This window comes from Balaenoptera physalus (assembly GCF_965194825.1).
Source record: "Balaenoptera physalus genome assembly, chromosome: X".
Taxonomy (NCBI): Eukaryota; Metazoa; Chordata; class Mammalia; order Artiodactyla; family Balaenopteridae; genus Balaenoptera; species Balaenoptera physalus.
The window spans coordinates 109,563,069-109,707,247 of NC_138903.1; the positions used below are offsets into that span (position 1 = coordinate 109,563,069).

The window sequence follows — 144,179 nt, forward strand, 5'->3', positions numbered from 1 at the left end:
CAGTTGGGTGGGAAATCTTTAAAATTCTAGACAACTTCGAGAAGACATGTGGAGACTTCTCCCCCAGAGACCTCACTGAACTTGTTGGAAAGCCATAATGTTGACGGGGCTGCTTACGTAATTAACTCATAAGACTGGAAGGTAGCGTAGTCAGCGCTTCTTACCTGATTCCAGAGCAGCCAGAGAAAAGATAGCCAGCTGGATCACAACTTTTTTTTACCTACATGTCTCCACAACTCTATCTTTACCTTACCTGCTCCCAAGCTAGTCACTCTGGGCCTGACTCCTCAGGCTGGCCCTTCTAGCATACTTGCTCAGACATAAAACGGATCTTACTATGTAAGTTACTGCTTAGACACCTGTCACACCACATCACACCCCACCAGTATCACATCCTATCACCTAAGCTCTTCCGAACGAAATCGGCCTCTAAATGGTTTGGATCAGCACCAGCCAGCTGACAAACTGTCACTATCACCTGGGTCCTCTGTCACTCAGACCTCTTCATTTCTACCTACTCATCACTGGTATGCGTCAGCTGTGCACTACCAGTCTTCAGTCTGATTGCAGCAGTTCCTTATCTACCAATAGCCCCTAGTAGACTCCATACTCCAGTTAGCTCTAAAGTAACACTCATTACATTAGGCCTATTTCTCACTCCAGGCCACTACTCACACTATTTCCTTATCCTTCCTTCTTTCCTTCCCCATTATCTAGCCAAAACCTACCCACCACCCATCATCAAAGGTCCTTTTCTTCAGAAGGCCTTCCCTGATTGCTTCAACAAAGATAAAAGCAATTATATTATAATATATTAAGCATATATTACTTGACACTTTGAATCCATTACAGTTTTATTGAGGTATAATTTACATACCATAAAATGCACCTATTTAGAATGTACGATTCAATGGTTTTTAGTTAACTTACTGAGCTGTGCAACCATCACCACAAACCAATTTTACAATACTTATATTACCCCCCAAATATCCTTTGTGCCCATTAGCAGTCACTCCCTGTTCCCACCCCCAGCCCCTGGCAACGACTAATCTATTATTTGTCTCTACAGATTTGCCTTTGCAGGACATTACCTATGAATGGAATCATACGATATGTGGTCTTTTGCATCTGGCTTCTTTCACTTACCATGACACTTTTGAGATTTATCCATCAGAACTTCATTCCTTTTTATGGCTGAATAATATTCCATTGTATGGATATTTTACATTTTACTAATCAATTCACCAGTTGATAGACATTTGGGTTGTGCCTGCTTTGGGGCTATTAGTAATGACACTGTTACAAACATTCAAATATGTTTTTATTATTCTTGTCTCTATACCTAGGAGTAGAATTATTGGATCATATGGTAAATTTTTTCAATTTGGTAAATTTATGTTTAACTTTTTTGGAGATATATATATATATATCACCTTATAATTCACCCATTTAAAGTATACAATTCAATGGATTTTAATATATTAACAGAGTTGTGCAACCATCACCACAATCAACTTCTGGACATTTTCACTACCCCAAAATGAAGTCCCAAACCAATGCATCCATTATTGACAATCTTCACAGGATCCCCTACAAGTTAGGTATTACACCCCTAGTTTTACAGATAAAGAAACAGAGGATCAGCAAAGTCACACACCCGCTAAGCATCAGAGCCTGCATTTGAACACAATCTGTATGACTCCATAGCTCACAATATTTCCACATCACCATGTAGTCACTAGTCCTCTTCTTTGAGATCACTCTAGGATATTCACTTGATTTCCTGTTTACATCTTTCCTTTAGTATTTAATCATCAACTTCCTTATCTATGTCTTACACTTCAAAACAAATGCCTTGTATCTACGACCAAACTGTAAGTTTATGAAGAGCAAGAAGTATGTACAGTAGCCCTCCCCCACTTATCCTTGGGGGGGTGATGGGGGGGATATGTTCCAAAAGCCCAAGTGGATGCCTGAAATCTCAAATAGTACCAAACCCTATATATACCTTTTCTCCTATACATACATACCTACGATAAAGTTTAATCTATAAATTAGGCACAGTGAGAGATTAACAACAACTAATAATAAATAGAACAATTATAACAATATACTGTAATAAAAGTTATGTGAATGAGATCTCTCTCTCAAAATATCTTCTTGTACAGATTTAATGTCTTTTCCATCTTAACTAACCGCTTATCATGCACTGTGGCCGTAACTTTAGCAGTTTGAGGTGCAACAGCAAAACTAGCACGAATTTCTTTTTCTTTCTTCACAGTTTTGTGGAGAGGTTTGTTCTTACCATAGAGCTTAGCAACCTCAGCACGCAATTTTTTTTCTTCCCTTATGAAGTCAAGAACTTTCACCTTTTCACTTAAAGGAAGCACTCTACAGATTCTCTTTAGCACATCAGAATTGCCAGCATCACTCCACTCGCACTTTGAGGCCATTATTAAGTAAAATAAGGGTTACCTGTTGATCTGACACCCGAGGTGGCTACTGAAAGGCAGACGGCGGGTTACGTCGGACAAAGGCCAAAGGCAGCGCAAGGTTTCGTCACGCTACTCAAAATGGCACGTAATTTAAAACATGAATTGTTTATTTCTGGAATTTTCCATTTAATATTTTCAGACCGCAGTTGACTGCAGGTAACTGAAACCATGAAAAGCGAAACCGTGGGTAAGGCAGAACCACTTACTATATTTCCTTTGACTTCTCCTCAGTCCCAGAAAGTAGTATAAACAGAGCTCAGTATTTTTTTTTAATTAATGAAAGTTATTCCTTAATATTAACCTAAATCTTACTCGTATTAAGGTCAATATTCAGTCTTTTGCTTTAATGTCAGTATGGCACCAGCAGCTGAAGCACCATCATATTTTAGTCACCTCACCCCTTAACAATCTACCTTTACTCGGAACTGCTCCAACAACGTGTATTTAGTCTGCTCCAGGTAGTCTTTTAGAGCCTTATGTTTTACCTGAACTTGGACTTGTCCTCTAGGTGTTGCTGTAAATATGTTAGACTCTTGTATTCCCTAATTGATAAAAAGCTTCTCATGGGCAAATACCATGTCTTTTTGTTTTGGATCCCCTGTGTTAACCAGCATAGTGATGAATAAACAGCATGTTTCTAATAAATGCTTCTTCCAGTGTTTGCATACTACCATCATCTCTCATGAGGATGTGTTATTTTTCTCTAGAAGAGTGGAGCTTGGCATTCTTCTACATGCTGAGGCTGCTACTATTTCGCTGTGTGCCTTTGGAAAAATTGCTGCCCAGCCCTGGGCCCCTGTTTTGCCATCTGTAGCATGGGCATCGTTTGAATGAGAAAAATCTCAGCAGTGCTTCCCACTCCTGAATCATCTGTTCAATATGCTTACTAGAAGTCCTCAGTTATACATTCAATAGTTTCAATATTCAATCATTTTTGCCTTATATTAATGATGTGGTAACTAAAAACTCTTACCGCCTTCCTAAATTCATTTTTATTAACCTGGGCCAGTTTTCACTTCTTGTGGCAAATAAGTATGTAATATCTTTCACTCAACTTGAGATACTTTTGTATCCTTATCATACTTCCAAATTGCAAAAATATTTTCTCATGTCTAAAATTCTTTCCTTCAAAGGACAATCTGCTCTCCTGGATTCCCTTCTTAGACACATCCTATAGCAACTTTCCCACGTCATTATGTTTGTGTTTGCATTTTTCTTTTCTGCTAGTTTTTTTCTTTAGAAAAAACTGAGACAGAAATAAGACTTGGACATTAAATGCTGTCGTATTTCAAAAGAAATGGAGCCTTTTCTCATTAACTGATAGAAAAATGAGCATAAAATTTGATAAGGAATAAAATAATTGAGAGAAACTGGAAGTTTTCCAAAATTTTCATCCAGAGAAACCATTTAAACAGAGTATTTTATTTTTATTTTTTTATTTTTTTAACAGCACCTTACCTTTATATATAGTCTTGAAAGTACCTAAACTAGCATGTTAATTTCAAAATGTTATTAGATAACATTCATACAGTTAATAATAGATCTTGTTGCCATGGAACCTTAACTGAATTTTCTAGCTCTGAGAGTTGATTTTTCAGCAATTAAGCCCTTAGCGCTAATGTTTCATTAACAGATTTTTTTATATGAATGTAATTATTTGGATGAGGATACTGAAAACATTTCCTAGTTTGCAAATGATACTCAAATTGGAAGAAAAGCAAATGATGAAGGAACTGTAATCAAAACCTTAAAGACACATATTATTCAGGTGACTGAATCAATATAAGGCAAAGTATATTCTCATATTAAGGATACTTGGGCATAAAAAAGTACATTCGGGATCTTCCTACTCTCTGATCTATCACCATCTCTATACCTACCCTTGACCAACTCCCCCACTCAACACACACTCCATAAGAATAGTAAGAAATAGAAGTGATCAGGAGAGAAAGGAAAAACTCTTGAAATTATTGGCCCCAGGCAAAGTAGAACTAGGAGATTATTAGTGGTTTAATAATGTGCCAATGCCAAGACTATAAGTCAACTGAAGTAATCCTATTTATAGCCAAGATACTCATTATAGTACAACTGCACTTGAACCAGCAGCATTGATCATTCTCTTTCTGTTCCAGACCACTGCTTCAGAGTAGTACTTACTAATTAAAATGTGGTCGCTAGCCCAAGTATTGAAATAGATGGAGAAATACAATGTTTTCACATTTGGATTATTCTCACTGAATGGAAAATCAGAAATACATTATCATAACTTATACCTACCTACGAAGAAAAAGAAGACAAATCCTGGGGCATAATAACAGAGGATGCGCCGTCTTGGGTTGGCAGTAACTAGGGAATTTGGAGGAAACGGTCAACTCATGTGGTTCTGGAGGCAAGAGCAGCAGCCTAGCAGGGAAATGGCAAAGGATGAAGTCTTTTACAAAGAAGCCTCAGATTTAGATTTAGAGAGTCTTTCTGTACAAACATGGGTTCTGAATTCCAAGTTGTCACGTGGTTAGTGAGAAGCAGAACTGTTATGTGAACTCAATTCAGCTGTTTTAACCAAGAATCATATCTCACATTTTTTTTAAAGGGATAAGGCAAAGAAGTATTTGCAATTAGTAAGTAATCAGTTTGAATCCTATCTGAGTGGCCTGAAACTTGCTACTAAATTTCTGTGAGTTTCAGTTTTCTAATTCATATAATTAATGTGAAGAATAAAGGATATGACATAGTGTCTAACACAGTAAAGCAGGTACTTGATAAATAGGATTATTATAATTAGTATTAATTATTAGTGAGAAAGTGTTTTCCATTTACCCCACCTCATTACTTGCTTATTGATGGCAGCATTTCCTAATTGCAGTTTCTAATTTTTTATGTATAATTTACTTCATGGTAGTTGCATCTGCAAACCAAATCTAAAGTGATGATGGCAAACGTACAGAAATAATAATGCATTGAAGGAAATAAACAGAAAATAAAAGATATTGCTCCCATAATTAAAATGTATTTGTAGTCTGGCTGGGGAGGTAAAACATGAGCACTGATATGAAATGGTTTACCATTTAACATCATTAATCAGATTATCCAAAATATTTTGAATGCTTAGTAAGTGTTCACAAGCACAGTGGTCATAGTTTAGGCTGGTTTAAAGTATTAACTCATTTATTACTTACAACAACTCTATAAATTAAGGACTATTATTATACCTATGACTATTATTATTCATCATTTCACAGATGAAGAAACTGACATCAGGACCTTAAGTTAGTTCTCCAAAGTCACACAGGTAGTAAGTGGCAATGGCAGGATTCAAATCAGTCTCTAAAGGCTATGCTCTTAAACACTTCACTATACTGCCTCTCGTATCAAACAATCAAGTACAGAAAAAATTCCTAAAGGGCTGTGGATTGAAAACTAAACAATTTTAGACAACAAAGAAAGACTGAACAATATACAAAGATAATAAATGCCTCTAAAGTAATGGGATAAAACTCAATGTTTTATTCATTAAAAGGGTGGATCATGTTGAAAAGGCCAAGATATCTGAGGATATTCAGCAGTATCTGAATATACTGTCTATTTCAATCTCCATTTATCAGAGGCCTTTCTTGAGGAAGGACTATTTTTGCAAGAAAATATGCTGGTCATATTGGAACAATATATTTGAAAGCCACATTTTTTATCTCAATAATCATAATGAAAGTCTTTCTGTATGTTACAAATATTTCTGATAAACAATATGCAATTTATATTGAATGATTTTTCAACTTGCCCAAATTTCATTTTTAATGGTTGCTTATGTTCTGCCACAAACACTTCTCAGATAAACTTCTTTTAGTGTGGGAACACTTTCTTGGCTACATTATTTCTCCATTGTCCTATCCATTCAAACAGGTTACAATAAAATCCCATTATGTGATTTTTCATGGAATTGAGAAAACATCATAAGGAGGAAAATGATAAAAGCAAGATATATTGCTCCATGGAGACTTTCCTCAGAAGCTCTCTTTGTAGTAGACAGCCGTGCACTCACGTCTGTTTCAGGACAACATGGAGGCAGTAAGGGATCACATGCAGCGTTCTTGTTTTTGTTACCGGGGTTCACCACCCCGAAATGCTCTCCTTACATGGGGTGTAATGTGAGAGAACCACTTGAGGCTGAGATGAGAAGCAGAAGTAATCATGGCAAGTGTGCCTCACTTATTTGAGACTCACATCACTGATTGTCCTATTTTCTAGTGTTCTCCAGATAGGTTTCCTAGCTCAATGCTACTCAAAGTTTGGTTCATGGAAAGCAGAACCAGCATCAGCAACTCCTGGAAACTTGTTAGAAATGCAGAATCTCAAGCACCACCCTAGACCTACTGAATTGAGATCGGCATTGTAACAAGATCCCATGGTGATTCCTGAGCACATTTAAGAAGCACTGCTCTAGAGATGGTAAGACGCCCAGTTGAAGAAAATATTTTCTTTCTCTCTGAGATAGCTGAGAGGGGACATATGAAAAGATTTTGACCTACAAACAATGAAAAATGAAAGGATGAAATTAAGAAAAAAATTTAAAAGTACAAAAGCAGACATATTTACCAAGCATTGACATCGATTACCTATGAGCCTCAATTAACCCAGTTTCTTCCCTCAGTTTGTTGGGAGGAAATATCAGACTGATGGAAAGCAATACTAGCCCAGCTGTAGAAGATTCTCAAACTTTATTATCATCAGAAGCAGTATTATTATAAGATAACATTTATTCACTGTGTACTATATAGCAGGCAACTTCTTAGATACTTTCCATACTTCTCCATACTTTTCACTTTAATCCACACATGACTTTGGAACCTGAGCTCATAACCAGTTACTGCCTTTTTGATCTTTTCTCTACTTGTGACTCTAGGATGTCTTTTCTGGCACAATGTGAATGTACTTCTATTCCATATCTACCCTGAGTAAGAAAGATATTTTCCCATAGACTCAAAAATTTCCATCCAAGGCTTCCTCTGTCTGTATGTTCTCCAGAGATACCTAACCTCACTTCTGGGGGGGGTCCCTGACTCATCCTCTTCTGCTTCCCTACACATATCCTGAATACTCATTTTCTCTGCCTTCTGGTTTAACTGGAGCATATTAACTTAGCAATTGTTATGTTTATTTTATTCTTTGTAAAGCTCAACGTTTTAATCTGTCTTTCTGGGTGACACTTCTCTCCTGATCCTTTTATCAGCCATGCAGCTTTTCATTCTAAGCTCTGTAAGGACAGAAGCTCTGTTTGGTTCTCCACTATATTCCCAGAGTTTAGAACAGTGCCTAACCTATAATAAGCGCTCAGAAACATTTGCTGACTGAACAAATAAATCTCAGTGAGAGCAATTTCTATGGAATGCACATCTGTTGGAGCTCTTCTCTATCTACACCCATTCCCTAGATTATTACATCCAGTCCCACAGTTTAAATACTATGTATCCACTCCTCAAACTGTAACTTCAATCCTGACCATACCCTGAACTCATGTACCCAACTACTTACTCCTAATGGCCACTTGGTAACAGTACAGACATCTCAAATTTAACATGTTCAAAATCTGTCCCTTGATTTGCGTCCCAAACCGGAACCACCTTTATAACCCCACCTCTATAAATGGCATCACTACTTACCCAGTTACTCAGACCAAAAACCTTGGTGCCCTCCCTGGTTCCTCTCTCCCTTCTATCCAATCCATCAGCAAATTGTATCAAGTTTACCTTCAAAACATCTGAATCTAGCCAGTCCTCACCACACCCACTCTCATCCACACCACCATTAGCCTGCACCTAGACTATGGCAATAACCTCTTAACTGGCCTCACTGTTTCAATTCTTGCCTCCCTAAAGTCTCTTCCTACCCAGCAACCAGGGTAATTTTTTTAAAACATAAATCAGATCACCTAACTCCTCTGCTCAAAGGCCTCCAATGGCTTTCCATCAAACTTGAAGTGAATTCCCCACCATAGCCTACAGGGTCCCACACAAACTGCCCCTGCCTCCTTCAAAATCACTCAGCTCCAACCTCACCGGCTTGCTTTCTGTTCTTCTAACACTCAAAGCTTAACACCACCCCAGGGCATATTCATTTACTGATCAATCTGTTTGCAATGCCGGTCCCTTCCCTGCTAGGCTTTGTATGGCTGCCTCCTGCACCTCATTCATGTCTCTGTTCAAGTGTCACCTCCTCAGGAAGAAGGCCCCTGATGACCATCATAGCCAAATTAACACTCCAACTGCACTATACCATTCTTTATCCCCTTGTCTTGGTTTATTTTCTTTATAACATTTATCCCTAGCTAACACATTATACATGTATTAGTTTATTCATTTATTGTTTGTCTTCCCATTAGAACGCAAGTTCCATGAAGGCAGGAACTTGGTAGATCTTGCTTACTGTTGTATCCCTGGTGCCTAGAACACTATCTGGCACATGGAAGGCACGCCAAAAATATTTGGTAACTGAACGAATACTGACGGACACCACCTTTGTCTTTGAAACCTTCCTCATTCTACTATTCTCTTTTCAAGCCAACTAAGTATGTGCCCTTTTCCTCTTTCATAAAGCCTGACATCTCTTGTGGTCTTTCCACAAAGATTCACTTTCTCTTTGAACAAGTGTATGTACTTTTTGGTTTATTTACAAAGCATACATAATTATCATACTCCAATCCCAATAAATGCTTAATCCTCCCTTCGAGTCCCATTTTTATTCCTGAATTCCTGAGGTCTAGATTCTACTATGCTACCCTTATCAGTCAAGTCCGCTTAACATCACATCTATTGGCCCCCACTCCTCCACCACTTCTGAAGCTGAACGTGTCCTACCTGGGCTTTTGTACCCTGGTCTTGACTATGGAAAAATCTACCAGTCTGAAATCCTCATAGGACTTCCTACAATAAAGAAATGTGTGTGTGTGTGTGTGTGTGTGTAATCTGGGAGATTACTGAATTTTTTGAAAGCCCCTCAGAATCCTTCTATTTTAAAAGATTCCAAAAACCATGGCAACCATGTGCTTCCAACTTTTTAGGACAGCCTTAATTTCAGAGAATTTTATTATTTCCAATAATGGTAATTTATTAAAGGATATATGACATATATATCTTTTGAAATTGTCACCATGAATGCATTCACATATTAAAAAAAAATCTTTGGCCAGACCATGTGTCCCAGTTTAAGGCTCAGAAAATAGGTCACTCTGGCCATGGTCCTTTTGCTCTGTTAGCCTAGATTCTGGATCCCCACAGACTTCAGAAATAGCTCCCTGGAGTAGTCTCTGCCTTGTCATCTTGTCACTAATTTTCACTAGGAGGGTGGAAGTTCTCAAGTCCATCAGTAAGGCCATAAGAGTTTGCCTTTCTTACAGTATGTTCCCTGCTATTTTAGTTGGGTGTGAAAACAACATAAAGGACATGAGGATCGTAATTCAAAAAGTTGAAGATGTCTTTTCACACCCTTGCATCTCCCTTTGTCTTACCTTTCCCGTCTCTTCCCAGTTATGTGTGTCCTCTCTTCTCCAGGCACACATGCACTATATTCCTTCACACTACTCCCTGGCTACCAGGGGCTTTGATTTGTCACACCTCAGCCAGCCAGCCAGCCAGTCAGCCATCCATCCATCCATCTATTCAACAAATCTTTGTGTACTACTACCTGCTGGGAACTGAGCTAGGTGCTGGGGATAGAGAAATGGAAGAAATGAATGAAAGTCTCTAAGAGCTACTTGCTTAGAACATTTCCTGAGAGCTACTTCTTTCTTTTATAACTTAAGTACTTAGACTGGCAGCTCAGCTGATATTCTGTCCTTCTGGTAGCATTAGCTGTTAATGATAACAATAAAGTACCTTTTCCTAAAAACCTCAGTATTTTCTTTAGAAATTCATTGGTCTCCTGCAGTCCCTGATACACAATAGTAGTAACAATAGCTACCATTTTCATCGCCTACTATATCTCAGGCAATGAACTAAGTGTTTTATATATATTTTATCTTTTAATCCATAACAAACTAAGGCTCAGAGAGGTTAAGCCATTTGCCTAAAGTCACTACCTAGCTGGTAGCAAAGCTAGGTATATCTGACCCCAAATTCTATGCTCATCATTCTGTTTCATGATAGATTAAGTGTCTTAACCCAAAGCACAGTCATTTGCAATGGCAGAGGGTTGTTTGGGAGACCTACATGGCATCTCCCCCTTCATACTAGGGAGACAGTAGAGGACAAATTTGAAATATGGGTGAACAACCAGAAAGAGTAGCGACCCAGCAGTAAGGAAAAGAGAGTGTCAGGAAAGTGAATGATCAGCCTTTTGATGTACCTACTTGGGAGCGAAACTGAGTTCTTTACTGGGACATAGTTTCTGAGATCTTTTCAGAGTTAGGTGATCTAAGCAGGTCGCAAGTGCAAGTGTAATTTGATACCTACAAAACAGCAAAAGAGCACGGTCCTGACCCAGGCCAAAAAATCCAACTGGAAACAGTGAACAGCACCTGTGTATAGTTTTGGAAATGCTATAAAGTTTCCTTGATTCAAATATGAATCTTTTAATTTGATAAGGCTCAGGGATGAAAAGTGCAGGAGGAGAAAAAGTTACCTACTCAAATGACAACTCAAATCATGTAAGCCACATGGTTGTAAATGCCTGCACATTATTCTAATGGGTGTACTATAATTTTCTTTTAATATTTCCATCTTGGGCTTCCCTGGTGGCACAGTGGTTGAGAATCTGCCTGCCAATGCAGGGGACACGGGTTCGAGCCCTGGTCTGGGAAGATCCCACATGCCACGGAGCAGCTAAGCCCGTGAGCCACAATTACTGAGCTTGCGCGTCTGGAGCCTGTGCTCCACAACAAGAGAGGCCGCGATAGTGAGAGGCCCGCGCACCGTGATGAAGAGTGGCCCCCGCTTGCCACAACTAGAGAAAGCCCTAGCACAGAAACGAAGACCCATAAATAAAAAAAAGAAAGAAAAAAGGAAAGCTAAGCATTTAAAAAAAAAAAAATTTCCATCTTGTATGCATTTAGATTTTCCCCAGTCTTTCACCACTGGTAATAATAATAAAATGACTGACCTTGCAAATATCTGTCCACATCCTGATCATTTTCTCTTGATTGTTTTCTAGGTACAAGATTCCTGGATTAAAGCTTAATAGCTTTGTAAAGCTCTTTGTACATATTACCATTTGCTTTCCAGAAAAAATATATTAATTTACACTCTTCTAGAAGTACAGGAGATTGCCTGTCTCACAGTACCTTCACAAGAACTTCACAAGAACTAATCTCTGTGAATATCATTGGCAAAAAAAAAAAAAAAAAAATCTGCTTTTCCAAATGTTTATTGTCCATGTGCATTTCTTTGCATTTCCTACTCAGATCTTTGCCTTTTTCCTACAGGGGTGTTCACCTTTTTCTTAATGATTTATAAGAGATATTTATATATTATTAGGCCTTTGGTATATACATTGCATATATTTTGCATGTTTATGATCTGCCTTTTCATTTTGTTAATTATGTTTTTTAAGAAAAAATATTGGTTGTTATAGATTTAAACCCATCAACCTTTTCTTCTGGGATTTCTTCTCATCATAAAATTAGTTAATAGCCAACTCTATTTGTTTTTATTTTTAAACTTTTAAAACATTTAACTCAAATGTTTCAAAAATTTATTTAGGCATATAGTGTAAAGTGAGGCTCTAACCTGAGATTCTACAGTAAATTCCCTCACCTCTCAAACAGCCAGTTTTCAAAGAACTATCTATTGAATTATTCTTTCCCCCATTTTTCATGTCTGTTATCATAAAAATAATACTTTTTCAAGGCTATCTGGTTCATTTTATTCACCTTTCCATTCTTACAACCTTACCACGCTAATAATTATAACTCTGTGATACATTTTAATATCTTTTATTGATGTCTTTAAAACACATTTTAACTATTAAAATCTGCTTATTTTTCCAAAATGTACTTTAGAAACACTGTCCAAAAAGTAAACACATTTTTGTTGAATTTATATGAAACTTACAAATTAATTTTTAATTTCCTATACTTGTAAACCTATAAATTAATTAAATTGGAAAAACTTACATATTTTAGATATTCAGATATCCTAGCCAAGAACATGATGCATCTTTCCATTTAATCAAATTTTACTTTATGTTTCTCCAGAAATTTCGGTAATTTTGAAGAAAATATAGGCCTTATATTTTTCTTGTTAAAACTGTCCTTAGAATTTGAAGATATTTATTTTTAAGTATTGCCAATAAACTCTTTTTTCCTATTTATAATTTCTAACTGGTTACTGTGGGTACATCAACAGAGAAGTATAGCACAGCCCATAGGGACTACATTAATAGGCCATTAAAAAAAAAAAGGAAGACAAAACACTGTCATTTCAGAAACATATTCTCTGCTGGAAGTTGCCTTCTGTAGAATCAAAGAGTTATGATATTACACATCACCCATCAAACTCAGAGAATTTAAGGCCATGTTCTCATTCCACAGTCATCATTCTCAGATGAGAGAGAAACCATTTATCAAGACACAGGAAGAAAGTAGCTATCCACAAGTCAAAGCACTGGGACAAAAACAATGATTCTGATTAAATTTTCAAAGGAAATTTTCACAGTTTGCAATTGTGTTTGGCAAGTTTAAATCCCAAATGAAATTTTAGAGATGTTATATGCCCTTGAAAAGCAAGTTTACAATGAAAATGCTGACAGACCTTATGAGAGAAGACTGTAGTATCGTGAGCACCTCTAATGTCACTTATGTGTAAGTGACAATTTCTGTATACATAGGCAGTATATGTAAACTGATAAGGTTTTTTTTTTTTTCTGAAAACCATTTTCTTATTTATCATATTCAGTGTCCATTGTCTCCCTTAAAGTTACTATTAGGACATAATCAATCTACATAGCCTTTCAATTATTTAGATAATACATCATATTTTCAATATTTTATACTGAAAAATGTCTTCTTCTAACTCATTAATTATAACTAATGCCTATGATGTCTGGGCACAAGCATATCAACTACTTTTTTCTAAAGACTAAGGTTGATTCAGTGAATCTAAAATCCACAGAAGGCTTTGTAAATTTATGAAAGTCATCACCCACAAATTCCAGTTTAGTAGTATAGAAAACAATTTAATTTTGGGGGAAATCAATATAAAGCACGAGAAGAATTCTTATTAACTGCAATCTGAAGTCATATATGAGAGACTAGCAAAGGCTTAAGTCATCCCACTTTTCTAAACTATTAATCAGCTTGTTCTGGTCATCTGTGATCTTCTAACAGCTTCACAAAAATCACTAAGATTAAAAGCAAAGAGCTGAATGTACAAAATGAAATGGAAATGAAAAACAGGAGCATCCCATTGTTCCAAAAAATAAGTAAATGCTTAAAAAAAAAATAACCGACATTGATGGGAGTATGTCAGAGGGTCGCAGGAACCAAGTGAAAGATCTCCTAAGCTGGAACAATTTGAGCAACAAAAAAAATAGTATTGGACTATAATCCAAAGTATAAAATAAATACCCATGAGTCCCTACTGATATAAATGAATGATTGAATAAATAAATGAATGGGGGAGAAGAGACAAATATCCTGTGCAGTATTGCAAATAACTTGTATAGATATTCTACCTTCAAGGAGGTAGACTCTAACTCTACTCATTAAGTGTGGGCTGCACATAATGATTTCTTTCCAGAGAGTATACTATAGAAAGGAGGAAAAAGAGTAAGTTTACAGTGGAGAACCCTAACAAACACTATCCCAGTAAGGTGATGCAAGGCCAATATCAACAATAAGTCTTGTCGATAATATGTACCTGTGATGATTTGTGAAGAAGATTTTATTTGCCTCTGTGGTCTTCCTCCCAAACACCCATGGCCCCAGTCTAATCATGAGGAAAACATAATACACATTCCAATAGAAGACCATTCTACAAAATGCCTGAACTATATTCCTCAAAACTGTCCAAATCATCAAAAAACAAAAAATCTGAGAAACTGTCACAGCTAAGAGGAATATAGGGAGACATGACAAGTAACTCTAATGTGGTAACCTGGATGGGATCCTGGAACAGAAAAAAGACATCAGGTAATAACTAAGGAAATCTGAATAAACTATGGACTTTAGTTAATGAATCAATGTAAATTTCACTAATTGTTACAAATGTACCATAATAATGCAAGACGTTAATAAGAGGGGAAATTCTGTGGAGGGGGGGCATAATGGCAAATCTCTGTACTATCTGCTTAATTTTTCTGTAAACCTAAAACTATTCTAAACATAGCCTATTAATTTTTTTACTTCCTTTTGTAAAACAGCAGAGGTCAGAAAAATTAGGAGATTATAGTGAAGAAAGAGGAAAAAATTGACCTCCTGGACCTCTTGGAGGAAAATGGGTATAAAGACAACACCAGACAAGCTTTTCCTAACATCAAATCCACTTCATCTAAATGTCAATGTCATAACATAGCTCATTACAGTAGGATAAATTACAATATGAATACATTCATATATCATGAGTCAAATCATAGCTTCAAAAATCCCTATACACAGTAAAATTTTGATATAAAACAGTTCTCCCCCATCACCAGTGATGTAAAGAGGGCTCACTGTATTCCAAATTAGCCCAAAGACTGTTCACTTTCCTAAATGGGATGCCAAAAAAGGGATAAGAGAACTGAATAGAGGTTTGTCCTAGAATGTATGATATCAAGCATGCATTCTAACCATAGGATCTTAGACCTCAAAGGATCTCAAAAAGATCATCTGGTCCAAGTTTATTATTGTCTGTAACATTTTACTGGGGTGTTGATCTTTTATAAAGATCTCCAGAGAAGGTTCATAAATTATCAGGGTCATCCTCACAGTTAAAGTTCCCTCTGTTATGGTTTTAGCAATTACTTTGTAAGACCCTATTTTGTCAAACTTTTCTTGGAGTTACCTGCACTAAGATACTTTTAAGACTGTTGGCTCTAAGATTATTGATTAGTACCACCTAACTTTAATCACCCCTATAAATGACTGGTAACTAAATTCCAAAAAACTACTTAAAAATTAAAAAGCAAGAGGAATGCATCATTTCAAACTAGTATATAAGAATATGACATCCACATAGGTCATGATGAACATTTTTCTGAGTACTCTGTGGTTTGGCACACAGTAGGTACTCTTAATCTGACTGTTGAATTAATGAATAAATGGGGCAGTCACTCAGCACATTTGGTTTAGAAGCTCATAATTTAAACTTATGTTATGCCTCTCAGTGGGCGGTTAGATCTATTTAGAGTCTTTTGAGACAGAAGTCAATAAAAATATTAGGCATGCTGTATGGGATAAAGCCAAATGGGAGGAGTCAGATGATGGTAGCAGGTGAGGAAGGGAGTAAGTTGAACCATCCTCCTTTTGGTGTTTCTACCATGGAGAAGCACAAGGAAAGACATTCAGGAACACCACAGTCAAGCGGTAAACATGACCCTTTGGGAAAGTATTTCTGGAGAGAAATGAAAGATACGGACTTCCTATATCCATCTAAGAGGTTTACAGGAAGTGCCAGATAGAAAATCTAGAAGTGTGTGTGGAAGTCATGGGATGGAGAGGGGACCCATCATTGTCGGCCATTCTGGCTCCCTGTTTCTCTTTCTATCCCTGCACCCCTACTCCCCCACTACCAACACAAAAGCCTCAGCTTGTGTACGGCTTTAGCAATCCCATAACTATCTCTGCCACTATCCATGTCATCTCTAACTTTGACTTTGCCAGTTTTGTTGTAATGCTATTTATCTTTTCAAGTGTCTGGAGTTTGAGGCTTCAAGTTATGCTTGACTATCCAAAATGAAACCTGTTCTGCTCACTTGTAGTTCTTCTACTTGCTCATTCAATAATATGGAGTATCCAATGCATGTCAGGCACTCTGCTAGAAAATTGAGAAACAAACATGATTAGGACACGATGCTCACCAGGCTAGTAAGGATAGAAAGGCATGTAAACACATAATCGAAGGCAGTGTGGAGACCCTGTAGAGAAATATGCAAACGGAGCCATGGAAATGTATAGAAATTGAATGCTGCCTAGAGGTGGTCTTGAAAAGGCTTCACATGGAGGCAATATTTCAACAAGGTCTTGTAGGATGAGTAGGAACTTACTATGACCAGAAGATGGGTAAGACATTGCAGGAAAAGGGAATAGAGATAGCTTCATGAGCAAAGTACAGAGATATAAAATTGCCACTTGAGTGGCAAATCGCTCTGGCTACACTGCAGAGAATGGATTGGTGGGCTGGGGGACAAGAATGGAGACAATGGTAGGTATAAGATGACAGATGATGATAGTCTGAATTATGGGATTGTAGCAAGAAAGTAGAAAGCAAAAGGACAAATGAGCAAATACTGGCAAAACAGGTTTGTTACTCAAAAACAGGGAAAGAGGAAAAATGCTTTGAGCATATTTTTAAGCCTATTTTGAAGCATATTTTGAAGATAGAGGTGAGGAAAGTTGAGGGTGTTCATGCTTGACAACCTCCATTTTCTTGGTGAAATTAGAAGGCCTAATCATCTACTGTGAGGCAGACATGGCTGGAGACAGCTATTGAAAGGAATGGAAAAAGAAGCTTACTGTGGAGGGATAGAAAGATTGTCTTATAAAAGAAATGCAGAGAGCTCAGCTAAGTTGGGAAGTGTTAAATGGTAGTATAGTCAACTCACAGGAGACCAGGTAGGTTAAGTGTGTTAAGTAAATGACACAGGGTGTCAGGAGAATTGATCCATGGGGGAGCATAAAGACAGGTGGCCAGAAACCTGCCCCCAAGTAGACAGAATACCAAGAAGGCCATCTAGGGGTCAGGAGGGCTAGCCCAATGTTCATTCACAATAAAGGTTCATAAGATCCAAATCTATCAGCTAGGGAACATAGGATAGAAGAGAAAGTGTTTCCCTTGCATCTAATGTGGACCTATAATTCAAACCATGAGTAGTATTTCTAAGGGGAGAAATGGATGATTTTGTGGTAACTAGGACAAAGGATTGTTAAGCTTTTTTTTTTTTTTTTGGCTTGGGATATTTACACCATTATCTGCCAAAGTGATGTTTTGAAAAAAAGATATCCACATGAAAGTAGAAAAAGAAAATGTCCAAATAATCCCTACCAACTGCAGAAATCTTGTCCCACCCTTGTATATAAATTCTTTCAATCAAAGCACACATCAAATGAAACTCTCTAGAATGTGACAACTCAAACAGTCTACCAAACAAACACATGCCTTGCTTAACTAGCTTATCAATCTAAGGATCCCAACAGAAGGAAGCTATTCAATCAAGAAAACGAAGTGTAGGGCAGAGTCAAGATGGCAGACTAGGAGGACGTGGAATTCGCATCTCTGCACAACTAGGGCACCTATCAGGCACCAGTGGGGAACCACGGAAACCTAAAGGGATGGGAGGAACCCCCAGTGACCGGGTAGGACGTGGGGCATGAGGGGAGTGAAGGGGGAGGAGAAGTGGAGGTGGGATGGGACTGGCGCCCCTGAGGGGCGGCTGGGGGAGGGGATGGGATCCCACGCCGGAAGGGGGAAATTGGGGGACCATTGGGAGGGCAGAAGATCAAAAGGGAGCGTGGCCAGGTTTCCCCTGCCCACTTGGACCCCCAGGAACCTGCTGAGATCCGGGGCCTGATCCTCTGCCCACCGAGGCCCCCTCCAACAGAGCGGGTCCTGAGGGAGTGAGAGGAACGGAAGGGGGAGCAAAAGTAAAGGCCGGACCTACAGGACCGGCACCCCTGAGGGGTGGCTGGGGGTGGGGAGGAGTTCATACACCCAGCGGCACCCCCCCATGGTTAGGGGTCCAGCAGGGAAGGGGGACACCCTGGGGGAGATGATGGGGGGGGCACGGAGGAACAGAAGGGAACGCGGCCAGCGCTTTCCCTGTCCACTTAGGCACTGAGAAGCCTGTTGAGCTCCCAGGCCTAGTCCTCTGGCCTTGGAGCCTCCCTCCTGCTTCACAGAGCCAAAGCCCCACCCCTAGGCCCCCACCCAGGGCCCCACCTCTACACTCAGAGACTCCCTCCAACGGGCCGGGCCTAAACCCCACCCACACACCCTCACTCAGGGCCCTACCTCCAAACTCTGGAACCCCACACTCCAGAGGCCCTCCTTTCCACGTGCTGCCTCTCCCCCTCCACTCAGGTCCTAAGCAGAGGCCCTGCCCCATGCTTGAACTTGAACATTGCCCTGCCTAAGCCCCGCCCCAAAGGCCTTTTCCGGCTGCATGGGTACTGAGCCTAGGTCCCGCCCCACCCTAAACCCCACCCCTGCCTAAACGTCACCCCAATAGACAAGGCTTTGTTTTTTTCCTCTTTTGCACTGGGGTTCTGTTTTACCTCGTTGATTCATTGTTCTTGATTCATTTATATTTTTATTTCTCCTAAAAAATCTTTTATTATTCTAATTTTATTTTATTCTTTATAATTTCTTATTGTTCTTTCCTCTTGGCTTGTTCCCCCCACACTCCTTTTTTTTTTTTTTTCTTTTTTCTGTTGTGGTTTTATTTTAACTTGTTGCAGTTGTTTTAATTATCATTTTATTTTTTCCTAATATATTTTTATCTTTCTAATTTTATTTATTTTTTTTATTCTTTGATATTGTACTGCTCCTTTTTTTTCTTTTTTTCTTTTTTTTCCATGCTACGCAGCTGGCAGGATCTTGGTTCCCAGGCCGGAGGTTGACCCGAGCTCCTGTGGTGGGAGCTCCGAGTCCAAACCACTGACCTAACAGAGAACCTCAGACCCCAGGGACTAATTGGAGTGAGGCCTCCTGGAGGTCCTAAACTCAGCACGAAGACCCAGCTCTATCCAACTGCCTGCAAACTCCACTGCTGGACGCCTCAGGCAAACAACCAGTAAGAAAGGAATACAGCCCCACCCATCAAAAAAAAAAAAAATGAAACAACAAAAAAATACGTTACAGACGAAGGAGCAAGGTAAAAACCTACAAGACCAAATAAATGAAGACGAAATAGGCAACCTACCTAAAAAAGAATTCAGAGTAATGATAGTAAAGATGATCCAAAATCTCGGAAACAGAATGGAGAAAATACAAGAAACATTTAACAAGGACCTAGAAGAACTAAAGAGCAATCAAACAGAGAAGAACAACACAATAACTGAAATTAAAAATACTCTAGAAGGAATCAATAGCAGAATAACTGAGGCAGAAGAATGGATAAGTGAGCTGGAAGAGAAAATGGTGGAAATAACTGCCAGGGAGCAGAATACAGAAAAAAGAATGAAAAGAATTGAGGACATTCTCAGAGACCTCTGGGACAACATTACACGCACCAACATTCGAATTATAGGGGTCCCAGAAGAAGAAGAAGAAAAAAGAAAGGGTCTGAGAAAATATTTGGAAAGATTATAGTCAAAAACTTCCCTAACGTGGGAAAGGAAATAGTCAATCAACTCCAGGAAGCACAGAGAGTCCCACACAGGATAAATCCAAAGAGAAACAAGCCGAGACACATATTAATCAAACTATCAAAAGTTAAATACAAAGACAAAATATAAAAAGCAGCAAGGGAAAAGCAACAAATAACATACAAGGGAATCCCCCATAAGGTTAACACCTGAACTCTCAGCAGAAACTCTGCAAGCCAGAAAGAAGTGGCAGGACATATTTAAAGTGATGAAAGGGAAAAACCTACAACCAAGATTACCCCACCCAGCAAGGATCTCATTCAGATTCCACAGAGAAATTAAAACCTTTACATACAAGCATAAGTTAAGAGAATTCAGCACCACCAAACCAGCTTTACAACAAATGCTACAGGAACTTCTCTAGGCAGGAAGCACAAGACAAGGAAAAGACCTACAAAAACAAACCCAAAACAATTAAGAAAATGGTAATAGGAACATACATATTGATAATTACCTTAAATGAAAATGGATTAAATGCTCCCACCAAAAGACACAGACTGGCTGAATGGATACAAAAACAAGACCCATATATATGCTGTCTACAAGAGACCCACTTCAGACCTAGGGACACATATAGACTGAAAGTGAGGGGATGGAAAAAGATATTCCATGCAAATGGAAATCAAAAGAAAGCTGGAGTAGCAATTCTCAAATCAGACAAAATGGACTTTAAAATAAAGACTATTACAAGAGACAAAGAAGGACACTACATAATGATCAAGGGATCAATCCAAGAAGAAGATATAAGAATTGTAAAGATATACACACCCAACATAGGAGCACATCTATACATAAGGCAAATCCTAACAGCCATAAAAGGGGAAATCAACAGTAACACAATCAGCGTAGGGGACTTTAACACCCCACTTTGACCAATGGACAGATCATCCAAAATGAAAATAAATAAGGAAACACAAGCTTTAAAAGGCACATTAAACCAGATGGAATTAATTGATATTTATAGGACATTTCATCCACAAACAACAGAATACACTTTCTTCTCAAGTGCTCATGAACATTCTCCAGGATAGACCATATCTTGGGTCACAAATTAAGCCTTGGTAAATTTAAGAAAATTGAAATCGTATCAAGTATCTTTTCTGACCACCATGCTATGAGACTAGATATCATTAACAGGAAAAAAACTGTAAAAAATACAAACACATGGAGGCTAAACAATACATTACTAAATAACCAAGAGATCACTGAAGAAATCAAAAAGGAAATCAAAAAAGAGCTAGAAACAAATGACAATGAAAACACGACATCCCAAAACCTCTGGGATGCAGCAAAAGCAGTTCTAAGAGGTAAGTTTATACCAATACAATCCTACCTCAAGAAACAAGAAACACCTCAAATAAACAACCTAACCTTACACCTAAAGTAACTAGAGAAAGAAGAACAAAAACCCCGCAAAGTTAGCAGAAGGAAAGAAATCATAAAGATCAGATCAGAAATAAATGAAAAAGAAATGAAGGAAACAATAGCAAAGATCTGTAAAACTAAAAGCTGGTCTTTTGAGAAGATAAGCAAAATTGATAAACCATTAGCCAGACTCATCAAGAAAGAAAGGGAGAAGACTCAGTAGAATTAGAAATGAAAAAGGAGAAGTAACAACTGACACTGCAGAAATACAAAGGATCATGAGAGATTACTACAAGCAACTCTATGCCAATAAAATGAACAACCTGGAAGAAATGGACAAATTCTTAGAAATGCACAACTTTCCAAGACTGAACCAGGAAGAAATAGAAAATATAAACAGACCAATCACAAGCACTGAAATTGAAACTGTGATTAAAAATCTTCCAACAAACAAAAGTCCAGGACCAGATGGCTTCACAGGCGAATTCTATCAAACATTTAGAGAAGAGCTAACTTGTATCCTTCTCAAACTCTTCCAAAATATAGCAGAGGGAGGGACACTCCCAAACTCATTCTACGAGGCCACCATCACCCTGATACCAAAACCACACAAAGATACTACAGAAAAAGAAAATTATAGACCAATATCACTGATGAATATAGATGCAAAAATCCTCAACAAAATACTAGCAAACAGAATCCAACAACAGCTTAAAAGGATCATACACCATGATCAAGTTGGGTTTATCCCAGGAATGCAAGGATTCTTCAATATACGCAAATCAATCAATGTGATACACCATATTAACAAACTGAAGGAGAAAAACCATATGATCATCTCAATAGATGCAGAAAAAGCTTTTGACAAAATTCAACACCCATTTACGATAAAAACGCTCCAGAAAGTAGGCATGGAGGGAACCTACCTCAAAATAATAAAGGCCATATATGACAAACCCACAGCCAATGTCATTCTCAATGGTGAAAAACTGAAACCATTTCCTCTAAGATCAGGAATAAGACAAGGTTGCCCACTCTCACCACTATTATTCAACATAGTTTTGGAAGTTTTAGCCACAGCAATCAGAGAAGAAAAAGAAATCCAAATTGGAAAAGAAGAAGTAAAACTGTCACTGTTTGCAGGTGACATGATACTATACATAGAGAATCCTAAAGATGCTACCAGAAAACTACTAGAGCTAATCAGTGAATTTGGTCAAGTAGCAGGATACAAAATTAATGCACAGAAATCTCTTGCCTTCCTATACACTAAAGATGAAAAATCTGAAAGAGAAATTAAGGAAACACTCCCATTTACCATTGCAACAAAAAGAATAAAATATCTAGGAATAAACCTACCTAAGGAGACAAAAAACCAGTATGCAGAAAACTATAAGACACTGATGAAAGAAATTAAAGATGATACAGACAGATGGAGAGATATACCATGCTCTTGGACTGGAAGAATCAACATTGTGAAAATGACTATACTACCCAAAGCAATCTACAGATTCAGTGCAATCGCTATCAAACTACCAATGGCACTTTTCACAGAATTAGAACAAAAAATTTCACAATTTGTATTGAAGCACAAAAGACCCCGAATAGCCAAAGCAATCTTGAGAAAGCAAAATGGAGCTGGAGGAATCAGGCTCCCAGATTCAGACTCTACTAAAAAGCTACAGTACTCAAGACTGTATGCTACTGGTACAAAAAAAGAAATATAGATCAATGGAACAGGATAGAAAGCCCAGAGATAAACCCATGCACATATGGTCACCTTATCTTTGATAAAGAAAGCAAGAGTATACAGTGGAGAAAAGACAGCCTCTTCAATAAGTGGTGCTGGGAAAAACTGGACAGCTACATGTAAAAGAATGAAATTAAAACACTTCCTAACACCATACACAAAATAAACTCAAAATGGATTAAAGACCTAAATGTAAGGCCAGACACTATCAAACTCTTAGAGGAAAACATAGGCAGAACCCTCTATGACATAAATCACAGCAAGATCCTTTTTGACCCAGCTCCTAGAGAAATGGAAATAAAAACAAAAATAAACAGTTGGGACCTAATGAAACTTAAAAGCCTTTGCACAGCAAAGGAAACCATAAACAAGATGAAAAGACAACCCTCAGAATGGGAGAAAATATTTGCAAATGAAGCAACTGACAAAGGATTAATTTCCAAAATATACAAGCAGCTCATGCAGCTCATATCCAAAAAACAAACAACCCAATCCAAAAATGGGCAGAAGACTTAAATAGACATTTCTCCCAAGAAGATATACAGATTGCCAACAAACACATGAAAAGATGCTCAACATCACTAATCATTAAAGAAATGCAAATCCACACTACAATGAGGTATCACCTCACACCGGTCAGAATGGCCATCATCAAAAAATCTACAAACAATAAATGCTGGAGAGGGTGTGGAGAAAAGGGAACCATCTCGCACTGTTGGTGGGAATGTAAATTGATACAGCCACTATGGAGAACAGTATGGAGGTTCCTGAAAAAACTGAAAATAGAACTACCATATGATCCAGCAATCTCACTACTCGGCATATACCCTGAGAAAACCATAATTCAAAAAGAGTCATGTACCATGATGTTCATTGCAGCTCTATTTACAATAGCCAGGATATAGAAGCAACCTCAGTGTCCATCAACAGATGAATGGATAAAGAAGAGGTGGCACATATATACAGTGGAGTATTACTCAGCCATAAAAAGAAATGAAATTGAGTTATTTGTAGTGAGGTGGATGGACCTAGAGTCTGTCATACAGAGTGAAGTAAGTTAGATAGAGAAAAACAAGTACCGTATGCTGACACATATATATGGAATCTAAAAAAAAAATGGTTCTGAAGAACCTAGGGGCAGGACAGGAATAAAGATGCAGACGTAGAGAATGGACTTGAGGACATGTGGAAGGGGAAGGGGAAGGGGAACCTGGGACGAAGTGAGAGAGTAGCATTGACATATACACACTACGAAATGTAAAATAGATAGCTAATGGGAAGCAGCCGCATGGCACAGGGAGATCAGCTCGGTGCTCTGTGACCACCTAGAGGAGTGGGATGGGGGGGGAGGGAGACGCAAGAGGGAGGGGATATGGGGATATATGTATGCATATAGCTGATTCACTTTGTTATACAGCAGAAACTAACACAGCATTGTAAAGCAGTTATGCTCCAATGAAGATGTTAAAAAAAATTGAAAAAAAACACTCAAAAAAAAAGAAAATGAAAGGGAAAGTTCAAATTAAAGTGTTTTATGCATTATAAAATTACTATTTTTGGCAATATTACTTTGCAGTTAAAGGTTTGTAGACTTTATTGCAGCCAAAAAAACTGCAGAACTGATTTAACGTTTCTCCCAAAAATGTTGTCAATAAAGGCAACAATAAAAAACCAAAGACACATTAAAAGTAGTCATATGAAAGACAATATTCTTCAGGAACATAAAACCCAACTGCAGATGTGATTTCAAGGAATGTAGATGCTACGAAAACCAATTTTTGGATGAAGCTTAATTCTATGGTCTAATATGGGAGTAAGGTGCTCCAGAAAAGTAGAAATTTGTGAACCAGGGAAACTACAAGTTAATATGGGTTCTGACCCAAGTACCACCAGAAAATAACAAGGATCATATATGGAACAGAACTAAATATATGAATCACAGATCAAATTATAAAAACAACTAGCAAACAACATGCAGAACATTCCCTATGATTCAATGTTGTTTATTAAAAGTATTTACATGAAAGGCAATCATTTTTTGTAAGGCTTCTTCCCATATTCCTAGAGCTAGTAAGAATTATAGGGATATTATTGGAGCTTGATAGTTTTAGTTATGTATTTCTTAGGTTACACCTCAGGATTCCTGCAGAACATCTTGTGCCTGACTAACAACTGCAGAATCTATATACGCTGCATATTCAAATGATGAAAACTACCTCGAACCTTCAGTTGGTTTTTCCCATTCCTGTGTAAATAAGAACCTTGGAATATTGTTGCTGATAAGTGTATTCTATATGCAATGGGTCTTCCCCCAGAGAACTATCTCTACTTGGAAAATTAAAGGAAAACACAAAAAACTTTGTTAACAGAATAGGATTTTTGTAGGTCACCTATCCATTTCTGAAATATACTTGTAAGGCTGGCACAGTGGACGTTGCAATGTGACCTGGTTTGCTGCTTTTGAATCTCAAGCTATTCAAAATGTAGTAGTGTAGGGCTTCACCCCTCTGCAGCTCAGACCCCAGTGGGCCAGATAACAGCATGGGGAGTCACTCCCTCTAAATCCTAGAGGCAGTCATTATATAAGAGATGGTTCTCTGAATTCCAGAATTCACACAGTTGTAAGAATCATACATATATTCTATCAGTCAACGTGAACCAGAGGTGATTTTTACCTATAGCAAATATTGTAGGCAGGATGACTAGTTCGCTTTAAAATAGCAATCTAGTCATTTCTTTGTCTCAAAAATCATTTCTTTCTACTTATGTACCAAATTTCACCAAAATTTAGTAAAATTCACAGCATATGTGATCATTTAAAATGTTATAGAGATGATGTACATCCCAAATTTTTCATTAACTTGACCAAGGTCACAAAGCAGTAACTGTTGAAATTAGGATTCAAATCCTGGGCTTTCTGACTACAAAGTCTCAGTTTTTTCTATTATAACACTAACGTGATCCTTGTATGATTTCTAGAAATATTATGGAACTCTTTTGGTATTCTGAGACGCAGTTTCCAATGGGCGGGGGTGGGTGAGTGGGGGAACACCAGCTGGGTGTCCTACAATTTAACTCAATTCTGACACTATCCACCTGGAGACATAATTGAGACAGGAGCTAGATGGGCCCCAGGCTGAGCAGCTGGAGTTCATCCCCTGTGGACAGACTCCAAGACATGGACAGACTCCAAGACGAAGACAGTAACGGGAGGGAGGAGAAGCTAAGCCCTGACCAGATAAGAGATAAATGACCACTTATTCCTCATTCCTGAAGTCAAGGAGACCTTCCTGACTACACACGCGCAGAAAGCCTCCCTGAACGTCAAAAAGGGAGGGGACGCCACCCAAAGTAGGTGATGTCAACCTACCCATAGGCCTCTTCACTAGACTCCCTCTTGGCTAAATGATGCACACGCACACACATGGGAGGACTCTGAGATAAACCAAATACGGACTCAGAACCAGGCAAAGCAAGATGACTGACCAAAGGAAACCTGAGAGAAATGCCCCATAAAAGTGATTCAAACTACCACAAGGGCTTGACTCTGAGTCCACCCGAGTGTCTATCAACACGCACCCTTTTTCCTCCTAATAAACACTTTACTTGTTTCACTACTTTCCATCTGTATGTGGAAATTCATTTCTACACAGCTGATGGGCCAGGGACTGTCACTGCCACTGGTCCCTGGTGGTCTGGTGGCCAGGATTCAGCGCTCTCACTGCCACGGCCTGACTCAATCTCTGGCTGAGAGCCAAAATCCTGCTTCAAGCTGCTGCAGGCCGAGACCACCCGAGATCAGAATCAGATTCCCCACAGGTAAAAGGCTCAGTCCCACAAGACTGTCCCCCTGCCGCCCCCTCCCCCAACTTCAGAGGGAAGTTGCAAGTTCAGGTTATTACCTGTACTTCTGACCAACTGGTTATAAATCAGAGGTTCCCATGACCACCTCCTCAGGTTTGATTAATTTGCTAGAGCGGCTCACAGAACTCAGAGAAACATTTTACTTACTATGTTACCGGTTCATTATGAAAGGATATAACTCAGGAACAGCCAGATGCAAGAGATGCATAGGGCAAAGTATGTGGAAAACGGCGAGGAAGCCTGCGTTCCCTCTCGGAGTTCGCCATTCTCCCCAAATCTCCACGTGTTCACCAAACCAGAAGATTGCCTGTTGGGGTTTTATGGAGGCTTCGTAACGTAGTAATGTTTAGTTAGATCATTGGCTATTGTCCATTAATTCAACCTCAAGCTCCTCTCCCCTCTCCGGAAGTTGGAGGGTGGGGTGGAAATAAAAGTTCCAACCCTCAATCACAAGGTTGGCTCTACCAGCAACCAGCCCCCACCCTTAGGCTCTTTCCAAAAGCAATCATTAACATAACAAAAACACCTTAATCTCTCTCAACACTTGAAATTCCAAGGGTTTGGGGAGCTGAGATCCAGACATCATGGATAATGGCCAAATATATATGAGAAATATATTTTGGTCATCTAAATGACCAAATATATATTTTTCTTATAAATCACAATATCATAGAAACCAAGAGGGACCAGGTTATGCCTTTTCAGCCCTTACCATAGCACAAGTTCTCCATGAAAGGGTTCTGTATCTTCAAGGTACAGTCAGAGGCACATGGGAGTAGAAATATCTTTGTGCAAAATAGAACAAGACACTCCCTCGAGTTGGAGGAATTACCACAGGGTACCATCTCCAGGCAGAACAACTACAAAGGGCCCACAGTGAGTGGAGCGCAGACTAAATTTCAACCCAAATTCATGTCCCCTCAGTAGGGCATCCTTGTACAAAAACAAATCGCACAAGCATCTGTGAGGCCCTGCTGACTGCCTAAAATCATCTATTGGATTTGTTCTCTGGAGCTATCACTCCAGAGGACTTGGGCTGTTGGCTGGTATTTTCACCTTAGGTCCTCACAGGATTGGTGATCAATAAACCTGTATATCGCCAGCCACTTCAGTAAACAAAGGATGTGGCCATAAAGCCACCTGCCCCCGGTGCACCCTGAAGGGAATTCAAGATGGAAAAAGACAGGATACTGGCGCTAGATAGTTAAGGTTTATATCAAAGGAATAATTTCAATTAGCCCAGACTCTTGCCTCTTCCCATCCGCAGAAAAGCACTAAAATTATTAACTTGAGATGTCTGTTTTTTGTGATTAGCAGTCATCTTTTGACGTCCGACTACGTGGTTTTGTTTTTTTTTTTTCCAGCAAAAACTCCTACAAATTCTGGCTCCTCCCTCACCTCTTTGAACAGTTTCTCAGAGCTCTCTACATGGCTGTATCCCAGGCTTACAGTCCTCAGTAATGCCCCGAATAAAACATCATTCTCAACTTTTAGGTTGTGCATTTTTTTTTCAATTGACAAACCTAATTGTCCTTTTAATATTAAATAGGGGTCTACTCTACCCAAAGACATTTTACTCTGAGCCATGATGCACCCTGCTGGATTTTTGTAACTTAGGCTGTTCCTAAGAAATGAAAAATACCCAGAAAAAATTTTAATCAAACTAGCTGGCTTTGATAGGGAAACAAATATATCCAGAACCATGTCCTAAACTTAAATTAACTTAAAAAAGCCCATTTGCACTTTGACAAATTCAGACTAGTCAGATGCCCCATGGAAAGGGCCTGTCGTTTTGTTTTTTGTTTTTTCCTACAGACTGAATAGTGCACTGTGGTAAGTACTGTGATTGAGACATGTTTTGGATATTATTGGATGGTGGCTATGTGAAATAGACTGTCTAGAACAGTCTGAATTCCAACTATGCTGCCATGTTGTATGACTGTGAGTCAGACAATATAAATCCACAGTCGTCATGAAAATTGAAGACTTTTGAGAAATATAACCATTTTGATTGCCAGAGCGCTGTGGAAATAAAACTTTGACATAATATGCCAAATTTTTCTGGACATTTTAAGAGTTTTGCTTATAGATGAAACTTAACAGATTGATTATCACTCATCCAATTCTCAATGTGTGTAAAGCAATGTGGTAAGTGCTTTCTATAAATACTCCTCATGTAATCTTTAAAGCAATCCTATGAGGTAAGTATCCATCATCATCCTCATCTCATAAATGAAGAACTGAGGTTCAGACACATTAAATAACTTATTCCAGGTACCCCAGCTAGAAAATTGCATGGTGTCAATTATGAACTCACGTGTTTTCAGTCTCAGAACTTGAGGTTTCTACTGCTTCTAACACACTCCTTTCTAAGTCAACCTTAACAATGAAAATATAAAGATGCTCTGATATTGAAAAGTAGATTCAAAATCTCAATAATACTACCCTAGTGATTTGCACACAATGCAAAAATTCTTCTCCAGGATTCGATTTGGTGGAAATAAACAGATGGGGCTAAACTTTTGCAAATATACTTGCACAAATATAAATAAACTATATTAAAAATAGGATATTTGGGGCAAGTTTGGGAAATCATTGGATTTTTTTTTTTTTGCTTTTTGCTTTGTGCGGAGATTAATTAAAGTAGACCCCCCCAGGGACTCCCCTGGTGGTGCAGTGGTTAAGAATACACCTTCCAACGCAGGAGACGTGGGTTCGATCCCTGGCGGGGGAACCAAGATCCCACATGCTGCAGGGCAACTAAGCCCACATGCCGCAATGAAAGATCCCACGTGCCGCAACTAAGACCCGACGCAGCCAAAAATAAACGAATAAATAAATATAACAATAGACCACCCCAAACCTGCAGCTATAAGAAAAATTAATTAATACATGTCTTTTAAGTGAAATGATATTTAAAGAGCAATTATTTTTAAATGCTGCATTTGAAAGCCTTACCTCCCACACATTCAAAAATATCCATTATTTTACAAACTACACTAATTAGTGTATACAATTTCAAAAGACTATTCCTCCAGATAGAAAATTACAATACAAGTATACTGAAACCACACCAACTAAATTATCTAGGCACAGAAAGACACCCCAGTGTTTATAGGACATCCCAAAAATATTTTCTGCAAAAATAAAGCAGGATTTTGACCAACATTATTTCCTGAAAAGAGGTGGCATTGGCTTTATGAAGAGTTGATGAGCCACTATATTTAGAAACAAAATTATTACCAGTTTTGCTCTGGAAAAAATTGGGAGAGCTAATAATAGGAAAAGATGATCTGCCTCTTGAAAAAAAAAAAAGGTTTGCAAACCACAAAGACCAGAGGCCTGGGCAACTGGAAATTCTCTTCTCAAGGATTTGTTACTGATTAGGGAAATTAGCAATCAGAACCAAAGGGTGATGGTTTATGGAATGACACCAACCTTGCCCAGTCCTGTTCATCATTTCTAATCAACAATTTGAATAAAGATGTAGATGGCATGCTCATGACATCAGTGAATAGCACAGATCTCAGACTGCTGATGAACGTACAGGGTGACACAGTCAGGATCCAAAAAGGCAAGCTGGAGAGGTGAGCTGGATCCAATAAGATGAAATGTAAAAAAGAAGACCAATACTTGAATCCAAAAAGCCAAGTGCAGCAAAACAGGAAGAAGATGTGACTGAACGTCAAGTTGTAGTAGAGAATAAGACTCAAGGAGTCTAAGGTCAGCTTGATATGAGTCCAAAAAGTCAATGCAATTTTAAGTTGCTTTAATAAATATGTATTATCTGGAAAGACATATATTGAAGCATTTTCTGTAGAATGGATATTAAAATATGTTATATGGGAGAAAGAGGTTTCATGACCAAATCAGTTGAGGGAAGCTCTAGGTTAATTTAAACAAGTCTATTTTCTATAGGAATACTCAGAGCCTAAATGGTGACCATTACTTCTCAAACTTATTTGACCATGGAACACTTCTTTTTGTAAAGTACCTCGTGGGACTGCCACTAAAGAGGATACCCCTGAGGAAACACTGAATAAGGGCTGTCTCAGGAGGCAATGAGTTCCCTGTGAGATTCTTTTTAAAAACAGAAGACATCCAAACATCAGATGAATGTTGGCCTAAAGACCAGAAGGTTTCCTCCTACCGTGGAAGTCTGTGATACCTGATTAACTAAACCTAATACATAGTACTAATTCCCTATGACACCTGGAGCAGAGCATCTAGTGAAGAAAATTTCTCTGGAGGACTACCACAGTAGCAGAGTGATGGGAAAAACAGTTTCTCCAACAAGCACATGCTTCAGAAAGGCTATCTTGGGACTTCCCTGGCCGTCCAGTGGTTAAGACTTCACCTTCCAGTGCAGGGGGTGCGGGTTCGATCCCTGGTCGGGGAGCTAAGATCCCACATGCCTCGTGGCCAAAAAACCAAAACATAAAAAACAGAAGCAATATTGTAACAAATTCACTAAAGACTTTAAAAATGGTCTACATCAAAAAAAAAAATCTTTAAAAATAAATACATTTAAGATGCAATCACTCAGGCTGTACGATAAACATACATGTGCACAAATACACACTGACATTTAGAAAAAAAAAAAAAAAGAAAGGCTATCTTTTCAACTATCTTAGTGGTAAAATATTAGGAGAAGGATTATTAAGATTGGTGAAAAGAGACAGCAGTGTGAAAACAAGAGCCCGGTAAGTCACAGAAAAGCTGGTCAAAGAGTGGCACCGTGTTTCGTGTGCTCAGCCACCGTAGAGGAGTGCGGCCCTGCGCTCCAGGGCTGTCCGGTCTCCACATTCACCAACCACCACTGCCCGACCCTCCTGCTAGAAAGCTGGCCCTTCATCTGGGCCTACCTACTGAAGACCGGGTTTCTGGTACTGAGTGGTAGTTGTGACCTGATGCCTGAGAACAAGTTGACGTGAGAGGGTATTTTCTGTTCCTTCTTTACCCCTTTCAGGATAATGTAAACTAGCTCAAACTCCAGAATATTTTGCTGGCCTACATCATAACCAATCAGGAAGGTATACATTGAATTAGACAAGTGGATTCATTAACTATGTTGTGTCTACCAGTTTTGACTGAATCCAACCTTCTTTTCTCAACTGGGGTCTCAACTGGTGTGTGTGTGTGTGTGTGTAGAAACAATCACAAAGCCCCATTTCTACAAATTCAAACAATGTTGTAAAGCAACGTTTAGCATTTTTTAAAATCTCACCTAAGGTGCAGACCTGTTGTCAAAAATTCCAAATAACCTTCTCACAACCCAAAAGCCTCATTGATTTTTAATTTGTTCAATTTTATTTACTAAATGTATTAAAATTGAGGTCTGTGACACAAACATAGTACAGTATTTCTTATTTTGATCCTGAGGTAATGTGCCTTCCCAGGAAAAAAGCTTAGCGATGTAAATCACATGATTATACAGACCATTACAGAAAAGTCTGTCAGTGTTTTCTTAAAAGGCTACCAGTCAAGCAATTTAAATTTCCAAAAAAGTCACTAATTCAGCAAATATGTCGCTCTTTACACAGTTACTAAGTATTAAAGTTTTGAAAATATACCATGCTTAGTGATAAATATTGCCACCAATTTGGCCTCATTCTGCTAAAAATCTGATATTTAAAATGTTTAATTTTATTAACTTCAAATTTTAAACTTAAGAAATTGTCCTGCTACGTTCACAAAAAGCATCATAAGGTATATTTAGCACAATGCCTTGAACAATGTAGTCAGACATAAATATTTGTTGAGTGACAGAATAAATGAGTGAATGGATAAGTTTCAGTGTTGAAATTTACTTCTAAATTGCACTGGTAGACAAACTGATGGATTGATTGTACTTGACACTTATGTAGGAAGAACAAAATAAGTGAATATTGGCTTAAATTGCGGCCAAAAATAGCCTTATTTCTTTTCAAGTTCATAAGTAGGGATTATCAAGCCTAAAGAAAGCATCAAGGAAATGAAAAACATATTATCAAAGCAAAAAGGAGCATCTTCATCTCTATATCTTTACAGGGCATGGAAAACTTTTGCTTAGCAAGCTGAAGCCAAGGTTTTGTTCTGCAGCTCTGTGGATCAGAGACTGTGATTAGACACTATCTTTTGCCCAGGAAAACAAGCTAATGAAATTTACCATCCAATTCATGTAAAGAGTAACAGCAACTGCTGATTAGGGACTAAAAACTAGTTGCAACAACATTTTAATTACATTTCAATGCAGGACTATAAATTAATTTATCCAGATGAAATACTGTACTATATTGGTTTACAAAATGGCTAATTAGCCCATCCAGAACTCGAAGGAGACCAAAGGACTTTCTATTTAATATATAAAGAAAATAATGAATAAACAACCACCAGCAAATTACTTCAAGGACATAAACATTTATTTCAGGCCAGAATCAATATTAGCATAGATCTTACTTCAACCTCAGTCCTTCCTAAGTCACTGCTTAGCAGCAGAAGGCTCAGTATTTAATGAGTGTTAAGAAGTACTTCTGATACTTGCTTCATCTTTTGAGCTGCATAAAGACCAAAGGGTTTAGAAAAGAGCGAAAGAGGTTTTTGTTTTTATGTCTGTCTGTTTGTTTTTTATTGTCCATCCCATTCAGTCCCATAAGCTCTACTGAGCAGAACGCAGACGGTAGCATTAATCTACCCTACCCATGCGGTTGCCTTTAGAGAAATGCTTTTATCGGAGTATAAGCTCGTTTAGGCTATGTACAGATTCCATGGCAATTACCCTTTTTTATATATTGAAACCATTCTATAAACAGTGGCATTATTTCTCTTCTATTATTTACAGTAAAGATACGGATGCACACCTTTCAAGAAATCACAGTTATCAGAGAATGAAGCTTGTAATTTGAGGCTCTAACAAAGGACCTGGAATGTCATCACATCAAAGGCAGTTCTGCCCTCTCCAGTACATCTGGCACTGCACCTCAGAGACCAAGTGGCCAAAGAAAGCAGCTTTCGGTGAATCTGAATGCTATCAGTTCCATCTCCTCTTTTTAGGATGCATTCTGTGTGTCTAGAAACCAGAGGTGACAATAGTGCCTAATCATATCAGAAACTTTTTAAAGGTTAATGAATTCTGGCATAAAGTAATGTCAGAGCCATAAACAACTCATAAATACAAAATCTAGGAAAACCACGGAAACACCACACTTTTGAGAATGGTAGAACCCCGGATGATAAAACCACCATGGACTTTTAAATTATTCTTTTAATAAACTTGGTGAAGTATTATACTATATATCAATATTTATGATACCACCTAATGATAGTTTAGGGATACAGAATGCAAAATTCAGTCTGCCTCAGTTCAGTTGTGCACTGCCTTGGTAATTACTTCTAGATTGGAAACGGGATTCAGTTCAACTTAGGTAACAAGGAAATCAGTTTCCAATTTGGCAAGGTAGACATCTAATTAGCAGTCTTCTTCCTCTTTGTCATAAACCCATCACCACATTCAGGTCAGTATGTGGAGTAAGTTTGGAGAGAACTGGAATTATGTGTTATATTATACATTGTGTTATTTATTTATCTGTAGAATTTACAGGTAGAACACATTTTTAAAGGCTCTCGAAATTTAGGGGGAAAATGTATCTACTTCCAAATCACTCAAAATTAAGCTTGCAAGGGGCTGAGCAGAAATGAGTTTACCTCATATGGTGAACTTGACAAATTAAGAGAGACAATAGAGTCCTAAGAATCAGGTACCATACGGTAGAATTGGTAGAGTGAGGCTTAAAGTCATAGAAGCAAAGAAAGTTGCAGTTAAGGATCAAAGTTCCAATATCTAGTCATAATGTATTTCTAGCCTTAACATTTCAAAACAGAACCACTGGGTGCTTTAATGCTGCACTACCCGATTTGATCAATCCGCGAATCTGAGAATCTATACCAAAAATTTACAGCATTTACAAAATGAAAATATATGTGCTCTGGTAAACATTCAGGGCAGCTGCAACTATTTGTGTGTGTGTGTGTGTGTGTGTGTTCTTAAAAGTCTAGCACTTAGCATTGTATGTTATGAGTGAACATGTTTCCTAGGACTAGTTGTTGCCCTCTTCTTCCTCCTCCTCCTCCTATTTTTGTAAAGTACAAATGCTACTTGTGTGGCACTTTTTTGTCAAAATATGGTAATATAAATTCAATTCCTTTCATCTTTAAACCAACATTATTATTTTGATGTGACTCATACATAAGGAAATTAAGGCAAGATTGACTGATCTGTCCAAAACGGTCGTACATAGCTAATTGGTGGCAGAGTCAAACATGAGAACCCACTACACAAGACTCTGTCCCTGTTTGATCTGGAACAAATCATTTAATACAGCGGAACCTCAGTTCCCTATCTTTAAATATAGATAGTAATACCTAATTTAGAGTCTTATTGTGAAAATTCGATAAGCTAATATATACCTGACACAGAATACTCACTAAATGTTATTTCTCTTCCTAAGATCAAATATGTTTGCTAAATGCCAAGTTAAACAAATTAAACAGATCTTTTTGCTGCAAGACTCTTTGGAGCCTTTAATATGCTATGTGATGCTCCAAGAGGCAGAGTATGTCACATTTCTCCTAGCAACCAAGCAAGCAGTTATTCTTTCAGGAAGCATCTATTCATATCTCATGAAATACTAATATTCCATAGGACACACTTTGAGAACTCTGCTGCAGACCATAAAATATTTTGGGAAATATGTGAAATAAGTTATTTAGGCATATAATTAATAAATTACTGGTTTAAATAGTCTGATCTGAATTCCTAAGCACCTTTTTGAGGTCACCCAAAACATCTAATACATAGGAAGTAACAAAGACTTGGAAATGGAGCCCCAAGCTCAGGAAAACACTTGAGTGGGTCAATTTTATTGCAGGTCTCTGTGAATGTTGGACACATTGTATGGTTATTTGTGCTTCCAAAGTAAAAATACAGGCAGCTTTCAAAAGAAGAAAGGTTCTTAGTGATTTTGCCTATTTCCCCCAGTGTGCTACATCACCTTTTCTGTGGTTTGTTACTATATGGGCCAGATCTTCAGGACAGTAAAGTAAAAGGGGAAAAGTAGGGGAGGTTTTTCATTTTTTCTCTATCACTCTTAATTAACTAGAATCCTTTGTGTCACAATGGATGAACTCTGCTCATTGAGTGGGGTACTGACCATTAAAACTGTGCTCCAGTGCGTGGGAGCTGTGACCCACATATGTGTCATCAATTCAACAACAGTTATTAAATGCCCAATTCTGTGCTACGTAGCTCAGGTTGTAAGAAAATAGATTTGAGCAACTTAGAATCCTGCAGGTGAGATAAGACATATCCAAAGGGAGAGGTGCGGGGAAAGTATACCAAAGAGTACCTAATGAAGAGCTAGATCTTGAGGAACAAACTGTAACTGTCATATGAACCCAGAGAAAGAGGAAAGATCACTGAGCATCATGGGCTGGAGTTGGCACTTGAGCTGGACCTTGAAAGCCTGTAAGGGGGTTGCCACGGGGCTTCTGTAAGCAAAGCCAGTTCACCCCCTAATGTGCACCAACTGTCAAGGGAGTATTGGGGCCACTCTTCCTTTTCAGGAACAATAGAGGAAATGCAGAGATTTTTGCTTCTTTGCCTCTCCTCCTCTCTGCAACGGATGGATGTATCAGCTAAAGAGCCTCAAATCAGTAGCCCTTCCCTCTGGGTCACAGTGAGGATTTGGCTGCTTGCTTGCCCAATAAAGAAATAGGAAAAAAAAAAAAACCATCAACCATAACAACAACTTGAGGGTTAGAGCTGCATAAGAACAATTCTGCAATAAGAGAATCTACACGGGCTTGTGTGGAAAGACAAGTGCTATTTTCTGCTTGAGTCTGTGACTGGTAGAGAATCACTCAACCCTATGATTGTATTATTTATACAGAACTCACGAGGGCACCATCTGGTGCTAAGCTAACCGCAAAAACAGGAAAATCAAACCCAAAGCCAACTGTCTTCATTGGAGTTTTTGCTAATGACCTGTTCCTCGCCAATATTCCAACTGATCACATTCTAGTTTGAAACAGGAAAAGACATTTAATGCTTTAAAGAGAAGCCTTAAAGGGAATTTAGTTAGACATACCCTTGAAAAGATTCTGTACCTATCTAGATCTTCTCAGTTGAGAGGGCACTGCCCCTATTTCAGGTCTTATTACATCTTATTAAGTTGTCAGATCAAGTTCATAATGTCCCATTTCAGTACCCAGTCACCAAGAGATAAGGGTGACAGCTGATCTTGCAAGATTATGTCCTGGAGATGGAAACTTAAGCCAAAACAGTGAGGAAATTTCTGCTGAAGTATAAGAAACAAACTAACAAATGTCATGATGAAAATAATTCTAATCTGAAATGATTTTTAAATCCCACATTTTGACTCTCAATAAATTATTCTCGTTGAGGTAGCAGACTTGACATTGCACATATATTTTCCTTTGTAATCAAAAATTTTTTAAACTATAATGCAAAAGGTAAGTGTGTGTGTGTTGAATTTATATACTCTTAATTTTTAAAAATCCAAATATAAAGATTTTCCATTTTAGTTTTTTTTAATTTATTTATTTTCTTTATTTTTTGGCTGCATTGGGTCTTGTGTGTGTGTGCGTGTGTGTGTCATATTTTATTTTAATTTTTTATTTTTTTTTTAATGTTTATTTATTTATTTATTTTCTTATTAGTCATCCATTTTATACACATCAGTGTATACATGTCAATCCCAATCTCCCAATTCATCACACCACATGCATTGGGTCTTTGTTGCTGCATGCGGGCTTTCTCCAGTTGTGGCTAGCGGGGGCTACTCTTCATTGCGATGCGTGGGCTTCTCATTGCCGTGGTTTCTCTTGTTGCAGAGCACGGGCTCTAGGCGTGCGGGTAGTTGTGTCTACCCACAACTTCAGTAGTTGTGGCTCGCGGGTTCTAGAGCGCAGGCTTAGTAGTTGTGGCGCAAGGGCTTATTTGCTCCGCGGCATGTGGGATCTTCCCAGACCAGGGCTCGAACCCGTGTCCCCTGCATTGGCAGGCGGATTCTTAACCACTGCACCACCAGGGAAGCCCTCCATTTTAGTTCTTATTGGTTTTTCTTAGATTCTCCCAGCTCTAGTAATTTTCTTTTTGACATAGGTATTGTAAAATGGTACCCCAAGTTAATTTGGTTTCAATATTATAAATTCATCATGAAAGCTGTGAACATTTCTAGTCCCATTTTGTTCTCATTTGGAGCTAACACTTCAGGTCTTAATGATACCTCAGTACATAATCAGGTGCCTTGGTTCCCATGCTGGCTAGTGTTTGGAGTTCTCTTTGGCCCATGGTGTAATTGTTCACATTTTTAGGGCTCTATTTTCATTACAACCCTTTAGATATTTTTGACAATCCCAAGAAAAAGCTAATCACATAGCCCAAAACTGTGATATTAAGAGGGATTGCTCTCCTAAACTTGACAGCAAAATGAAGTATCATATAGAGTGGTTCCATAAAGTATCTTTCCATAATTCAACCATCTAATTTCCAGAGTTAGGGAGGTCAATCTTGCTTGCTTAATGTAAAATTAAGACTTACTTACAGTCAGAAGCTTAGTTATGATGCACATTTAAAAATACAAATAGGGGTTTCCCTGGTGGCGCAGTGGTTGAGAATCTGCCTGCCAATGCAGGGGACGCGGGTTCGAGCCCTGGTCTGGGAAGATCCCACATGCCGTGGAGCAACTAGGCCCGTGAACCACAATTACTGAGCCTGCGCGTCTGGAGCCTGTGCTCTGCAATAAGAGAGGCCGCGATAGTGAGAGGCCCGCGCACCGCGATGAAGAGTGGCCCCCGCTTGCCGCAACTAGAGAGAGCCCTCGCACAGAAACGAAGACCCAACACAGCCAAAAATAAATAAATAAATAAATATTTTTTAAAAAATACAAATAAACCAGCAATTTTAAATAAGGCAGTTCATTCATGTCATCACAAGGGCTGTAGTGTAAAGAGAAGGTAGGCTGTGGTTTGAATCAGGAATCTGACACTTACCAGCTTTGTCCCTTGAGCAAGTTACTTAAACTCTTTAAGGGTGAGTGGCAACCTTTCATCTGTTAAGAGGGCTTTATATTTCCTCCCAGTGTTTTTGTGGAAAGTGGATGGGATAATATTTAGAAAAATCTTGCAACAGTTCCTGGCACATTGTAGGAGGTCTGTAAATCTGAGTTCAATTGCTCTTTCCCAGTTACTTCCAAAGCTTTTCCGTAAGACCAACAACTCCGAAAGGGAAGTGATTTACATGTAGCACATCACTGATTACAAAAGCCTAGGAAAACTAAGATCTATCTCTAACTCCATCCTTCATTTAAGATATTGTCAAATGTCCTTCACAAAATTCCGAACCTCCTTGGATCCAATTTGTCACTGAAGAGCTGAAGTCTGCTCTTCATTAGTAAGAGCTTCTTCAAAGATCCAACTCCCTCCATCCTCAACCATATCAACCCACTAAGGGAAACAACCAATTTCCTCACATTAAAAAAGAAAGTTTTACATTAGTAAACAGAGTACTTATAAGCAAACAGAATACTTACAATTGGATGACTTAATCTAGAGCTACCCCAAGGATGAAATAACTAGAAAGGAAAAAAAAAGAGAAAAGCCTTCCTAAAAGTTTTTATTTTAGTTGTCGGAAACCTAAACACAACAATGTGTTGGACGAATTAATAGCTGCTTTCTAGTAAGAACTATAGACTAACCCTAACTAATTCAATTTCTCTGTCTGTAACAATGACAAAACAGCTATATTATTCATCTTCCACATCTAATCCATAAAAAAAAATCCTCTTGGCTCTATTTCCAAGATATTCACCACATTTTTTGTTCATTTCCCTACATTTTATGTAAAGATTGATATTTTCTTGGGGGCACTTTCTATGAGCTTTAATTTCATAATCTTTGACATATAATAAACCCTACCTTATAGGATTGGTTTGATGACTAAACTAGATTGCATATATGGCAATATTTGTGAGCATAGTACAAATAGAAAAGTTACTTTTAACAATAAGAAGGCAGTTTGGTGGGCATAGAATCTGAGAAAGGGGCTTGGAGAATTCAGTAGGCAATATTATCCCCACTCTGGTGGAACCAAAAAAAAAAATCCTTACTGCACTATAGAGACAGCTTTTCTAAGGACTCAAAGCCACCACATGTAGTCTCTGTGCCTTGGACATGTAGAGAAATCTCAGTCTCTAACACCTTTTTCAAAATTCCTTATTAGACACCCAAAGCTTCCATCCTCCTGCTGTCTCCTCACAAAGCACATGCTGAAATGACTGATCCTGGCTGCAGGGTCTCTGCCATGAGCTCCCTCTGAGATGGACACCCTTCTGGAGACACTGCCCTGTCTGGTGTCAGACACTCCCCCCCACCCGCAGCTGCACCTTCACTCCTCTGTCTTGAGGTTCGGCTGCAAGAAGTGGCACTGACCTACTCCAGGAAGATTCATGTTACCTTCCATCTCGGAGGTGGGGGAGTTCTTTTTCTGACCTGGTCCCCCAGTTCCGGCTGTGCCCCTCTGTTGAGAACAATGAGGGGTTCCCACTCTGAGCCGGGGCAGGAGGAGGTGAAATTGGGGAGGGGCAGTGACAGCATAGAATGGATGGTTCTAGAATACCGGAGATCCGAGCATTCCTCTGGGACACTGAAAAACAGGTATCATTCACTATAGAAAGAAGCAGGATGAGGGGACACAAGGCGGCCCAAGAGCAAATCTCAGAAGCCGGACTGGTAAACCCAGTGTGGACTCCCCGCTGTCCTTGGAATCAAACCCAAGCTGCATAGCCCTTGAGGCCCCAAGTGACCCAGACTCCACCTGCTTCTCCAACGTCACCTCATATACTCACCGCCCCCCCACCCCATCACTAGCTCTGTCCACACTGACCTTCTCTAGGTTATTTAGACCTGCCAACTCATTCCCAGCCTGGAGTCTGTGCACCTGCTCTTCCTCCCGTCTGGGACCCTCTTCTCCTCTATCTTCTATATCTTTGCCTGGCCGAGTCCTTCCCCCTACTCAGGTTTCAGCCCAAATGTCACCTCCTGGCGGGGGGGGGGGGGGGGGGGGCCTTCTCTGACAACAATCTTAGTTGATGTTTCCCAGCTCTGCAATACCACCACTACCAAATCATTCTATCCCGTTATCTTGTTCTATTGTCTACATGACACTAATCTGAAATTACCTCATTTACTTATGCATTTGTTTGTCTATTACCTTTCTGTCTCATTACACAATGTACAGTCAGGTTCCTTGTCAGTTTTGCTCACCACGACAGCTCCAATGCCTAGTGTACTACTATAGTACCTGACACATAGCAGGTACTCAATACACAATTGTTAAAGTTTGAATGATTTAATGAATATTTTAGGACATGAGAAATGGCAATTTGTAAAACTATCTGGGATATTAAGAAAGGAAACAACCTTTACTATGATGCAAAATACCACTGGGGGTAGGAAGATCTCATTTACGAGCTGTGTTATAAAATGGGTAGTAGGGGGGACTACCCTGGCGGTCCAGTAGTTAAGACTTCACCTTCCAACGCACGGGGTGCGGGTTCCATCCCTGGTGGGGGAGCTAAGATCCCACATGCCTCGCGGCCAAAAAACCAAAACATAAAACAGAAGCAGTATTGTAACAAACTCAATAAAGACTTTAAAATTGGTCCACACCAAAAAATATCTTAAAAAAATAAAATGGGTAGTAGGGATAGGGAGAAGGGGAAGGAGCACGGAAATGCCAATTAGTTAACGTTCTGCTTGCCATAATTCTGCCACTACTTCAGACAGAATGATAGAAAACTATTAATAGCTTCGGCATCAGTGCAACTGCACGCTTTACAAATGGGCTCTGCATCAGTTAATTCTCTATTTCTAAATGTTACTGTTGTAGGTTGGGTCATGGTCCTACATTTAGTTAATCTGAGGTTAAAGATTTGCATGGCTGCATGTACTAATTCAGAGTAATCAAGTATTGATTTTGTCTTTTAGCAACAATGAAATAACAATAGTCGGCTTTTATTTGGTGCCCTGAGTCTTCTCAAATCCCAGAATAACCAGTGAATAGTTCATTTAAACAGCTGCATTGTGAGGCATAGTTGAAATATTATTCCTAAATTTTAAAACAAATAAAAACTCAGTTTGTTCAATATCTTGTAATAACCTATAATGGAAAAGAATCAAGAAAAAGAATATATATATATATATATATATATATATATATATATATATCCGAATTACTTTGCTGTACACCTGAAACTAACACAATATTGTAAGTCAACTATACTTCAATTAAAAAAAAAAACTCAGTTTGTCATTTATTCAGTTTGTCAAAACTTTACGGAAGTTTTCTTCACAATGTGAAAGCTCAAAATGAAGACTTCTCTCTGCCTCCATTAAATTCTATCAAACATCAAGTCTGAGAATATTTACTTAACAAAACACAAAATTAATACTTTGGGAAATGACTATATTTCCACCTTTAAATGAGGGAAGTAGCCCAATCCTTGGTAAGACTGGGGCAGTAGACACTTTCTCCTCGATTCCATTGCTCCCGATGCACAGCTCTCACCCAAAGCCCCTCATTTATGGTTTCTCAGAGTCCTATCTCTAACCATCCCATGCTCCAAGGCAATCCAATATAATGAATTCACACTATGCACAAGGCTCTCTGCTAAATGCGTGCAGAAATTAATCAGAACAGTCTCGGTCCTCAAGTAGCTGATAATCCACAGACATCAGACAGATTTAAAACAAAACGAAACAAAACTCTATATAACACTAGGAGGCTTATACTATTTAGCAAGGAAAATGTAAACAATTTTCAAAGGAAGGAGCATTCTATCCTTGGTGCTCCGCTCTTTTACTTTTACACTAAACTCCTATTATTGCCAATATACTGATGGTTCCAGATCTGTATATCCAGTCCAGATCTCTCCATGTGTACATAAATCTCTAGTGACCAGCTTCAATCCCCTGGAAGATCCTGAAGTTTATGAAACATCCAAATGCAAATTCATGAATGCTTCCCACCACTCCTCTCCCTCCTAATGCAAATGGGCTTACCATGTCCCCAAAACTACATCTCCCCAGGTGGAAACCTTAGAATCCTCTATGCCTCACTCTACTTTATCCCTCTACATCAAGCCAATTACCAAGCCACATCAACACTATCTTTCTACCTCATAGGATGCCTCAAAGGATGCAACTCCCCCTGCTCTATATCCATGTTGCTAACGTCACTGCCTCATTCATTCATGTTCATGGACTCTGTGGTCATTCAGACCTAGGTTTGAGTCTTAGCTCTGCCCTTTCCAGTTGGTGATCTTGGGCAACTACTTATTTTCTGCCTCAGTTTCCTCAACTATAAAATGGGGATAATAATATTCCTTATATCTCATATGGTTGATAGAAATCTTTGGAAAAGGCAATGTATATACAGCATTTAACACACAGCAGGTGTTCAATAAATTATAATTGCAATTATTACTATAATATAATCCATAAACTGGCTCTAATATACCTTCAGAGCCTCATTTCTCATTATTTTCCATTCCCTCCTCACCCCAATTCTATACTGAAACCTCATTAGACTCTGTGATTCCCTGGACACACGGAACCCTTTCACATCCTCTATCCTTCTGCATCTTCTGTTACCTCTGTCTCAAATGTCCTCCCTGTCTTACCATTACTCAGTGCTCTTATTCACCTTGAAATTTTACATAACTCAAGTTCACACTCAAATGTTACCTTCTTAGTGAATGATTACCTACATCCATTTGCCACATCTCCCTCTGTGTTTCCATAGAAGACACACAAAAGGGTACACACACACACACACACACGCACACACAGAAGGGGAGTACCACATCATATTACAATTTGTAAAAATTGTTTTCATGTGTGTCTCCTGTTTGTGACGAACTCTCAGGTCACTTTGGTCCTCATTTCTATGGTAATATCTTACACACAGAGTTGGTGCTCAGTACCTGGTCTTTTAAAGTAACACTCCCTAGCTGAGATAACCTGGACGTACTTCATAAAAGGATATTTTACTGGGAGAGCGGAGCAGAGAGAAAAAGAGGACATTTTTTCTCAATCCTGCCCTCCCCTCTCTGAAATGCTATCAGCACTTCCATCAGCACACCACCATCCACCCCTGCAATACCAAACCTCCCTATCCTTAAACAACAAGCCCCTGGGGTCTACTAATTGAGCTCGAGTGAAATGTTCACGTAGAGTGGTAGGGAGGAAACAGCTGGGGTCAGATTGTGGAGGACCTTGAATTTTGAGCTAAGAAGTTTGAACTTTACCCAGTAGATAATAGAACACCATTGGACACTGTGTGGCAGGGCACAGCAGGATCCAAAAGCTATTTTTAGGAGATTGCTATGGTTGTAGTATACAGGATAGTTTGGACTGGGGAAGGATGGGATGTATAGAAGTTTATTAAAGAATAAAGTCAATTCTTAGGGGGACAGAAGAGAAGGACTAACATTTGTGGGAAACATCTATATGGCAGTCATTATTGTAAAAGCACTTTATATACATTAACTCATTCAATCCTAGCAATAATAATATATCCATAAAGTACTATCATTAATTCTGAGTTAAGAAAGCAATGCTTTAGAATGGTTAAATAACTTGCAAAAGTAAAAAGGTAGTAAATGGAAGAGCTGGGACTCAAATGCTAGTCTACTTGATGTCAAAGTCTAGACTGGATATTCTTGATTTACTTATGTACCCTGGAGGCATTTGAGGACAGAAACTCAACAAAATGAAAAGGCAACCTACGGAATGGGAGAAGGTATTTGCAAACCATCTATCTGATAAGAGGTTAGTATCCAAAATATATACAAAAACTCAGACAGCTCAATAGCAAAAAAAAAAAACCTGACTGAAAAATGGGAAAAGGATCTGAGTATAGACACTTCTCCAGAGAAGATATAGAAATGGCCAACAGTTACATGAAAAAGTGCTCAACGTCACTAATCATCAGGGAAATCCAAATCTAAATCACAATAAGATATCACCTCACACCTCTTAGGATGGCTATTATCAAAAAAAGCAAGGAATAAGTACTGGCAAGGATGTGGAGAAAATGGAACAGAACCCTTGTACCCTACTGGTAGGAATGTAAATTGGTACGACCATTTTTGAAGATAGTGTGAAGGTTCCTCAAAATATTAAAAATAGAACTACTCTGTGATCCAGCAATCCCACTTCTGGGTATAAATCCAAAGAAAAGAAATCAGGATCTCAAAGAGATACCTGCACTCCTATGTTCTTTGCAGCATTGTTCATGCTATTCAAAAATATGGAAACAACGTAAGTGTTGATGGATGAATGGATAAAGAAAATGTGGTATATAAAACATATATATACAGTGGAATATTATTCTGCTTTTAAAAAGAAGAAAATTCTGCCATTTGCAACAACACGGATGAACCTGGAGGACTTTTGCCTAAGTGAAACAAGCCAGACACAGAAAGACAAATACTGCATAATCACACTTATGTGGAATCTGAATAGTTGAGCTCACAGAAGCAAAGAGTAGAATGGTGGCTGTCAGGGGCTGGGGGAGGAGGAAATGGGTGATGTTGGTCAAAAGGTACAAAGTTTCAGTTATGGAAAATGAATAAGGTCTCGAGATCTAACATGCAGCAAGGTGAATATAGTTAACAATACTGTAATGAATACTTGAAATTTGCCTAGAGGGAAGATCTTAAGTATTCTCACAGAAAGGAAGGAAGGAAGGGAAGGGGGGAGGGAGAAAAGAAGGAGGGGAGGGAAAACGGCAACTTTGTGAGGTGATAGGTATGTTAAATAGCTTGACTGTGCTGACTATTTCACAATGTAGACATGTATCAAAACATCAAGGTGTACACCTTAAACATACGCAGTTTTTTATTTGTCAATTATACCTCAGTAAACATGGAAAAACAAACCCAAAAAACCGCTCATTCTAAGTGAAAGAAGTCATATACAGAAGAGTAAACACTATACGATTACACTAATATGAAATTCTAGAAAAGGCAAATTTAATCTATGGTGACAGAAAGCAGATCAGTGATTCTCTGAGACTGGGGATAGCACAGAATTGACCAGGAAGGGGCAAAAAAAAAAAAAAAAAAAATCTATCTTAAGGGATGAGGGAAACATCCTAAGTCTTGAGCAGTGGTGGTGATTTTATGGGTATATATATTTATCAAAACTCATTAATGTATGTACTTAAGATGAGTGCATTTTATTGTACGGTAATTATACCTAAATAAAGTTGATTTAAAAAGGAACAAAATATGTTCTCTAATTCCCTCAAAATTTTTTGCACAAATTTTCCAATTTAAATTTAGTAGTTAATTAGAAGGAACACCAGGAGAGTTACTTTTAAGTGAAAAAGGATTATATGAAAATATCATAATACTTATTTAGAAATATTGGGGTTTTCTAAATGCACACTTCTCTGGGATCTCAGAATCAACAATTTTTGTCATTTAGTGCCTTTTCTATTCACGGTAATGGATCTAACACCTTCTATTCACATTTTCTTCTGCACTACCCAAAGCAGAACATAAAGAGCATCTGACCCAAGACAGATTTTCTCATCTAAGTGTCCAATGTACTTGTTTGTTAGGGGTGCTTTGACTTTAAGGTAAGAAATGCAGAATGCTTTCCAAGTTTGTTAATTAATAGCATCCCTAGACAAATACCTTCTTACTGCTGTGCCTGATTACTAAATCTCTCTGCTTCAAGGCAACAGATGGCTTAAGTTCTCCCAGAATTAAAAAGGAAATAATCTAGAATTCCTTGTGATTCAAGGGACTAAATTTAATCAGGTTATCCTATTTTACAAGCTATAAATATCCTAGAAAAAATGAAGATGATCAAAATGGAAATGAATGGTTGCTGTCTTCTAATTGTGTGAGTAGTGAGTAATAATCTTTATAGCACCAGTTGATGACATACTGTTACCATAAAATCAGCATGTACTAAACCCAACCAAAGCCTCCAACAGTCTTTCTTCATGAACTTTTTCTTATGATAGCACTCTTCCACTCTGGACTTAGAAGATAATATAGATTGCAGGGTTCCTTGAGCAGTCTTTAATATCTCTGATTCAAAAGTACGAGCAACAAAACCCTTTCCTAGAAATTTCCTCTTAAGGTTCACTTGGTTCAGAGACCTTTTCTGGATTAATCTGGATTATAACAATTCTATGCACTAACAATATTTAAATATCTGTCTGAGCAACATTTAAAAAATTGTTCTTCTTTACAGTGTCATATGGTCCCCTCTAGACTGAAAGTCGTCTAAAGGCAAGAATCAAAATGCCTGCATCCATTATATTATAAAAACACACTGCTCATAGATCCTCAACAAATGCATAATTATTGACACTATTTTAACATCTGCCTGTTGTATGGGATATGCCATGGCCAACGTGGCCTTATAAAGTATATCACCAGCTTGTTCCATATTGGTATTTTCTTTTCTTTCTTTTTATTGGAGTGTAGTTGATTTACAATGTTGTGTTAATTTCAGGTGCACATCAAAGCGATTCAGTTATACATATACATGTATTGGTATTTTCTATTATCATTCTACTCACTCAAATCTTTGTCTGTTACTATATAACTATAGTCAGGCAGGTTGCTTGCAAAAATAGGGCCTGTTTTTTAACACAAATATCTCTCCAAATCTCTCTCATCTGTATCTCTTGCAGATGTTCTGGCCTTTCCACTGCATTTTCCAAGACATTCTCTTTGAATAGAGATTAATTTTTACTTTGAAAGCACATTTTAATATTCTTTATTATTTAGCAATATCTTACAGTTCTTTAGTTATACAATTTTATAATTTTTACTTGTTTTATGACACAGAAGCAGGGAATCAAAATTTTAAAAAAATCAAGGAAAATGATGCCCAGCCTCTTATACCAACTGCATACATCATTCTCCACTCCATCCCCACCTCCCAACCCCGACCTGTAGCACAACTATCAACCACTTGCTACTTTGGTAGAGAGAGGAGACAAGAATATTGAAAAGGAAGGAAGTGGGTACCTTATATTTTAATAATGTGACAAGGTTTAACCAACAAAATTATTAAATATTCAGGTTATTTTAAAGCAAGCAATATGTGAAGCAGTCATCCTCAGCCTGTCTTTGAGCCTCACCCCATCCCTGATCTACATGCCGGACGAGTATGAGATGACAAGAAGCTCAGAAATAGAGTAAAAGATGAGGTTGGCCTTCGGCACCATCTGGCATCCACATGACATAAAACTAGGAGCCACGTGCTTATCACACACGCTCTTCTCACAACGGAGTATCAGTCATAATTCATTTTGTTTGCTGAATGGTCACCATTTCAAATTGGATGATCTCTTAAAGTTACAATGGTCATACTTAATCTCTAGTGATATACAGATTTAGCCTTGTAATCATGGAATTTGTCCTGTTTTCCAGTAGAAAATGTTTTTTAAATGGCTATTTGTTTTTTGGTAGGTTTCTTGATTTTGCTAACCCCATAAGACACTGGGGATGATGGATGAGAATAATTCTTCTAACAATTTCCACAGTGGTATACATACATTATATGGTAGCACTCTTATAATCATGGTTTTGGAAGACAAAACCACCCCTCTCCCTTGGAGGTTAACTCAATTGTATGCATTTTTAAAATAGTTCTCTTTTTTATGACTATAAAAGCAATATATTTTAATGAAAGAAAAATCAAACAATTTAAATACGAGTAAAGCAGGAAGAGAAAGAGCCATGCAGTCTGAGTGGTAGAGATAGAACTAGGTTCAGCAATGTTTGATATGATATACAATCCTTGGAAGGAAAAAAAACAGTGATTTTATATTTGAAAGTATTATTTAGATGTGGTTATGTCAATATGCCTCCATCAAAATAGTCATGTCAAAGAGCCATATCAAAACGCTCTTTGTGAGGGAAACTAGTGAAACACAAGAGGGAAAGTATAGGGTAAGATGTGGTAAAGGAGGCATGCTCTTGAGAGGTCTATGTCATTTTGATCAATGTTGGGGAAGCTATCAAAGGGATCTGATAAGCAGCTGCAGTGTAACTGAGGGTTCATTCATTTTAAAAATCAATTACTGCATCAGATTTTAAGACATTCCTAAATTATATTTCAAAAATGCTAAATTATATGCACAAACATTAATTGATTCCATAATAATTTGATAGCTACTCATTGCTAGGCACTGTTCATTACCCTCTTGTACACTATATCATGTAATTATCATAGCAGCCCAGAGTCGTAGTTATTACCTCATTTCATAGATAAGAAAGGAAAGCTATGGCCTCAGAGAGGTTACAGAACTACAAGGTCATATGGACTTCAAGGGTTATCATAGGTACTTAGCACTGATTCATCTGGTAAAGAAATAGGAACTTATTTTGCTGCACTTTCTGGCATAGTTACTATTTCTAATAAGTACATTTCTAAGTTTAGGCTATTCTTTCTATAAGTCTGCAAAAAAAGTGTCATTTAAATTGAAAGTGAAAAAAATAAAAACATTCATAAATGATTAGTAGCAAAATAACAGAAATGCAATTATACTGTAAGATTTCTACACATGTAGAATGATACAATTGCTTTCCATAGTAATTGGCCTCTTTCTCCAGCAGAAATATGTCAATATTAAATTGCAGTGAAATAATTGTATTACACCCTAAAGCCAAAAGTATATTATACAATTAAACATATTTAATTTAAGTCCTCTTTTTAAAGGGTAATTTGCATCAGAATATCTTTAACAATCCTCACACCTAGCAACAGATAGTTCAAATCTGAAGCAATATCATTTTTCAGTTTTGGTAGTTGGCTTATTTTATATATGAGGTTGTAGAAGATAGAAATTCCAGCTTTAAAACCCATAATTTTATCAATGTGTGGGTGCAAATAACTTTATTTTTTCCATTAAGTAGTTGTGTAGACTGTTCCTATATGAAAATCATTACTATAATTTATAAAATAGCATGAATATAATAAACTCGATTCTGTACATTCTGATATCATTCATGCATTTAATTTATTCCAGCAGCTTAAATAAAGCAATTTAACAAACTAAACACATACTTTACCTTGATGAATGGTATTATACAGATTTACTCCAATGTATTACAATATAACCACTATTATCAAACATATTCTCCACGTTTATTTAAAAGCTATGTAATGTGCTAGTTAGAACCAGGCAGATGTACATTTGAATATTGGCTCTGCCACTGAGTAGCTGGTGTGTCACTGGAGAAGCTCCTTAACGTCTCTGAGGTTGGGTTTCTTCCTCTATAAAAAGAGCGATAAAAATAACTACCGCACAATGTTGTTGTGAAGTTGCTGTTAAATAAGTTTACATACATGACAGTGTTTGGCCCAGAGCAGGCACTCAGTGCACGTAAGTATATTTCCTTTCTCAAAATATTACATGACTAATTTGGAATGGGGTGCTTCCAAGTATTCAGTTAAAAAGGCTTATCTCTGTGTTTTAATTTAACTACCCTATATAAGCAACCAATTCTCAACATTGTTTAAAATCAGTTAGTATAAAAAATACACTCTGGCTATTCTTTGTCAATTGTCACAAGATATGAGAACTTAGTGACATGCGTTTTGGATTGGACTAAAAAACCCAGGGTTTTCTTCAAAATGACTCTGAGTATGCATTCAGGTAACAATAAAAATGAATGCTGGGTCATTAGGTTCATCTTCTGGCTTTTCCATTGTTTAAAAAGATAGATTAAATAATTATTACACAAATCACTTGGGTGCTGTGATGAGAGAATGAGATTAGGAAGGAGCTTTATTACCAGCCTATAAATATGTCATAAAAGTACAAAGTCATTTTATTGCCTTTTCTATTTCAAGCAGCTGTCATTTTAGTCATATGTGTTTTCTGCCATCCATGATACATAAGTATGTATTTTCAATATTTCTGACCAGTTAACAAGACAGGTAAGTAAAAGGCAGAATTTCCTAAGTCCAAACTCGAAGTTTTTAAGAGGCGAATGCAATTTTTTAAAGCTAAAGCAATTTTTTAAAGCAATTTAAGGAAAAAAACAAGTCACTTGCTTCATGTTTATGTATCTTTGTCTAACCTAGTGAATTGTAGACATCTTAGAGTGGAAATAACCTCTAAGCCTCTTTTGACAGTTGGTGAATATTTCTGTCTGTGGTCTACATATTAACCAGTGTCCTGGCATAAAAGTGTTACTTATTTTAAAGAACTAGGTCAAAATAGTCCTTAATTTTTATTTCAAAAGGACACTTCAACCCCCCACCGAGAGTAAATAACAGTGTTAATGATGGCCTGTACAATCAGAAAAACATTTCTGAATCCTTTGATCATTTCACTGAAAAGGATGGTCAAGATATCATTAAAAAAAATAAATGTGAAACTGATTATTTAAAGTGCAATGAATGGCTGTTGACTTGCATTGACTCATATCTAGATAATTCTGAGTGAGAGCGACACATAATCTACCTTAAATAAATGTGTTCCTTTGATCCTGCCAAGAAATCAACAAATGACCTCATCGGGCTTGGCTAATAATAGACTAGTGAAGAAATAACTTTAAACAAGTATCCAATGCAACCCCAGATAATTTTACACCAAACTCAAACAACATGATTTTTAAAAATTACTATTTAGAAGTTATTCTTAAAAGTCTCTTTGGAAGTCCAGTCCTATGATTAACTAACCTTTTAGTGGAGAATTCCTATAAAAATAACCTCTCTCTTGCTACATCTGAGCCAGTGCTCACCTATTTGTCCTATGTTCAAATTTCAAGAAAACAAGGGCACTTACAGAGCCAAAATGGCAGTTTGAGGTTTACCTTTTCCAAGGCTTTAGATGCCAGAGTGCTTTAACATTGCCCAGCTGTTCCAGTTACTTCCACATGTCTTAAATTTCCCCTTCACGGCGACCTTAATGTGCCTGTCTAATGTACAGCTGCACTCTCTTGAGTAGGCAGGTTCCTCCCACAGCACAGTTAGTAACTTAGTGGTATAGAATCAATACATCATAAGAATCGTTTGACTCACTTTGGAGGAAGGCAGGTAAACTTGACATCTGTAGTCACGATTCTTTGCTTTCCAACCAACAGGAAACTTTAAAGCCTATCAAAAGATGTCATTCAAATACTATGGCTACAAATAAATAAATCCCATCACGAGCCTATGAGCCTATATGCCAGTCCGAAAGCATTGCTTTTTTTCCCCATCTTAAACTCAAAAATATATTTTTAAAATAGTTCAAACTGGCTGTTTCTAAACTTTTACTTTAATGCACACTAAGCCTTCAGAAATAATTATTCATAGCAAGCCAATTTATGTGTAATGTGAGTCTAGGAGATTATCACACTTATCTTACCATTTATTTGAAAATACTTTTTTCCAGGAAGACTCCTTCTGTGTCACATTTAATTGCCTTTGAAGCTCCTGCCATTTGAATCTGTCTTCTGGAACATGCATTTCATCATTATTTTTTAGCCTTGTTACATCAATCACCACAACTGCTATAGAAGATTTCTGGGCTGTGAAGTGATAATTTGTTCCAGTGGTATTAATGAGGCAAGCAGTGGTCTTGAGGGAGGTGACAGCCCATTGCTTTACAGACAGCACCAGATTAAGGTGCTGGACAATATACGAGGCTTTCAACATACACTCTAGAGCCTTTGGAGCATTTTATAACTTTCCTTATCAAACTTAACATAGAAGAGGTACCTCCGACACCTTATCTACAATGAGCTAGGCATATCTAATCACCAAGGGGGGAGCGTTAATAGTGTTGCGCAACTTACCTTGAGATACAGACACATAAGAGAAACTTTGTACTGCTCCCAACTTGAAGGCTCCCTAATGCCTTATAGGCTCTGAATTGGTCTATTTCCATTACCATGGTTGTAATGGCATGTCCCTAGCTACAGAGGAGTCTAATTCCCTGAAGTGCAGCCCATGAAAACTTGTATTTCTGGGAATTAAGTCCCAGAACTAGGAATGCCGATTTGTTGTTGTTATAATACCATGCCCATGAATACTGCCTCTAGGAAGCAGTACATCTGGAAACAACAGATGGTACATGTGGAAATGGGTTGGATGGAGTATTTTAATATCCACACATCTCTAATTCAGTTCTACAAGTCTGGTTTCAATGTTTTCTCAGATTATAAAGTGTTTCAGAATTGGTAAGACAGGCCTGATCCATATTATTGCTACTATCAAAAGCACCAGATGAAAGCCTAATGTTGTAATGTCATTGTCTATGAACTCTCATTTGACCACATATATATGCACAGGCAACAATCTGGACTTAGCTTTTAATAATGGAACAGGTCAGTCCAGTGCACTTCCCTATCTCTTTACCAACAACCACAGAACACAAATTTATTTTAAGATGAAATTATCCCAGTGTGCTACTCTCCTTAATATAGGAAGGAAACATTTAAGCTCTTTCACACTCTGTCTAAACACTTTATCTCCCTCCACCTTCAAAAGCTACCAGAACTATTATAGTACTGGAGAGATTTCACTTAATATGGTAGGAGAACAGCTTTACTAGAGCAATACTTCCTTCTTGTGCTTCAAGAAGGCTGAATTAAATTGTCTTTGAGATATGTTGGCATTTTTAAGAAACATACCATCTGAATGGTAGAAAAATAACTTTTCGGAGCTTAGAATTTCATATTCTGTAGTTTGTTAGTGCAACTTAGCTAGAATTAGGATAGTATTGTACTATCTATCAAAAGAAAATGAACTCTCTTCATAGACTGGAAGAATTAATATTGTTAAAATGATCATACTACCCAAGGCAATCTACAGGTTCAATGCAATCCCTATCAAAATACCAATGGCATTTTTTCACAGAAATAGAACTAATGATTCTAAAATTTGTATGAAAACACAAAAGACCCTGAATTGCCAAAGCAATCCTGAGAAAGAAGAACAGAGCTGGAGATACCATGCTTCCTGACTTCAGACTAGTTTACAAAGCTACAGTAGCTAAAATAGTATAGTACTGGCACAAAAACAAACACATAGATCAGTGGAACAGAATAGACAGCCCAGAAATAAACCCACTCACTTATGGTGAATTAATCTACAACAAAGGAGGCAAGAATATACAACGGGGCAAAGGCACTCTCTTCAATAACTGGTGCTAGGAAAACTGGACAGCTACATGTAAGAGAATTAAATTAGAACATTTTCTCACACCACATACAAAAATAAAGTCAAAATGCATTATGGACCTAAACGTAAGATCGGAAACCATAAAACTTCTAGAAGAGAACATAGGCAGAACACTCTTTGACATGAATTGTAGCAATATATTTTTGGATCTGTCTCCTAAGGGAAAAGAAATAAAAGCAAAAATAAATGAGACCTAATTAAACTTGAAAGCTTTTGCACTGCAAAGGAAACCATCAACAAAACAAACAGACAACCTATTGAATGGGAGAAAATATTTGCAAATAATGTGACTGATTGGGGTTAAAATCCACAATTTATTAACAGCCCATACAACTCAATATCAAAAAAACAAACAATGCAATTAAAAAATGGGCAGAAGATCTAATAGACATTTTTCCATAGAAGACATACAGATGACCAACAGGCACATGAAGAAATGCTCAGCATCAGTAATCATCAGGGAAACGCAAATCAAAACCACAATTAGATATCACCTCACACCTGTCAGAATGGCTATCATCAAAAAGACCACAAATAACAAATGCTGGCAAAGATGTGGATAAGAGGGAACCCTTGTGCACTGTTGGTGGGGATGTAAATTGGTGCAGCCGCTATGGAAAACGTATGGAAGTTCCTCAAAAAACTAAAAATAGAACTACCATACGATCCAAAAATTCCACTCTTTTGTATATATCTGGGAAAAACGAAAACACTAATTCAAAAAGATACATGCACCCAAATGTTCACAGCAGTATTATTTACAATAGCCAATATATGGAAGCAACCCATGTGTCCATCAACAGATGAATGGATAAAGGAGATGTATCAATAGTATATATATACAATGGAATACTACTCATTCATAAAAAAGAATGAAATTTTGCCATTTGCAACAACATGGATGGACCTGGAGGGTATTATGCTAAGTGAAATAATTAGGACAGAGAAAGACAAATATGGTACATTTTCACTTATATGTGAAATCTAAAACATAAAACAAATGAATGAATGTAGCAAAACAGAAACAGACTCACAAATATAGAGAAAAAATTAGTTGTTACCAGTGGGGAGAGGGAAGGGGAGAGGGAACTGGAGAGGGAAAAGATAGGTGTAGGGGATTAACAGGTACAAACTACTATGTATAAAGTAAGTAGGCTACAAGGATATATTGTACAGCACAGGGAATATAGCCAATATTTTATATAATAACTTTAAATGAGTATAATCCATAAAAATTTGAATCGCTATGTTGTACACCTGAAACTAATATAATACTGTAAATCACCTATACTTCAATAAAAAAAAATTTTTTTTTAACTCTCAACTACAGTATAGGAATGGAAAAAGTAGATGTTTGTTGAATATTGCAAATCAACCAATGCACCATTTAATGTGGTACAGTGGAAAGGAAGCCCAATCCAAGTGGCTGTAAGTCACCCCAGATACAAAAAACAAGTGGCAGCCTATTGTCATTTATATTCAGTACTGTATTCACTTAGATAAAAGGGATGGGGGAGTCTCTTATCCCCCCCTGTCTTGGATCACTTCAGGAACCTCTTAGCTCAGTGGGAAGCAGTATCCTAGTTCTCGACCTTTCAACTTCTGGTCAACACAGACAAATGGATTCAGATTCTGAGATGAGTTTGCATGGTATCTCTGGACAGTACAACCTCCTTTGTTGAAGAGGTAGTTATGGGGGGACAGACAAAAGACTTCATATACTTTGATATCACCATCATACCCTAAACACATTCAAAGTAACTCTATTAATTTATGACAATGAGGAAAAGAGCCTAATGGTGAATAAGCTTCTATTAACAAGTACACATAAGATTGAATATAATGAACAGCATCCAACACTTCCACCAAAAGCTTGTTATTCTTGTTTGTTCTCCCTCTCTCCTTCCTTTATTTCCTTTCTTCTTTCCTGTTTTGTTTCCTTCCTTCTTTCCTTCAGCAACAAAACAAATTAAAACTAAACAAACTGATCTATTATCCAAACCTAGCAACTTGCTAAAACATCTTTGAGGGATGGTTGAAACATTTCAAACATTCCCTATAGTAATGAAATAATACTTTTATCCCTAGTTCAGAAAGAACAGCATAGTGTTTAAAAGCAAACCTCTGAAGTTAGACTGAGTTCAACCCCAAATTACTAGTTGTGTTACTTTCAGCAAATTACTCATCCTTTCTTCATTGGTAAAATAAGCACAATGATGGTACCTACCTCAGTGGGTTACTGTGAAGATAAGTGAGTATGCTAGAGATTGCTAAAGCTCACCAAGATCTGTATTTCTTTGTTGTCCTCTTCCTCAACACACAGAGAGACTGCATCTCTCAGCTGTTAGGTATAACCATGTGATTAAGCTCTTGCTAATGAAAAGTGGTAAAGTATCATTTTCAGGCATAGACCATAAAAACCTCCCTTTTGCAATCCCCACTCTTTTTTAATCATCCACTGGCTAGACTCCTAGGACTTAGAGGAAACCAGAGCCATGAGATGGGAAGAGTCTGTGTTTTAAATAATCACATGGAAAAGAGCTCCTCTCACTGACCCTCATGCGATTGTGATGTGAATGCCAAATAAATATTTATTGTGGGAAGTTACCAAAATATTTGACTACTACAATGAGATAATTCATTTAAAGTGCCTATTACAGTACCTAATCCAATAGGATTGATGTCATTATAAAAAGAGACACCAGAAAATACCACACAACTGCTCAAAACAGAAATAAAAACTGAAATTAAATAGTAAAATGCTAGTAAATTGTAGCGTTATCACTCTATTTTGGTTAACTTACTACTGGAATTTCTTCAAAATGGCATTATGTAAAGGAACAGTAACCTTGTTTTATTATTATTAAATCCTAGACTGCTGTGCTTAACAAAAAGGATTTCTTTCCTCATAGGCTCTGTTTCAATATTTCATGGCCTCACATTTTCATGTATTCTCCTTTCTCTAAAATGACAGCTTTATTGATGCATTGGTCTAAACATGCATTTATAGAAATCCCTTACATTTATATTAAGGAGCTCCTGCCACCTAGTGAATAAAGAGAACACTACTTTGATTACGGTATCAACTGCCCCACAGGTCAAAAGTCCAAGTCTCCGAATGTGGGAAATTTCTACTCAGAACTTAAAAGTCCCACTTGACCAAAAATGGTTAACTCTCCATCAGCTATTGTCCAATAATTTTGTATGTTGAACTTCAATACTCATGAAAGTAACTCAAGCTTGGGACCAGGAATTTCTCAGGTGGAAGGCATCTGGCTGGATACCCTTGGAAAATGGTGTAGAGACTAAGAATGAATTAGTAGAAATGGTGACCAATTACTAGAGGAACAAGTGAAAAGGATCCTATTTATTCTCACTTTTATATTAAAATGAAGGTCAAACCAGCAATCGCAGGCAAGATGAATTCATCAGGCTAATTTAGCTCCATCTGCACACAGTTGGTTACTTTGTTGAGTGCTGTAAGAAGAAACATGGAGGTTCAGGCAAATGATTTGAAATTGAGTTAAAGTGGCCCAACCTAATAGTTTCACATAGCTTTTGCACAATTTGAATAATTTTTGGCACACAAAAAATCCATGGCTTTGAAAGTTCAATAGATTTAATTGATCAATTTAATACTTAATGATCATTCCTTATATCTCACAGGTAATGGAACTGATTTAATTCAGTCATTAAGACAGACAAATATGTTGGGTTGACCATTATTTTCCATTGCATGTGCATGGCCTTACAACTAGTTTTGAACCCCCTTTGAGTTACAGGCCAGAATATTAGATGAATTTTACATAGTGGGTTTCTCAAACAGAGCTTAATGAAGGCCGATCGATCAATCTCATTGATTGATCACATGTTGTTGGTTTTTTTCTCTACAATCTAATGACCTTAGGGGTTTAGAAAGGAAGGGTTGTTTTAGTGTAGGACACGCTGAGTGTGGCACCTGAGACAATTGCTAGCCAGTGGCTTTCTAGTGACCATGCCTCTTAGTATAAAGTTCCCTTTATCTTTGTTTTTAAATGCATTTGATCTTCATATAACTGACTTATACACATATGTCATTAAATAGCCACAAAATGCCTTTGATTATAGGTGCTATTAAAATGTCTATTTCAGAGATGGTGAAAACAAAGTACAGAGAAAGTTTAATGATCTGTCCCAAGGTCATACTGCTAGAAATTAGGGGAAGCTAGAATTCAAACTCAGCTTCCTCTGCCTCCAGGGCCCTAATTCTTAACCACAATGTTTAACCGACTTACTTAACCTCTCTGAGCTTCAGTTTACTCAACTGTAAACTGAGCATCCAGTTTACTCAAACAAGGATGATAATATATACCAACTCATAATGTTATTATGAAGATCAAATGCACAGATGGTGGGTGGTTTTCTCTCCCATTTCTCCCTCTCCATTTCTTAGGAACCCAGGAGAAGCTTCAATTCTTCAGGTATCACTGAGAACTTATTTTTGTCACACTCAACTGGAGCCCTAACTTTCTTGGACTTATTGCCCCAGAATTCTTTAGGGCAGTCTCCCCTATCATCTTTCCTGCCCTCAGGGTTCCAAGTGATACTCTCTGGTTCGCTGTTTCAACATCAAGATAATCCTTAATGCATGTACAATGGCATAATGCCATCAAAAGTAATTAGCAGCTTGTTAAGCATCCCCTTAAAGACCTTGCCTCCTTCCCCTCTCACTCACCCAAGGGCTTATGTTTGCCTTTATTCCAGAAAGGGCACTAGTAGTATCTGTTTATCAAATCACAGTTGACACTATGAAGAAATAATATACATCACTGTCTAAGTTGAAACCAGTATAGTAGCCAGTGTGCATCAAACTAAATGATGACTAGAAGTACAAGTTGAATATTTTAAAATAAATAAAAATTGAAAAAAAAATTTTAAACAGGGACTAATTTGGTACTTACCACTGTACTTAACAGATTCACTGATCACCTGGAATTTACCACAATCTAAGAACCCTTTCTGGGAAATCTACTCTCCTTAGGGACTAAGAGATGGGAACAAAAGTTCTATTCAGATACCAATTGGTTTCCTCTGTTCTAAATGTTAAAAGCTGCTTTGATGGGAGTCAGCCTATATTCTGTATTTCAGTGCCAAGAAAGAAGGAATTGTAAGAAAAGGTCCGATTCACTGTAGCCCTCAGACACTAGATATCATTTGACCTTCAAATGAATGTTTATTCATATTAATATGGTGTCAAAGGTAAAATTGCAAGAGCCCACTCCAGGATCCCAGTCTGTGTTGCAATACCCAGGATCAGTAGCAGCCTGCCTCACCTGAGGAAGTAGCCCAAACCAGTATTCCTAAACCAAATATATCAGAAAAGTTGTTTAAAATCAGGGCAAGGGGAGGAATATAGATTCCCACCATGGCTGTGTTATTAAGTAGACATGCCTATCTGTTTTGAATCTGGGTCAAAACTCTATCACCTGTTTCTTCTTATCTGACATGAATATACTTGGACTCCAGTCCTGCCTGTACCCTCCAGCTGTGCTTGATCCTCTGGATGCAGTTCTTTCTCCCATCTGCACAAACTAACCAGGCTTCCATTTGTGTCCCTATCATGGCTGGACTTCCTATACCACCTCCCAGCTCCCCTGAAATTCCCAATTGTGACACAGGTCCTCTGGTTTGAACTGACAGCCTGACCCCAAGTTTGCTCACCAAGATCACGCATCACCTCGTCCTTCTGCACAGCGTTCCACCAAACCTGGCACTTACTCTTAAACTTGAACACTCAGAGGGCAGAAAATGTGTCTCTGTAATTCTCTTGGTGTAGCACACACGCAGTTAAGTGCTTTTTGATTATGATAACTGAATGTGCTCAGAAGTTCTCATAATGGAAACAAATTAAGTCCCTTCACAATGAAATTTATGAAGGCTTAGCAGATTAATACTACCTCAGAGTGGTGGAAGAAAATGCCTTTTCACCACCAGTAGAAATGAATCACCCTCAACTAACAGGGCAATGTCTTTAAGAACAGGTAGAAAAGGAAAGTTGATGGGGGAGGAGAAGCAGAAAAGGCCCTGAATAGCAAAAGGCACACAGAGACCTGCAGAAACCAAACAAGAATCTTACTAACACCCACTGCCTTCAACATCCTTTATCTAGATTCACTTCAGTTAGTGCAATTTCTTTAGAAAAATCAGGAGAAACAATGGTGTTGGGTGGGTATTCTATGAACATGATTGCAAAGTGTTTTTTATCACTGAAAGTTGCTGGGTTTCCTCCTTATTAATACAACTTTTTCAAAAGCCTAAATTATATAACATTCAGAGTAAAAAGAAGATCTTTCTACACGTGTGATCTGTGTTTTAGCTCCCTGGGGATCTGACTGTCTCTAACACAGGCCTATAGAGCAAATTCTGCATTGTTGGCTCTCAAATGTTTTGCAGCAATGACTGAAAGAAATTGGATAGGAAGTTTAAAAATTAAAGTTCTCATTACAATGGTAATTGGTTATATGCAGGATTTTGGATTAACTGGATGACTACTAAATGATGTCTATCAAACCCTGGGGCTAATTATCTTTTTCCCCCCTCTGAATACGTATCACTTTTATCAACACCAAAATTTAGGCAAAGCATGTGTTTCTGTAAACTGAGCATTGCATTAATAAGAGTTCTACAAGTGAAGCTATACACCAGAAATCCAAGGAAACTCTAGAATGAAGTTATTAACATTGCAATAGATGTTAATCACCTTCTACCTTCTACTTTTCAAGGAGATTCGAAAGATCACTGATAGGCTTTTACTGGAAAGAAGGATGTGGCGTAGCACGTGTCCCTGATCTTCGGGAGAGTTCAACTCTATGGAGTTCCTATATTTTTTCCCATAAAAGTGATGCATAAAATGTATAAACGCAATTTAATTGTTACGTCTCCATTAATCTTAGCCTATATATCAGATTAAAAATCTGAAAAAAAAATTCTTTGTTAGACCATGTGTCCCAATCTTTGTTTTGGAATATATAAGAATCACAGGGCCAGGTAAATAGGCATGAATTCTGCTCTTACAACATTTTAAAGGTTTATAGTGCTAGAACACATACGAATTGATTTGATTGGGGTTAGTTTATATTTTTGTGGTTATTCTTTGGACCTTAAGGATGGGAAGACAGGCTCCTAAAAAATCTAAGTTTGAGAAACAAGATTCTTTTGCAATGACAGCCTCCATTAAACTGGTGAACCTAAACTCTGGGTGATAAGAAACATTTTCTGGCCCTGTTGGAACAAGAAAGCCTTCTGAGGGAGGCAACCAAGTTAAATATTGAGCAGGGGAAGAGAGACTGCCAAGGTCCTGTAAGTTCAAAAAGCATTCCTAGTATCATTGTTATTAATATTTCTTGAACACTTACTACGTGCTCTTTATTATTTTGATATATGCTTTCACTTGCATCATCTCATTTAATCCTTAAGCTAGCTCTGTGAGGTTGGTTCTATTATTTGATCTACTTCACAGAAGAGGAAGCTGAAGTTCAAAGAGGTTAATTAACTTGCTACAGGTCACATAGGTGACAGGAGGAAAAGGCAGGCTTCAAACCTAGGACTATCCAATTCTAAAACCCAGTCTTACCAATATGTCAAAAATGACTAGGAAACAAATCCGTTGAGCGTAGAAATATATCCAAATCAGCAGTTGTGTTTGTTTCAGAGCCTTATTTTAAATACGCCAGGGTTCTCAAAGTATTAGGAAAGTATAATGCAGAAAAGAAATGTGGGCCTTGGAGTCAGATAGACCTGAGTTCATAATTCAGTGCTTGGAAAAACCAGCTATGTGACTGAGGGCTAGTTATCTGACTTGGCCAAGACATACTTCCCTCATTTATAAGGGGAAGTAATAATGACACCTGCTTTGCCGGATCATTGAGAGAATTAAATGAGATAATATATGTAAAGTGCCTAGCAGTTCCTGGCACCTAGTATACACCCAATAAGTAGTCTAAGTGGTATTGATTACTATTGTGTATGGAGCCATAGTGGCCTGCAAAGACCTCTCAAGTGGTGTCTGGCCTGGTTCAATATGCAGGTCACACAAAATTGTGGGTTTTAAAAGTGTCATTTTGACCACTTTAAAAAGCAATAAAAACATTTTTAAATGAGGCCCAGTAAATAATAGCTCTTTACTCAAGCAACAGCACAACACCTTTTTTTTTTTTTTAATGTGCGGTACTAAGAGTGGAAGGAGGAAAATAAATGGTGTCTTTTGCCTCCAAGTGGTCTCTGGCATAAAGTCTGAAAATGCTTGAGAGGGAGACAGACACACTGCATGAGCCAAAGGCACATCTTATTTCATTCCTTAAGTTTTAAAGCATTTTTAAGGCTTGAAGAACCCTGATCATCATCAAATGTAAAGCAAAAGGCCTTTTCCTTCTAAGATCATGTCAACCAGCCCCCTGGCTCCAGGCACACATGCCTGAGACTCATGCTGAACAGATGGCCACCGATTCCCCAGCTTTCTTCAGTAATTTGTGCAAGTGTTTGGCAACCTTGTCTGTCAGGGAGTGCTTCCTCATTATATTGGACTCTAGAAGAGTTACTCCTCACCTTCCATAGATTATTTGATGCCACATGTATTTTTAAAAAGAGATTTTCTAAGGGAAGGTTATTAAGGTGTATTTAATTAAAGCTTCTACCTTTCACTGTCACAAAAACATATAACTCATGATTAATAACTCAAAGAGATTTCTTCATCCCGAACGCCTGTCCTTGCCAATTTTAAATCACACATAGTATCCTATTTTTATCTGTCTCTGTGTTAAAGTCCAGAAACTTAATCAGTTTTTTCATCGCCCCTTCCCCCCCGTAGGTCTTCTCATAATCTCATGCATTGAGAAGGAAAGAACAATGTTCCAAAACTCAGCTTAATAAACACCTTCAGGACATATGCATTAAGAATCAATAATTAAATGCTGCCCCTGGTACAAAGAAGTGGTACTACTGGCACACCTCAGGGAGAGAGCGTGGGCTCAAAAGATTTTTAATTTTTTTGCAGTAGCAGAGATGGACTTCAGTGGATCAGTAAGTATTTTTCCCAAGGGAAAATATTTGTAAGCTACATGTCTAAGATTTGGGAAGCAAGGCTAGAGGAAGCAAAGAAGGCCAGATGAATTTAACAGAACATGGCTCACCTCAGCTCATAAATCTCCAATCTTCACTCTGTATGACTAACCTCCTTCTCCCATTACCTTGGCCTCTCACTATGTCTTGGGATTCACTTCCACTATTTAAAAAGATTAAGTGTGGACATGCAACAATATGGCTGATGGATGAATCTCACAAACACGATATTGAAAGGGTACAAACTATGATTCCATTTATAGAAAGTTAAAATGGACAACTAATGTATGCTGTTAGAAGACAAGATGGTGGTTAACCCTGAAGGGATAACAATTGGGAGAAGGCATGAGGGGGGCTTCCAGGGTATTGGGGATATTCAGTGTTTTGATCTGAGCGTTGGTTACATGTTCAATGTATGAAAAACATTGGCCTGCACATTTATAATAAGGGAGCTATGTGGCTCCTTTGTAATCATGGGTGATAGTGTTCCATTGCTTTCTTCATTCATCCATCCATCAAATACTTACTGAGCACCTTTTACGTGCGAGGCACTGTGTAAAGCACTGGGGATACCAATGGTGACTGACATAGATATGGTCCTTGCCCTCTCAGAGCTTACAGTCTGATGGGAAAGTATTCAATAAAGCATAAAATGATTAAATAACTGTAGATTGTGGTAAAGAAAATGTAGAAAATTAAACAGAGTGTAAAGTGAGATAATAGGAGGGATGAGGAGGTCTGTTGCAGACAGGATAGTTGGGGAGGGCCTCCCTGAAGTGACAAGTCATCACCCATGAAGTCTAGGGGACTCATCACATATGAAGGCCCTGAGGTAGAAAAGCTTGAGCAACCACGGAGTGGCTAGCCCTCTCTAAGCTAGCACTAAACCTGCTGACGCTGTGGGGAAGGCAAGAGGTAGTATCTAGAAGCAAAGCATCTCCAGGAAAAACTCTCAAACCTGAAAGTGATATGCTGCCAAATTTGAGGAATTGTTGATTATGACCATCTTCTTTACTTCCTCAGTTAAATGTTCATAATGAAAGATGCCCGAAGAGCACCAAGGAAGCCTTTTTAGGCTTTTTAGAAAATTAGAGTTGCAAACTCACAACATGATACATCAGGACTAGACTCGTACCCTAGAGTTATCTTAACCACTTCCTTATATATCACAACTCTTATCATCTAGTCAAATCATAAGGGCCAAAGTTTGATATAACCTTATTAGCCTATAATGCAAGCATTACTCCAGCCTCACACTGCAATTCTCCATTCTCAACACAGACACACACACACACACACACACACACAAACACACACATGAGTATAAAAGGGCTGCACTGTAGTTTGAGGATGTTCTTTGAAGTCCTGGGCCTTAAACGGCAGCAGCATTATGGATACTTCTCTTTCAAGTATGGATGAACCTACTAGAAACAAAGCATCCAGTACACCTTATTCACAGAAGTACGTTTCCTACTATTTGCACAAGTAAGAAAACCCCAGGCAAGGTGGACTACATTCATGTTTCTTACCCATGTCTAAAGCAACTGTTCAACATGGTAAAGGCTTTTTATGTTGTTCATTCTAATTCAAAAAGTAGTTTTATAAGGATTGACTTCATACAAAAACAAATACCCAAGAACATTGTTTTCCATTTATTTTCCTACAAAGGTTTCTGAGCCCTCTGCCACTCTCTGGGATGCCCAGGCCCAACTGAACTAAACATGTCTCCTACGACGAGTCCTGCGTGGAACCACGTAACCTCCTTTGTAGGAGAAAGTCCTGCTAGCTACACAGTCCCTTCTTCCCTCCTATCCTAGAGTAATTCGGGTGCAGGGGAGAAGAGTACATGTGGAAGCAAAGTCCAGTATAAAGGAAAGTATACGTGACATGTCTTGGGGTTCAGGCCCTATCTAGAGCCTCGACCGAAGGGACTATATCTGAACCTGTGAGCTGCCACACCAATATAGCTGACTGGACCAGGGATGAATACCTAATGCAAGAAGGAGGGACTCTTCCAGAGCTGGGCCGAGCAGATCATAAGCCATCAGGAATGTAAACCTAGAGATGTGGAGGAAAAGTCCAGGTACTGGATCTGAAAGCTCATGCCAAGTTAGGGCCTGGACATCCATAGTGACCAATGCTTCAGAGGACTAAGAAGAGGAATCCGATTAAGGGGAGTAGAGGTGTGAGGGGAGAAAGAGCAGATGTTCAGTGAGAATCCGGGAGCAAGAAGCGGGCGTAAGAAAGACCACGCACTCGCAGAGAGGTGGAAAGAGATGCCTAAGTTTCTAATATAGTATTCGTGGGGTTTTTTTGTTGTTTGTTTGTTTGTTTTTTGGTCGTGCCACGCGGCATGCGGGATCTTAGTTCCCCAGCCAGAGATCGAACCCATGTCCCCTGCAGTGGAAGCGGGAAGTCCTAACCACTGGACTGCCAGGGAAGTCCCTAGTATTCATGTCTTGCCTTTGCATTCTGTGAGATAGCTCTATGTTTTTTTCAATAACCTCCCCACTTTACTATCTTAAGTGAATTTCCATTGTTTGTAATCAAAAAGAACCTTGGCTAGAGGAGAGGAGGACCTAGCCCCCTTAAGACTGTGCAACTCTCTCCCTACTGAGAGAGAAGGGAAAGGAGTAAGGAGAAAGAATATACTAAATATGTTGCAAATGAAAGGAAGAGGTACTAACATAATAGCACACAGGCAGTAAATGAAAAAGACTGCATTTGTGGTCAAAGGCATCCCTATGCAGATTTTCCAGAACTCTCTTGTATTTCCCTTTCATGATATCCTTGCCTCCCCTCATTATATTATTGGGAAGGTAGCGTAACATTGGGGAAAGGGTATGGGCGTGTCAGCCAGCCAGTTTAGGGTTCAGAATCCAGATTCTTCACTTCCTAGCTGTGTGACCTTAGACAAGTTTCTTTATCTCTACACGCCAAATTTTCATTATTTGTTAAATAAGAATAATGGCTATCTCCCAGGGTTGTTGTGAGAATTAAATTAGAGAATATAATACACACGGCAGGGCACCTGGCAGGCCGTAGATGCTCAACAAAAATTCGTTCCCCTCCTGCCAGCGGGGTGGATATGGGGTAGGTGTGGAATCCAGTTTTCAAATTACATGAAACTTCATCACATTTCATATATTTACTTAATCTTTTGTTAAGATGGTAAAGATGGACAGGTTTTTAATTCTTCCTGCATCCAGTTTGCATAGCAGGACTATTATTTTTATGTGAACTGATATGACTTTCCTAAACAGCTGACACTCCAATTTTAAAATGTAAAAAAAAACTTTTTAACATTCCAAAGTCAATGATCAATGATTTTCCAAAAGATTTTATTATTACCCCAGTGGTTTTCAATCTCATTTTTCAGAGCACTTAGGACTCCAAAGAGGTATGGGATGATGAGGAGGTCAAGCAGAAGGCAGAGCAGATGAGAGGCTGCTCTAATCCAGTTCATTTTCTTAATTATTTTAGATATTGGAGTTGCACATAGGGTTTTACTTAAAAAGATGGTTGTATTTCTTTAAAGAAAAAAGCTGTAAAACCCCACTGCTATACAACATGGCCTCTTTCCCTTGGCTTGGACAGTCAAGCCTGGTCTGCAATTCCACTTGAGTCTAACTCTTCCACATTTCTAGCCATCTCATTCTAGTACAGCTATAACCATAAGGCTTCAGGTCATTCTAACATGGGTCAGAATTGCTATCTGAAAATATAACCTATCTTAAGTATACTGGTATAAGTGTATGCTGCCCAAACACAGTCATGAACAAACATACAAAGGAAATAGCAGTAGGGGTTTGGATTCACCAGACCAGTGGCATGCAAGAACCCTTTGGAAATAATATGTAGGCCCCTGAACTGGCTCTCCAAGAAAATGTCTGTTAATGGTCAGTAATACTTGACAGGGTCTACCAAAGGAGAAAAAAAAATGAGATAAAAGAATATGAACACTGAAGACAGTTCAAGTATGAAGCATCATCATGGAATACATACACATGCACAAGCAAAAAATGTGAAAAATAATAATCTCAGAAAGAGAGTCAAACAGTGTTTTTCAGGCAAGAGACGCTATCTCAGAGGGTCCTTCTGGAACTGAACAAACTGATTGTTTTTCAAGTTGCCCAGAGTGTGTATGACTATTAATAACATGATTAGTCTCAGAGTCACAGATAAATGGGTTCCCAACAGACCAAGAGTATGTATCTCCACTGTACACAGTATTCCAACATATTTTTTTACTCAGTCTCAAACCAACTCTCTCTAATTTTATTTAAAGGAAAGGTTGTTATTCCTGAATGTGTAATGATACCAGAGCATAAAAGATTTCCTGATATAGACTCAGCTGGGATGTTACTCTAATATTATTAACCTAAATGAAAACTTTCTTGAGCAAAGCTGATCTTATTTCTATATTGTCAAGACTGACAATAGCTTATGTATCTTCTGCCATAGAAACTAATGTTAGCTACTAGGTAAAAGTAGTGCAACCATTTGTGACTTTCTTTAAAGTACCTATCACCAAAATACCCACATACTAACATACTAACATAGCGGTATTAGAAATCTGAAATTCTGTCAAAGAGAAATTAACTATCCTCTACACAAAGCAAAGGCACATAACAGTCTAGATTGTGAAACAAGAATTTTTCTAATACTGTAATGATTAATCCCATGAAGAAAAAAATCAGAAAAAAAGCCATAAGTCTTCTTGGAAAAGAGACTAATATAGCATTTACTTTTTCTCCCTTTACATTATCTAAATTATCAATAGCAGATTTGGGAAAAATAGTCAATGTAGAGGTTAATTTTCCTAGACCATGAAATTAAACACCTGGATGTCTCAAAAAACATATGGATAATTTATACACTTTTATTTTTCAGAGTTTTAAAAAAATTTTTATTTTATGCTGGAGCATAGTTGATTAACAATGTGTTAGTTTCAGTGTACAGCAAAGTGATTCAGTTATACATATACATATGTCTATTCTTTTTCAAATTCTTTTCCCACTTAGGTTATTATAGAATATTGAGCAGAGTTCCCTGTGCTAGACAGTAGGTCCTTGTTGGTTACCTATTTTAAATATAGTAGTGTGTACATGTCAATCCCAAACTCCCAGTCTATCTCTCCCCCCCACCCTTCCCCCCTGGTAACCGTAAGTTCGTCAGAGATATTTCTGATGTCTTATTGACACTGAGGAATTCTGAGTCATAATGCAAATCCTTTTATTTAAGAGAGCAAGAAGTAACTAAATTCCTCAAAGCAGAATGATTTTGAAATGTTTTTGTTCCCTATTAAAGTACAGAATGGTATGTTACTAAATCCAAATGTACACGGTGTCTGAGGATCATTCTGATGATAACTTTTGGTCAAATTCATTAGCATTGTTAGTGATCCTGAGTCATTTATAAATATAAGTTAGGAAAACTAACCTTCCAATAAATCCAAAGATGTAGCTCACTTTTTACATTGTTCCTCTCTTATACATTAATACTTGTTCTGATAATATATAAAAATGTAAACACTGAATAAAACAGTTACATTCATAATCACAGCTTACATCATAAAACTAAAATAAGAAAAAAATGGTCTGGAATAAATGTCACTTCTACCTCCTGTGTAGCCAAACTGGGCTTCTAATTCCTGTCACTTTCCAAAACAATCATGAAAAACTTGAAATGGAGTCCTGTGCTGCCTATAGAACACATCCTATTTGCTAATCCATTGTGAAAGTTTAGGCAGGCAGTCAAAAAGGGAAAGAGGTAAGGAGAGAACAGCTAAGTTCTTCACATCAGTTTTGTTCAGCAATAACTCTCCTCCCTTCTCTCCACCTCTACATCTTAATCATCTTTACTAAGTTAGGACTTTGACCAGAAAGATCCAGCCAAATTCCCCAAACCACTAACAATACCATAGAAGCACATGAGCACCACATGTGAGAAGTAAAGGGATGAATATCCATGAGGGCAAGAACTGTCTTATTCACAGGCCCCATCATAGGCCTGACTCATAATAAAAGTACTCACAAATATTTAGTGAATGAATGAGTGAAATGAAGACATGTCCAAGGCTTTCTCCTTTCCCATTTTCCATTTCCCCCCTATTATTTTAACCCCCATCTCCCACAGAAAATCTGGGCCTGACTTTTTCTTTGAGGCTGTAAGCATTTCACTGCAGCCAGAACATGTGACTCCCCTATGGAGTTCATAGTGGTGGGACTGACTTGTATTAGAGCATGGAGGTTTCTGCTTTTCAATTACCAGATACCTATATGTTTTGCATTAGTCCTCATTGTTTAAGTATGATGATTGAGACATCACTACAAATACTGGAAATCATTAAAGTTATAACCAGATTTTCTCATAAATATTTCAAATAAATCCAAGTGATTCTCCAATTTTTTTAGATTTACCAACAAATAAAATGCACCTGAAAATTACAACTTAGCCTTAAGCTCTATAATTGCTATAGATTCTGAGTTTGCAAAATTTGCCAAATATAACCTTGTATTTATTTAGCAAAGCTACATTATGTGCAACTTTAATATTAATAAAACAAGCCATCTCATTTATCTTTATTAACGAGACTGTCACTTCATAAATTTTCAACTAACACTCAATGACTTTTTATATTTGAATGCAAAAAAGACAAATTAAAATTCCTCAACCATTTCACTTCCACTGAGGGAAATCAAGCAGAAAACACTGAGAACAAATGCCCTCTTAGATCTGAGAACTCGAGTTTGGTTTGATCAAGGTTGGGTTCACTGGCATAGGACAAAGTTAAATTTTTACAACTTGCTTTCTAACTTTCTTAATCATGGAAACCATATTGATTCAGGACACTATGATAGCAAAACTAACTAGAATGCTGTCCCTTTTCAGAGAGAGCTTTTATACCTTTTAATCAGCACAAATGATCAGCAAAATTTACTAGGCAACATATGTGAATTTTACACAAACACGAAGTCAGTACATCAACATAGAGGTATAAAGATCAATTCAAGAAGACATTTCTGAGGTAGAACCAACCATAATTAGGGACCAACTGGATAGGGGATGAGAGATAGAGAGTTAATGGTAAATAGAGTGAAGGGTAGAGTTAATTGGCAGTTTTTTCACATTAATAAGGAAAATTTATTCACATTTTAAGTTAATGCAACGCATATTTAGTGAGGTGTAAAAAAACTTAAAAGGTTCATGATTAGCAAGCCAGACCTTCCTCATCCATGGTTCGTTTTTGCCTCTCAGTTACCCCAAAATATGCCATAATTGAATTTGGTTGACTTCTAACCATTTCTTCAATATATAAAAGTCACTTCTGAATTCTAAGCCCACCTACCAAGAACCTAAGCACAACCCCTAATAGTTTCTGTTAGCTTCTCTCAGGTCCAATCTTTCCCTTTTCAGTTAAACACAGATTCATCGATTTTTTCAAGCTTTTGTTGTTTCAAATAGGCTGGAAGAAAAATATATAATATATATCATATATAACAAATATTAATATATATATAACAATGTATATATGTTTGTGTATATATAAACACACACAGCATATATACAGAGAGAGAAAGAGTATTCCATTTCCAGCTTCAGTTTTTCTGATTTTACTCCTATAAACTTGTGCAACTCTAATCACAGGCACACACACTTCATGGGAGTCTAAAGCTTCTTTTCATGTTTTACTCAACATTACTTTTTAGTTATAAAAATTAGTTAAGCCATAATAGACTCTCTGTTTACATCTGCAAGATTCTAACCTTATAATTAGACGTTAAAATATACTTTTTCACTCCCGCTAAATCTGTTTTTCAACCTCAGTGAAACCTCCAATCACATCCTAGTCTATCAGCCTCTTCCTGACTACCCTTACATGCCCACCTGACCCTCATCAGTAATCACAGTTCCCTTATGCCCCTGACCTGCCAACACATCGGACCTGCCAATTCACAACCCTGCACCCATCCCTCCTTCGTTGTTTGTTTTTTTCTTTTTTTTAACTCTTCAAGCCCACAGGCAGCTGAAAGCAAGAGAAAACCCACATGTCCTTGCTGATTGGTTCCACTGTAGAGCTGGAATTTTTTTTTTTAACAACCGTTGGTCCTTAAAAATCTAACATTGATGCTTTTACTCAGCCCTAATTCATTCAGGCCAACTCACTCTCTTGGTCATGGATGACTTTTTCCTTTATTCTTACAGAAATCAAGGGTCATCAGGTCTGAACTCTCAAATTCCCTTACCTATACCTTCAAAATGTATTTTCATCTATTCTTACTCTTTTCTGCATCAGAGGAAGAAATGTCCTCCTTATTTTCCAAGAATCTTCCCACATCTGTGCTTTTAATTCCATCTCACCTGTATGGTCTTTTCTGAAAATTTGCTCTGTCAGTTATATTTCCTTTCAAAATTCTGTCTCTAACTCTGTGTGTGTATATCTATCTATCTATCTTTCTCTCTCTTGCTCATTCTCTTGCTCTCTCGTTCTCTCTCTCCAGCATTCAATATCTTTCTCAATCACTCTCTGACTCAATTTCTCTCAATCTTTCTCCCTTTCTTAATTTCTCTCTTCTCATTCCTTCTGTTTCTTCTCATTCTCTTCTTTCAAGTTCCTCACCAGCACTGTATCCTAGTTCTCCTCTAGTCTGATCACGACACCTCTAGCTTTGTCTGCTTCTTTTTCTCTACCAGCTTCTTAAAACCTGTCTTTCCCCTGAGTTTTGTCCTCTTCCCTGTACTCTTCACAATTCTATATGCTCTCACTGAGCAATTTCACTCAGGTCATGGTTTTCACTACCCCGTATATGCTGATGACTCTCAAATCTATGTGTCTGGCTCTAAATTCTCTCCTGAACTCCAGTTCCATTGTTCTGAATGTTCTGCATGCCTAGCGTTCTACAGTAATCTTATAACAAACACATCCAACCTCACCTTTCCCAATCAAACCTCCTCCTCCTCCTCCTCCTCCTCCTTCTCTTCCTCCTCCTCCTCCTCCTCCTGTGTTCCCCTAGGTAGTAGCTGAAGCCTTTGGGTCATTCTTCTCTATTGTTCCTTACGCCCCAAATGTAATTAGTTACTAAGTTCTGTCTATCATCATATCTACAAAATATTTTTTCCTTTCCATTTACATTGCCCATGAACTAATTCAGACACTCATTATCTATCACTTGTATAATTGCAGTGAACTCCTAACTGATTCCTTTACATCCCATATCCTTTCCCTCTAATGCATCTTCAATACTGCTACCAAAATTCTCTCTATAAAATGGAGATCATGCCAGAATCCTGCTTAAAACACTTCCAATGGCTCTCTATGCCTACAAAATAAATTCCAAATTCATTAATTGGCATTCGAGGTTCTATCTTTCTAGTATTATATACTTTAAATTGTCCCAATGCAACACTGGAACATATGACACAGATGTCAAACAAGTCATGTACTTCCATGCAACAAAGGATAAATTCTAATATACCTCGAGTGCTATGGAATCGAGCATATCTAAGCAATTGTACTGTAATGCTATATAAAACATTTTTCTGTCCCCATCTGGGAAGAGGAGTTAACTTTGATCATTGAAGGAAGTAAATGGAGAAGAAAACAGAATATTTTTCACTTCTAATTAAGAATACCCTAATCAAAGGAAATAAAAGTACCTTTCATATGTGAGGCACTGAACTAGGATGGAAGTGTACAATGAGGGGATATAACATACAATCTAACCACAACTTACATCTTTTAGGTGTCTGAGGACCCACTTCCTCTAGGGTCCAACACAGGCAACATTCTTCTTTTTTAGCCTAATTATACCATTATTTCAGCAACGAACACATGTTTGTACAATGTGTAATGAGGATCATCACTAGCTAAATATTTCTATAAGAAATGGAAGGAAGGAAGAAAGTGAGGGAGATAAGGAAAAGTCCAAAATGGTGGTTAGCTGTGAAAAGGGACTTTTCACATAGCAAACACAGACTCTGTTTACGTAAAGCCAGAATGAATAATCTGAGTTATTATTTGGTTTTCACTTCTATTTCCTCTTCTCAACTGTTCTAAATAGATCTACATGAGCTGTAAAAATTAAGGCCTAGTCAAAACTCACAGAAAGCATATTGTAGTTGAAAAATACTAAAGTAGGGGCTTCCCTGGTGGCGCAGTGGTTGAGAATCTGCCTGCTAATGCAGGGGACACAGGTTCGAGCCTTGGTCTGGGAAGATCCCACATGCCGTGGAGCAACTAGGCCCGTGAGCCACAACTACTGAGCCTGTGCGTCTGGAGCCTGTGCTCCGCAACAAGAGAGGCCGCGATAGTGAGAGGCCCGCGCACCGCGATGAAGAGTGGCCCCCGCTTGCCACAACTAGAGAAAGCCCTCGCACAGAAACGAAGACCCAACACAGCCAAAAATAAATTAATAAATTTAAAAAAAATGGTTAAAGTGATAAATTAAAAAAAAAAAAAGAGAAAAATACTAAAGTAAATAAACCTAGTACTTTATATTATTCTAGCAAATTTTTTCTATGGTGACTGAACTCTGCCGAGTCTACATTCCTTTCACATGGTATCTGTTGTGAGACAGCTGGCCTGGGTAAGAGGGCACAGACTGGCAAGAAGACAGAGTGAAAATAGGTGGCTCATTTGGGGGAATTCTAGCTTATTTGCTTCAAAGCAACCAGTCATATACTATTAAACATACATGTGGCTATTCTGCCATATCTCCTAGTGAATATTTAACCTAAAATAAAGTTGTAATCTTGTTTTATCTCTAAATATATCTACAGATAAAGATTTAATAAATTAAAAGCTATCAACATATTAAAAGTATGCTTTTTATTCATAAAAATATGGGTAAACAAGCAGGACAAAGCATCGCAATAGATTTTAACCAGACATAATTTCTAGCAAAATTTGAGCACGGAGAAAACTTCTGTGTGATGAAAGTCTTTCTAAGAAAAATTGCTTCAGTGAGATCGTGATTCAATGTTTGACATTCCCTATTGTTTTCTATTAAAAGGCTTTTAGCAGTTCTCAGCAGAAAGTCAAACCAGTTCATGCACCAATATTTATTACTTAAATGGCACAGTGAGGTTTATACAAAATCAAAGTTATCTTTAAATAGGAAATCTGTCTGTATAAAATTCCTGCAAATGTGACGGGAAAAAAATCGAAATTCTAGTGGGCTGACTGGTCTTGAAAATGTATGATGTATCTCAAGCTTATAGCAGCAGTTATGTTGAAAGGGTACACTTAACAAATAAATCATCAGAACATGATATCTTAAAAAGCAATGCTGGCTAAAAATCCTTAGTAGAAAAGAAATCCCCCAAAATATTAAAATAAAGTGTCTTTAATCTTTCCAGCAAAGTTACAAAGCAATGAAAGTATTTATCCAAAATAGTTTAGCATCACTGCTTTAAAAATACTGGCAAGTCAGCATAACACACGGATCAGAGACCAATGCAGAAAACGACACAGATGAACTGTTTGTGGTATATTATAGATTATTGCTTTGTAAGAGAAAATGCTTGACAATGGGGCTTGGGTAAGTATATTATAAATTACTTTGATAATCATGTCACAGTCATAGAAAAGAGATGAGGCTATTTTTAACTCTTCAAATATAGGAAGTATATTCAGAGTCATGAGGATATTGTATATATAGTTTATATTGGAAAGTGATTGTATCTTTTTAATGAAAGGCCAGGCCCAAGATACTCAAACCCAGTAGGTATCAACTGGAGGAAATTTTGTCCCCATCACCACCAACCCCCCCGCACGGGGACATTTGACAATGTCTGGAGAAATTTCTGATTGTCACAGTTGGTGGGGGATATGCTACTGGCATGTAGCAAGTAGAGGCCAGGGATATTGCTAAACATCCTACAACACAGAGGATAACTTCCTCATAACAAAGGATTGCCAACCCCAAATATCAATAGTGCCTCTGCGGAGAAACCCTGTCCTAAGTGACTATACCGAGACCTCACAAACCTTAGATAACATCAACTGAAATTTGTCACAAAGAATACCATCTTAGATCTCATGTCCAAGCACTGTACAAAACATATTAAAAGATATTTTTACCTAGGAGTTGATTTTACTTTTAATACATGTGTTTTCCTAGAAAGCATTATAATAAATCTACTCTGTGTATTCATCTAGTAGGGCAGTATATTCCATGGAAGGCAGTGAAGAGTCAGAAGTACTGTGAATGTGCAGAGGAATATGTGTGTGAATGTGAGTGGGTTTAAGAAGATAAGAGATGACTTGATCAATTGAAGGGGAGCAGAATATACCATCCCAAAATGTGCCTCTTTGGCGTAAGAATTATTCTAGGCTGATTATTTTTAAGAAACAGCAGATATAGGCTCTTCAGGCAAGGGAAACAAAATAAAAAATAACCCAATGGGACTACATCAAACTAAAAAGCTTTTGCACAGTAAAGGAAACTATCAACAGAACTACAACGCAACAGACTAAATGTGAGAAAATATTTGCAAGCGATGCATCTGATAAGGGGTTGATACCTAAAATATACAAAGAACGCATACAAATTAACATCAGAAAAACAAACAACCAAAACAAACAAACAAACAAACAAACAACCCAGTTAAAAATTGGGCAGAGGACCTGAATAGACATTTTTCCAAAGAAGACATACAGATGGCCAACAGACACACGAAAAGGTGTTCAACATCACTAATTATCAGGGAAATGCAAATCAAAAGCACCATGAGATATCACCTCACACCTGTCAGAATGGCTATCATTGAAAAGACCACAAATAACAAAGTGTTGGTGAGGATGTGGAGAAAAGGGAACACTTGTGCACTGTTAGTGGCATTGAAATTGGTGCAGCCACTATGGAGAACAGTATGGAGTTTCTTCAAAAAATTAAAAATAGAACTACCATACGATCCAGGAATTCCACTTCTGGGTATTTCCACAAAGGAAACAAAAATACCAATTTGAAAAGATATATGCACCCCTATGTTCATTGCAGCATTATTTACAATAGCCAAGATATGGAAGAAATCCATGTCCATGGATAGATGAATGAAGATGTGCTATATATATTACACACACACACACACACACACACACACACACACACACACACACACACAGTGGAATATTACTCAGCCATAAAAAAGAATGAAATCTTCCCATTTGTGATAACATGGATGGACCTAGAGGGTACTGTGCTAAGTGAAATAAGTCAGACAGAGAATGACGAATACAGTATGATTTCACTTATATGTGAAATCTAAAAAACAAAACAAACATAACAAAACAGACTCACAGAGAACAAACAGGTGGTTGCCAGAGGGGAGGGAAGTGGGGGGATAAGTGAGATAGGTGAGGGAAATTAAGAGGTACAAACTTCCAGATACAGAATAAATAAGTCAGGGGGATGTGATGTACAGCACAGTGAATATAGTCAATACTATTGTAATAATTTTGTGTGATGACAGATGGTAACTAGACTTATTGTGGTGATCATTTTGTAATGTATAAAAATATCAAATCACTACGTTGTACATCTGAAACTAAAATAATATTGTAAGTCAATTAAACTTCAATAAAAAATTTTAATAAATAAATGAATGAAATAGACAAAGGGAAAGCTTGAAAACCCCTTTTGTAAGAGATATTTACAAGGGAAATCTCCATTTGTAAGGGTGTCTCTGTCTCTGTATAAGGAAGAGAAACATGACTCTAAATCTCTAGAAACTCTTATCAATGGAGAAGGCAAGGACTTAAATCTGCATAACAACCATACCCTTGTTTACTGTGCTTTTCCTGGTAACCTCGCATAACTGCCCCCCACCCAAATCTTCTTTTGTCTTTAGCTGGAGATGGTATTTTAAGATGCTGGCTTGGGCCTAGAGTTACTCAGTTTTCCTGGGTATCCCCCATGTATACAGGAGGTATACATGGTATTCCACTTCTGTTTGTTCTTCTCCCGTTAACGTGTCTTTTATTAAGGGAGGTCTCAGCCAAGAACCCAGAAAGGTACAGGGAAAATTATTTTTCCTCTCCCACACAATGCAGATATGGTTGAAGAGGAAAAAAAAGTCACAAGTATGGAATACTACTTAGTTGTAATTAAAGGAGAGGACATGAATTATACAACAGAAAAATGATTATTTTTGTTCATTTGGTCAAAAACAACACATGCATTTTGAATCTCTGTTCACAATATTCAAAGAAAGCTTTCCATATGACTTAGGAACCATCATTACATAAAAAAATTTCTAGGAAGAGAGCTACAGCCATATAGTTCTAGGAATACACAGAAGCAGATTTGCCTGACTAGTTCGTGCAAACTATGATATTGTGAAGAAGGAAGCTTGTGAAGACCAAGATTACTGCCGCCCAAAAATACCTTCTGGATTCAAGATGTGTTATATGGTCAAGAAGCTGGTAGATGTTATTAAAGAGGACAATATGACAAGGCTAACCCAAAGTATACACACTGGAAATGTTGCTTCAGAAAAGGGAAAAGAGGGAAGGAATAGAGAACCATTAAGTCAGTGATAATGCAAAAAATGGAGGTGTGTCTTAAAATCCCAAAGAAACAATTCCTTCCTGAGCAAGCTGAGTCTCAAATGAAAAAGCAAATCATAAGGCTAGAGTCCCCCAACTGCTGTTTCCTCACCGGAAGAAATGTCTTAGTAATTCAGTTACCGCTTAAAGGAGAAAGGAATCTGTCAGGAGCCCAAGAAAAGCTTGAGGGAGACTCTTGTTTCCCCAAGAAAGAGCTAAATCAAGGAAATTTGGTGCTTAAGAAGGACTACCACCAAGTGTTCTTTTTTAACACTGGAAAGGTAAAACAAGCTGAGTTCTCCGAGTTTCAACTGTTAGAATGCCCTTGGGGTATACGACTGGGGGTGGGGGGCGGGAGGGGACGGGGGACAGGGATTCTATTCAAACGCAGTTTCCAGAATCACTTACTGCATTAATTATAGGCCTTTCTACACTAGTTCAATCCTTTGGAGAAAAAGGTCCTTTTCGCTTTTAGATGTAAACTGAATTAATCTCCTGAGTGAAAAATAATAATAAAAAAAGCCTAACTGGCTTAAATTCCTCAGGTGAGTCTACTAAAACAGAAGTGAAAGTTACTTCTTTTTTTCCCACTGTTTCTTGATGGGTAATCAGAGAAAGTTTACTAATCAGCAAAAAAGAGGGAGTTTTAATGCCAAGCATACTTGAGTACAATAACCCCATCTAACATTCTGAAGCTTTCATTTTCACAAAGCACTTCCTCAATGGAGTCCTCTTACACCAACTGTATCTACATAAAGCTGGGATTTTCAGATTAAGCTATTCTTTGACCCTTAGTTTCTCCCTACTCTGGTACTGTGATTCTGCTAAAAGTCAAATTGGGTGTTAAATGTAAGGTACAAATTCACAGACAGCGATTCAGCATGAAAGTGCTTCAAAAGGGAACACTTGGAAAGGATTTGAATGTAGTGTCTGAGCAGAGATGAATAATGCACACTCACGTCTTCCAGCAATGACACAGAAATCTTTTACACAAGACATCTGTCTCCACACTTAATAGATCGGTTGATTGTCATTTTCACTGCATGTAAGTTGTATTGACTATTGTTGAGCGGTATTTCTTCCATAAACTAAAACTGCATTTTAATCCTCACGTCGTCTCCTTAAACATTAGTATTCTCAAGACACTGTGTGATAAAATATAACACCATTCTCAAAGAACAGGGGGATGTTTTTACTGCTTCATACATAACTCAATTGCAAACATGGAATTAATAAAAAGAAAATACAATCAATTAGTTAAATGTTACCTGATTCACTACCCAACTAGATTTACTATAGGCCAAAGTAATTATCAAATCCCAGCTATGCCAGCATTTGGAGCCAATCTACACTAAAAAGAAAGGGCACTGGCATTACATTTCTTAAATTTACATATTTAAATAGGAGTCATAACCCTGGGGTATGGGATGAGACTCTGAAGTCATTGAAGTTATGACAAAGAGTAAGAGGTGGAAACTAGTTTGAAAATTTTCTGTTTGGAAAAGTTTCTGAGATGCAATTAAGAGTAAGCTAGATCTCAAAGTAGGAAGTTACACCAAGAATATAAACCAGAGACATTACTGTGCTACCAGACTTAGAAACTACCTTGAAAATTCTACAGAGGTCTCTTGCTCTGTTTACTCAACATATTTTCACCTTCCTCCTCTTTATATTATTATGAAAAGAAAAAGCAGACCCACCTGAAGTAGTATTTGTTCCCATTTCTTAAGGGAGTAAAGACCAGGAAGGAGACCACACAAAATGGAGAACATGGAAAATTAGTAAAACTATGTAGGTTACAAACACCTTGAGGTCAAAGCCTTTATATTTTTGTTTTGACACTTTTGCATTTTAGGCAAGACAAAAACATAATGGACCATTAGTTAAGAAACCCTCCTAATGAGGGCTTTTGTGAGATTATATTCTTTGTAACCACTCACAGATCTCATTAAACATTTAGCAAATGTTGCTATTTGAATGCCTAAAAAACTGAATCTAAATGTTCACCTTTCTACCAACTCAACTGCTGATAACTTTGCATTTAACAAGTATTTATTGTGTCAGGCACTGGCCTATTCTCACAAGGCATACAGTTAAGCCCAGCAATTCTCAACTTTGGTTCAAGATTAGAATCATCTCGGGACTTAAAAAAAAATACTGATGCCTGGGCCCCACTCCAGACCAATTAAATCAGAATTGGTGAGAGCAGAGAGTGAGTGTCATTATTTTTTAAAAATTTCCCTAGCGGATCCTAATATGCAGGCAGAGTTGAGGTAGTCATACATGTAGACATAGGCTGTTTGCCTTATATTAGAAGCACTGGGACAATGTTATACTTCTGTTTAACTAGCTTGTTATAGCAATCACCCCAATATGCAATACAGTTTGAAAATATCAGCACCAGGTCACAATCCAAGTACTCAGCACAAGGCTGCACGCAGATAGACACTTATACATTACATATACTTTTGTATCCATCGACTGATATCATGTTTTTGTTGCTCTTATAGATTTTGGAGCACTTTACACTATGCACATGTAATAAAACTTGATGATTGTTTTCTCTGGGAGTAATTTCCAAGAATGGCTGACCTCCTAACAAGTCTATCTGGTGTGAACAAACATGCCGCAATTTCCAAATAACTTTGCATTATGAATTCAACACTGATGGCTGTGTTTGGAATGCATTTCTAAAGTGAAAGGAGTCCACAACCAAGGTATAAAAATAAAATCATGTTATTCAGAGCTTAATTAGATTACAATTCACAAAAGAAAACCTAGAAATGTCGAAATATGTTCCCCAGCACACTACACTGGGACATATATCTGAGCAATAATCTCACTAAATCAGGGGAAAAGGGTCATCATTTGAACAAACTCGCTAGCTGATAAAAAGTAAAAGAGCAGAATACTCAATATGCTTCAGTATTCCTAAAACCCATCTTTTCAACTGAATGTATATAGCATATATCACACCAATGTGAAGAAACTGAACTTTCTATGATACACATCCCTAAACCAAAAATAAAGACATCGAATTTATGGATGGGAAGGAGTATTTTTTTGGATGTGTTCTTACCTACATCCTGACATAGATAACAAATATATTTTTTAAAAATCACAGAAAATACCAAACTGAATCAATAGGGTCCTTCCCAGGCAAGATGGTCTTTGTAGAGATATCAAGGAGCATTTTGGAGTAGGGATGAAGGGTTGTGAGTGTCTACATGATATCAACCAGAAAAATTTAGGGTAGTATCCGAGCATAGCCCTTTATGGCATTAATATCCATACTTCTCAAAGCAATTTTTTAGGAAGTTAGACTAGCTAGCAGCTCTCAACACTAGATGCACATTTTAATTGCTATTGAGAGCTTGTAAAGTACCAATTTTGGGGACTTCCCTGGTGGCACAGTGGTTTAGAATCTGCCTGCCAATGCAGGGGACATGGGTTTGAGCCCTGGTCTGGAAAGATCCCACATGCCGCGGAGCAACTAAGCCCGTGTGCCACAACTACTGAGCCTGCTCTCTAGAGCCCGTGAGCCACAACTACCGAGCCCACATGCCACAACTACTGAAGCCCACGCGTCTAGAGCCCATGCTCCACAACAAGAGAAGCCACCGCAGTGAGAAGCCCACACACCTCAACGAAGAGTAGCCCCCACTCGCCGCAACTAGAGGATGCCTGCGCACAGCAACGAAGACCCAACACAGCCAAAAATAAATAAATAAATTTTTTAAAAAAAGTACCAATTTTGGGTTCCACTCCTAGAGATTCTGATTTAATAGGTTCCCAAGAGAGAGCAAGGGCTCATATGGTATTAGTAGGCAAAATATGACGCTCAGATCTGTTTCAAGGAACCACTGTATAAGTGTGAACCTGACTACTAATAGAGGTTAGTGTTTGAGATGCCAAGCCTATAGGCTTGAATGTAGTTCCTACAGTTAGAAAATGAGGACTAAACGACTTTTAAGTTCCCTCCATGTATAAAATATCAAGTATGATTATGACTCTAGGATTCTAGGATTCCTGAAAAATATCTGATATTATGTGAACAAAAAAGGAAGAGCAGATGTAGTGGTATCTGATCTTATTTATGCACTTATTCAAACAAGGAGAGTTAGAGTCAGCTCCAGAGATCCAAGCTGTGTAGGAGAGCCAAGGCAGAAACAGTCCATAAACACATGAAGAGGTGAGATTTTGAGATCCAAAAAGGGCACAGCTAACCAGTAGGAAACCAAGTTCAGTCAAAAAAGAAATTGCACGATGACCCATAAATAATCAGGGAGGTACATATAAAGCACTATGGGCATATAATTGCTAATCACAAGAAAGAAGCTATAGACTCTCATTTGGTTTTAAGCCCCTTAACTTCTCATGTTAGCTCCCTTGACATTCTCAGACTGAATTTAGCTTTGGCCTATGGATTTACAGGACTCACACCCCCATCTCCTGAATAAGTCTTCCTATGTGCATGATCATGTTTCTAAAAAAATTTAACTTTGCCATTCTTCACCAAACCCAACTCCCAGTCCTGGGATAAATGGACCTGACAAGTATTCTGGTCTTCTGGGAATTGATGTTATAACATTGATCATTTCTTGTATCATTCATACCATCTACTGGGGGTAATTAATACAACAGCCCAAATGAATTTGAAGAGTTATATTTTTCATACCATATTTTAGTTATAGAATTGATTATTCATGGTCTTACATTTAGGTCTTTAATCCATTTTGACTTTATTTTTGTACATGTTGTGAGAAGATGTTCTAATTACATTCTTTTACATGTAGCCATCCAGTTTTCCCAACACTACTTATTGAAGAGACTGTCTTTTCCCCATTGCATATTTTTGCTTCCTTTTCCATAGGTTAATTGACCATATATGCGTGAGTTTATTTTTGGGCTCTCTATTCTGTTCCATAGACCTATGTCTCTGTTTTCATGCCAGTACCATGCTGTTTTGATTTCTATAGCTTTGTAGTATAGTCTGAAGTCAGGGAGGTTGATACCTCCAGTTTTGTTCTTTTTTCTTAAGATTGCTTTAGCTATTTGGGATCTTTTGTGGTTCTACACAAGTTTTAGGATTATTTGTTCTGGTTCTGTGAAAAATGTCTTGGGTATTTTCATAGGGATTGCACTAAATCTGTAGATTGCCTTGGGTAGTATGGACATTTTAACAATATTAATTCTTCCAATCCATGAACATGGTATATCTTTCCATTTATTTGTATCATCTTCAATTTCCTTCATCAAGATCTTATAGTTTTCAGAGTATAGGTCTTTCACCTCCTTGGTTAAGTTTATTCCTAGGTATTTTATTCTTTTGATGCAATTATAAGTGGTATTGTTTTCTTGCTTTCTCTTTCTGGTAGTTCATTATTATTGTATAGAAAAGCATGAAAGTTTGCCATTTGCAACAACATGGATGGACCTCGAAGGTATTATGCTTAGTGAAGTAAGTCAGACAGAGAAAGACAAATACTGTATGTTATCACTTTTATGTGGAATCTAAAAAATAAAACAAATGAATGAATATAACAAAACAGGAAGACTCATAGATACAGAGAACAAACTAGTGGTTGCCGGGGGGAAGGGGGTGGGGAGAGGGGCAAGATTGGGGAATGGGATTAAGAGGTACAAACTACTAGGTATAAAATAAATAAGACACAAGGATGTAATGTATAGCACAGACAATATAACCAATATTTGATAATAACTTTAAATGGAATATAGTCTATAAAAATATTGAATCACTATGTTGTATACCTGAAATTAATATAACATTGTAAATCAACTATACTTCAGTTTTAAAAAAGGATCATTATATCCAGATATGTTTGCTTATTATACTGAATCCTTCTTGAGTCAGTAACTGAGAAATTCTGAGAATTCAAAGAAATGTATAGAATATGAAGTTGAAGGGGGACTAGAGAGTGACTACTTAAAGGGTATAGGATTTCCTTTAGGGGTGATGTAAATGTTCTAAAATTGACTGTGGTAATGGTTGCACTACTCTGTGACTAGACCAAAACCATTGAATTGTACACATTAAATGTGTGAATTGTATTGTGAGTTATATCTCAATAAAGCTGTTTAAAAAAGTCCATCCACAGCCCCGTCCTCAGTCCCAGCTAAGGCTGCAAGCCCAGACTCAGACCCAGACTCAATCACAGAGTGTTACTCTTGATTAGTGTACGTAGATTATGGTAACTCCACTTCCTTTGGTCAGCAATTGGCTAAGGAAAACTCATGCGACCCAATTTTAGCCAATAGGATGTAAGGGAATGGTTTCTTGAGGATAAAAGGATGAGAAAGATTTCTTAGCACTTAGAGACTTACAAGAAACAAATAATTCTTTTTTCTGCCCCTTTCTGCATTGTTGTACGATGATGTGATACCTGGAGCTGTTGCAGCCATATTGATATTATGAGGGGCAAATTACTCTACATATTGTGGATGGAAGAGCAGGAAATAAAATGATGTCTTTATGCTACAGAAGTGACAAACACTACCTTTGGAGTTCTTGTTATGGTGAGATAATAAATCTCTTCATTGTTAAAGCCACTCTGAGTTGCATTTTTTTCAATTTGTAGTTGAGAACATCCTAAATAATAAAAAATATTTATTTACATTCCATCTTACACCAAAATCACTTGAACTACCTAAATAATCGTTTAAAATTAAGAGTTAGAAAAGTCTTTAGGAGCTCATATTACCATGTCCATCAACCCTATCTGACAGTGAACCCTGCACCCCATTATCGAAGAGATGATAATTATTTAAATCATTAGTAGACTTTTAGAGAATGAATGCATTCTCTCTCTATCACTTTTCAGTGTTTAACAGATCTCCCAGAAATTCCTTCCTTGTATATAACCTGATGTGAAAAATCTTAACATTATATAGAAACATGCAAAACCACTGGTGGTATAAATTTTAGGCACAACAAATGTTTAGAATTTGTAAGTTAACAGGTAGTTCTAATGATAATAACCAGGTTAAGTAGATTTGATGCAGATGCTTAAGTCTGGATGATAAACCAATTAGATGAAAGAATGTCAGCACTGTTTTGTCTGAGAAGTCATGACAAATGTTTAATGAAACAAAACTCTAAATCATTCTCAGTTCTAGACAGAAAATCCTCCATTTCACAATAGACTTTAAGTCAGTGTGTGTGCATGTGTATTTAGGTGAGGGAGTTTCTGGAGTTTCTGTTAAGATCATTTGCTAATATACATGAAGTCCCTAGTTATTACAATTGCTTTGAAAAACAGACAAAGAAACTAGGGGCATTTCACCACAAGCCCAGTACCAAACACTGGCACTGAAGAATAAAAATGTCAACTTCTCCTTTCTCAAAAGACATGGGAGCACGTGTGAGCCCTTGCCAGTGGAAAAGCTTTCATTTGGTTGTTTTTCCCTAAGGCAATCAGTGTGTTAAGACAGAGATTCTCAAGGGAGTCGATTCAATTCAACTAACAGTTGTTGAGTGCCTACTATGTGCCAGGTGCTGGGAGACCCAGAGGAACTCAGAAAAGGATTCACTAAGGGAATGGCTTCCTTGACTTCATCTCTGGTGCTCCCTGTTTTGGCTGCAAAAATTACAATGGCTGTTGACAGAATTTCACATTGCTATACTGGATTCATGGGAGGTAAGCATATGGACTTGGGGATATACCTAATGAAGCATTTGTGCACTGTCAGAATTAAAATCCATAACCTTAAGGCAGTTTTCATATTTCTTTTTGCTTTATCACCATAGTCCCTATCACTGATGATACGTGCCCTAGCATATATTTCCTACTTCTACTTCTTCAATAACTCATTGCAATCTGATAATTGCTCTTTCCACGCCACTGAAATTGCTCCTGAAATAAAGGTCACCAAAGTGTCAAAGTGCCAAGTGCCTTTTTCAGTCCTCAGTCTCTTCAACTTTTCTGCAACATTTCATAGTGCTGACCACCCTCACACCTCTTGATTCCCTCTTTTCCCTTAGACTCCAAAACACTACATTATCATGGTTCTCATTCTATCTCTTTGACTGCCCCTTCACTAACTCTTTGATTGGCTACTCTTCCTCCACCAGCACCTCAAGGTCTTTTCCTCAGTCCATTTTATTTTGTTTTGTTTTCTTTGCTCTCTATATTCTCTCCATGGGCAATTGTATCCATTGCCACAGATTCAGTTAATAGCCAAACTCTGAATATACTGATGACTTCCGTATCTACATCTCCAGCCCTAATCTCTTACCTAAACCCCAATCTCACAATCCTAACAGTCAGTTGACTTTTACCCCCTTGGGCACCTCAAAGACATGTCCAGGATGGAACATCTTTCCCCATCACAAACCTACCCCACCTCCTAAACATCCAATTTCATTTAATGGTACCCACACTCCCAGTTGCCCAAGATTGAAACTTTGGAGTCATTTTACCTTCCCTCTCACTCTTAACATTGCATCTTCCCAGAGTTACCAAAGTTTGAATGTCTCAATCATATGTCCATCTCTTAACTACCCGCACTGCCAATACTTTAATTTGGACAAATGTCAACTCTTTCCTGGGCTGTGCCAATGGCCTCTTAAATAGTATTCCTGCCTCTAGTCTCTCTGGATGCTGTATTACTGATATAGCTATAAATTGGAAGCTGGAAGTAAATTAGTAGTGGCAGCATGTGGTTATTGGGCAAGAACTGCCACAGAGAAGTGCTTATTTTCTCAAAGGGACTTTCTTGCTTCATATTGCCCCACTTACCCTAGGGCACATGCCATTAGTCAGTGAGTAACACTTGCCATTGGTTGTCACAACCAGCTTAACTTACTCAGCATTGACAATGTCATCATAATAGCTATCTAGAAAGCATTGATAGCTAATGTTCAAGAGAGACTGATATAACTAACTATTCTATGTAGATTGGCTATGAGAAGCAAAAATAAAGATGTCCCAGGATATCATTAAGGGTAGAGCAGTTGGTTGGTATCCCTTCAGGAAGAGTAAGTTTGAAACATCATTCAGATCTGAGAAAATGAGTGTTTAAAAAGATATTCATGACCTCTGCTTAATGTTTAGCATGGTACTAACCTTTTGGAATATGGTTTTGACAAATGAACTCCTTCTCTTCAGAAAAGACTGTTTCCTAGCAATAGCGTGTTCTTCAATATGGATTATTTTCAACATGATATATAAAATAAAGTGCTTTTAAGTCACTTTTTTCTCCTCAACCAGTCTCCATTCTGTAAATTTTAATTTATAAGTTAGCAAATTCTAAACCACTGAAAGTAATTTAATATACCATATGGGTTTTTGTAATTTCTTTGCTCAAGGATTTATTTTGCTATGGGTGATAACTTAAGTCTTTCCTAACACCTAGAAATTCTAACATATCTCAGTACTGCCTGCCAATATCTTATGTAACTCTTAAAAGGCTGTATCGACACAACACTGAAACTTCCAGCTGAAAAGCCAAATTTTTAGGTAATCTACAAGCTGGTTTGCTTGTGAGCCATGAAACAACAAGCTTAAGTGATTTTTTTCTGAGTGTAATTAACACATAGTGCTTCTATAATAATGAGCTGATTTGGAGAGAACCAACTGAATTCAATCAAACTGGTTGTTTTCACAACAGTTCCAAGTCACTTAATTTCAAAACAACTAGGTCTTTGACTTATTGCAGTCACCTGTGAACACAAAGCCTGAACTGGCCATTTGTTTAAGTAATGTACAAACGTAGCTTACTGTGATACCCTTTTAAACGATAAACCCCCATCCTCCCAAGCCACCTTCAATCTCTCCAATACTATCATTTATCATGTCACATACCTGCTTAAAATCCTCAAGTAATTTTTTCTTGCCTACAAATAAAGTCTGAGCCTTTGACTATGTCATTCTGCCCAAATGGAAAATTTTCACTCTTCTTCTCAATCTCTCCAGATTATAGATTCTCCTCAAGCCCCAGTGTCTCAACTCCTCTACAAAAGCAACCATAACTACTACAGTGTGCACTAAGTTTCTCTTCTCTGAGTATGTATTGAACTTAAAATCTAAAGAACAGAAAGTTAACACGTGAAATGTCAAAATTATTGCTCTGTACCTGGCAGAGTACCTAACAGAGTACCTAGCACATAGTAGATACTCCATGGACACTTGTAAACTTGCCTCATCGACTTCTTCCAATGGAATAAGAATGCACCTAAGGTGTGATAACAACCTTCCAAATTATACTTCACTTAGTAAATAACAGGGAAAATCTCCTTTCCTGTGTGCCTTTAATTCTCCACTGAATCAATGTTAATTTGTATAAGCATACCATAGTTGTAGGCACTGTTCTATCACTGAAGACATAACAGAGTGGGTCAGCCTGCAATGGGCAATAAGTTTCTGGAGAAGGAGTTAGGGCTTACTTCCAATACCAACCACCTCCTCCATTCAACTTCTACCAAAGAGGTATTCATGACTGAATATCATGTTTATGACTAGAAAACAGACTTGATTCAGTAGGACAAGGGTTGCTAAAGCTGGCATAAAAAGCTGTCAGCGACACAAATGACACTGAGTATCATTACAGATTAGTTTACAGTAAGAAAGCAATTCTCATTCACATTATCTGGGCCATCAAAAGAAACCTTCTGTATTAATTTGCACAACCTCTATTTAATGAAATTATACCAATTCTTAACACCATTATGAGGATAGAAGAGACACAGGAGGAGAAGGCGGGAAAGAACAGGATGGAGAAGGATTGGTTTTGCATATTAAACAGAAATGTGGAGGAAGTTGGATTTTTGCCATACTCTCTGGCTCTATTAATAGACAATACACCAATGGTTCAAAACAAAATCATTAGACACTAACCTAGAGAAATGTGCATGCAGGTCTGAGACATTATTTTATTTATAAGATGTCCTCTCCATAGGAAGACTAAATTTACTACACTGCATGAAATAAAAAGTGGAAAAAGAAATATTTAGACACCTGCATCATAAAGGCATCACAATGACAGGTAATGTTCCTTGATGTGGTGAGACTCCCATGGATACAGGCAGGGGGAAGAGAAGCAGAGACGCTTTTAATGACAGTAGGAAGACAAAAGCTGAGCTACTTTTCTGTTCAACTTTTGAGAGACTGGTGGTACCAGGTCCACAATTCAGGACAAGCATTATGCTAACTCCTTAAGCTTGCTTCAACAGAGAACACAGGTAGTGAAAATTACGTGGACTTTTTTTTTTATGGGAAAACATTTTGTCTTCTCCCTGTTCACCACATATTTTATCACTACTATAATTAACAAAGTAGTCACATCTTTAAGCCATCATGGTTGGTCTGAGGTACTTTCTGGGTGCTTCAAGAGCCACAATTCTTGCCATTAGAGAGAAAAACAATTTTAGTAAAGAATGAATCAAATGACTTGGTGCTGATGACATTCAAGTTTTGCACATGTGATATATACTGACATAGAGCATGTTTTGAAATGCATACGGATGCACAATAGCATTGCAAGCAGAACAAACCAATATCTGTTCCTCATTCTGTACCCTACTTGTCAGGAAGTAGAATCTAGTAACACATAATGCCTTATTTTAAAAAAACATATCATTAGGAATCTTTGAGAAACTTGGTCTTTTTCATTTACACCTGATAACTTTAAAACATCATAACCTCATTAGGAAACAACATTGAAGTTCAGATGAAGCAATGTTAACTTAAGAATGCTCATATTCAAACTAGGGAATGAACACCATTTACAAAAGTTTTACCATATGAATTTACCATATGCATTTAAATAGTAACCCCAACCAAGTTATCAACATTTGCTATTATTATTAATAGCTACTCCTTACACTCCACTTCATTTTCTGCAGAGTATTTCTGCACACACTATCTTGATTTTTCATCACAGTAGCCTTGGGAAATAAACTAGAAAACCAAGGCCTAGAGAGGTTATGTGAATTCTTCAATGTCACACAGCTAGTTAGTAATAAAGTCAGCAACTGAAATTAAAGGACCCAGGTTACTAATCTAACGTACTTATAGTGTAAAGTGAAAGGCTCATTATGTTTACACTATAACATATTAAATATTGAAAAACTAGAAACATCTATATTTATTCTTCTTAAAGAGATTTTTAGAGAAACAGGATACCAAAAATGGTTGGCTGTAAGGGTTGGTATAACTTTAATGTGTCTGTGAAATGAGATACAAATAATTGAAGACAGATAAAATTGCATATTAGGTGGTATCTAAATGGCTATGGAATCATAAATTCCATTTCCCCATAATCAAATCCCCATAACTAGTTTGGTTTGCGGCTGTTAGCTTCAGCCAGATATGACACTGTTGTTTAATCTTTGAGTTTCACCTGCAGCAAACAAACAAACATTGCAATAGAATCCTGAGAGGGCTTTTGCAATTACCTTTCGAGATACCTATATGAAGCAAATGCCCATTCCTCTCAGGATTTAGTGCCCAGCACACTCTCCCACTGACAGGATGCGGCAGCTCTAGGTGACTAAGCAGTATCTCCAGTATACCATGTAAAGTCTGGATGCAGACAGTAAGGATAAAAAATTAAAAACTGACTAAACATTTGGCCTAAAGTAGTCTGAATAATATTTAGCACATAAAATCTGGGGCAAAATTGGGGATGAACTGCAAACATCCCAAAGTGGATTTGAAAAAGCAGACAGCAGTGTCCTGAAATTTATTATCATCACTGTCAGTTGTGCAATAGCCTATATGAAATGATTTGGTGATTTCAGTCTCATTCTCAATGGGGCAGATATTCACATCATTACAATCACTGTGAAAACGGTACGCTTGTTTGTAGTCTCAGTAGAAATATCAAGAAACTTATGGGGCATGGAGAACCTAATCATAAGAAGTGGTCCCTCTAGGTGTGTCTGAGGACACTTTTTAGGGACAATGACTTTTTTATTTTCATAAACTCTTGAGTATAAATACTCTGACTCCATAAAGAACTCCAACCTCCATGATTTGGGGCTTCAAAATGAACAAGGTTAAAAAAGGGCCCACCAAACACAGAATAAAATGGGAAATCTTGTATTACAAAATAGAACTAGAGAAGCTGGATACTTTTGTTTTCTATACTATTTTTTTCTCTCCACCTTACTTCCTCCCTGTTAAATTGTAAGTATCCTATAGAAAACTCTGGATTTGGAATAAGAGAGACCTAGGTTTTTGCCCTTGTTTTCCGCTATATTGCTTATGTAATTCTGGACAAAGAATTCCTCTGTAAAGTGGGAGTGGAACTTTGCTCTGTGTATGTGATAGGATTCAGATCCAAAAGAGTCAAACAAATTGTAAGTAATATGTTAAATGCCCTGACTGATCTGAGAAGCTTCTTTGCTCACCACATACATTACCTGAATAGACTCAATAGTGAGAACTTCAAACCCTGGCCTGGATCATTACAATTTCCCACCTTCCTCACAAACTAAATAAAGAGGCCAGAATAAAGCAATCACAATTTTGTGTCCAGGGATATATTTGCAGATTGTTATATACAGTCAAACTCACTTATGTTGCTTTGTTGTGTGTGTCTGTGTCTGTCTGTATTGTACCTCCACAGCAAGATATAAAGAACTCATGGCTATAAGTAAACATATTATTATCATCTATTTATTTAGTATTTCTTTTTCAGACAAATACATCTAATAGGGTTCTGGAGTGTTCTGGAATTGAACATTGTTTGTCTTCAAGAGTAACCTAAGGTACTTGCCATTCAGCATTTACTTCAGCCTTAGCGCTTAACAGAGGGCCTGGTATATGGTAAGCATATAGTAAACATTTGCTGAATAAATGAGCTACCCCCATGCAGGGTTTACCCATTTTTTCCGTGTTCCCTTAGTCCCTGTGCACACTTTACACTTAGATTTGTTGTCTGGACCAAGGTACTTGTATAGCCTTTGCTTGTATTTAGTGTCTGCTGTATGTGGCAAACACATCCTAGGATAACACCCAATAAGTCATGCCCTTATGTAATCCCCGCCCCTTGTGTGTGGACAGAATCTGTCACTTGCTTCTAATCAATAGAATATGGAAAAGGCAAAAGGATTTTTCAGGTATAATTAGGACCCCCTAATGAGTTGACTTTAGTTTACTCAAAAGAGAGATTATCCTGGGTAGACCTAACGTTGACAGGAGAGCCCTTTAAAACACCGTTAAAGCCATCTCTGAAATTAGAGATTTGAGGTAGCAGAGTCCCTCTCTCTCTCTCTGTGGCTGACTTTGAAGAACCAAACTGCCATGAATTTTATAGTTGGAAAGAAATTAACTCCAACAACAACATAAGGGAGTTGGAAGTGGATTTTTTCCCCAGTCTAGCCTCCAGATGAGAACAAGCCCAGCCAACAACCTGAGTGCGCCCTTGTGAGACTCTGAGCAGAGAAATCATGGAAGTCATGCCCAGATGTCTGACTTACAGAAATTGTGAGCTAATAAATTGGTGTCATTTTCAGCCACTCAGGTTGTGATCATTTGTTACAGGGCCATAGAAAACCAGTACACGCTGTGTGTGTACAGATCATACTTCTCATCCTAGAGGATAAACACTTTGAGGGAAGAAAGCACATCTTTTGCTTTCCCTCTCTCTCAGTGCCAAGTGCCCAGCCAAGTACACTGCACAGGCATACTTGCAGGCTGAAATAAATCGTTTCTACTTGTGAGCACTAGGTATTATACTGTACTTCCTGCTGAAACTGTTTTCTACTGAGGAAGTAAAACGCAATATACTGACTTCTGTTTTGTCACATATTTTTCAGCAGAGTGGCAAAAATTAGACACACATGTAAAACAGTGGGAGTTGTGTACCTACTTATCAATGCATGAAGCTGAAAAATGACCACATTCCTTTTAAAGATGGCAATAATGTAAGATGAAAAAAAATAATTCAGCAATCCAATTACAATGAACTGACTAACAAACTGGCTATGGTGGCCACACATGGCTGGTATAAATCAGAATTATTTTCCTCTTTCTTAATTTGCTTCTCAGTCAGGCTACAGCTTTGCTTTTAAAGTAACGGAGGTATCTATTTCCTATCTGACCCTCGGATAGTTTTTAAGAGATTTAGTTTTATCTTAAAACTAAACACCCCGAGCCCGTGCTAATTTCCTTACAAAAAATGCAGTTCTCTTAATAGCTAAGTTTCTACTCAAAACCTTAACACTCTCCTTGCCAATCAAAGATCAGTTTCTTAAACTCAGCAACATGTAGGAGAAGCCAAAGTAAACGTCTTATAGGAAAGAACCAAAGGCCCGGAAAACTATTTCTTAATTCAGTCTGGTTTTTTTTCTTTTGTTCTCACTCTCTTTTTCTCTCCAGCTAAAATATTGTTTATTCATTACTATAAAGGGAAACAATAAGTGTGGGAAATAGTATGGAGAATCAAATCCTTCATACAGTTTTTATTATAGAAATCTAGCTATATATTCTCATTTCAGTTGCAAGAAATATCAAACCTCAAGTAGCTTAATATTATGGGACAAGATGAAAGGACATAAAGTGTTATCAGTGACTTCTTGTTAATGTTGAGGTAGCAACTACCAGGGAATTCTAAAGTCTGTTATTTAAGTTAAGCAAGGCCTTTATCCCCTTGTTAAAATGCAAACAGCACTGGGAGACCATCCCTCAGAGCCTTAAGTCGCTTTAGGGTTCCAAATGACAAAGTTTATCAGCTTCTTTTCTGAAAGTAGGCTTTATGTTTTCCAGGGAGTAGACACAAAGGAAGAGGGTAAACTTAAATTCCCTGGTTGCCTGAGGGAATAGGAGACATCCACCACTGAGACTTGAAAAAGTACACAAGAAAGCGAGATCCGCATTCCAAACTGGCTGAAGAATCTTTCTGTATTCAAGCCTGAATGTGATGTAGTGTCAGCTGTCTGGGTGGCCGCCTACTGCTATGAGTTGTAAGATTTCAGTTTCAGGTGCATACTTGTTTTTTCCATTTTAATTAGTCATTAAAATGAATTAAGACAATCTCATCATTCCTAATGCAATGGAAAAGGACAAAAAATTACTGCATGGAATATATAGAACAGTTGAAGAAGTTGACTGAAAATTTTATGGCAGAAAGGAATATATTGCCACAAGTTCCTCTTGTATACTATCTCCCCCACCGCATGGCCTTCATCACTTTTAGAAAATGCTCAATGATATATATCCTCTAGGGAATTAAATGTACTTGGAAGATCAGTGATAAGCTAGGAAGCAGGCCTGCTACTCCAGTCCATTCTTCTGAAACGTTTTCCCTAAACATCCTATAATTTAGCCATACCAGATGGTCCCTCAGACATACCATAGCTTGCATGCCTTTATGCTTTTACTTATTATAATATATCCAAGTTAGAGTCACTTTTCTATCTTTTCTAACAGCCAAGTTCCTAGTCATTTTCTAAAGTCCAAATAAATGTCACCTTTCTATAGTATATTCCCAGATATAAAACATGAGATATAGTCAGAAACTTCCTTCTCTGTGATTCTAAATCACTTCATATATACCTCTATTACTGTTCATTTTACATTATATTGTAGGGGGTTTTGTTTGTTTGTTTTTATGTCAGTTGTGCCTCAACTTCCACACTGTGAACGCCTTGAGGCCAAAAATGATGTCCCATCAGTCTTTACACACACCAGTCTTCCTCCAAACCCATCACAGTGTCTATAACAGAACATGACCATAGTGTGTGCTCAATTTATGCTGGCTGGATTGGATTAGAAAATTGATATTAGAGGTCCAGAGAAGAAAAATAACCAAAATAGCTCCTTCTTGCCAAACAGGTACTTGTTTCTCACAAATGGAATCCCCCAGATCTAAAGAACCAGAAACATTCTTTTTGGTTGGAGTATTACTTCAATTTAATGGCTCTAGAGCAGTAATTTCAGAGGAGGCCTATATACCCTTTTTTAGCTACCAAAGAATCAACCGCCCATGAAAAGAGGCTATCTTTGTTTATACTCCAAATTCTTTCAATACAGGTGATAAGTGATTCACATCTCATCCAAATCAATTAATAATTTTATGTACTTCATAATGTAACAGATTTAATGAAGGAAATAAGAGAACTATAAGACATATTCTTATATTAAAAACTCCTGCAATACAGTGGGGGAAATCATTTTAATGCACAAAAAAGAATTAGATAAAATATGACTATACAAACATGCAAAATTCTGCATTCTGACTATATAAAAGCTGTACGAATTCAAAACATGGCAAAGTCAAGTTAGAGTCATGCAGCTTAGAATACTTCATGGGCCTGAAAGGATGGAAAGAATTTAATAATGCAAAGAGAGTTGAAATAAAGGCTGCCTAAGACTTATAAACATCTCAAAGAATTCTAGACCACGCAAGGAAATTGAGATGATTCTTCCTAAATTACGTATTTTATATAAGAAATAAACCCAGATAGAGAAACTGACTTACCCAAGGTCCCACAGTGGATGTGTGCAATGCTGGGAGAGAATCTTCATTGCTCCTATCACCTCAAGTAGTCTCCTACAAACTCACTTAAATTACATAGAGGCTATTTGTTTTCTACTTATGTGGGGGAAGATGTGCTCAGATGCATACTTTTTTTTTTTTTAACACCTTTATTGGAGTATAATTGCTTTACAATGGTATGTCACTTTCTGCTTTATAACAAAGTGAATCAGTTATACATATACATATGTTCCCATATCTCTTCCCTCTTGCGTCTCCCTCCCTCCCGCCCTCCCTATCCCACCCCTCTAGGTGGTCACAAAGCACCGAGCTGATCTCCCTGTGCTATATGGCTGCTTCCCACTAGCTATCTATTTTATGTTTGGTAGTGTATATATGTCCACGCCACTCTCTCACTTTGTCCCAGCTTACCCTCCCCCCTCCCCGTATCCTCAAGTCCATTCTCTAGTAGGTCTCAGATGCATACTTTTTTGCTAGGAAAAACGCCCTGTTAAAACATTGTCTAGACCAATTTCTAAAAGAGAACCTGGAAATGTTGACAATATAACCATAAAAACTTGAGTAAATCTATTGCATTTAAACAACAACAGAAAGTGACTTCTGGGGAGGGAGAGGCATAAAACCAGAATAACATTTCTATTATAGACTTTGTGTTATAGAGATGAGTTACGTCATCACATACACAGGAAACAAGAGTTCCCCAGAAATATAATTGAGCTTGTATTATAAGTGAATTATACTTTTTTATTTTTTCAAAATTAGCCAGTGGTTAAAATGGCGCTGCCCAGCAGAGACTATTGGCCCTCTGATAGAAGGTGTCTTCTGTTTTTACATGCTAATCCCTGACACACAGAAACAATTTTAATTTATGTTCTGCAGCATCTGAGCTGCAAGAAACTGAGGCTACCGACATCTGGCTTGATAAACCACATAGCTGTAAGCAAGCTTATAAATTAAATTATTTAAGTATCCCCATTTAATTTCCAGCATCTCTAAGGACAGGATGACAGACTGAGATGTGTCAAACTCAAAGAAACCAGCCTAAACTCATCTCAAACATGACACTTAAAGTAATTCAATAACATTCCACATTTCACAGACGGACATGAAAACACATTTCAACCCATCAATATAATTTGTAGTGCCCAAGTAGAATCATGCCATGATATCCCACAAGAAGCATAATTTAGAATGGACATAAATTTTACTTAAAGATTCAATTATTGCCTTAAATATATGACTGTGTGGAAAAATCTCAGTATGTTTGGTACAATCCCCTCAGTCTAATATATTAGAGCGAATGAGGCAAGTCATCAGGAGGCTTTTGTTCTCCCATTTGGGGACAGCAGAGTTATCATTATCATTGGCATTTATTCATTAATTCATCTAACATATATTTGTAAATACCTACTAGATGCTAGGTACATAGCTAGGTGCTGGGGATCTGGCAGTGAATAAAGTCTAGATAGTTTCCACCGTCATGGAGATTATTATCTCACCCTCACTAGATAAAATGTACTGATTGTCAACAGGAACTCTCATTCATTGCTGGCAGGAACGCAAAAATGGTGCAGCCACTTCGGAAGACATTTTGGTGCTTTCTTAAAAAACTAAACATAGTTTTACCAGACGATCCAGCAATCACACTCCTTGGTATTTATCCAAAGGAAATGGAAACTTATGTTCACATAAAAACCTGCACAGAGATGCGTATAGCAGCTTTATTCATAATTGCCAAACGGAAGCAACCAAAAGATGTCCTTCAGTCCTTCAGTGATGGATAAATAAACTATGGTACATTCAGACAATGGAATATTATTCAAGGCCAAAAAGAAATGAGCTATCAAGCCATGAAAAAAATATGGAGAAACCTTAAGTGCATATTACTAAGTCAAAGAAGCCAATCTGAAGAGGATTTCAACTATAGGACATTCTGGAAAAGGCAAAACTATGGAGAAAGTAAAAAGATCAGTGGTGCCAGGACCTGGGGAAGGGGGGTGAGGGATGAATATGGGGGGTGGGTGCACAGAGGATTTTTAGGGCAGTGGAACTATTCTGTGTGATACTATTATGGTAGATTCATGTCATTTTACATTTGTCCAAACCCACAGAACATACAATACCCAGAATGATGCTGATGTAAACTGTGGGCTTTAAGTGATTATGACATGTCGGCGTAGGTTCATCATTTGTAACAAATGTCCACACTCTGGGGATGCTGATGCTGGGGGAGGCTGTTCATCTGGGGGGGGGGGGCGGGGGCAGGGGGCATATGGGAAATCTCTGTACCTTCCTCTCAACTTTGCTGTGAACTTTAAACTGCTCTAAAAATTTGTCTTGTACTGATAGTCCTTCTAAAGCATTGGAACTCATTAATTCAGGATCTATTTAAATCCCTTTCCCCCTAGCAGCTCATGAAAGATAGATATATAATACTGACCCTGATAAAATATATACACTTGGCTACAAAAGGAATATTGCACACATGCAGGAAAAGATGGACTTCAAAAATCTGGTTCCAAAAGTGACTTGCTCATTGTTGCTAGAGGTAGGAGGGAACTTGTGCCTCAGTCAATCACAAAACCAAAGTTCACTGAGTTCCTGCTACGGGCAAAGCAACATACTAAGCTTTGGTAGGGCACTAATGAGCAAGATGCTAAACTGTCTAAACTAGAGGTAAATCTCATGGCAGTGATATAAAAAAGAAAGGAGGGAAGTGAAAGACATTACGAACCACCAATGGGACACAGTGACTGATTATATACAGAAAGCAAAGTACAAGGAGGGGGCAAAGAAAACCACAAGGTTTTAAGCCTGGGTAGCTAGAAGAATAATGGAATTTCTGACAGAAAGCGAGAAGGTGAATAGGGGATCCAACCTCTATGTTTCCAACCTCGGAAACATGATGTGCTCACCTTTAGAAACGCGATGCGTTTCCCATATCAGCAGAGTATCCAAGCATATACATGTGGCAGGAAGTTGGAGATTACGGGACCATAGTGCAGGAAACAGATTTTGAAAAAATAATTTATATAAGAAATGGTAGTTAGACTCATAAAGGTAGATGAAATCTCCAAGGAAGAAAAGGTAGAGGAAGAAAAATAATGGATCTTGAGTATATCCATAGTTTGAGTATAAGAAACAAAATAATCCAGGAAGAAATCCCCATTTTCTTTACTCAAGAAAGCTTGACGGGAAATGAACAACACTGATATCAGGCAAAGAGAAGACAAACAAGTTCTTCTCAGAATGGTGATATGAGTAGGCAAAAGATTAGGGGACACCAGAAAACCAAGTTACTCTGATTCACTTTTCCTTCCTTCCTTCCTTCTTTCCTTCCTTCCTCTCTTTCTTCCTTTCTTTCTTTCTCTTTCTTCCTTTCTTTTTATTCGGACTACTGCAAACATTTTTAAGACTATATTTCAGAATATACCTACTAGAATTATATTTTGGAGGCATCACATTAGGGTCCTTTATTTGAGGTATTCTACAATAAAAGCACTCTCTGTGCAGGTGTCTGAAATTCATCTGCCATATCCAAAGGTCCAGTCCAATATTCAGATGCCTTAACTTAGGAATTCCAAAATTTGGAATTTGAAAACAAGTCAGAAAACAAGAAAAACAAGTCAGATTTTTAAAAACCAGATTTCTTTTCTTAATTGATTTAGTAACAAATAGAGATATAAGAGTAGCTGAAACCATATTTGTATACTGGCCATACCACTTAGATTCTATGTAACCTGAGCCAAATTACTTAACCTCTCTTGGCCTCAGTCTTCTAAACTTTATAACTGGAGATGATAGTAGTACTGGCTTCATAAAGTTATTGTGGGGATTAAATGAGATAACAGGTGTAAAATGAATGGAATAGTTCTTGGCATAAAGTAATTGTTCATAATTTGTTATATCACAGCCGTCAATAAGCAACACATAGAAAATTCTACATGATTTTTTAAATACTAGGTCAAAAACTGAATTTTCTACTATTATTTAAAATACAAGTATGTCAGTCACATAGGATTATCTATCTTCTAGGCAGAAAACTGAGAGAACAAGATGAAAAGTCATTTATAAAGACCTACTAAGTTTATAAAATAAAAAATACACAAACTCAAGAATGAGAAGAGAAAATATAAAATGAAGAAAGTATATTCACCCTCTTTTGCCAAAAGTCAGGAATGAGAAAAAAAGATTCTCATGTGATTTGGCAAACTGGAAATTTAAGATGGGAAATCATTATTTAAGGAATAGTCTATATAAAGTCCCCTTTCCAATTCTCGTCTCATCCAAAAGTATTATCATTAAAGAAACGATCTTAAGACACTGGATGTAACTATCAATGCTACGTGGATATCAAATTATTCTAGGCCAATTTTATCCCTTTCCAAGATAAAATGACAAGTCACAGAGATGAAGGCAAAATGATAAAATAATCTATTTTGATTTCTATAAGAAATTTGACTTCAATTACGTGACATTCTTAAAAGCAATGAGAAAAAAGGAGGCTTGCGCTAGAGTTCAGTAACCTCATTACCCTGGAAGAGTGCTAAGGAAGGCCTATGGCAAAACGAAGAAACAAGCAGTGGAAAAGGGAAGCAGAAAAAGACGTACTAAGAAAAAATACGGGAAAAAAAAGACTAGAAGGAGGGAAAAGCAATGCCATGACATATGTGCCCAGTTAATGTTTGTTAAGTGCTCAGAACAGTGCCTGACACACAAATGCTATATATATTATATATATATATACACATATATTTGCTAAATAAAGAATTCTATACTCATAACGCTGACAACATGACTCCCTTACCCTTTGTATAGACATTCACATGCTTGAAAGCAGAAGCCTAGAGCAAATGTTTTCTCAAGGTCCTCTGCAGCTCAGTTATTTCATAGCTCTATGTTTCCCATCATTTTAAGAGATTTCACCAGAGAAAAAAACTGATGGCATTGTTGACGCATCAGAAATCTATTTTCCACGTCATCATTTTCCATTTTACCTAAAGGTATGATAGAACTACTTTTTTACTAGGCAGCATTCATTTGGTAGATTTCTTAGAATTTGTGGGCTTCATCTAATTATGTGCTTCATCTAATACTAAACACATTAACAGCTAGTATTCTTTAAACAGCCCATTCATTTATAAGGTACCCCTGTCAGTAAGCTCTACTGTAGATCATTTGGTACACCGAACTCTGCGTTCCCATCAGTAATGAAGTAGGCATTTTTATTCAAATGTAGCAGGATGTTAAGCTCCCAGGATAATGATTAAGTGAAGATCTTTTTTATTCTGCAGACAAAGCAGATACCATACTTACAGTTCAGGCTCTCAGGGACAAAAATCTTAATGGAGGCCAAGATTTCCTCAGACTTTATGGAAATAACCTTTTTAAAAGTTTGCATTCTGTGGTCCCTCTGTATGGCAATTCTGATTTCTTTTTCCTAGGGTCAGAATATTCTTGACAGGCCTCCCACTCCCTTGCTATTCTTTAATAGTACTGTGATTTCCTCACTACTCTTTCTAATGAATATTTCATCTGTCTGAAGGAATAATCATTGTGTGTTTACCAAATGACAGAATGACTTACAAAAATGTACTTAACTGAAAATCAGCCTTTCTTAGAATTACCAGTCTTCTTTCAGCTCCTACCTCCACCTCCTCAAACTACTGTCAACAATAAAATGAGTAGTAACTTCATGTGCTCTCTTATGATTAAAACTATAAGCTTGATGCAAATTAGTACTCATAGGTAGCATTCACATCATACAGTATGTAGATGCAAGCTTAGATCACGGCATGCAAAGGAGTGCATCTTTCATTTTGTGTTCATACACGGTATACAAAAGAGTCAAGCATGAATCAGAGTGCTTTTGAACAAAGCAGTGTGTAAAATTAAATAAAATTAAGAAGGGCACTGAAAACTTGTATTCTTTACATTAATTTATCATTGAAGGTTTACATCATACACTCTGAATTATATCTAACCCATTTAACCAGGTGAGAATTTTGCAAATAGGAAGAGAACAAATCAGTCATCTATTACACACAGTGATAGTCAACCATGTCACTTAAAGTGTATCTTTCAAAATTAAAGTTCACATGCAGTCGTACAGATGAGTCTGGGACAAAATAGGTAGCTGATGTGTTCTTGGAAAACAGCCATTTAAAATCATATAAGTTGAATAGTTTCATCTGACATATGTCAGACATCTAGCGAAAGTAGGACAATATTTGAAGGTCACCAGTTCAATGCCTGTCCTATAGAAAAGACCCTGACTACTTCGGATAGTGCACCACACGGCAAGGGATTACATTGCCCCTTTATACTTATTTCAGAATTTTTGTCATTGATTTTTTATTTTTTTTACCTTTAAAAAAAATAATATATAATGATTCTCAATATACTTTGGAAGTACGTTAGGCTGAAGAAATAGTGATTTCAAATTTATAATGGTGAGATGGAGGGCTGGACTTTGCCTCACCCAAAAGACACTTTGCCACACCCAAAAGACACTTTGCCACATTCGGCTGTCAGGTTAGCAATATTATGGGGCTGAAATAACACTCCTAAGGAAGATCATCTGCTCAAAGAGATTTTCCAGAAATCCTAAGAGCCATTTCTATTAACTCTGATTCCATATCCTAAACATCCAATGTTGGACATTCTGTTGGGAAATAATGGATGCATTTCAGATTCTGGCTTATCTAGAAACACTTAGGAAAAGCCCAAGGCTTTGTTTTCAGTTTTGTGATTGTTTGTGTGTGTGTGTGTGTGTGTGTGTGTGTGTGTGTGTTTCCTGGAGTAGAGGAATAAGTACCAACTAAGCAATACTCCCATTTTCCTTAAAAGATTAGAGCTAAATGCTACAAGAAAATGAATTGAATCTACAAGTTAAGTATTTCTGCTCCCAAATTAAGATGATTCTACAGTTTCATGGAACTATAAGCTGACAAGTGAATTGAGAATCTATATATATCTATATATCTCTATCTATCTATCTATCTATCTATCTATCTATCTATCTATCTATCTATCTATCTCTCTCTGTAAGGATATACTCTATGCCAGAAAAGATCGACTTACCTGTACAACTGCCCCCTTGCAACAAAATCAAGTCTATCGGTTTAATTCTTCTTGCTTAGTATCCACTTCTTCTGCTTCTCCAAAGTCTAATAGGCTGTTTTATTCCTCATCTCACCATTGCACGTAGGTACTTCATCCTATTGTAAGATCTTTTCTTTGCCTACTCTCAACCTTACAGAGATAGCTTGTAGCTTTGGTGAAAAATCTGACCATTACTGAAATAGGCCACACACAAAAACAGAAAAGAAAAGTAGAAAAAAGGGCAACCTAAATGATGCTCTCTTACTCTCCCCTACTTAACAGCATGGATATTCTGCCATACTTTGATTTTTCTTTTAGGTGAAGCGGCAATATAGAGAAAGCTGGGTCACAGGAGGGTTCAAGGGGAATTTAAAAATGAACATGTTTGGATTCACCGATCTATACTATAAAAAGGATGAGTGTCAGGTACGAGCAAATTTAGCACTGAGAAATCCTTATAGGACTGGCTGCAAATATACAGGAAGTCACTAGATGAAAGCTCAATCTAACTACAGGACCTGTACCTTGACTATTCTGATTTTACATAAAGAAAAGATGATGACCAAACTGAAATAAGGAGATAAACTTATTTTAAATTCAAAAAACCTAAAAAACCCTAAAGCTTTAATTATTTTTTTGAGATTCCCTCATTTAGATGCTCCATAGGCTTCTTAAACAAACAAACAGGTATAAAACGGAACTCCTTAACCTACCTCCCCTAGACCTCTACTTTCACTTCTATCACCAAGGCAGGTAAATGGGATTGGGGTGGGGTGCGGTAGGGTTGGGAAAAACTGGCACAAAAGTACAGGGTCAAGATATCTAAAAGAGGGCCCAGCATATGACTACAAATCCTATTTAAAGATTTTTAGCTGAGCTTCCCTTGCTAGGGTCATGAAAAAGAATTTTTCAACTCAGCCTAAACTTGATCTCAGTAACACTGAATGGTATCACCATCCACTCAGTCTCCCAAGCCAGAAAGCTTTCCCCTACTCCCCATATCTACTGAGTGACCCATGCCTCTCAGTTCTACAGTTAGCATATCTCAACTCTCAAGATTCCCAAACTCTGAACCAGTGGCATCAGCATCCCCTGAGAACTTGTTAGAAATGCAAATTCTTGGGCCCCACCCCAGACTAACTGAAACAGAAACTCAAGAGTAGGCAGGGTCTAGAGATTTGCAACTTAACAAGCCCTCCAACAAACCCTCAAGTTTGAGAACCACTGTTCAAACCTACCCCTTCATCAGTGTTCCCACTGCTAATGGCCACCTGGCCCTCGTCATCTCTCATCCGGCCTATAATAATAGTTTCCTAACTGGTTTCCTGGCCATCAGAAGTTCTGCCCCCTCCAATCCATTCTCCATACTATCACCAGGGTGAACCCTCTATATCACAAATATGATCATTAAAGTCCTTCCCTAGTTCCTCTATGACTCTAGAAGTGGCTTTTAAGCTGTGTTCCTAGGTAAACCTGTTTCAAGGGTTGCCTGACAGACAAGACAAAAGCTCAGTGGGCAGTACACCGAACTTCAAAGTTCATAGTAGCGTTAAAAAACCACTGGCCTCCTGGAAAAAGGAGATGTTCTTAGGTCAAAGAAGTCCCTCTTCATCTGCCCCCAGCCTACCTCTCCAGCCTCATCTTCTCTCATGTCTACCTTCTACATCACCCTTTAGCTGAACAGGATGATCGCAGTTCCTCTAAGAGACCAGGCTATTTGGTGTTTTTGTGCCACTGCTTCTTTTGCATAGAACATCTGCCCATCTCCACCATTTGTTCATCAGATAATACCAAATTGCTAGTCCCTACCCCCCACCAGTGCATACTTACAGAACAGCTCCAGCACTAGCATTACCTTCTCCATGAAAACTTTTCAGATGCCTGCTTCTCATCCTTTTACTAGATGGACTTGATTAACCCCCCTCTGTGCCCTCACAGTGGTGATAATAGTAGTGGGAGTGACAATTAATATTTATTGAAGATGTACTATGCTGTATGTGCAAAGTGCTTTATGTGTCATGTGCAGGCTATTTTAAACTTCACAAGTCTATGAGGTGTGAGGTATAATTATTATCCCATTTTAGAGGTGAGAAGACTAAAGTTAGAAAGACTATGCTTATTCTACTTGCCCAAGTTGTACAGCCAATATGTGGCAGAATTGAATCATCTCACCTATTTAAACTCCAAAGCATTTGTCCTTAACCTCTACAGCACAGGGACCAGGATCATAACACACAAGTCAGGTAAGCAAGGAATAAGACAGTAGGGGGGTGGCAGACACTATGGAATTGAACAGGGCACACTCAAGCTATAAGCATTTTAAAAAGGAAGGGGAGAGGAGAGAAAGGAGTGAGGAAAAGAAGAGTCCTGGGATGCAAACAGAATATATCTGAGGAATGATCCTGAGCAGTAGGCCACTAGCTTGAGACTCCTGTTTCATACTATATTCAATTCCCAACTTTATGCTTGTCGTAAAGCCCCTGCCAGGATAATTTATTAGATAGTAGTGCCTGCATCTTTCTCACTGCTGTAGGTACCCCATGAAAGAAAGATAATTTTCCACTTTTCACCTATCCACAAACCTTGCATCCTAGACCTCAAGGCAGAGGGATGAAGGGCAAGGGGAGGGGAGGAAAGGGCATAAGTGGTCTACAGAAGAAGAGGGAAAGAGAGCTACATTCTCCTTGAGACTTGGGGTGGGAGCAAAGGAGAACTGCCAGGTATTTCAGGGATCTCATAGTGGTTGTACTTCTAATAGAGGGGCCTGATATGGATATCCAGGAAAAATAATCACTGGACAAATATCTCTGTGTACCAAGATCAGCACAAACCATACCTTTCAGCCACAGCAATTGCTAACAACTAGAGACTTCTCCCCAGATTTTCTGTACTGGGCAAACCTCAATATACTAGTTCTCTATTACCATTGTAATAAACTACCACAGACTTGGTGGCATAAAAGAACACAGATTTATCTTACAGTTCTCTAAGTCAGAAGTCATAAATGGGTCTTGATGGGCTAAAATCAAGGTGTCAGCAGGGCTACATTCCTTTCTAGAGTCTCTAGGAGATAATCCTTTTCCTTACTCTTTCCAGCTTCTAGAGGCTACCCCCCATTCCTTGGCTCATGGCCACTGTCTTCAAAGCCAGCGATATCAGGCTGAGTTAACCAGGATAATCTCCTTATTTTAAGGTCAGCTGAATAGCAACCTTAAATCCATCTGCAATCTTAATTCCCCTTTGCCATGTGATGCAACATATTCACAGGTTCCAGGGATTAGAGCATGGACATGTTTGAGGGCCATTTTGCCTACCATGACCAGTGATTCCTATAGATTTTTTGAGTGGGGGGTTATTGAGACTATACATCTCACTGCCCTACTGGTTAGGTTCTGATGTGTGAAGTTTTTTTAATTTAGAAAAAAGAATATGAATGCCATGAGCAAATAAATTCACATGCATTCCACACCTACAACACTTGATTATTTTACTTCTTTCTATATAGGTCAGTCCTCACCTCTCTACCAATAGCTTGTGATTGGGGACCGTGTCCCTCACTGATTTTTGTTTCCCCAGCAACTAGCACCATGCCTGGCACATTGCAGAAACTTATTGTTATCACGGTAATAAATAAATGAAAAATGCTTCCTCTGGGAAAAAAAATCATAGAGTTGTATTTGTTACTTATTTCAGAGCTGTATATATCTCGAAAGCTGAATCTACTGCTAAAAAAGGAGAAGGAAGCTGAACGTACACGATTTTTAAAAATCTATTTAAAATAGATGTCAGAGGTATTTTTAAATTATTTCTAAAATGGATCATTCAGCAGTGGAATAAGAAGCAAAAGAAAGGGAACTGTTCCCCTAAACCATATGAATTCTTACTTATATTTCATTTCAACCAATAAGGGGAAAGTCACTTCTAAAATATTATGATTCATGAACTTCATTTACCGCTCCTTCTCTTGGTTTGATCAGAATAGACATCTTTATATAGTACTAGAATTGTTGACATTTTATTGCATTACCACATCTCATTATTATGTATTAAACGCTATTATTTATGGCTACTACTTCATCTGATGTGAGACAGAAAAATTATTGAAGGCTTGGCATCTCAGGAATAGGCATTTTATAGGGATGAAGGACTGACTAGGAAGAGTCAATGGTCCTTCAGCTGCCCCTCAGATCATTAACTCCAAGTGGTTATTTGCTCCCAGGCACTGTCCTGTGCCCAGGGTGTTATTGCTGTGATATGTAGATGAAGGAGAATATATTTTAAGTGCTTTAATATGAATTCAATGCTCATGAAGGGTGCCAGATTGAAAGCATTGGAGTCTGAAGTCATCGGGTTATGCACTTGGCTGGTTCCAAGTTTCAGAGAGATACTTGACCTTGAACGACCACCTTGCAAGAGGGAGAAAACATAGTTTTGCTGAACTTCAAGAGACTGACAGAGGAGCGGCACAGCAGCACCCCAAAGTTGAGCATTTTTATCAAGGAGGAAAATGAGACTACTAACTAAACTTCTACTTGAATCTATTTAGTATAATGCCAATACTGGTGTGCACAGTGGAGGGTAGTGGGGTGGGCAATGGTGTTAGCATACACAGTTGCTTTAAGATAAAAAGTAAATAAATGCCCTATTACCAACTCACTAAACCACTTAAACAAGCAGCAATCATTTTAACAACGGGTGTGTGTATTCCAACTTAATGGCCAATCTTGACTCCATTTTGCATACTTGAGCAGAGCCCTTATTTTTTTAAAAATCATCGACTGTTTTATCAGGAAGAAAGTTTTTATTATAGATGTGAGAAAACCAAGGCTCAGAGCAGATAAGTGACCTAGGAGGACCATATCGCTCTTATAAGACTGGGAGTAGATCCTCTGTTTTCTGATTGACAGGCAAGGGCTTTTCTGCTATACCATGTTGTCTCTCTAAGGGAGGGAAAGTAGCTGCTCTCTGAACCTTTTAAATATTTAGTGCCAATTATTTTCATAAGTGTGCGTCCTTTTGGCCTGCTAGGCATTTTTCCTCCATTCTGATTTTTCATTCACATTAGCTTTGCAAGACCATCATTTTTCACACATTTAAACCTTTTTAGTATGAAAAAATACCTTTCAGTTAATATTACACAACTGGCAGACTCACAATTCCCAAATTATTTTCACAAATGACACAATATGCAAAAATCTCTTATTCCTTCCCAGTAAGTTTCTTTTTTAATGTCATTTTATTTTCTGATCTTCTTTTTTTTCCTGTAGTGAAATGAACTTTTGGCAATGGTATCCCCTTAAAGGCACTACCTCTAGAAGAATGGCAAATAGAACTAAGTGCAGAGTTAAAACTGGCAAATCCATTTTAAATTTCCCTAACAGACTAATCTCAATTAACTGGAACCCAATTAAAAAAAAAAAAAAAAACCCTTAATGTATTTGTACTGTATTTTTTGAAGGGCAATGCAAATTCCAAGATTTTAAAGATTTCATTTTTTATGTAATTTCATTGTTTAATGTTCTTTAAAGGAAGTATCAAGTGATTCCAAAAACTTAAAACAAATTCAGGTCATTCTTCTGATTTTTTTTGTAAGTGGGGTGAGAATTCATATTTGAATAATGATACGTAGCACTGCCAGATACAGGTATTAAAGAAAAAAAGTCAATGCTTCCTATTCTCTACTTACTAAGAACCTAACAATGATGAATATTTTTAATAAGAATGAAGCCCAATGAGGGAAGTCTTTTAAGTAACTGAAGATTTTGATTAATCTGAAAATCTCCCCCATCTTGCCACATTTTCTCACATATTTCACCTAACATAGGACTGAACATAGAAGCAGTCACTTTCTCAATATTCCAGGTGAATTCTATCTACATTGGCATATTTACCAAAAGAAAAGACACAATGACTTGCAACCAGTATGGTTCAACAGATGGATAGATGAAAGGAAGGAAAAATGGAAGGGTAAATAAATTAATGTAATACCATGACAATACAGATATTTTACTTCAGACTTTCCTAAAAAATTAAAACATTCTTTTCAGGAGGCAAATATTTGTTTTGTCAGTAAAATTATCTGAATGGAAATACTTTTGCCATTGTTATGGAGAAATGCCATGTTTATTTGCAGTTAATGTTAACTACTAAATGGTTTAGCAAACATCCTCATTGGCCACTGCTGTTCCCTTGTACTCTGCAGATATTCCCATTAGTTAAAGAGTCTCCTGGTTTTAGTAGCTGTGTGTGGAAAAGGTCACAGAATCATTCAAATACAGAGGGCAGCCCGCACATTTGGTTTTGCAAAGACTCAAGCAATTATGGAGTACAGATACAAGCTTATCTATACAATGGCCGAATGGGTTTTTTAAAGTTTAAAACAATGTATTTCATTCACATGGCACGCAATAAATGTAACTGATTATAAAGGTGGAACATTCTGTTCTTTTCACGTTATATATCTATGTGTTCAATTTCCAAAGTAAATTTCAGTGTAGAATGCACATACCTTGATAGATCCAGAAGTTATGGGAATCAAAAAGGAGACAGCTGAATAAAGGTCACCCTTGTAATTCCTGTAAACAAATTAGGCCAAATTATCCTTCAAACATATGTACAAGCAAGTCCAAAGCAGTCCTTACACGAGGGAAAGGAAGAGACACGTGGGGTGGGAGTGGGCACGGGAGTTGTGACTATAAGGCTTCATTTTGCAATTCACAAAGGATAAAGGTGTCAGTTTCTTAAAAGATCTGCTTGAAACTCCAAACAATTGTATTAACTATGCTGCTAATAAAGAATTTAATTACGAATGAGTATACCTGGAGGGCTATGGACTTCTCCCCTACAAAGACTCTTCCAACTTAATACTATTCAATTTTTGCTCAATATACCACTCATTTTGAGATGAAATGCCCACAATTTCAAGAAATTTTCACCGATGTAAACAATTTATAATAATTGTAATTTCTTATATTAAAATAGTTCTTTACAATTTACAGAAAACCTTCATATATACATTTCATTTAATTCTCAGGAAAGTGAGGCCCAGAGAGATTACATGGCTGGCATAAAGTCGCATAATGTGGTTAGTGGCAGAGCCAGGACTAGAATCCATGTCTCCTCACTTTGGCTTCCCAAGTCCCACATGACTTCCTTTATTCAAGTTATAAAATGGAGCATATGTCTCCATGTGCCACACTTGGTACTGGGCAATAGGGCAGGAAGTGTACCCTATAATGACCCCTATTAATTTATTCCACCTGACAGATATACTTCTCCCTCTGATTTATATAGGGCCCAATATGAAGCCACATAGATGTTTAACATATGAACTTTAAAAAACACTTCAGCAGTAATATAAATTGGTACAGTATTTTTGGAGGGGAACTTGTCAATAGGTACCAAAAGCCTTAAAAATATGCGCTCCCTTCAATCCATTTACTGCATGTTTATATATTTATAAGGCAATTATCAGAGATGTATACAAAGAAGTATAAGAATTTTTTCATGATGTTTTTTACATAAATACTGGAAATTACCTAAATGCCCAATAATTGGAGTTTGGTTAAATAAATCAAGGAACAACCATAGGATGTTTTACTAAGAAGCCATTAAATATGATGTGAGAACTGTCAGGATATTAATTGTCATTGCATATCATCTCTACCTATGGCTTAATTTGCTGCTTTTAAACTATACTCTGGAAGAGCTGGGGGAGTGGAGAATTACAATTATTTTTTTACATTTTTGGTTGTTTTTTCACCTCTCTGTGTCTCTGTGTCTCTGTATGTGTGTGTGTATACATATATAATATATTTTATTGAAATAGAAATATGTTAACAATATATTGATAAACAAAAAAGCACATTATTTTCTAATTTTTCTAAAATGAACTTATATCACCCATATATTAAAAAGCTACGTGTTTTAAATTCTTCAAAAATCCATTTTAGAAAAGGCAGTGTGGGGACTTCGCCAGTGGTGCAGTGGTTAAGAATCCGCCTGCCAATGCAGGGGACATGGGTTCGAGCCCTGGTCTGGGAAGATCCCATATGCTGCGGGGCAGCTAAGCCCGAGTGCCACAACTACTGAAGCCCATGCGCCTAGAGCCCACTGCAACGAGAAGCCTGCGCACCTCAGTGAAGAGTAGCCCCTGCTCGCCACAACTAGAGGAAGCCTGCACGCAGCGACGAAGACCCAACACAGCCAAAAATAAATTAATTAATTTAAAAAAAGAAAAGAAAAGGCAGTGTGATGAATTATAAAGCAAAAGAAAAAGGAAAACATTAACATTCCAATATTTTATGATTGGCACTTAATTAACCTGATGGCCCTAATTTATCAATCAAGTAATTCCCAAACCTATTTTTTTAATATTTGAGGCAAAAATCTTAGTAATAAGGGCAAACAATTTAAAATTTCTACACAGTGAATCAAGACAGAAGACAATATCTAAATGCAATTTTTAAAAAATGTAGGTCAACAACGTCATTGTCACCTTTGACAAAGATGACAAAGATCACCAAGGTGACCTTGCAATGATAAGAGTATAATATTATTAGTAATGATCTCCATATCCAGTACACTATATATAAATCATTCATAATAGACTAAAGTGGTGCTCTTGATTAGTTGCAATCTAATTGCCCGATGTGCATTTTTCATCACTGTTAATGTTGCTCAAAAAAGACACGGTTCTGCTCCAGTGTTCATGTAGTTCCATAATAGTGCTAAGATAGAATCTTTTAAGGGAAGACATTTCAGAAAGTACTTAGATCTAGACTACAAAAAGTATTTCTGGCTCTTCTGCCACATATACCAGAGCAAGTCTGTAGAAATTGGCTTCATACTCATCAGGCTGATTCTGCAAGGCAGCTAGCAAAATTGCTTTAAAAAACAGACCGCCCTATATGCAGCATTTTGCCTGGGTGAGATCCACAGAGGACTGGGAAGCAAGAGGGCTTTAAAATCATATAGCTCTTCTCTGTTCACTTCTCAATTGCCTTCTGACTGAAGCCTTTCGGAGTCTATCTCCCCCTTTATGATTAGAGAAGGCCAGTTCACACGATCTATATAAGATACCCCAGGTTACTTGCCATCACTTACCAGTTCCCAACATGTACCACTTCCCTCACCTTTTACCTTTTTGTTCGACTCAAGAATTCATTTCCACAAAAGAAACTGTTGACTGTCTTAATACTGCATGAGGGCTAGCTACCCTTAGAGAAAAAACAAGTTAGAATGTTTGACAGGACCATCATTGAACGCAACCAAATAATGCATACCAGAGGCAAAAACAGCAGGAGCCACAAATGTTAGAAATGCATCTCACAGAACAAGCTCTAGTCCTAAATCCAAATTGGAAAAGCTCATCAAGGGATCATCTAACCCAAACTTCCATTAGTGCCACTACCTCTTGTTTGGGCCCACCTAGAGAATAATATACTACATCCTTCAGTTCTCAGCTTCTTAAAATGAAACTATCATCTGAGACTGGCTATGGAGATAAAATGCATAAACTGGAGGTGAGCAGAAGAAAGGTCTAAAAATCTGGTTCAAAAAATATATACATATATATGAACATGCATATATGTGTGTATAGATAGATATCTTTCTCAGATGCATTTAAAAAGTATAATTCCTACTCATTTAGAAAATGGGACTTTTTAAACTTGTTTTTCAATAATTACTCAATTATAAACTAATTATAACTATAACACCTATATTAACACTATATTTTCAAAAGACTTTGGGATGCATACAGGTCACACTTTATTTTACTAATGAGTGTATCTTTACATATTGCTACACATGCTTTGACACCCCTAATGCTATTTTTCTAATGCGACGTTTACTCAAAGACCTTGTAGAAAATAATTGTGTTAATAACAGAGACAGTTTCCCCATTACAATGATCAGTGCTCTCAGACAATTAATGCTGCAACACTCTGTATTGTCACTTTCTTCCTCAGGGCCTAGAGAACATCTAGGTTTACATTATTGGCTGCAGCTTCTTTTTTTTCCGGCAATATGGGCATTTCTAATGATGAGACCTGCCAAAACTTGTCAATGCTATTTTTCTTCTTTTCCATTAGAGGTGACTGTGGCTGAATAGCCAAGTAATCTATAGTCTAACTTCACTTAATTGTTTTTACTACATGACATGAAGAAATATAGTGAGTAATCACTTCTGTTTTACATGAAGCAAATTGCTAGTGCTTTCCACAGCAATATGAAGAAGCCTTAACTTGCCTAATCTCCCTCGAACATCCTGTTTAAATCCTGACATGATAAACTCAACCCTCCTTGGTTCTCCAGTGAGTGAAGACTAGATTGGATCAGTGGATCTCAATTATTTTCCCTGGCTGTGGACCTCTTCAAAGCAAAGCTGCCACAGAACAGTTGGCCCCAATTACAATTGGTATATTCCTCTCCCTCCAGCACCATCTCTCAAGGAGAATAGGTTTATTCTCCTTGTTTTTTACTACCTAAACCTCACTTGTAAGGTGGCAATATTTATATTTGTGTTTTTGTTTCCTCTTTGTTTTGTAAATGTATTTTTTCTGTAGTGAAAGTTATACGGACTTATTACAGAAAATCTGAAAAATACAGAAAGGAAAAATATCACCTATTACCCACCTCCTCCAAACAGAGATAATTATTTTTGGCACTTTTGTGCATCTTTTTCCAGTCTTTCTTTTCTTACCTATTGGGTATATATAATTTGGTATCCTGCTTTACCACTTGATAGTATAACATAAACGTTCTCCTTTTATCATAAAATATTTGTAAACATCATCTGTAACGGCCATAAAATATTACATTGTCTAAACGTACTATAAATCACTTAGCAATTCCCTTGTTGAACATTTAAGTTCCTTCATTTTTTCCACTATTACAAATAATGCTTGGTGAAAATCTTTGCAAATAATGCTTTTTCTGCCTTTCACATTATTTCTTTAGGACAAATTCCCAGAAGTAGAATTACTGGGTCAAATGGTATGAGCATTTTTAATGCTTCTGCTGCAAACTGCCAAATCTATACCAACTAACATTTCATCATGTCCTTATTATTCATTCATTTATTCACCCAATTCTTATTAAACACCTACTGTGTACCAGGCACTGTGCTTGCTAGGTGATATGGATGCAGTAGTGAGCAAAACAGACATCAAGTCCATGCCCTCAGGGAGCTAGTATGTTAGTAGATTTCATAAATCTAAATAAACAAACATACAGTGTGATACCAGGTAGTGATGAGTAATATGAGGAAAAACAGAAGCGGATAAAGGCATAGAAAATAAACCATGATAGGACTCTTTACATAGGATGGTCCGGGAAGGCCTTTATGGTGAAGGAAAATTTGATCAAAGATTTGAATGAAGTGAGAATTCATTTCAGGCAGAGGAAATAGCAAGTGCAAAAGCCCTGAGAGACAAAAATGCATGGCATGTTTACGGGACAGAATGGAAGGCAGTTTGGCTAGAATGTTATGAGCAAGGTTTGGTGGGAAAAATGGAATGATATGAGACTGGATAAATAGGGAACAAATCCTGTAGGACTGTGTAGGACATGGTAAAGATTTTTTAACTTATTTTAAAAATTTTATCTTATGTGTGATAAGAAGCCAGCCATCAGAGGGCAGAGAGTGGGAAAATCAAAAGATCTTATTTATTTTTTAAAAGGATCACCCTAGCTGCTGTGTGGAAAACTATGTGGAGGCAAAAATGTATGTAAGGGCATCAATTAGAAGGTTATTTCAGTAGTCCAGGTTAGCGGTGATGGTGGTGTAGACTAAAACACTAATGGTGAATGAGAGGAGAGGCAAATGATTCAAAGGATATGGCTTGAAGGTAGAGTCATATGTCAGGTGTGAAAAAAAAGAGGAATCAAGAAAACTCTAAGGTTTGGGACTTGAGCAATTACACCGAGCATTATCTTACAAAACAAACAAACAAAAAAACCCTTGTATTTATTTTTTCTAATTTGCATTTATTCTGATTACTGAAGACTGAGCTTTTTTCGCATTTATTAGCCATTTTAATTGCCTCTTATGAATTAGCTTTCCATGCCTTTGCCCAGATGGCATTTATAAAATCCTTTCCTCCCTTAGCTTCTATTTCATTATTTCCTGGTTTGCCTCCTACCTCTCTGACCTTATTCTTGACCTGCTCTCTCTTGAAGTCTCCTCTTACTTCACCAACCTCTTAAGTTCAGTGTGTCTCGAGATTTCATCCTTACTTCTCTTCTCCCTCTACATATACTCCCTAGGTGAACCCACCTTCCTATGATTTCAACTACTACGTTGACTGATGACACACAAATCTCTACTTCCAGACCTGATCTTCAGATCTGTAATTTCCATCTGTGACAAATCATCTCTATCTGGATGTCAAGATAGTGCCTCATATTAAATAAATCCAAACCTGACCTCATTATTCCCACCCAAACTGGCTTTTTCTGCCATGTTCCCTGTATTGCTTAATGGCATTACCTAATTTTCCAAGCCAAAAGCCTCAGTGTCTTTCCTCTCTCTCCCTCAGCCTCTAAATGTAATCAATTTCCACGTCCCACTGATGTTACCTTATGAGTGGCTTTCAAATTTTCCCCCTCCTCTCCATCTTTACTGTCACTGCCATGGTTCACACCTTCATAACCGCTCACAGTTGCAACATAGCCCCTTAATGTCTCACTGCTACTACTCTTAATGCACTTCAATCCATCCTTCATACAGGTGCCATCTTTCTAAAACTCAAAGTTGGTGACCTGCCCCCCTCACTTTAAAGCCCTTCATCTAATTCAGTAGATTCTGCTACAATGCATTACATTGTGTAATTTTAGATAAAAACCACAATTCTCCAATATAATTCTCCATGGAGGAAAATCCTAACACATCCAGTCATTCAATAAATATGTACTAAGCCCCCTCTGGGTGTCAGACACATGTAAGGAAATAAAATAAGACATTATCCCTAACGTCTGTTCCCCAGACCTGGGTAGGAAATAAAATGACACTCTATTTTCCTGGGTTGGTATTCCCCAATGGTAATTTAGCCTTGTATCCTTTCAGGATCTTTTAGCCCTGTGGACTGTGGGTCTCCATATTCTCTGACTGAAAAATTCTTAGCTATTCTTTAAGAGCCAATTCAAATGTCTGTCTCCCCCATTAGATGGTAAGTTTTTTTGTTATGTCTTTGTAGCACTGGGTAAACAGAGACATTTAAAAAGCTTTGATGAATGAATGAATGATTGAACAGATGAAGTTCTTTCTTCATGAAGATTGTTTTATGATGTATAACCAAAACCCTGTAATACTGAAGTCTTCAGTAAAAAAGAAGCCAGTCCATGAGACTTGGAGAGTCTTTGTGGAAAACACTTGAGATTTCAAGACCCATTGTCCTAGAGCTCTGGGTAAACATTGATTCTTTTTCTGCCTTTTCAACAACAAAGCGGTCCCAAGCATTTTGCTAAATGTCTAGGACCAGTGTTCCCTTCTTACTAAGTCTAGTGCTGTTTTACACATTTTCTTCAACATGTTCTACTCCATGTTTAGCAGAAATATATCGTTAAATTTTTCTCTATTCCGTGTTAAATTACCCTTAAAATATTTCCCTTGCACTGAATTCTAATTGTTTATATTAAAATTACCTCACTTTCACAAGTTGTCCAATGTTTCATCAAGGCAATGGCTCAAACAGGGGAAAAGAACAAAACAAAGAAGAAAATGTAGCGCTCTTGTGTTAACACTTCATGTATTTGAAACCAAAAGTAATGGTGTCACACCTAAGGGTTGACATTTTATTAGACTAAACATGAAAGATCAATCACAAATGCACTCACAACGAATGGATACATGCACAGAGTAAATCTGTAATAAAGGGTACCAATCCAGAAAATCTGTATGTTATTTTAGCTCCTACCCAAGATAATTGAAAGAATGTATGAGCCAAAAACAATATAAAAAATGATATTTCACTTTATACTTATATTCGCTAGTATATACCTAAGGAATTGGTCGAATTTAGAAAAAAAATAAAAAGATTAATCACTCTGAAAACTTTAGTGAATGTCCCAGAGCTTCTTTTCTCATAAATCTACATACTACCTCAACTCTTGGAAATAGCTGAAAGAAAGAAAGAGAAAGAAAAAGAAAGGAAGGGAAGGAGGGAGGAAGAAAAGAGAGTGATGTTATTGGTATTTCAAGGTACAAGAGTCTTCTTAAGTCGAAGTAATAGGTATCAAGTGGCCAATCAACTGCACAGCCTTCTCCCTTAGAGGTCACTAGATCTCATTAGTGAAATTTATAAAAGGAGTTTCTTATTTGACTTGCACAGCAATTCTGTCAATGCTTCCCTACATCGCTTAAAGCTCTAAAGATATGAGTCACAATCACAAAAATATATTCATTTCAAGCACGCAGTAAGCAAATAGGTGATGTATGTTTCTGTGAACGATGCTTGCAAAATCCACATCAAAAATGTACACATAATTTTTAATAAATATTCCTTTAGTCAAAAAATCCCATCCCCACACACATAAATACAAATATATTTGGGGGCTAGTTAATGGAGCAGGAGATCACACATCAATATCACTCAAATGCCTGCAATTAAGCAGAGCAGCTTTAAAAAAAGAAAATCATTAATGCTAAAGGGGGTAATGCACAGATATAAATTCAAAATGTTGATGAGAAACATTTTGTTGATAGCAATTGAGTTAGCTAGGAACACTTTGGGTTTAGAAAGCTTCCAGCCACTGTGTGGTTGTAGTGTATTTATACACCTCTATATTTAAACACAGGTGGTAATTAGCAAGATTGAGACACCTTTAATAAGGCATCATCATAGGTGCAAAGGATGTGTAGCATGAGTTCATTATCAATAACTTTCCTGAATTAATCATCTCTCAGGACATTTAATTTTAAATGTACCTGAAAAAACCTGGATTACTGAGATAGGCCATCTGCAGTATCTTTTTCTAATTTCCCTGAACAACTGAAGAGTTTTCTTAAAATGTCTATATACATCTGGGACACAGGGAAGGCAATATCTAATAAACCAATTGTCCAGCTAATCTGGCACCTTCTCTTTGACAGGTGTCTAAACCAGATAGAGGCATTAGAAGTAATATAAATACTTAGAATCCACCAATTATACAAAACCTTGGAACTGGGAAATTTTCTCCTTGACCTTAGCCTGCGATCATATTTTCCCTGACGTATGCAAACTGATAGCAATGTATTTTTTATTTTGGTTGCTTTAAAAACCCTCATTCACACAGGCAGTTAAAAACACTAAGCAGTGATTCCAAACATTAAAATGAAACTGGATTTCCTTTGATAAAACCATATAGGGGTTCTACTTAAAGTCACACACATATACATGCACACACACACACATATATATATGCAATCAACATTCTGAATATCTACAGTACCTTTCATCTAAATAGGAAAACAATTTAAAAGTAAATATACAGTCATTTCTAAAGGGAAACTGAGGCTGTATCTTCACAATATCATTTGGATGAACAGTTAAAATTCATTGATCAGATCTTTGGAACTATTCAGATGATTGACTAATTTTTTTTTTTCACTGTACATCCAAATGCCAAGCATCTGCTGAAAGGTTAGAGGAAATCGACATGACAAAGAAAATATGACATAGATAGATACTAGGAAATCTACATGTTCAATAATGATGATTGACTGAATTTTTCATGTTTTACTCAGATATTTTGGTATTTTTACTCAGATATAGCTCAAGTAACAAAAATAAACCAGTTAACAAAATATATGCAATTCAATACCCAACAACTGGATACTGATATCAAGAATATTCCCTAACATGTAAAAATGAAAATATTATTTTTCCTAAACTTTTTTTTTTTTTTGGCCACACAGTGCGGCATGCGGGATTTCAATTCCCTGACCACGGATTGAACCTGGGCCCCCTGCAGTGGAAGCACGGAGTCCTAACCACTGGACTGCCAGGCAATTCCCAATTTTTCCTAAACTTTTAAATCCTACTTCATTCTATCTTTAATAATTCTGTCTGGGACATTTATATTTTGAAATTATAGTCACTTTAAAACAGAAAATTACCTGGTGACATATAAATATAGATATAGATTTAGATCTCCATTCTTTTTTTCCTTACCAAAATCCTTTTTGGGAATCACTCTTTCTTAGCCATAATACAGAAATTTGTTTACAGCTATAAATTCAGACAAAAAAATATTAGTTTATCAGAACCCATAGCTGATAATATTGCAAAAGGCTTAACATGGATTGAAATTCAGCTCATATTAGAGTTTGTGATCCCAAGTTCAATTTAGTAAGTCATAATCAGCCACAAAAATGTTACAGCAGAATATGAGAAACATTAAAAGGCAATTTCCTCATTGTTGACTACTTATCAACTGACAACTTAGTCAATTAAAATTCAAACAATCAGTATGCTTTATGGTGATGGGTAAAATGAGTGTTTTACAGATTTCAAATAAATGTATTCAAATCCATTTGGTCTCTGTAATAAAAAAAAGTGGGGCACAGATATTTTAATAAAATAGTTTTTATACTTGAAAAGGAAAAATAACTAATCTTACCAGAAAATTCAAGCATCATTTATATTTAACTTTACTGTGATCTCTAACTAGGCTTCTTCAAAGTCTACAAAATCATAATTTGACCGAACATATTTTTTCAATGTAATAGCTATTATGAAACTATTTTACAGCTGTGAATGTCCTCATAGAACAAAAAACTCTCTGTAGCATACACATAAATACCAATAGGAATGCACAAATCAAAGCTCTATTTCTGTGATTATTTTTAAAGAACTGCTTGAGTAGGGACAAGGCAGGTTGCATAAAATCTTCAGGAAAATGACAGAGATGGCACTGATTTTTGTTCTGCTTAATCATTTATTGTTCGCAAATTCAATCCCCCAGCCTTTTACAGTTACTCTCAGGGACCAACAGGCTGGCATGAAATTAAATTAACAAGCAGGTTCCCATCCTGAATTAGTGACTCCCAGCTGTCTGTCCCATCTAGTTTCCATGGCAGTAGAAGAATCGGTGAAAAGTGAGGTGCAGGAAACTGTAAGAAGCCGACATATCAAACTCTTTAAGTCGATTTCTTTAAGCTGATGAATCAGTACCGGGGGTGGTGGTGGGGGTGGGGGGAGGTAGAACTGAAGTTAAAGTGTTTTATTTCCTGGCTTTTTGAAAAGGCCAGTGTGTTTCTGTTTTTGTCACTGCTGAGGGATGCAAGCAACAGCTCCTTACACATTTCATAGAAGGCTGTAGATTCAGGATGGCATTTGGCTCATTATGTATTTTATAGTAACCCAAGAATGTTTAAGGGTCTCTACATGTATTTTAAAGCATTTCATTTTATGTTTTTCTTTCTTTTTTGACATAGATATTAAGATTCATCAGCCTGTTAAATGACTCCAAAACATCCAGAAACTAAGTAAAAAATTCTCTCAACCAACCAGATGTTTGTTTGCATCACCTCAAACAGCTGGATGGTTGACGGAACTTTTCACTCACATATTTGGGTGTCACCTAGATACAGCCATAGAGACCTGTCATAAGTACCCAGGAAAAAAATATTAATCTTGGCACATACCTACCATAAACACAGATATGAAGGCTCTGAGTAAGAGCTTCACAGGGCGTAATTCACTGATATAAAAAGAGATGATTTAACACATTTTCCTGTGTCCATTTTCCAATTACCTTCTCCACTCCACTTAGAGTAGGTGGGGATGGAGAACCCAATATTTCAGAATCATTACATCACATTGAAAACATCATCCAAGAGACAGTGGTTAGTTGGCATATATGCATGTTTCACCATATGCTATTGTTTACCTAAAGTGGAGGCCTGGACAGGAAGTAAAAGTCAGAATTTTTTTTAAGTTGTAAATTATCCAAGATTATACTCCCAGGTCTAGAAATGTGTCCTGAAGTTACATAAGAATTTAACAGGCTTTATTTATCAGACTCTAAATTATTATATTTAAAACATTAGTGATCCAACATCAATTGTAAAAATATTTACTACCTCCAATTAAAACTAGTTTGCTTTGATTATATATAGAAATGTTAGCAGTACAATTTGTACAAATACTGTTATAAAACAATTTTCAGTTTATGCCATTATATTCCAATTTCCTCAGCCCTATTTTTCATGGGTTCCAAATGTAAGCAATTTCATTGGTCTTGCTAAATTGTACCATAGTACAACTAGCAAACTACAAAATCTCTATACATTATATAAATTGTCATAACAGGGTACCACATTTGGAAGAGACACATATGCTTGGACCATCAAGGTTGTTAGGAATAATCAAAAGCTATGTGAAACCTTTTATAGCATTCACCTGCTCAAACTAAGCACAATTCTAGCTGGTTCTATTTGATATTTACTTTCATCAGTTCTAAAAAAAAAAAAAAATCAATGGAAAACAGAAAGGAAAAGAAATAATATATTAAGCCAAGATTCAGAATGTTTTACCATTTAGGGGAAGGAAACAGACTAATTTCAATTCAAAATAGTGATTTAATCTAATACTCAGAATCTGCAGATGATTTAAAGCAGTTTCTGTATATGGAAACAGTTCTGAAATCTGATTCCTTTTAATTTTTTATAATCAGCAGCTATATTTCTAGTTATTGATATATGTTGTTGATCATAACTGCTAAATACTATCCCTGACAATATTCTTCATCATTTAATCTGCCTGTAGTTGTGCTAGTAATCCAATTCAAACCACTCTGGTAAAGGATGGGAAGCTTCTTTTAAAAAAAAAAAAAAGCACGCACGGATTACTATTTTTAAGGCTAAATCGGCAGGAACTTAAATATATGTAATATTAATAAAATTATCATACATGTCTCATATCTGATGCATGGCATTCTCATGAGGTTGCTTCTAAAAGTGTGTGTGCGTATGTGAGAGTGCTAGAACAAATATGTGAATATTATAAGAAAACCTGTTTTCGTTAAAATAATTAATCATTGTGTCAAGTATTCAAAGTACCGGTCTTCTTTTGACCTCAGGTCAGTAAGTACATAAGTAAATAAATAGATAAATAAATCATTTGTTTGGGAAACCTTAGGAAATTTATTAACCATAATCTATACCAAGTACTTGATAACTATACTGAAAACTGAAACTGATGGACTTTCCGGAAAAGCAAGCTTCAAGTAAAAATTACATGGATTCTAATTGCTATCTCTAACATAAAATGGAAAAACTCTTTGTTAATACTGAACCTTCTTACCATTTCCAAGTTTTTAAGGCTGTCATGGAAAATAAATTTCCACTAAACCTTCTGTTTTCAGAGGCGACATATCAAAAGAATATTTTGCAGTTTGACAATTTAAAGTCATATTGTACAGAATAAACTTGAATGTTGGACTGTTCTGCTTCAGCAAGAATCTGTGTATTAAAAGCATCAGAAAGGTACAATGACTATAAGGGAAACTATGATCATGTCAGCATTATATACACAAATGATAGCTGAAATGAAACACCGAGACCTTTAGAGTACTCAGATTTCTAATTAGGCCTCTGAAAGAGATGGTAGTTAACATATAATCTGATTTTACTTTTTAACACACCTATTTGTTTGAATATGTGGAATCTCACTTAATCTTACAGCACAATGATTCCACAAAGCATTCTTTCCTTCAGCTCCATTGTATATTTTGTCAAATGGCATGATGGTTCTTAATTCATAATGGGGACTTAGAGCTAATGGTAAATACTAATTCATGTATTCAAAAAATACTCATTTTCTACTATGTGTCTGGCATGGTTCTAGGGACTAGACTCTATTGGTTTTATTATACAAATGTTAACATTTGTTCGTTGAGTTGTTTTCCAGAAACACCTGTTTTTCAAAAACATTCTGGGGGACAATCTGAAAACTTTTAAATAACATTTAGAGCATGGATTCATTTTAGAAATTACCCAAACCCCTTTAAAATGCATCTTGTGACTTTCTTTTATTATCATTAAAAGGTTCCAACATGACTTTGGCATACTTGCAAGCTTTTAACTACCCTTTAAAAAAACTTTGCAAGGGTAAATTATTTAACGCATCACACACACAAAAAGTCTTATGAACTTGGACAAAAATGGCAAAACTAGGATTCTGCTCTTCCAGTTAACTACTTAAAGGGTCATACTATGCCTTATGAAAATTCATTTTTCCCCACGTTGAAAATATTAAGAGCAAGGGTGAAGGGGAGGTGAGCAAGCAAGCAAATGCTGGGTAACCATGGAGCAGAATGTAAAGCTGTGGATCTCATCATCATCATCATAATAATAAGCCTTTTCTTCTTAGACTGTCATCTTTCTTGGCAGCACTGGAGTACCCTATGCTCCAAATCGGAAGTCTTCGGACTAAGAAGATGGACAAGGATATTTCAGCCAAAAGATAATAATAGAGCAGACATTTGCAATGTTTTCCCCTAACAGGTTAAGAGTAGCGATTGATTCTCACAGTACAGTGTACCTGGTTTGTTAATTATAATCATAGAACAACAATCTAAAATTCAAGGAAGCTGTCTGTGACCCTCACCACGAACGCGATCAATTAAGTGCTAATCTAACAGGATCCACTGGAGTGTTTCGTTTCCTTTTGGTTTCTAAACCCGAGCGGCTACTAATTTCCCTTCTATGGCACTAGGAACTTCTCTTTGTATTTCTTCGGGCCACCTCAAATACTCCTCCGGATTAACATCCCAGGGGAAAAAAACGGGAAAGTTCAGGACGTCTCCTGACCAATTGCTTCATTTTGAAGACCTACCCATATTATCATATCGCCAGTAGCAATGATGCAGATCCGCTAAACCCAAAGCTGCCGACGGCAAGCATGAGCTGCAAACCAGCCCCCGCCCCCGCCCCTACTCTCCCGGTGGCAAAATAGATGTCGAGAAGACTTGTACTAGTGGAGTGAGATCGTCTGTCTCCGCAATTGTAAACAACCGGCTGCACTGGGTTTGCTGAAATCTTTAAATACACTCCTGACTGCAAACACATCCACTCACCAAGTCGCGCTAACAGTCTCCCCTTCTCCACCTCTAGGAAAAGCATCCTAAAACTGAACTGGCAATCCGCCCGTGGTGGAGTGGAAGAAAGTGAGGTTACATTTCCTCAGGCATGCCTAGTGGGTACTTGGCAGTCCGCAGAGGTGCTGGCCGCTGCTAGATTGCCGGTACCACGTCTCAGGATGAAATGCGAAAACACACAAACCCGCGCAGCTTAAGCGCGTGGTTAAAGCCAACACCGACGGCTCCCAGAGCACCGACTGCTGCGTAATGACTGTCTCTTATGACAGAGATTGGGGTGTAGGAAGGAAGCATTGGGTAGGGCCCCAGACGGCGTAAGTTAGAAGGAGGTCCTGCAGTACCCCCCGGAACATGGGCTCCCCGAGTGAGGTTCAAAGAGAAATTCAAAAGCAAACTGGTACTAAAGTGCCTCCTAGCCCCTGAGAATCTTCTCTCAGAGAGACGGCAGGAGCGGGACCCGAGTGGCCGAGCCCCTGGCGGACGCTCCAGGAGGGAAGGATGCTGGAGGAGAGGCGCCCCCTTGTCTCTTCTCGGACCGAGCCCACCCCACTTCCCAGCGTCCAGGTCCACTTGTTAGAGCGCCAGGGCTCTGAGCGAGAGCTGAGGAGAGGGCCCCCCTTTCAGAACTGGAGGAGTTGGTTGGCAAAAGTGTCGCCTGAGAAGCCTAATGAGCCCTCGAAGGGCAGCGCCCCCAGGGCCCGCTGAAAGCTTGAACTGCGAACAAGGCCGACCTCCCATCTCCCCCGGGTGGTCCAGAGCCCCGGGCCGGGCGAAGACCAAGAGAAGAAGGAGCCGAGGTTATGCCACCTCGGGCAGGACTCCCAGAGCGGACGCTGCCCGCCACTCACGGCCGGGAACCGCCATCCGCCGCCTGCAGCCTTGGGGCGAAGTTCGCCGGGAGTCCTTGGGGTGGGAAGTGGGGGGTTGGGAGCCGCGAGCCAGAGGGAAGGAGGTGGGAGCCGGCAGCAACGCACCTACCTAGTCCAGGCGTAAGTTTCGATGGCGTCCCCAGGTGCGGTCCCCCGCCCCCTCGCCAGGTGCTCAGCCCCGCCGGGCGCTGCCCGTGCCCGGGACCTCAGGCGTCTCAGCCGGTTCCTGCGGGAAACGACTGTAAATCCACATTACTGTTCGAGCTGCCGCTCGGGCCCCCGCATCGCTCTCCTCCGGTTGGCGGCGGCGGTGCTCTCAGCCGGCAGCCGCCGGGGGCAGGGACCGAACCTGGCTACTACCGCGCCAGCGGACGATCGCTGCCAGGAGGGTGCTTGCGCCCGGGGTCGTACGTGGGTGCGAGAGTGTGTATACGCGTTTGTGTCCGTGAAAGAGAGAGTGTGGGTGTGTGTGCGAGCAGAAGGGGTGAGCCCAGCCCCCGGGGCACTCGGAGGTGAACTCCGGACTAAGCCGGAGCCCGCCGCGCTCCCGGGTGCGGGGCCTCTGCACGGCTGATGGCTGTGCTGATGTTGCCGTGGCCGCCGCCGCCGCGCTCTAAGGCTGGTCGCGGTGGTGCAAAAAATGTTTCTCCGCTACTCGAGACCAAAAAACCTGCCCTGTCTACTGAGCATGCCCGGTTTGACAGCTCCACAGCCAGGGTTTTTTTTTTTTTTTTTTTTTTTTTTTTTTTTCCTTTTCCACTAAGACTCCAGGTTTTAGCCGCAGCTGAGATGGGGGGGCGTGGGGGGGGGGGAGCTCCGGAGGAGGAGGGCTTAGGGACCAGGTAGCGGGCAAAGGAAGGGAAATCGAGATGAGAAAGATCAGGGTGTTAGAGGGTGGAGAGAAGGAAGGAGGAAGCTGGGGGTGGGAGCAGAGGAAGGAAATAAGGATCAACAAAATTTAGATTTCGTACCACAATGAGTTCCCGGCCAGGGTACTCTCATGACCAGATTCTATTTTTTCCGGAGGGTTAGGTGGGGTGGGGGTGGTTCGGAGGAGTGTTTGTCATCCCCAAAGCAACCTGGAACAGTGTTTTATAGTCATGACATACACAAACGCGCGCGCTGTTGCACACCACACACATACACACACACACACACACACACACATACACACACACACACACACACACACACAGGAGCGCGAACGCTACCGCGATGTGTAAAGCCTGAGGACTGACTTAGAAAGAATGCAAAGTCTCTTGCCAGTATAACTTTGGCAAAAAAAAGAAAAAAGAAAGAAAGCGAGCGAGCGAGAGACAGAGAGAGAGAGAGAAAATTGTTTGGATTCCTCCTTTCCCCCTCTTCCCCGCCTTCCAGAAAAGCCAAGCCCGTGAGTGCGGTGCGTAAGAGACCCGCAAGCTTTCTAGCGTGCGTGCGTGTGAGAGCACCGCCGACTGCCTCCCGCTGACAGTGTGACCCCAGCGCGCCAAGGCCGGCCGGCCACATGCAGCAGCCTCCTGGCGGCGCGTCGGGTCAGCGCTGACAATCTCCCGCTGGAGAGGGGCCCTGCGCTCCAGCTTCTACCCAGCCCGGCCGCCCAGGTCCCTGGGCTCCCCAACCCGCTCCGCCCCTCACCCAGCCAGGCACGAGGGCAAGTACCCGGACGAACCCAGCGCGCTGCCCCAAGCCCTGGATCCCTCCCTTCCCTCTGTCTTCAGCTTCCTCGAAAAAGCGGAAAAGCGGAATCTGAATGCCCAGAAACTCGCTTTGGGAGCCTAAGGAGTCCTACTGGGCATGCTCAGGACTTGGGGCGCTTCGCGTGGAGGAACTCTCCAGCCGCCAACATCTGCACGGCTGGGCCAGATGTGAGTCTGAGGTGAGAAAAGTTGGTCCGGGATTGGGGTTTGGCTCCGGTTCCGGGAAGGGCGGCGGCGACGCCCACAGTCGCCTTCTCCTTCCTGGCTTCCCAGCTAGGGGAAGACCGTGGGAGATACCAAGTGCCGAGCCAGGGGAGCTGCACCAGTTGGAGTCTAGAGTACTCCCAGACCCCCTTCCCCCCAGCGCCACCCCCGCCGTAGGCAGGTAGGGGGCGCGCAAAGCAGCAAAGAGAGCCTCGTGTGTGTTTGCAGGGACTGCTAGCCTCTAGGTAAAGAAAAGAGAGCGCGAAGAGTTGAATCTTTAGGAGACAGACGTTACTGATGGTTTTCTTGAGTGAAGAAAGAAGGGCATGTGTGAATGTGTATGTGTGCACGCATGTTTGTAATTTTTCTCCTCAAGAGCAGGGACAGGAAAGCGAGAAGCTACTGCTGAGTTGAGATCCCGCTAGGGGTTGCAATAAGGCACATTTGGAGCCTTGGCTGGCGCTAATTACCGGGAAGAGTTGCTCGCGGCGCGGTGGGCGCGCACCAAAGCTTCCAGCTGTTTTTCTCCCTGGGTGGTGGCAGCTGCGTGAGAACGGCTTCCGGGCTGGATGGTCTCTGCGCTCCCTAGCAGGGGGGCCGGATTCAGTTTCCTAAAAAGAGAGAGTATAGGGTGACGCCAGGGATAGATCTCGGAACCGTGTGTTCCCGTCTTCCTGGTTTTTGATACAGGTATTTATTTGCAAAGAGGGAGCATTGTAAGCCCAGCACACTAACGAGGGGAGGAAATATAGCGAGCTGAACACTCTCAGGGTAAGAATCGGGGAAGCAAGAGCATGTTTATTCCCATCGTCCCTTTTTAAACACTGCCTTCAGCTTCGGGCAGGAATCGTTTGGATCCCAGCCGCTCACCATCACCCCTCCCACGCCCACCCCATCGCTCTGCCGACAAAGAAACAAAAGATGACAACTCGACTCTGGAGGGGGATAGCAACTGCTTCCAGAACCATCTCTCTGTTGGGCGGTTGAAAAAGCAGCGGGGAAGGGATGGCTATAAAACCTGTGTCTAGCCACCAACACGTAAACGAACCTTCCTAAAACCCCCTACTCTCCTCCAAAACAAAACGAAAACATATATTTAGGAGATATAGGAGATATGTTTACATGTATCTCCTAAATAAAATAAAGATTTCTCATTAAGGACTACCTGAACCACGAACTGTGGAGGGAAAAGACTTTCAGGATACCTCCCCAATTCCCATCTAAGAGTTCTGGAAGGAGGAAAAAGAAACATCTGGCCCGTTAGTTCTCCAGTGACTGGAAACACTCTGAGTCTAAGGAAACTCTGTCACCAATGATTAAAGAAAGAGCTCCTCATTAATGAAAAGGGAATTTTGGCAGAATGAGACTTGGACAGATCATAACAGCCATGGAAATGGAATATACGATTTAAAACCATGATCATCCTCACGCTCACACTCGCTGCCTCTTTGTTACTCTTTTCGAAGACGTAGGGAGGAAGGGACAGTTGATCCCCAGGGATTTCATGAAAGGAAACTCAGCTTGTTTCTCTCCTGGCGATTCGGCAGTCTGTTTAATCATTTTTAAAAAACTCTCTCCTCTACCGCCTCCTCCTTATGTTTTCTCTCACATTCTTCCCTCTCATTTTCCTTATCGTCTTCCACAGTTCCCTGGAGTCCTTAATTCATTTGGTCTGCGCCTGTCTCCCTTTAGTCCCTTCAGAAACATTGTTTCCCTTTCGAATTCCAAAGTACAGAGGGCTCTGTGACTTTTCTCCATTTCCAAAGAACTGATTTACTGCTTCTGGAGGTCCATAGCCTGATACTGTAGGTGGATTTCCTAAAGCGTTTATTCAACTTTAGGGATTCCCTAGACACATTTAAGCAACAGGAAATTGCAGAATTTTTAAGTTGTTTTGCTCATGGGACCAAGAATTTCTATTTCAAATGTGGATATCAGGAAGAAGCCACACTAAATTGCCAGTTTCAGAATGGCCAATGTGAAGGAAAATATAACCAATTGTAATGGAGCATGCAGTCTGTATAAGACAGTTACCCAGTTGCCTGGGTTATATTATTCAAATAATTTGCTAGGAATTGTTAAAGAGATTTGCCTTTTCGTTAACAAAGACCACACACATGCATGCATACCCACCCTTATACATTTATTCCCAGAACTAATGTAATTACATAAGTCAATTCAGCAAATGCTTATGGAGCATCTACTATGTGCCAGGAACTGTGCCGGCACTGAGAATAGGTAAAGAAATTACAGAAGCTAAGATAATGTTCAAAGATTTGTGAACAATTCACTAATCAACAAGCATAAAATGAGTGACTGTTACCGTGTACCTAGAACAATTCAGTCCTAGAGAACAGTATTTAGATTTGATTTTTTCTTAAGTATTTGTTTAATCCATAGGTTGCATTCTCTGCAAAGAATGGAAAATGGAAAATATCACTTATTTCAATCCTGTTTCTAAGTACCCTCATAAGTAAAAGTGTAAGTACAATAATATTAAAAGACTGAAGTCAATAACAATTACATAAAGAAAATCAATGTGAACCATCTGAAATGGAGGAGTTTTGTTTGGTTGCTTGTCTAATGGGAAGATGATTTCAAAGGCACACCTTCAATACATACTTGTGGTGAACCATTATTTCCTATTGCAACTGATAACAATGTCGTCTAGAGATTAACTACCAGGGATTATGAATGGTGCTGGCACCTCAACTTTTGGCTACAATGATTGGAAGCAGGAAAGGTAGCTTAATGATTTTCTACCCAAACAGTTTTCATAAACAGAGTTGTAAAATTGCAGTCACCAGTTTGCTGCTAGAGAGTGCCCATTTCCAGTTAGCTATGCGCCCCTCTGGGGGAAGCAGCCACATTGAAGGAAGTTCACTTGAGCCTGGATGTGAACAGGTTGTGGCCATGATTCTGCATCCATATGTTCAGAGCACATAGACACATTTTTCACACTCAAGCCTCAGGAGAACCACAGACAAGCCAATTAAAGTCTTCTCTTTACCTCTGGATCCACTTCTCTGGCTAGAGTTCCAAGGAGAAGAAAAATACTTTTTTTTAACTTTGGGCTTTAGCAAGTCACTTTGTATTCCATATAGCAAGCCCTGTTCATGGAAGTGTACATTCATACAGAATATCCCTTACTGGAAGGGCTCCATCAATGCTTCTGCACCTTACTCTCTGCACCTTACTCTCAAAGTAAAATGTATCCCTAATACAGATTAATCATAACCTTCAGAAACCAAGGTTTCTCAGTAGGGTATAGTGGCAATTCATTTGTATCATTGATATAATGGATTCAAATAATTGCCTAAATTTAAAATTATAGACAGTTAAAAGAATGGCACCTTGATCTTTAATTTATATGAAATTCACTTATATTTGATATGCATAAACATAAAAATATGGCAATAACAATAATTTGTACCCTCATAAAGATGACATAGTGCCTTCCCTTGCAGATCTGAAAGCTGGCTTTATGCTAGTGTTTGCCTTTTTATTGTAAATACTTTTAAGAATATTACTTTTTGGCACATTTTAACTATCACAGTTGTTGAAAAGGGGAAATACTGATTTCAAAATGTACCATGATTTCTGTTTGAGAGACGAAATTACACTCCAGAAAAAGAATTTGAAAAGAGTATAGAACAATTAGGATTGTTCTGTTGGCATTTAAATGCACTTGAACTTCTTTCTAACTTTTGACCTCATCGTCATAACCTTTTAAGTGAATTATTATCATGATTGACTTACAGTTAACTATTAATTTGTATTGAAATAACTAAAGCACTTAGTGCTTCTAAAATGCATGCTTAATCATGGCCATAAGAAGACTTTTATAGCCACATACATTAACAATTGCTATTAGATGCTAACAATTATTAGGATAGTCTATCATAAACGGATTTTAAACACATTTTATAAGAAAATTGGGAACTAAGATGCCATCATTTTCCATGCAACACAATAAACACGAAAAATTTCTTCTCACATTAAGGAAACAAGCTCTCCATACGTATCTTCATTCTCTCATTCATACTTTCATTAGGCAAAGATTTATAGAATACCTACTATGTGCCTACTCAGTGCTAAGTACTGGGAAGAGAGTGATAAAGAAAACATATCTATTCCTGCCTTTGTGGAGATTACAGTCCACTGGCAGGAGGTGGACAAAACCAATCCCACGATGAGGGCTCTGAAAGAAAGGAACACAGTATTGGCAAGAGAACGGAAGAGACTCCATTTAGTTTGAGGTAGGCGTCCCTGAGGCAGCGGCTACTAATCTGAGGCATGAATGAGTAGTAGTTAGCATTCCAGGCACCGAGTAAAGAATCTATGGTATTCGACATGAGAAATATGCAATGTCAAGGTACACAAGGACAGCCTGTGCATCTGGAGTGTAGTGAACATAAGTAGTGTTCTGGGGGTGGGGGGTGGCGGAGAGTGACATAAGATGAGGAAGGAGAGGCAGGAAGGAGCCAAATCATACAAGGGTTTAGGGGCCTTGGTAAGGATTTTGGATTTTGCCCTAAGGACAATGGGAGGATGTGTTATGCTCTGATTTACAGTTCAATGGCTGTTTACCTGCATCAAATTCTGTTACTTGCCAACTCTCAAATAGTAACCCCTTTTCTATCCTTATTCTTCCTGACCTCTCTCTGGTCCAGAGACTCCTGGGAGTTCCTTAGAGACTTAAGGTGTCTGTGTAGTCAAAATTATTTTCACAATAATACCAAGATAATATTTGCCTTTCACTCACATTCTCTTACAAATGTACATCAATTAATTGAATGCAAAAACAAATATGAGAATTTAGCTGTGTTCTATTAAGCCAGGTATTAAAGATAACAATATAACTTCTCAATAATTGGGAAAATATAGTATTTTTTCATGAAACTCTTATTTATTTTAACATGTATTAAGTTTATTACTGTTATATTAAGTGCATCAGTACATAAATATTTAATTTCTTTCTGCTTTAACTTCTGATAAATAAATATCAATAGAGATGACCCACAAAGACAACAGCACTATGGGGGTCTTCAAAAAAATTTTAGAGTAAAAAGGGGTCCAGAGACCAGTGCCAACCACTGATCTTCTTCTTTTCTTAAAACTGCTTGTGGTTTCCCTCCTATCAGTATCTTTTTCTGTTCCTAAAGGCTCACTCTTAGATTTACAATAAGAAATTGACTTTTACATTGCAATCCAGAATGATTACTTACAACTACTCTATGATGCGTTTTGAAATTATCTATTCTATTCCAACCAAATCAATTGCTTTCTTAACCCAGTAAAAAGTGTGGGTGATCTCACCCCATTTCCAGGTTGCAATAATTACTTCTAGTTTGATACCTTTGAGACCATATTCCCTGTCCCAGCATTCCTCCCAGGTGCCACCTCTAACGGCTGGCTAGACATTTCCTCCTTAATATTTCACAATTACCTCAAACTCAACTTGTTTAAAACTGAACTGATCCCCCAAATATTTTTAAATAGGAAATATGGGAGATTACAAAAGCATGTAATCTGAGATTTATATGAATTGATTAAAAATAAATTATTTACAAATAGATGCATGGAGAAAGGACTAGGAAAAGGAAATCACAATATTAATAGTGATTCATGGGATTGTTAGTAATTTTAATTTTCCTTTTTCTATTTCTATACTTAATTTTCCATAATAAGTATGTACTAATTCATAATCAGAAAGTTACAATTAAAAAATTAAAACAGAACTAATCTTCCTGACATATCCTATACGTCTTCATGCCTTTCATTTAAAGGTATGATTTTATTTATCTCAAGACTTGCTTTAAACACATTTTTTCAGTCATGGTCATTTTAATAATGCAGACTCCTGCAAGACCACTTTATTTTATTACCAAAGGAATTCCAATTGCAGGATAGGTATAGGTAGGAGCCACATACCACCACAAAGTAGGTTCATCAATTTTCTAGGATACCTAATACATTGGTTGAAGTTCTAGATGCTATAGGCTACTGCGGTTCTCTCTCTTTTTTTTTTTTTTAATATCTTTATTGGAGTATAATTGCTTCACAATGGTGTGTTAGTTTCTGCTCTGCAACAAAGTGAATCAGCTATACATATACATATATCCCCATATCCCCTCCGTCTTGTGTCTCCCTCCCACCCCTCCCTAATCCACCCCTCTAGGTGGACACAAAGCACCGAGCTGATCTCCCTGTGCTATGCGGCTGCTTCCCACTAGTTATCTATTTTACATTTGGTAGTGTATATATGTCCAAGCCACTCTCTCACTTCATGCCAGCTTACCCTTCCCCCTCCCCATGTCCTCAAGTTCATTCTCTATATCTGCATCTTTATTCCTGTCCTGCCCCTAGGTTCTTCAGAACCTTTTTTTTTTTTAGATTCCATATACATGTGTTAGCATACGGTATGTTTTTCTCTTTCTGACTTACTTCACTCTGTATGACAGACTCTAGGTCCATCCACCTCACTACAAATAACTCAATTTCGTTTCTTTTTATGGCTGAGTACTATTCCATTGTATATATGTGCCACATCTTCTTTATCCATTCATCTGTCGATGGACATTTAGGTTGCCTCCATGTCCTGGCTATTGTAAATAGAGCTGCAGTGAACATTGTGGTACATGACTCGTTTTGAATTATGGTTTTCTCAGGGACTCCCTCCCGGCTAGCCGTGGTGCACTAGCCCCCTTCAGGCTGTGTGCACGCCGCCAACCCCAGTCCTCTCCCTGGGATCCGACCGAAGCCCGAGCCTCAGCTCCCAGCCCCGCCCTCCCCGGCGCATGAGCAGACAAGCCTCTCTCGGGCTGGTGAGTGCTGGTCGGCGCCGAGCCTCTGTGCGGGAATCTCTCCGCTTTGCCCTCCGCACCCCTGTTGCTGCGCTCTCCTCCGTGGCTCCGAAGCTCCCCCCTCCGCCTCCCGCAGTCTCTGCCCGCGAAGGGGCTTCCAAGTGAGTGGAAACCTTTCCTCCTTCACGGCTCCCTCCCACTGGTGCAGGCCCCGTCCCTATTCTTTTGTCTCTGTTTTTTCTTTTTTCTTTTGCCCTACCCAGTTACGTGGGGAGTTTCTTGCCTTTTGGGAGGTCTGAGGTCTTCTGCCAGCGTTCAGTAGGTGTCCTGTAGGAGTTGTTCCACATGTAGAGGTATTTCTGATGTGTTTGTGGGGAGGAAGGTGATCTCCGCGTCTTACTCCTCCGCCATCTTGAAGGTCTCCCCCTCTCTGTCTTTCTTGAAATTGTGTAAAGTACAGTTTATCCCACGGGCCATCAAATGGACACTTAGTTACAGTGGGGCAGTCTATCCTTCCGTTCAAGTACAATTGTGAATAAAACCTATAAATTCTATAGGTAAAAAGAATCCTGCATCTGTCCAGAATGCTCCTCCTTTTCCACCTCTAGCTGTCTATTCATATTTATCAGACTTGTATCCATTACTACCTTTTCCAAGAAGCCCTCCCTGAACTTCCATCCTGAAATGCTCTCTCTCCTCTGAACTGCTAAAGTACTTTTCCTCTCTTGGCCCTTATCCCCTTCTCCTTTGTATTACAGTTAGTCATTTAGATGCTTATTTCTCCCATTGTACTTTTATTTCTTCAAGGGCAGGGACATGGCCTTCTATATATCTTAGTTATACATAGTAGGTCCTTGAGAAATAACTGGGGATAAATCTTGAATTTAACAACTTTATTTCTAAAGCAAAGGATTAAAATAATGAGAAGAATTAAGAGAAGTCTGTAATATGTTTTTTTTGATCAAGTTTAATTGTAATTATCAAGCTTCCTACCTCATATTCTTTAAAATCTGGTGCCTTGATTTAACACCATCCTTAGTCCATGCCGTGGGAATGTCTAAGAGGTAATATTGTGCTTGAAAGAGATTCTCTCTATGTATCTAATAAATTAGGCTTTTTGGATATGGTGTCAATTATCTACTGCTGCATAACAAATTACCTCAAAACTTCATAGCTTAAAACAACATTTTACCATTTCTCACAATTTTGTGGGTGAGATGGGAATTTTTTTCTGCTGATCTTGTCTGGGCTCACTCAAGTAGCTGCATTTAGTTGGCAGGTCACATGGCCTTATGTGTCTGGTGACTTAGCTGGGTTGGCACGAACAACTGAGGTGTCAACCTCTCTCCGTGTGGTGTCTCCGTGAGATGCCATATCCTCTGTATCAGTTAACTATTGTTGCATAACAAATGACCCTAAAACTTAGTGGCTTAAAAAGATAGCAATTTATCATTTCTCATGATTCTGTAGGTTAACTACACGTTTGCTCTGCTGATTTTTCCTTGACACATTCATGTGGCTACATTCAGCAGGAGGGTTGGCTGGGCTCAAAGGTACAAGGTGGCAATAGGTACCGGGTGCTGTCTGCATGCCTTAGTTGTCAGTTCTTCTCCACATGGTCTCTTTTTCTAGAGTAGGCTACACCAGCTGCCTCAAATGCTGGTGTCAGGGCAGCATCCCAGGATGACAAATGTAGAAGCTACAAGGCCTGGAAAGGCCTAGGCTCTAGAACACACACAGTGTTGCTTCTGCTGGGTTCTATTATTCAAAGAAAATCACTGGACTGGAGAAATAGACTGTTCATCTCTTGATATGAGGAGCTGCAAAATAATGTGGCCATGCTTTTCTTTGTACCATAGGCACAATTTCAGATATGAATTATTATAAATTCAGTGTTCTACTGGATTCTGATATAGTTAAAATTCCAGTGCAGGTGATATAATTTTTTCCTTTTTTCCCTTTTTTATTTAGAAGCATTTCTGTCCCATTCTCTTTTTTTTCCCTTTTTTGTGAATAAGAAATCCATGAATGCATTCTTGTTGCAAAATGTTTAAGGCATATAATAATAGCAGACTCTTACACAGTAAGCTTATACTATGACCAGGCTTCATTTTAAGTGCTTTATATAACATTGCCTCAGTTAAACCTCACAAGTCTTTGAGGTAAGCAATAATATCACCACCATCTTGTAGATAAAGAAACTGAGGCACAGAGAGCTTAACTTAGAGGTCTAAGTTGCCAAGGTCACATAGCTAGTAAGTAGCAGGCCACTGAATTCTGTGACCACAGAGCTTATGTACTTAACTACTCTGCTATAACTCTCCTTAATCTTGCCGCTACTTTCACCCTGTTGACAATTTGATATGCAGTTCTTTAGTCCTAGTCCTACACATTTATGTATATAAATATGTTCAGATGCATTTTCCTTACCTAAATTGGATCACATTATATGCTGGATTCTGAAACTTGCCTTTTCTACTTAAAAATCAGTCAAGGTGATATATCAGTATCTACAGATCTATCTCCTTTTTTAAACAGCTGCATAGTATTCCATTTTGTGGATGTACTATAATTTATTTAACCATTTTCTATTGATGGACATGCAGGTAGTTTCCAATTATTTCCTTTTACAAATAATGCTATAATAAACATTCTTGAATTCGTTCTTTTTTTATTCATTAGAAATCTTTGCATACTTGTATGAGAATTTCCTTAGAATAGATTCCAAGAGTGGCTGTGATGAGTTAAAGACCGAGCTCTATACTGCCAAATATCCCTTCAAAAAGGCAGAAGTGTGTGAAAGTGTGCATTTCCCGTATACTCAACAACATTGTACATCATCAAACATTTTAAATTTGGTGGACAAAAATATCTTATTGCTTTGTTGTTGTTTGTTTTTTCTCATTGACGTTTTACTACGTATTTGCTTGATTACTACATATTTGTCAAACTTTTTTTCATATGATTATTGCCTTTTAAAATTTCTTTTGTGAAGTACCTATGTCATTGTCTCATTTTTCTAATAAATTATCTTCCTTTTCCTCATGGGTTTGTTGGAATTCTGTTATATTCTAGGCATTACTCTTTTGTATATGTTGTTAGTATCTTCTCTCAGTCTATCATTTGGTGTTGTCAAATCTGTCAGTCTTTTCTTTCATGGAGTCTGCGTTTTGTATTTTGCTTAAGAATACTTTACCACCCACATATTTTTAGAATATCCATTCTTTTCTTCTACTGTTTTCAATATGTTTTAAAACCATGACTCTAATGTTTATTTTTGTTAGTGGCTTCTATTTAGGGTACAGCCTATTTTTTTTTTTTTTTTTGTCCATTTGATTGCCCACTTGTCCCAAAACCTTTAATGACAGGTCCGTCCTTTTCTCAGTAATCTGAAGTTTATTATAAACCAAATGAGCATACCTTCATACATTTAAAAATTTTTTATTTATTTTATTTACTTATTTTTGGCTGCTTTGGGTCTTCGTTGCTGTGTGCAGGCTTTCTCTAGTTGTGGGGAGCAAGGGCTACTCTTCGTTGCGGTGCGCAAGCTTCTCATTGCGGTGGCTTCTCTTGTTGTGGAGCACAGGCTCTAGGTGCACAGGCTTCAGTAGTTGCAGCATGTGGGCTCAGTAGCTGTGGCACACGGGCTCTAGAGCACAGTCTCAGTAGTTGTGGTGCACAGGCTTAGCTGCTCCGTGGCATGTGGGATCTTCCCAGACTAGGGCTCGAACCCGTGTCTCCTGCATTGGCAAGTGGATTCTTAACCACTGAACCACCAGGGAAGCCCTACATCTTTTTTGAAAATTCTCAGTTATGCTCCGTGGATTTGACTGACTTTCCTGAACGAATACCATCCTATATTAACATTGTTTTATAGTGTGTTTTGACATCTCTCCAGGAAGGCATTCCCCTTCCTCTCTCATCCTTCTTTTTTAAACATTTTTTGTGGTTAAAAAAAGAAGAGTATTTGTGCACGTTTTTCACCTATATGAACTTTCAAATCTTTCTACTACACAGAATTTTTTATAATGACCCCACATGTCTATCAGGAATGCTCTGGAAAATTGATTATGAATTTGGATTATTGTTATATAACAATATTTGAGAATGTATTCCCCAGAAGAAAATTATCTGTAACACCAAGGAATAAACTTTCATCAGAAAAGACAGTCCATGTGAGAAATTCACAGAGAAATTTGGTGGGGAGACCCCATGAGGCAGATAAAGAGGATCAAATTATTATCTTGAGTGAAGGGCCCAAGAGCTAGGACACATAAGCTAAGCTTCTTGCTCTCATTGTCCTACTTACTCAACCATACCTAATACATGTTTCAAATAAACAACTTTGGAATGGAGCTACTCGCTGGACAACTTTCACTTTCACCAGGGATTGCTCTTAGTATCCACCTGTCCCCCAGGAGCCCCATACTACTTGGACCTGTCCGTCTACCTATAGTAGACACCCTCCTTTACCAAACATCAAGTAAACCAAACACTAAGCAGCCAGCAGTTTGTTACTCTTTCCCCCTTTTCTTTTGTTTGTCTAATCTGAAGGAAAGGAGGAAGATAGAAGGGTGAGTAAAGCCATGTAAGAGACATACAGCACTCTCATCATGGCAGAATCTACTAGAAAGATGGGGGGAGCTACTAGTTATATCATTATGCAGAGTTGTTGTTGTTTTGACTATTTACTTTATGCTTCTTTTTGATATACCTGGTAGTACTATATGCCATTAACAAACTATTGGTTAGTAAGTATATTCAACTCATATTTTTAAACTTAGAATCTCCTCAAAGCAGGAGTAGCCTATTTAAGCCTCTAAAATTGTCCCACTAGCAAAGCAAATGTGATCTATCAAGTGTTAGTTTACAATATGCCTGTTTTCTAAGTAAGGTAAAGATGTTGCACATTGTACCTTCACAGGAAGACTGCCAAAATTATTAATATAATTTCTTTGGAGGAAAGGAGGAGAAATTGTTTCCCTGATGTCTGCGTAAAATTTAAATGGAAATGAATGTAATTTGAGTGTTAGTATTCAGGACTGCTAGTTCTCTGTTAATTTACATTTATATTCTTAATGTCTAGGTTGAGCCTAGGGAAATTTAAAACTCAATTTCATTAATGCTATAACTTCCATAAGAATCTCAATATGCACAGAAGTTCCTAGATTGTGGAGTTATTGGATGAGAATATAGCAGCTAAGCATAACTGCTGAGTGGTTATGATAGTTAAATATGTACTGTCAATTTTGATTTTCGAAATTCCTCTGGGCCTAAACCCAGTGTCCAAAAAATTTAAAAATATGACGCTAATATAGTAATGAATTTTAACATCTTTTAAATGGAAACATTACATTTCTGAACCATTGCCCATCTCATTAATTATGATTTAAAGTAGATCATGTTTCACATTTGCAACTATTACATTGACATACATGATGTTTGCAATTGCTGCATAACTTGAGGTTTGTAAGTTCAGCTCACTAGAGTTAGGGTTTTTTTCATTTAGTTGCTTTTATCACAAATATGATCACTACTCCCAGTTGGCAAAGGTACTATGAATAGGAATACTGGGTCCAAACAATAATGTTTTCCCCTGTGTCTCAAATAGATATACCTTTATTTTTCTTCTTTATAAGCTATGTATAGATATACTTTAAAATATAATATTTAAAGATTATGCTTATGAAGTAAGCTTTTGGGGAAGAAAATCCCTGAACATCCCAGAAATCCTCAACAGAAGCAACACTTTAACCTTATTCTTAATTCTCACTTTGGTTGTTTTGATAATACTACTCATTAGATCACCCTGAATTGTGTTTTAGAATTATATCCACCCCAGAGAAGTTCTACAGCTCTAAGACTTCAGACTTTTAAGCCTCTTGCAACTCTAGGCCATGAGAACTTTGGCTTCAAGACTCATTTATCTTACTGCCTTCTTTCATAACCTGAAGCTGAAGTCGTTTTTATAAGTTTCAATTAACTTGCAACAGTAGTAAGGTAAAAACAGGGGAGAGAAAAAGGAGGAGGGAAGAGGAAGGGAAGGAGGGGGAAAGGGAGGGAAATACTATACTATTGCACAGTGGTTATCAACTGCTCTGTCTCTAATCACACTCATGGCTATACTGAAGGCTACAGCAATGATTCTTTACCAAGGAAACAACCTCCCCTAGCGGGTAATATCATAAGGTGGGGCAGAAAGGGAGGAAAAGAAGAGGGCATATGTGTCAGGTTTGAAAAGTTTTGCAAGTGCTATGGAAAGTAAAAAAAGTTTTATGGCTAATTTTTTTTCATAGAGAAAGAATTGTCTACTTTCCTCATATCAGAAAAATGAAACAGCAGACCTAATGGCTTTCTGCTCTTTGTTTCTGAAGCTGGAGCCAGGGGTAAATTTATTTAGACAAATATGTCCTTTAACAACTTCCTAGAAATAAGACGGATACAAATTTATTTGATATAATGCATTATGGTCTTCTCAATGTTTCTATTCTGCGAGATATTTTAAGTACAATTGAAATGAATTATTTTGAAAGAAGACTTTAACTTCATGGTAACATAGTTTAATATCCTGCTTCCATTAATAATTTTGAAAATTTGATATTTTAACAAGGAATAAATGCATGATATGCATTCAGCTAGGAGTCTAAGAACCTAATTTTTTTATTGTTATCAATATTGCAAATAAAAAATGGTTACATGTAAATATACATTAAAGATTCACTCATCCAGCATGGTTAAGTGGGGCATAAGCCCTTCTACGTACACATATTCAGGGTATACTGAGGGTCTTGCCTGCCACTGTTCATTAGAGATTGTGTGTGGTGTAAGGCCTAAAATTAAGGCCGTGAATTATGTGTGCTTTGGCATCTCGTGAAAGCAGGAGAGCCTCAAATAGCCCAACCATATTTTTCCTCCCCACTCTGCTTCCATGGAGGAGGTCCTCTTGTCTAACAACCATCCTTATCCAGGAGAGCAGACACAGTTCCTGCTTATCCCTGAGTAGTGAGCTTCAGTTCTTTGTCAGTCTGTGGAATTATTCAAACAAACCAATCACATCCTCCAAGGGCACCAGGGGTCACCCCTCCCTCCTGATAATATAAAGCCTACTTCCTGCAGCCCCTGGTTCTTCACTTGGTTCCTGAGTACAACCCCATCCCCACTCTGTATGATGTTGCATAGCATGTGGTGTCTCCTGCCCCAGACTGTGAGTATATGTGATTAATAAAGTGCTTTTAATCTCATCTGTCCTGTGTTGGGTGTAATGTGTTCAGCCTTCTCCATAACCCTAGGGTGGGAATACCTCCCTCACCAGTAGGGTGAAGAGGATGAAATCCAAACATAGTGAGACCTTGTAGAATACGTTTTATTACCAGACTAAACAATAATAAAATCTCCAGTAATTTTTCAGTTTGGGGTAGGAAATGGAGGGTGTTGGGACACAAGTGGAATTTTCATTTTTTCCAGTTGAATATCATGATTTTGTAAGCAGTAAGGAATACAGTGATTTATCAGGTGGTTCCATAGCTGTGTCAAATAAGATAAGCTGGTTTTCTGGACCATGTTATAAACCAGCATTTCCCCAATTTCCTGGATAAGATTCACTAGAAGGAATTATTGACAAAACAGATAACCAAGCCCCTCCTCCTGAAGATCCTTATTCAGGTGTGGGGCTTGTGGGGTGTGGGGTGTGGGGTGTGGGGTCTTAAAGCTGCCCACATTCCCTTGTCATGTGATCTATCACTGATGGAGGTTCACAACATGGATTCTTATCATCAGGGAAATTGGGGAAACACTGTTAAACTGTAGTAGTGATAGGCTCAGAAAAGTGGAGAAACTGAATTTTCTGGGCCAGCAGAAGTGTCTCTCTGATGTTTCACCTTCTTTTAAAGAGATCACCTGATTATGCCAAGCCCATTCCCTTTTGATTAACTCACAGTCAACTGATTAGTAACCTAATCAGAGAAGTGATATGTCATCATATTCATAGATTTGATCATATTTAAGAGGAGGAGCTTATGTAAGGCCTGTACACCAGAGGGAAGGAATCTTTGGGCCCATCTTAGAATGCTGCCTACTACAAATGTGATTCATAATTAGAAGGCAATGATGGAAATAAAAAATAAGAATTGTGTTATGACACAGTTCATCAAAGTGAGCACCCATATGAACATCCAAGAACCTTAGTGTGGATATTTATTAGCTTAAAGGAAAGGAGGGAGAATTTACATGATTTCCAAAAGCATATATCCACTACCCAAATAGACAGACTATGGTAGATATCTGTTTTAAAATACCCCAGTTCTTACATAGGCAAGACATCATAGGGATTAGAGCTTCACCTATATATATATTTTAGAGTTATTTATGCTAAAAGTAAAAACACTTACATATTCCTGTCTTAATTGTTGTTGACGATTTAATTCCTCACAAGGAAAGAAGGAGAAAGCACCAATGGGAAACATTGCTTTGGACTTTATATTTACTAACAATGCAGAACTAATTGAGGAAAGGATAGCAATAGATGCATTCAGAGAGAATGACCTCTTTTAAACTGAATAAACAAGGAAAAAAAAAAAACGTAGACAGTTAACATACCATAGGCCTTAAGGAAAGTAACATTCAAAAAAGTTAAGACAAAATAAAGTTAAGAGCTAATGAATATATATTCTAAAAGCAAAGAACTGTAGGAGGCTCTGAGAGGTAGAAGGGAAATAAGTCAAGAAAGAGTCCTTAGAGGAAAGAACTCCTGGGCTGAACCTTGAAGGACCAGAGAGAACAGACAGGTTCAGAATCAGGGGGATGGTGGTGAATGGAGTGAGATGAGAAGAAAGGGATTCTGTTTCCAAAAGAAAGGGTATAAAGTAGAAACAGAAGAGGGGCTTCCCTGGTGGTGCAGTGGTTGAGAATCTGCCTGCCAATGCAGGGGACACGGGTTCGAGCCCTAGTCCGGGAATATCCCACATGCCACAGAGCAACTAAGCCTGTGTGCCACAACTACTGAACCTATGCCCATGCTCCACAGGAAGAGAAGCCACCTCAATGAGAAGCCCGCGCACCGCATCGAAGAGTAGCCCCTGCTCGCCACAACTAGAGAAAACCCGCACACAGCAACAAAGACCCAATGCAGCCAAAAATAAAAATAATTAATTAATTATTTTTTTTAAAAAAAGTAAAAACAGAAGAGACCCTAGGACAGAAGGGGAGGAACATCAACATGTAGGGGATGGTCAGAGGAGTATAAGAGATAAAAGGATAACCTAGAGAAAAATAGTGTTATGAGAGCCAAAGTAAGAGATCATTTATGAATGACCTACAGCCTTTGACTGGTATGTCTAAAAAAAAATGTATCAACTGGATTTGTCAACAAGCAGACATTGAAGACCTTGGTGAGAACCCCTTACTTGCAAATCCTGATTGTTGCCTGGGGTAGTTTAGCAAAAGGAGGCAAGGAAGCATAAATGAAGACAATGAATGAATATACTCTAGATATCAGGAGAGTCAGTAGCAGGTGGCAACAGACTCCAAACTCAGTCCTACAAATTTTTGTTTGTTTCATCCTAACTTCCAGATATAATTGTCTTCTACCCTAGAAAAAGCATCTGCAAGCTGATTGAGCTTCTAAAAACTAAACAGTGGAAAACTGTCCGGGAAATCTGTGGATTATAGTAATGGAGTATGTTAGAGAATGGTAAAGCCATCCTCAAGAACAAGATACGTTAGCAGGAAGGTGAAGTAAAGTTTTGAAAGCAGTAAAGGAGAGCGAGCTAATACTTATTCCCAGGAACACCCTGTCCTCTCCCCTCACCCAAAGCATAAGGATGAGTAGCTTTTCCTCCAGAGGACTTCTTAGAGGAAACTTCCTTGTCTTTGGGAGAGAACAAACAACAGGAACAAAGGAGAAGAGGTAGGTTGTTTATCATGAAACAGATTGGCATAGTGGAAAGCATTGTAAGGGAGGAAGATGTTGGAAGGTTGGAGAGGGGAACCCTATCCCCATTGGAAGAATGGGAGGAAGGAGGAAGTTCAAGGCAATAGAAGGTTGAGAGTTTGAGAAAGCATATGTGATGAAAAGATTGGAGACAAGTAAATGGCTTCAGGTTTCTGAATAGAAAGTTGGTCTCAGGGGATAAAAGATAGGATATCCTTAATTTTTGAATGCTTGACTTTCAAGCCTTCTCCTCACCTCGTCTTGACTCAGATCCACACAGTGAAAAAAAAAACTCATGTTTATGGCATCCTAGGGACTGTAATTGATGCCAGTATGAGGATAAAACTGTAAGGTAGGCACAAAGCCAATATAATCAACAGTTAAAAGGAAGTGTGCTGGGCTGATACATGAGGTGGAAAACCTTTTAACTGCATGGATGCATGATCAGATACAACAAATTCAAATGCCTCTGAATCAAGCAAGAATTTTGGCAAAGACATTCTCTTTTCAGATTGCTTAAGAACATGCATAGTGAAATATCAGAGGAAGAAGATGTTTTTCTCATGAGATCTGCTTCAGGAAAAAAATAGATAATAACTTCAGAATTGAGGGAAAGCTGCAGATATGAAACAAGGGACTCCTTTCTCTCTTAAAACTTACAAGGTTCATCTTGTGATCTTTGGCCCAGAATAAATGGAGAAGTAAATTAAGAGTTGCATGTTCTTTCTATGGAAACATTCCATATGAAGAGTGGTTAACATAATCTGCAGTGATTAGCCAAAGGAAGAGAAAAAAACATAATTGCTACCTTAAAATACGGTCATGTGCAGAACAGATTACGTCTAATTTTGTCTTCTTCAGAAAGCCAACTAGGCCTAATAAATGGAAGTACAGACAGTCTGCTAAAACAACAAAATCTAAAATTACTGTACAATAATGGAATGGACTACTTTTCATGCTGCTCGTCACTGGCAGTGTTAAGCAGAGACTGGATATCTACCTACCAGGCATAGTGTAGAGGGAAAGTCTGCACTGCTCATAAGCTGTGCTCAGGAACTCTCACAATCTCTTCCAACTCCTAGATTCTATGGTATCAAAACGATTTGTGAATTTGAGCAGCATGAGGGGGTGAGCCAAAGAGT

General features: G+C 38.1%; 1 long non-coding RNA gene across 1 annotated transcript; it reads left to right on the top strand.

Annotated features, from left to right (window-relative positions):
* Positions 1-50,418: 50,418 nt before the first annotated feature.
* On the top strand, positions 50,419-82,661 carry LOC309652824. Its single transcript, XR_014258896.1, has 3 exons — positions 50,419-50,441; positions 80,390-80,596; positions 81,321-82,661. It is a non-coding gene; the product is annotated as an uncharacterized lncRNA (long non-coding RNA).
* Positions 82,662-144,179: the final 61,518 nt, after the last annotated feature.